The 117,783-nt window shown below is 49.4% G+C and overlaps 1 protein-coding gene across 1 annotated transcript; it reads left to right on the forward strand.

Annotated features, from left to right (window-relative positions):
- Positions 1–47,535: 47,535 nt before the first annotated feature.
- On the forward strand, positions 47,536–114,788 carry sympk (symplekin). The gene is given in 27 exon segments (XM_078241730.1): positions 47,536–47,696; positions 52,833–52,898; positions 56,051–56,104; positions 58,253–58,326; positions 58,430–58,556; positions 63,759–64,008; positions 68,006–68,176; positions 71,682–71,921; positions 75,583–75,734; positions 79,272–79,422; positions 80,358–80,568; positions 81,616–81,763; positions 85,076–85,311; positions 86,469–86,550; positions 87,822–87,935; positions 89,568–89,715; positions 90,948–91,108; positions 94,706–94,814; positions 97,168–97,268; positions 98,930–99,020; positions 99,838–99,942; positions 103,082–103,269; positions 105,506–105,682; positions 108,521–108,610; positions 111,393–112,032; positions 112,035–112,282; positions 113,349–114,788. Coding segments are annotated over 27 exon segments (4,551 nt in total). The 5' UTR covers positions 47,536–47,582; the 3' UTR covers positions 113,652–114,788.
- The last annotated feature ends 2,995 nt before the right edge of the window (positions 114,789–117,783 follow it).

Below are 117,783 nucleotides of genomic sequence, written 5' to 3' on the forward strand. Positions count from 1 at the left end.
TTGTCTGTGCCGAACCATTTTTTGCCTCGTCCCACTGACCTGCACTTGGACCATATCCCTCCACACCCCTCTCATCCATGAACCCGTCCAAGTTTTTCTTAAATGTTAAAAGCATTTACCACTTTATCCGGCAGCTCATTCCACACTCCCACCGCTCTCTGCGTGAAGAAGCCCCCCCTAATATTCCCGTTAAATTTTTCTCCTTTCACCCTTAACCCATGCCCTCTGGTTTTTTTCTCCCCTAGCCTCAGCGGAAAAAGCCTGCTTGCACTCACACTATCTATACCCATCAAAAATCTTATACACCTCTATCAAATCTCCCCTCAATCTTCTACGCTCCAGGGAATAAAGTCCCAACCTATTCAATCTCTCTCTGTAACTCAGCTTCTCAAGTCCCGGCAACATCCTTGTGAACCTTCTCTGCATTCTTTCAACCTTATTTACATCTCACTCACATCCATCAACTGCCCTCACTCATTTCCCAATAGGAGATCCAATGTCGCATCCTCTCTAGTTGGCTCCTCTATATACTGATGTAGAAAATTCTCCTGAATTTTAACAGTATGCGAGTTCCAATCTATATGCTGGGTTATTAAAATCTCCTACTATCACAACTTTGTGTTTCTTGCAGTTGTCAGCTATCTCTCCGCTGATTTGCTCCTCCAATTCTCGCTGACTATTGGGTGGTCTATAATACAACCCCATTAACATGGTCATACCTTTCCTGTTTCTCAGCTCCACCCATAGGGCCTCTGTAGACAAGCTCCCTAATCTATCCTGCCTGAGTACCGCTGTAACATTTTCCCTGACCAACAATGCCACCCCCCCCACCTTTTATCCCTCTGCCTCTATCCCGCCTGAAACATTGGAACCCTGGAACATTGAGCTGCCAGTCCTGCCCCTCCTGTAGCCAAGTTTCACTAATGGCTATAATGTCATATTTCCATGTGTCTATCACGCCTTCAGCTCATCTGCCTTCCCCACAATACTCCTGGCATTGAAATAGACACACCTCAAAAGATTATTTCCACCACACTCAACCCTTCCATTTGTGATTTTACTTGAACTAACCTGTCTTTTTACCCCTGCTCCACTATCTGCTCTGGCACTCTGGTTCCCATCCCCCTGCAAATCTAGTTTAAATGCTCCCCAATAACACTAGCAAATCTCCCTGCAAGTATATTGGTCCCCTTGTAGTTTAGGTGTAACCCGTCTCTCTTGTCCAGGTCCCACCTGCCCCAGAAGAGGTCCCAATGATCCAAGAATTGGAAACCTGCCCCCTGCACCAGTTCCTCAGCCACGTGTTCATCCGCCCAAGCATCCTACTCCTGACCTCACTGGCATGTGGCTCAGGTAGCAATCCTGAGGTTACTACCCTCGGGGTCCTGCTTTTTAACTTCCTTCCAAGCTCTTTGTACTCACTCTTTAGGACCTCCTCACTCTTCCTTCCTACGTCATTTGTACCGATGTGTACCACGACATCTGGCTGATCACCTTCCCACTTTAGAATGCTGTGCACGCGATCAGAGACATCGCTGACCTTGGCACCTGGGAGGCAACAAACCATGCGGGAGTCTCTGTCCCGACCACAGAACCTCCTGTCCGTACCTCTGACCATTGATTCTGGCCTCTTCCCCCAGACTCCTGCCATTGGTCACTCGACATGATCAACGTCTCAGAGCTGAGGGATCTTTGGTGTGTCTGGGTTTGGACTTTTGAAAACCTGATCACCTTAATAAATGACCCAATGTAACTGGATGTCTGCTGATAGATAGAGTTTTAACCATTAAGGGAATTAAGGGTTATGGGGAGCGGGCGGGTAAGTGGAACTGAACCCACTATCAGATCAGCCATGATCTTATTGAATGGCGGAGCAGGCTTGAGGGGCTAGATGGCCTACTCCTGTTCCTATTTCTTATGTTCTTATGTCACTTAGAAACTTTAGTAATCTTCTAATGTCAAAATACAAAAGCAACAGGTTAAAATAGGCATTCAAAATTGGATTGCAAATGTAAAACACCAAAAACTTCATGTTTGCTGTGGTCGCCTCCATGTTTACTGTGGGCAGCCTCCATGTTTGCTGTGGGCAGCCTCCATGTTTGTCATGGGCAACCTCCACTGGCCAGACTAGGTGAGGACAGCAGATTTATTCCCTAAAGGGGAATTAATGAACCAGATGGGTTTTTCTGATAATTGACAATGGTTTAATGGTTATCAGTAAATTCTTAATTTCAGATTTTTTTTATTGAATTCAAATTTCACCACCTCCGTGGCAAGATTCGAACCCGGGTCCCCAGAACATTAGTTGAGTTTCTGGATTAATAGTCTGGCGATAATACCACCAGGCCATCGCCTCCCCCAGCGAAGAAATGCAAAATAATGGAATTGGAAAAGACCATGTCCTTAAAGTGCACCAATCTCATAATGCCCTCAGTAACTTGCAATAATGTCCCTGAGGATTGAGCTTTAATACCTCAAAAAGCCAGTACCAGAAATTTCTGAATAAAGTTTTTTTTTGGGGGGGCGGGGCGATGGCGGGGAATCATTTTCAGTTGGTAACCCTGTCTGTGTCTGGGTTGGAAATATTGAGCCCCTTACTGAGATCCAGTCTCCTCATGATAAACTTACATCTGAAATGGTATCTCCTGTTTGTCAACCCGCTCAGATGCTGTCAACAACACGATAAGTGTTATCATGAAGCCGGTAAAATGGGATGCGATCCGAAGCTAACACTGTACACTGTAAGCTGCAAGAATAGGATCCCCAAGTGCTGTAAGTAAAACACCACAAACAAAATCTATTTTGAGCTTAGGGAGTTCCACTGTAATGTGGAATTCTACTATTATCGAGTCAACGCGTACTTTGCACCCTCGATAGACGAGACAAAGCTTTGAGGAACGGTTGAGGATTCTGGGTCTGTACTCATTGGAGTTTAGAAGAATGGGGGGGGATCTTATGGAAACTTACAGGATACGGGCGAGGCCTGGATAGAGTGGACGTGGAGTGGATGTTTCCACTAGTCGGAAAAACTGGAACCAGAGGGCACAACCTCAGGCTAAAGGGACAATCTTTTAAAACAGAGATGAGGAAGAATTTCTTCAGCCAGAGAGTGGTGAATCTGTGGAACTCTTTGCCGCAGAAGGCTGCGGAGGCCAGGGTCATTGAGTGTCTTTAAGACAGAGGTAGATAGGTTCTTGATTAATAAGGGGATCAGGGGTTGTGGGGAAAACGCAGGAGAATGGGGATGAGAAAGATCTCAGCCATGATTGAATGGTGGAGACTCGATGGGCCGAGTGGCCTAATTCTGCTCCTATGTCTTATGGAGTTTCAAATTGGCCTATTATCCAAACTAAAGCGAGGAAGTCTGCCTTCCACAAAGTGGCATACAGACTTCCTGAGTGATACATGGCATGGACAGATATACTTTTGCTTATCTTATAAGTGATTTGCCTTTTCAAGTGTATACTTGTTCTGAAGGGCGCGAACTTACAACATCGTCCCGCCCGTCATTCGGTGAGGTGTTAAGATTGGGTGAGAGGTGAAAAGTCAGACTCACACCTGGTTTCTCACCTCCCCCAATCTTACCAACCCTCTGAGAAGAAATTCCTCCTCATCTCCATTCCCACAGAGTTTATTTATTAGTGTCACAAGTAGGTTTATGTTAACAGCGTAATGAAGTTGCTGTGAAAATCCCCTAGTTGCCACGTTCCGGCGCCTGTTTGGGTACACTGACCGTGGCCAATGTACCTAACCAGCACGTCTTTCGGACGGTGGGAGGAAACTGGAGCACCCGGAGGAAACCCACGCAGGCACGGGGAGAATGTGCAAACGCCACACAGACAGTGACCCCAAGCCAAGAATCGAACCCGGGTCCCTGGCGCTGTGAGGCAGCAGTGCTAACCACTGTGCCACCGTGTTGCCCTCATTGCCTTGTCCAAAGCTCAGAGTCCAGTTCATTCACTCTGAGCCACACACAGTTCCTCGAGCTGCAGACACTTACTGAGCTGTGGTTGCTGTGGATACATTTCCTTGCAATGAATTTTATTTAACTAATTAGAGTTTCCAGTTCATAAGTATCATTCAATCATAGAATCATAGAATAGAATCATAGAATCCCTACAGTGCAGGAGGCCATTCGGCCCATCAAGCCTGCGCCAACAACAATCCCACCTGGGCCCTATCCCCATTCCCCCATGTATTTACCTCGATAATCCCCCTGACACTAAGGGTCAATCTAGCATGGCCAATTCATCTAACCTGCACATCTTTGGACTGCGGGAGAAAACCGCAGCACCCGGAGGAAACCCACACAGACACGGGGAGAACGTGCAGACTCCACACAGACAGTGACTCAAGGCCGGAATTGAACCTGGGTCCCTGGCACTGTGAGGCAGCAGTGCTAACCACTGTGCCACTGTGCTGTCCCCCCATGATAATTTGTAATTATGTTAAGTTGTTTAATGAGCTATGTTATAAATGTACCATTGTACTTATGACTCTCTTGTGTTAATAGAATCCAAATTGGTTGGTTGAAGTTAAAGTTTAAAGTTTATTTATTCGTCACAAGTTGGTTTACATTCTCACTGCAATGAAGTTACTGTGAAAATGCTCTAGTTGCCACACTCCGGCGCCTGTTCGGGTACACTGAGGGAGAACTTAGCACGGCCAATGCACCCTAACCAGCACGTGTTTCGGACTGTGGGAGGAAACCGGAGCACCCGGAGGAAACCCACAAAGACACGGGGAGAACGTGCAGACTCCACACAGACAGTGATCCAAGCCGGGAATCGAACCCCTGCTAACCTCTGATCGGTTAATTTCATCCGTAGAAATCACCATGTTAGGGAACCCCTCACGACATTAGTTGCCCCATATATTTGAAAGCCTCAATAACATTGTTGATCCCTCAACCATTATGGATCACCCACCACATTAAGGAACCTGCAAGAATAATGATTCTTACAACATTGTGAATTCTCACAGCTTTTAAACCCACCGTCAACATTAGTGTGTACATTAATGTGTGTATATTTGAGTTTACATATCTATGTATACAGTAGTGCATACATCACACTGAGTATGTTTGTTATCTGCTCTTTTTCAGCTAATAATTGGCTGACAGATTTAAAATGCGGTACGAAGGTGTGCAACTGTGATGTTACACTTTCCCTGTGCCTTAAGAAGTACAGCAACACATACAACAAAAAGTATGAGTATTATAACCAAAAGCTGTGCAAGACTGTCCCCAACTCCAGCTTGCAATGAAGCGATGGTGATGGGACTGAGAGTCACTCTGACAAGCGTCTCTCCAATCGAATATTCCGGGTGTGATTGATGGGATTTCTCTCTCACCCTCTCACTGATTTCTAATTCCTCACTGAGTGTCTCTCATATCCATGTTTTGTTGCTGTTTTACCTCTTTCTTCGTTTGAAATGTACATTCCAATTCTGGCAAAATAAAATACACTGATTGAAGCATGGAATCCAGTGAGTGGAGTGTTTGTTAATTACTGATACAGGAATCGTAGGAACATCGAAAGTAGAAGCAGGAGTAGGCCGTTCGGCTCTCCGAGCCTGCTCCGCCACTCATTTTGATCATGGCTGATCATCTAATTCAATATCCTGATCCCGCCCTTTCCCCCATATCCTGTGATCCCTATAGAATGGTTCCCGGGGAGATGAACAATTCTAGTAGGTGCAGGCATTTCCATTGACTCTCACTGGGGTGCACGGGCAGGACAGAATGAGCAGAGGTGGCAGCACAGTGGCACAGTGTTGTGTGGGAGTTGTCCTGGGAGTCCTCTATTGATTCCAGACCCTATGAACACTCACGGCATCAGGTTAAACTTGGGCAAGGAAACCTCTTGCTGATTACCACACACTGTCCCCCCCTCAGCGGATGACACCGTACTCCTTCATACCGAACACCACCTGGAGGAAGCACTCAGGGCGGTAAGGGTACAGAATGTACTCTGGGTGGGGGACTTCAATACCCATCACCAAGAGTGGCTTACCACCACACTGTGAGCTGGCTGGGCCCTGAAGAACACAGCTACCAGACTGGCACTGTGGCAGGTGCTGAGTGAGCCAACAGGAGGGGAAAAAACATACTTAGGACATTTGATATGATTTGATTTATTATTGTCACATGTATTGGGATACAGTGAAAGGTTTTGCTCTTGCACGCTATACAGACAAGGCATACCGTTCATAGAGGAGAAAAGGGGAGAGTGCAGAATGTCGAGTTCCAGTCATAGCTAGGGTGTAGAGAAAGATCAACTTAATGTGAGGTAGGTCCATTCAAAAGTCTGATGGCAGCAGGGAAGAAGCTGTTCTTGAGTCGGTTGGTACGTGACCTCAGACTTTGGTACCTTTTTCCCGGCGGAAGAAGGTGGAAGAGAGAATATCCAGGGTGCGTGGGGTCCTTAATTATGCTGGCTGCTTTAGACAGACTCACTGGGTGCGAGGCTGGTTTGAGTGATGGATTGGGCGACATTCATGATCTTTTGTAGTTTTTTGCGGTCTTGGGCAGAGCAGGAGCCATACCAAGCTGTGATACAACCAGAAAGGATGCTTCCTATGGTGCATCTGTAACAGTTGGTGAGAGTCGTAGCTGACATGCCAAATTTCCATACAACAAAACGTAGAATCCCTGCAGTGCTGAAGGAGGCCATTCAGCCCATCGAGGCTGCACCAACTCTCTGACAGGGCATCCAACCCAGGCTGTATTCACATAACTACCTGCCCCGCTAAACCCTCTAACCTGCACTTTGCAGAAAAATCAACGCTTTGCGGATGTGCAGTGGTGAATGGGTGGAAAATGAGAGGGTGGAGATAGAAATGAATTCACAAAATTTGGCGTAATGAATGGTTAGGATCTGGAATGCATGGCGTGAGGGGGTGGTGGGGGCTGGTTGAATGGAGGTATTGAAGAGCTGGTTATTTGAAAGAAGGAATGTGCAGCAGGAGCAGAGTTGTGAGGAGAGACATAGAAACATCGAAAAACTACAGCACAAAACAGGCCCTTCGGCCCCACAAGTTGTGCCGAACATATCCCTACCTTTTAGGCCTACCTATAACCCTCTATCCTATTAAGTCCCATGTACTCATCCAGGAGTCTCTTAAAAGACCCTATTGAGTTTGCCTCCACCAATACTGACGGCAGCCGATTCCACTCGCCCACCACCCTCTGTGTGAAAAACTTCCCCCTAACATTTCACCTGTACCTACCCCCCAGCACCCTAAACCTGTGTCCTCTCGTAGCAGCCATTTCCACCCTGGGGAAAAGCCTCTGAGAGTCCACCCGATCTATGCCTCTCAACATCTTATATACCTCTATTAGGTCTCCTCTCATCCTTCGTCTCTCCAAGGAGAAAAGACCGAGCTCCCTCAGCCTATCCTCATAAGGCATGCCACTCAATCCAGGCAACATCCTTGTAAATGTCCTCTGCACCCTTTCAATCTTTTCCACATCCTTCCTGTAATGAGGAGGCAGGGGATCAGCAGCAGGAGATGAAATGGAGATTGGGAGAGTTGGTGCAGAGAGGGGGGCGGCACGAATGGACTTCACCAGAAAATTATAGAACCTTAAAAATAAAAAGTAAAGTTTATTTATTAGTTACAAGTAAGGCTTACATTAACACTGCAATGAAGTTACTGCAAAATTCCCCGAGTCGCCACATGTTCGTGTCAATGCACCGGATCAGAACGTCTTTCAGACTGTGGGAGGAAACCGGAGCACCCGGAGGAAACCCACGCAGACACGGGGAGAACGTACAGAGTCCACACAGACGGTGGCCCAAGCCAGGAATCGAACCCGGGTCCTTGGTGCTGTGAAGCAGCAGTGCTAACCATTGTGCTACCATGCCGCCCCAACCTACAGTGCAGAAGGTGGCCATTTGGCCCATCGAGACTGCCCCGACAACAATCCCACACATGTCCCATCCCCGTAACCCCATGTATTAACAGGCTGAATCCCCCTGACACTAAGGGGAATTTAGCATGGCCAATCAACCTAACCCGCATATCTTTGGACTGTGGGAGGAAACAGGAGCACCGGGAGGAAACCCACGCAAATACGGGGAGAACGTGCAAACTCCACACAGACAGTGACCCAAGCCAAGAATCGAACCCGGATCCATGGCGCTGTGAGGCAGCAGTGCTAACCACTGTTATCACCATGCCGCCCTCATTGCCTTGTCCAAAGCTCAGAGTTCAGTTCATTCACTCAGAGCCACACACAGTTCCTCGAGCTGCAGACACTTACTGAGATGTGTTTCTGTGGATACATTGCCTTGCAATGTATTTTATTGAACTAATTCGAGTTTCCAGTTTATAAGTATCATTCAATCATAGAATCATAGAATAGAATCATAGAGTCCCTACAGTGCAGGAGGAGGCCATTCGGCCCATTGAACCTGCACCAAACACAATCCCACCTGGGCACTATCCCCATAACCCATGTATTTAACCTAGCTATTCCCCCTGACACTAAGGGTCAATTTAGCATGGCTAATCCATCTAACCCGCATATTTCTGGACTGTGGGAGGAAACCGGAGCATCCGGAGGAAACCCACGCAGACACGGAGAAAACGTGCAGACTCCACACAGACAGTGACCCAAGCTGGGAATTGAACCCGGGTCCCTGGCGCTGTGCGGCAACAGTGCTAACCCACTGTTCCACCATCCGCCCCAAGATAGTTAACTGAAATGCTGAATGCAACACTTGACAAGATTTCTTCCTTTAAATGACTTGGAATTTTCCCACCTAATCCCAGGGTTCAGTACTCTGTTGTGCACTGGGACAGGTCAGTGGGTATCTGCACCATCCAGTCCGTACAAAGCACAAGTCCCCAGATTTCAGGAGGGGAACATTCATGGTGATATCAAGGTTTCAGATGGTTTGCTGCTTCTCACTGTGATGTGACTCTGATCTGTTAATTTCACCCGTAGAAATCACCATGTTAGGGAACCCCCCACGACATTAGCTGCCCCATATATTTGAAAGCCTCAATAACCTTATTGATCCCTCAACCATTATGGATCACCCACAACATGAAGGAACCTGCAAGAATAATGATTTTTACAACAGTGTGAATTCTCACAGCTTTTAAACCCACCGTCAACATTAGTGTGTACATTATTGTGTGTATATTTGAGTTTACATATCTATGTATACAGTAGTGCATACATTACACTGAGCATGTTTGTTATCTGCTCTTTTTCAGCTAATAATTGGCTGACAGATTTAAAATGCGCTAAGAAGGTGTGCAGCTGTGATGTTGCAATTTCCCTGTGCATCAAAAAGTATAGCAACACATACAACAAAAAGTTTGAGGATTGTAACCAAAAGCTGTGCAAGACCGTCCCCAACTCCAGCTTGCAATGAAGCGACGGTGATGGGACTGAGAGTCACACTGACAAGCGTCTCTCCAATCGAATATTCCGGGTGTGATTGATGGGATTTCTCTCTCACTGATTTCTCATTCCTCACCGAGTGTCTCTCATATCCACGTTTTGTTGCTGTTTTACCTCTTACTTCGTTTGAAATGTACTTTCCAATTCTGGCAAAATAAAATATACTGATTGAAGAATGGAATCCACTGAATGGAGTGTTTGTTAATTACTGATACAGAAATCGTAGGAACATCGAAAGTAGAAGCAGGAGTAGGCTGTTCGGCCCTCCAAGCCTGCTCCACCAGTCATTTGATCATGGCTGATCATCTAATTCAATATCCTGATCCCGCCCTTTCCCCCATATCCTGTGATCCCTATAGAATGGTTCCCGGGGAGATGAACAATTCTAGTAGGTGCAGGCATTTCCATTGACTCTCACTGGGGTACACGGGCAGGACAGAATGAGCAGAGGTGGCAGCACAGTGGCACACTGTTGTGTGGGAGTTGTCCTGGGAGTCCTCTATTGATTCCAGACCCTACGAAGATTCATGGCATCAGGTTAAACATGGGCAAGGAAACCTCCTGCTGATGACCACACACTGTCCCCCCGCTCAGCGGATGACACCGTACTCCTTCATACCGAACACCACCTGGAGGAAGCACTCACGGCGGTAAGGGTACAGAATGTACACTGGGTGGGGGACTTCAATACCCATCACCAAGAGTGGCTTGGCAGTACCACCACACTGTGAGCTGGCTGGGCCCTGAAGAACACAGCTACCAGACTGGCACTGTGGCAGGTGCTGAGTGAGCCAACAGGAGGGGAAAAAACATACTTAGAACATTTGATATGATTTGATTTATTATTGTCACATGTTTTGGGATACAGTGAAAGGTTTTGCTCTTGCACGCTATACAGACAAGGCATACCGTTCATAGAGGAGAAAAGGGAAGAGTGCAGAATGTCGAGTTCCAATCATAGCTAGGGTGCAGAGAAAGATCAACTTAATGCGAGGTAGGTCCATTCAAAAGTCTGACAGTAGCAGGGAAGAAGCTGTTCTTGAGTCGGTTGGTCCGAGACCACAGGCTTTTGTATCGTTTTCCCAACGGAAGAAGGTGGAAGAGAGAATGTCCGGGGTTCGTGGGGCCCCTAATTATGCTGACTGCTTTAGACAGAGTCAATGGATGGGAGGTTGGTTTGTGTGGTGGAATGCGCTACATTCACGACCTTTTGTAGTTTCTTGCGGTCTTGGTCAAAGCAGGAGCCATACCAAGCTGTGATACAACCAGAAAGGATGCTTTCTATGGTGCATCTGTAACAGTTGGTGAGAGTCGTAGCCAACATGCCAAATTTCCATAGAACAAAACATAGAATTCCTGCAGTGCAGAAGGAGGCCATTCAGCCCATCGAGGCTGCACCAACTCTCTGACAGGGCATCCAACCCAGGCTGTATTCACATAACTACCTGCCCCGCTAAACCCTCTAACCTGCACTTTGCAGAAAAATCAACGCTTTGCGGATGTGCAGTGGTGAATGGGTGGAAAATGAGAGGGTGGAGATAGAAATGAATTCACAAAATTTGGCGTAATGAATGGTTAGTATCTGGAATGCATGGCGTGAAAGGGTGGTGGGGGCTGATTGAATGGAGGTATTGAAGAGCTGGTTGTTTGAAAGAAGGAATGTGCAGCAGGAGCAGAGTTGTGAGGAGAGACATAGAAACATCGAAAAACTACAGCACAAAACAGGCCCTTCGGCCCCACAAATTGTGCCGAACATATCCCTACCTTTTAGGCCTACCTATAACCCTCCATCCTATTAAGTCCCATGTACTCATCCAGGAGTCTCTTAAAAGACCCTATTGAGTTTGCCTCCACCAATACTGACGGCAGCCGATTCCACTCGCCCACCACCCTCTGTGTGAAAAACTTCCCCCTAACATTTCACCTGTACCTACCCCCCAGCACCCTAAACCTGTGTCCTCTCGTAGCAGCCATTTCCACCCTGGGGAAAAGCCTCTGAGAGTCCACCCGATCTATGCCTCTCAACATCTTATATACCTCTATTAGGTCTCCTCTCATCCTTCGTCTCTCCAAGGAGAAAAGACCGAGCTCCCTCAGCCTATCCTCATAAGGCATGCCACTCAATCCAGGCAACATCCTTGTAAATCTCCTCTGCACCCTTTCAATCTTTTCCACATCCTTCCTGTAATGAGGAGGCAGGGGATCAGCAGCAGGAGATGAAATGGAGATTGGGAGAGTTGGTGCAGAGAGGGGGGCGGCACGAATGGACTTCACCAGAAAATTATAGAACCTTAAAAATAAAAAGTAAAGTTTATTTATTAGTTACAAGTAAGGCTTACATTAACACTGCAATGAAGTTACTGCAAAATTCCCCGAGTCGCCACATGTTCGTGTCAATGCACCGAATCAGAACGTCTTTCAGACTGTGGGAGGAAACCGGAGCACCCGGAGGAAACCCACGCAGACATGGGGAGAACGCACAGAGTCCACACAGATGGTGACCCAAGCCAGGAATCGAACCCAGGTCCTTGTTGCTGTAAAGCAACAGTGCTAACCATTGTGCTACCATGCCGCCCCAACCTACAGTGCAGAAGGTGGCCATTTGGCCCATCGAGCCTGCCCCGACAACAATCCCACACATGTCCCATCCCCGTAACCCCATGTATTAACAGGCTGAATTCCCCTGACACTAAGGGGAATTTAGCATGGCCAATCAACCTAACCCGCATATCTTTGGACTGTGGGAGGAAACAGGAGCACCCGGAGGAAACCCACGCAAATACGGGGAGAACGTGCAAACTCCACACAGACAGTGACCCAAGCCAAGAATCGAACCTGGATCCCTGGCGCTGTGAGGCAGCAGTGCTAACCACTGTTATCACCGTGCCGCCCTCATTGCCTTGTCCAAAGCTCAGAGTCCAGTTCATTCACTCAGAGCCACACACAGTTCCTCGAGCTGCAGACACTTACTGAGCTGTGGTTGCTGTGGATATATTGCCTTGCAATGTATTTTATTGAACTAATTAGAGTTTCCAGTTTATAAGTATCATTCAATCATAGAATCATAGAATAGAATCATAGAATCCCTCCAGTGCAGGAGGAGGCCATTCGGTCCATTGAACCTGCACCAAACACAATCCCACCTGGGCACTATCCCCATAACCCATGTATTTAACCTAGCTATTCCCCCTGACACTAAGGGTCAATTTAGCATGGCTAATCCATCTTACCCGCATATTTCTGGACTGTGGGAGGAAACTGGAGTACCCGGAGACACGGGGAGAATGTGCAGACTCCACACAGACAGTGACCCAAACCGGGAATCGAACCTGGGTCCCTGGCGCTGTGAGGCAGAAGTGCTAACTACTGTGCCACTGTGCCGCCCCTCCCAGCTCTCCCTTATTTATATTCTTTTAATAAAACAATTAATCAACAATGAACAACAAAATGAGAGTGGGTGACAGCCCCTGGTAGGTACTGTAACTAAACCAAAACGTCAAAAGAAAACTTAACGAACTGAACCAAAATATCATTCCCGGGGATGAAGCTGCATCCTGGCCCCGATTTATACTCTTTCGAATCAAATGAAAATCAGTAAATTAAACACCAATGAGAGGCGGTGACAGCTTCTGGTGGGGCAATGTTCCAAAAACAAAATGTCAAAAGAAAATGTAACTAACTAAACTCAAATATTGTTCCTGGGAGTGATGACGCACTCCAGTCCGCTATTTATATTTGTTCAAAGTACTTAACTCAATAATGTTTTTCATTTGTGTATCTTAATATGATTAACATTCCATTAACACCAATAGTAGTTTAAATCATTACTTTAGAAAACAACTCACAAAGCAATCACCTACCTGCTTATCTAATTAATGCCTTATCGAATTAAGGACTTTCATTCTCTATTCTTGCTGTATCTCACCAACTCCTCTGGACCACTCATTGTTCTGTAAAAGACAAGAGTAACACTGCTTACAACACTGTGCCAAATTCCCTCACTCCCCATATTCCCCATCTCAGTACTCTGTTGGATCTGTACTCCAGCAAACTGACCTTGGCGCTACTTTATGCGTTTGCTAAAACGTCTCGTTGAAATTTCAAAGACCGAAGGAACCAGTCACCCAATTAATTAACTGTTGTTCCAACTAGCATGCTTATTACGTACTAAAAGAAGCTACAAATTAATTTTAAAGTTAAAGTTTATTCATTAGTCACAAGTAAGGCTTACATTAACACTGCAATGAAGTTACTGTGAAATTCACCTTGTTGCCAAACCCCAGTGCCTGTTCGGGTCAATGCACCCTAACCAGCACGTCTTTCAGACTGTGGGAGGAAACCGGAGCATCCGGAGAAAACGTGCAGACTCCACACAGACAGTGACCCAAGCTGGGAATTGAACCCGGGTCCCTGGCGCTGTGGGGCAACAGTGCTAACCCACTGTTCCACCATCCGCCCCAAGATAGTTAACTGAAATGCTGAATGCAACACTTGACAAGATTTCTTCCTTTAAATGACTTGGAATTTTCCCACCTAATCCCAGGGTTCAGTACTCTGTTGTGCACTGGGACAGGTCAGTGGGTATCTGCACCATCCAGTCCGTACAAAGCACAAGTCCCCAGATTTCAGGAGGGGAACATTCATGGTGATATCAAGGTTTCAGATGGTTTGCTGCTTCTCACTGTGATGTGACTCTGATCTGTTAATTTCACCCGTAGAAATCACCATGTTAGGGAACCCCCCACGACATTAGCTGCCCCATATATTTGAAAGCCTCAATAACCTTATTGATCCCTCAACCATTATGGATCACCCACAACATGAAGGAACCTGCAAGAATAATGATTTTTACAACAGTGTGAATTCTCACAGCTTTTAAACCCACCGTCAACATTAGTGTGTACATTATTGTGTGTATATTTGAGTTTACATATCTATGTATACAGTAGTGCATACATTACACTGAGCATGTTTGTTATCTGCTCTTTTTCAGCTAATAATTGGCTGACAGATTTAAAATGCGCTAAGAAGGTGTGCAGCTGTGATGTTGCAATTTCCCTGTGCATCAAAAAGTATAGCAACACATACAACAAAAAGTTTGAGGATTGTAACCAAAAGCTGTGCAAGACCGTCCCCAACTCCAGCTTGCAATGAAGCGACGGTGATGGGACTGAGAGTCACACTGACAAGCGTCTCTCCAATCGAATATTCCGGGTGTGATTGATGGGATTTCTCTCTCACTGATTTCTCATTCCTCACCGAGTGTCTCTCATATCCATGTTTTGTTGCTGTTTTACCTCTTTCTTCGTTTGAAATGTACTTTCCAATTCTGGCAAAATAAAATACACTGATTGAAGAATGGAATCCACTGAATGGAGTGTTTGTTAATTACTGATACAGGAATCGTAGGAACATCGGAAGTAGAAGCAGGAGTAGGCCGTTCGGCCCTCCGGGCCTGCTCCGCCATTCATTTTGATCATGGCTAATCATCTAATTCAATATCCTGATCCCGCCCTTTCCCCCATATCCTGTGATCCCTATAGAATGGTGCCCGGGGAGATGAACAATTCTAGTAGGTGCAGGCATTTCCATTGACTCTCACTGGGGTACATGGGCAGGACAGAATGAGCAGAGGTGGCAGCACAGTGGCACACTGTTGTGTGGGAGTTGTCCTGGGAGTCCTCTATTGATTCCAGACCCTACGAAGATTCATGGCATCAGGTTAAACATGGGCAAGGAAACCTCCTGCTGATGACCACACACTGTCCCCCCGCTCAGCGGATGACACCGTACTCCTTCATACCGAACACCACCTGGAGGAAGCACTCAGGGCGGTAAGGGTACAGAATGTACTCTGGGTGGGGGACTTCAATACCCATCACCAAGAGTGGCTTGGCAGTACCACCACACTGTGAGCTGGCTGGGCCCTGAAGAACACAGCTACCAGACTGGCACTGTGGCAGGTGCTGAGTGAGCCAACAGGAGGGGAAAAAACATACTTAGAACATTTGATATGATTTGATTTATTATTGTCACATGTTTTGGGATACAGTGAAAGGTTTTGCTCTTGCACGCTATACAGACAAGGCATACCGTTCATAGAGGAGAAAAGGGAAGAGTGCAGAATGTCGAGTTCCAATCATAGCTAGGGTGCAGAGAAAGATCAACTTAATGCGAGGTTGGTCCATTCAAAAGTCTGACAGTAGCAGGGAAGAAGCTGTTCTTGAGTCGGTTGGTCCGAGACCACAGGCTTTTGTATCGTTTTCCCAACGGAAGAAGGTGGAAGAGAGAATGTCCGGGGTTCGTGGGGCCCCTAATTATGCTGACTGCTTTAGACAGAGTCAATGGATGGGAGGTTGGTTTGTGTGGTGGAATGCGCTACATTCACGACCTTTTGTAGTTTCTTGCGGTCTTGGTCAAAGCAGGAGCCATACCAAGCTGTGATACAACCAGAAAGGATGCTTTCTATGGTGCATCTGTAACAGTTGGTGAGAGTCGTAGCCAACATGTCAAATTTCCATAGAACAAAACATAGAATTCCTGCAGTGCAGAAGGAGGCCATTCAGCCCATCGAGGCTGCACCAACTCTCTGACAGGGCATCCAACCCAGGCTGTAATCACATAACTACCTGCCCCGCTAAACCCTCTAACCTGCACTTTGCAGAAAAATCAACGCTTTGCGGATGTGCAGTGGTGAATGGGTGGAAAATGAGAGGGTGGAGATAGAAATGAATTCACAAAATTTGGCGTAATGAATGGTTAGGATCTGGAATGCATGGCGTGAAAGGGTGGTGGGGGCTGATTGAATGGAGGTATTGAAGAGCTGGTTATTTGAAAGAAGGAATGTGCAGCAGGAGCAGAGTTGTGGGGAGAGACATAGAAACATCGAAAAACTACAGCACAAAACAGGCCCTTCGGCCCCACAAGTTGTGCCGAACATATCCCTACCTTTTAGGCCTACCTATAACCCTCCATCCTATTAAGTCCCATGTACTCATCCAGGAGTCTCTTAAAAGACCCTATTGAGTTTGCCTCCACCAATACTGACGGCAGCCGATTTCACTCGCCCACCACCCTCTGTGTGAAAAACTTCCCCCTAACATTTCACCTGTACCTACCCCCCAGCACCCTAAACCTGTGTCCTCTCGTAGCAGCCATTTCCACCCTGGGGAAAAGCCTCTGAGAGTCCACCCGATCTATGCCTCTCAACATCTTATATACCTCTATTAGGTCTCCTCTCATCCTTCGTCTCTCCAAGGAGAAAAGACCGAGCTCCCTCAGCCTATCCTCATAAGGCATGCCACTCAATCCAGGCAACATCCTTGTAAATCTCCTCTGCACCCTTTCAATCTTTTCCACATCCTTCCTGTAATGAGGAGGCAGGGGATCAGCAGCAGGAGATGAAATGGAGATTGGGAGAGTTGGTGCAGAGAGGGGGACGGCACGAATGGACTTCACCAGAAAATTATAGAACCTTAAAAATAAAAAGTAAAGTTTATTTATTAGTTACAAGTAAGGCTTACATTAACACTGCAATGAAGTTACTGCAAAATTCCCCGAGTCGCCACATGTTCGTGTCAATGCACCGAATCAGAACGTCTTTCAGACTGTGGGAGGAAACCGGAGCACCCGGAGGAAACCCACGCAGACACAGGGGGGAACGCACAGAGTCCACACAGACGGTGACCCAAGCCAGGAATCGAACCCAGGTCCTTGGTGCTGTGAAGCAGCAGTGCTAACCATTGTGCTACCATGCCGCCCCAACCTACAGTGCAGAAGGTGGCCATTTGGCCCATCGAGCCTGCCCCGACAACAATCCCACACATGTCCCATCCCCGTAACCCCATGTATTAACAGGCTGAATTCCCCTGACACTAAGGGGATTTTAGCATGGCCAATCAACCTAACCCGCATATCTTTGGACTGTGGGAGGAAACAGGAGCACCCGGAGGAAACCCACGCAAATACGGGGAGAACGTGCAAACTCCACACAGACAGTGACCCAAGCCAAGAATCGAACCTGGATCCCTGGCGCTGTGAGGCAGCAGTGCTAACCACTGTTATCACCGTGCCGCCCTCATTGCCTTGTCCAAAGCTCAGAGTCCAGTTCATTCACTCAGAGCCACACACAGTTCCTCGAGCTGCAGACACTTACTGAGCTGTGGTTGCTGTGGATATATTGCCTTGCAATGTATTTTATTGAACTAATTAGAGTTTCCAGTTTATAAGTATTATTCAGCATAGAATCATAGAATAGAATCATAGAATCCCTACAGTGCAGGAAGAGGCCATTCGGCCCATTGAACCTGCACCAAACACAATCCCACCTGGGCACTATCCCCATAACCCATGTACTTAACCTAGCTATTCCCCCGACACTAAGGGTCAATTTAGCATGGCTAACCCATCTAACCCGCATATTTCTGGACTGTGGGAGGAAACTGGGGCACCCGGAGGAAACCCGCAGACACGGGGAGAACGTGCAGACTCCACACAGACAGTGACCCAAGCCGGGTATTGAACCCGGGTCCCTGGCGCTGTGAGGCAGAAGTGCTAACTACTGTGCCACCGTGCCGCCCCTCCCAGCTCTCCCTTATTTATATTCTTTTAATAAAACAATTAATCAACAATGAACAACAAAATGAGAGTGGGTGACAGCCCCTGGTAGGTACTGTAACTAAACCAAAACGTCAAAAGAAAACTTAACGAACTGAACCAAAATATCATTCCCGGGGATGAAGCTGCATCCTGGCCCCGATTTATACTCTTTCGAATCAAATGAAAATCAGTAAATTAAACACCAATGAGAGGCGGTGACAGCTTCTGGTGGGGCAATGTTCCAAAAACAAAATGTCAAAAGAAAATGTAACTAACTAAACTCAAATATTGTTCCTGGGAGTGATGACGCACTCCAGTCCCCTATTTATATTTGTTCAAAGTACTTAACTCAATAATGTTTTTCATTTGTGTATCTTAATATGATTAACATTCCATTAACACCAATAGTAGTTTAAATCATTACTTTAGAAAACAACTCACAAAACAATCACCTACCTGCTTATCTAATTAATGCCTTATCGAATTAAGGACTTTCATTCTCTATTCTTGCTGTATCTCACCAACTCCTCTGGACCACTCATTGTTCTGTAAAAGACAAGAGTAACACTGCTTACAACACTGTGCCAAATTCCCTCACTCCCCATATTCCCCATCTCAGTACTCTGTTGGATCTGTACTCCAGCAAACTGACCTTGGCGCTACTTTATGCGTTTGCTAAAACGTCTCGTTGAAATTTCAAAGACCGAAGGAACCAGTCACCCAATTAATTAACTGTTGTTCCAACTAGCATGCTTATTACGTACTAAAAGAAGCTACAAATTAATTTTAAAGTTAAAGTTTATTCATTAGTCACAAGTAAGGCTTACATTAACACTGCAATGAAGTTACTGTGAAATTCACCTTGTTGCCAAACCCCAGTGCCTGTTCGGGTCAATGCACCCTAACCAGCACGTCTTTCAGACTGTGGGAGGAAACCGGAGCATCCGGAGAAAACGTGCAGACTCCACACAGACAGTGACCCAAGCTGGGAATTGAACCCGGGTCCCTGGCGCTGTGGGGCAACAGTGCTAACCCACTGTTCCACCATCCGCCCCAAGATAGTTAACTGAAATGCTGAATGCAACACTTGACAAGATTTCTTCCTTTAAATGACTTGGAATTTTCCCACCTAATCCCAGGGTTCAGTACTCTGTTGTGCACTGGGACAGGTCAGTGGGTATCTGCACCATCCAGTCCGTACAAAGCACAAGTCCCCAGATTTCAGGAGGGGAACATTCATGGTGATATCAAGGTTTCAGATGGTTTGCTGCTTCTCACTGTGATGTGACTCTGATCTGTTAATTTCACCCGTAGAAATCACCATGTTAGGGAACCCCCCACGACATTAGCTGCCCCATATATTTGAAAGCCTCAATAACCTTATTGATCCCTCAACCATTATGGATCACCCACAACATGAAGGAACCTGCAAGAATAATGATTTTTACAACAGTGTGAATTCTCACAGCTTTTAAACCCACCGTCAACATTAGTGTGTACATTATTGTGTGTATATTTGAGTTTACATATCTATGTATACAGTAGTGCATACATTACACTGAGCATGTTTGTTATCTGCTCTTTTTCAGCTAATAATTGGCTGACAGATTTAAAATGCGCTAAGAAGGTGTGCAGCTGTGATGTTGCAATTTCCCTGTGCATCAAAAAGTATAGCAACACATACAACAAAAAGTTTGAGGATTGTAACCAAAAGCTGTGCAAGACCGTCCCCAACTCCAGCTTGCAATGAAGCGACGGTGATGGGACTGAGAGTCACACTGACAAGCGTCTCTCCAATCGAATATTCCGGGTGTGATTGATGGGATTTCTCTCTCACTGATTTCTCATTCCTCACCGAGTGTCTCTCATATCCACGTTTTGTTGCTGTTTTACCTCTTTCTTCGTTTGAAATGTACTTTCCAATTCTGGCAAAATAAAATACACTGATTGAAGCATGGAATCCAGTGAGTGGAGTGTTTGTTAATTACTGATACAGGAATCGTAGAAACATCGAAAGTAGAAGCACGAGTAGGCCGTTCGGCTCTCCGAGCCTGCTCCGCCATTCATTTTGATCATGGCTGATCATCTAATTCAATATCCTGATCCCGCCCTTTCCCCCATATCCTGTGATCCCTATAGAATGGTTCCCGGGGAGATGAACAATTCTAGTAGGTGCAGGCATTTCCATTGACTCTCACTGGGGTACATGGGCAGGACAGAATGAGCAGAGGTGGCAGCACAGTGGCACACTGTTGTGTGGGAGTTGTCCTGGGAGTCCTCTATTGATTCCAGACCCTACGAAGATTCATGGCATCAGGTTAAACATGGGCAAGGAAACCTCCTGCTGATGACCACACACTGTCCCCCCGCTCAGCGGATGACACCGTACTCCTTCATACCGAACACCACCTGGAGGAAGCACTCAGGGCGGTAAGGGTACAGAATGTACTCTGGGTGGGGGACTTCAATACCCATCACCAAGAGTGGCTTGGCAGTACCACCACACTGTGAGCTGGCTGGGCCCTGAAGAACACAGCTACCAGACTGGCACTGCGGCAGGTGCTGAGTGAGCCAACAGGAGGGGAAAAAACATACTTAGAACATTTGATATGATTTGATTTATTATTGTCACATGTTTTGGGATACAGTGAAAGGTTTTGCTCTTGCACGCTATACAGACAAGGCATACCGTTCATAGAGAAGGAAGGGGGAGAGTGCAGAATGTCGAGTTCCAATCATAGCTAGGGTGCAGAGAAAGATCAACTTAATGCGAGGTAGGTCCATTCAAAAGTCTGACAGTAGCAGGGAAGAAGCTGTTGGTACGTGACCACAGGCTTTTTGTATCGTTTTCCCAACGGAAGAAGGTGGAAGAGAGAATGTCCGGGGTTCGTGGGGCCCTTAATTATGCTGACTGCTTTAGACAGAGTCAATGGATGGGAGGTTGGTTTGTGTGGTGGAATGCGCTACATTCACGACCTTTTGTAGTTTCTTGCGGTCTTGGTCAGAGCAGGAGCCATACCAAGCTGTGATACAACCAGAAAGGATGCTTTCTATGGTGCATCTGTAACAGTTGGTGAGAGTCGTAGCCAACATGCCAAATTTCCATAGAACAAAACATAGAATTCCTGCAGTGCAGAAGGAGGCCATTCAGCCCATCGAGGCTGCACCAACTCTCTGACAGGGCATCCAGCCCAGGCCTCATTCCCGCAACTACCTGCCCTGCTAAACCCTCTAACCTGCACTTTGCAGAAAAATCAAGGCTTTGCGGATGTGCAGTGGTGAATGGATGGAAAATGAGAGGGTGGAGATTGAAATGAATTGGCAAAAGAAGCAAAAGCGATATGAGAAAAGGATTTTGGCGTAATGAATGGTTAGGATCTGGAATGCATGGCGTGAGAGGGTGGTGGAGGCAGGTTGAATGGAGGTATTGAAGAGCTGGTTATTTGAAAGAAGGAATGTGCAGCAGGAGCAGAGTTGCGAGGAGGAGGCAGGGGAACAGCAGCAGGAGGTGAAATGGAGATTGGGAGAGTTGGTGCAGACAGGGGGACGGCACGAATGGACTTCACCAGAAAATTATAGAACCTTAAAAATAAAAAGTAAAAAGTAAAGTTTATTTATTAGTTACAAGTAAGGCTTACATTAACACGGCAATGAAGTTACTGTGAAATTCACCTAGTCGCCACAGTCTGGCGCCTGTTCGGGTCAATGCACCCCAACCAGCACGTCTTTCAGACTGTGGGAGGAAACCGGAGCACCCGGAGGAAACCCACGCAGACACGGGGAGAACATGCAGACTCCACACAGATCGTGACCCAAGCCGGGAATCGAACCTGGGTCCTTGTTGCTGTGAGGCAGCAGTGCTAACCACTGCGCCACAGTGCCACCCTCATTGTCTTGTCCAAAGCTCAGAGTCCAGTTCATTTCCTCGGAGCCACACGCAGTTCCTTGAGCTGCAGACACTTACTGAGCTGTGGGGTTGCTGTGGATACATTGCCTTGCAATGTATTTTATTGAACTAATTAGAGATTCCAGTTCAGAAGTATCATTCAATCATAGAATCGAATCATAGAATCCCTACAGTGCAGGAGGAGGCCACTCGGCCCCCACCTGGGCCCTATCCCCACAACCCCATGTATTTACCTCGATAATCCCCCTGATGCTAAGGCTCAATTTAGCATGGCCAATGCACCCTAATTCGCATATCTTTTGAGTGTGGGAGGAAACTGGACCACCCGGAGGAAACCCATGCAGACACGGGGAGAACGTGCAGACCCCACACAGAGAGTGACCCGAGGCCGGAATTGAACCTGGATCCCTGGCGCTGTGAGGCAGTAGTGCTAACCACTGTGCCACCGTGCTGCCTCCCCCCCAATGATAATTTGTGATTATATTAAGTTGTTTAATGAGCTATGTTATCAATTTACTATTGAACTTATGACTGGTGTGAATAGAATCAAAATTGGTTGGTGAAATTTAAAGTTTATTCATTAGTCACAAGTTGGTTTACATTAACACTGTAATGAAGTTACTGTGAAAATCCCCTAATCTCCACACTCCTGTGCCAGTTTGGGTACAGTGAGGGAGAATTTAGCTTGGCCAATGCACCCGAACCAGCACGTCTTTCAGACTGTGGGAGGAACCCAGAACACCCAGAGCAAACCCAGGCAGACACGGGGAGAATGTGCAGACTCCGCACAGACAGTAATCCAAGCCGGGAATCGAACCCGGGTCCCTGGCGCTGTGAGGCAGCAGCGCTAACCACTGTGCCACCGTGTCGCCATCAGTAACATAAATTCGGAACCTAGACAGAGAGGTTTTCTTTACTGGGAAAGTTTATTTAATTCAGCCTCATGCCTCTTCTCTCATACACCCAGTGTCCCAGCTCTCCCTTATTTATATTCTTTTAATAAAACAATTAATCAAAAATGAACAACAAAATGAGAGTGGGTGACAGCCCCTGGTAGGTACTGTAACTAAACCAAAACGTCAAAAGAAAACTTAACTAACTAAACCAAAATATCATTCCCGGGGATGAAGCTGCACCCTGGCCCCGATTTATACTCTTTCAAATCAAATGAAAATCAGTAAATTAAACACCAATGAGAAGCGGTGACAGCTTCTGGTGGGGCAATGTTCCAAAAACAAAATGACAAAAGAAAATGTAAAGAACTAAACTGAAATATTGTTCCTGGGAGTGATGACGCACTCCAGTCCCCTATTTATATTTGTTCAAAGTACTTAACTAAATAATGTTTTTCATTTGTGTATCTTGATATGATTAACATTCCAACAACAGCAAAAGTAGTTTGAATCATTTCTTTAGAAAACAACTCACAAAACAATCACCTACCTGCTTATTTAATTAATGCCTTATCGAATTAAGGACTTTCATTCTCTATTCTTGCTGTATCTCACCAACTCCTCTGGACCACTCATTGTTCTGCAAAAGACAAGAGTCACACTGTTTACAAGACTGTGCCAAATTCCCTCACTCCCCATATTCCCCATTTCAGTACTCTGTTGGATCTGTACTCCAGCAAACTGACCTTGGCGCTATTTTGTGCGTTTGCTAAAAAGTCTAGTTGAAATTTCAAAGACCTAAGGAACTAGTCACCCAAATAATTAACTGTTGTTCCAACTAGCATGCTTATTACTTACTAAAAGAAGCTACAAATTAATTTTAAAGTTAAAAGTTAAAGTTTATTTATTCATCCCAAGTAAGGCTTACATCAACACTGCAATGAAGTTGCTGTGAAATTCCCCTAGTCGCCACACCCCGGCGCCTGTTCGGGTCAATGCACCCGAACCAACACGTCTTTCAGACTGTGGGAGGAAACAGGAGCACCCGGAGGAAACATGGGGAGAACATGCAGACTCCACACAGTGACCCAAGCTGGGAATCGATCCCGGATCCCTGGCGCTGTGAGGCAGCACTGCTAACCACTGTTTAAATTTTATTGATTAGTCGCAAGTAAGGCTTACATTAACACTGCAATGAAGTTACTGTGAAGTTCCGGTCGTCGCCACACCCTGGTGCCTTTTTGGGTCAATGCTCCAAACCAGCATATCTTTCAGACTGTGGGAGGAAACGGAACTGGAGGAAACCCGCGCAGACACGGGGAGAACGTGCAAACTCCACAGAAACAGTGACCCAAGCTGGGAATTGAACCCAGGTCCCTGATGCTGTGAGGCAACAGTGCTAAGCACTGTGCCACCGTGCCACCCCATCTTAGTTAACTGAAATTCTAAATGCGACACTTGACAAGATTCCTTCCTTTAAAAGACTTGGAATTTTCCCACCGAATCCCAGGGTTCAGTACTCTGTTGTACACTGGGACAGACCAGTGGGTATCTGCACCATCCAGTCCGTACAAAGCACAAGTCCCCAGATTTCAGGAGGGGAACATTCATGGTGATATCAAGGTTTCAGATGGTTTGCTGCTTCTCACTGTGATGTGACTCTGATCTGTTAATTTCACCCGTAGAAATCACCATGTTAGGGAACCCCCCACGACATTAGCTGCCCCATATATTTGAAAGCCTCAATAACCTTATTGATCCCTCAACCATTATGGATCACCCACAACATTAAGGAACCTGCAAGAATAATGAATTTTACAACAGTGTGAATTCTCACAGCTTTTAAACCCCCGTCAACATTAGTGTGTACATTATTGTGTGTATGTTTGAGTGGACTTATCTATGTATACAGTGGTGCATACATTACACTGAGCATGTTTGTTATCTGCTCTTTTTCAGCTATTAATTGGCTGACAGATTTAAAATGCGCTAAGAAGGTGTGCAGCTGTGATGTTGCAATTTCCCTGTGCATCAAAAAGTATAGCAACACATACAACAAAAAGTTTGAGGATTGTAACCAAAAGCTGTGCAAGACCGTCCCCAACTCCAGCTTGCAATGAAGCGACGGTGATGGGACTGAGAGTCACACTGACAAGCGTCTCTCCAATCGAATATTCCGGGTGTGATTGATGGGATTTCTCTCTCACTGATTTCTCATTCCTCACCGAGTGTCTCTCATATCCACGTTTTGTTGCTGTTTTACCTCTTTCTTCGTTTGAAATGTACTTTCCAATTCTGGCAAAATAAAATACACTGATTGAAGCATGGAATCCTGTGAGTGGAGTGTTTTTTTAATTACTGATACAGAAATCGTAGGAACATCGAAAGTAGAAGCAGGAGTAGGCTGTTCGGCCCTCCAAGCCTGCTCCACCAGTCATTTGATCATGGCTGATCATCTAATTCAATATCCTGATCCCGCCCTTTCCCCCATATCCTGTGATCCATATAGAATGGTTCCCGGGGAGATGAACAATTCTAGTAGGTGCAGGCATTTCCATTGACTCTCACTGGGGTACACGGGCAGGACAGAATGAGCAGAGGTGGCAGCACAGTGGCACACTGTTGTGTGGGAGTTGTCCTGGGAGTCCTCTATTGATTCCAGACCCTACGAAGATTCATGGCATCAGGTTAAACATGGGCAAGGAAACCTCCTGCTGATGACCACACACTGTCCCCCCGCTCAGCGGATGACACCGTACTCCTTCATACCAAACACCACCTGGAGGAAGCACTCACGGCGGTAAGGGTACAGAATGTACTTTGGGTGGGGGACTTCAATACCCATCACCAAGAGTGGCTTGGCAGTACCACCACACTGTGAGCTGGCTGGGCCCTGAAGAACACAGCTACCAGACTGGCACTGCGGCAGGTGCTGAGTGAGCCAACAGGAGGGGAAAAAACATACTGAGAACATTTGATTTGATTTATTGTCACATATGTTGGGATACTGTGAAAAGTATTGTTTCTTGCGCACTATGCAGACAAGGCATACCGTTCATAGAGAAGGAAAGGAGAGAGTGCTAGGGTGTCGAGAAAGAGAAAGATCAATTTAATATATGGTAAGTCCATTCAAAAGTCTGATGGCAGCAGGGAAGAAGCTGTTCTTGAGTCGGTTGGTACGTGACCTCAGACTTTTGTATCTTTTTCCCGATGGGGTCCTTAATTATGCTGACTGCTTTTCCGAGGCAGCGGGAATTGTAGACAGAGTCAATGGATGGGAGGCTGGTTTGTGTGATGGATTGGGCTACATTCACGACCTTTTGTAGTTCCTTGCGGTCTTGGGCAGAGCAGGAGCACATACCAAGCTGTGATACAACCAGAAAGAATGCTTTCTATGGTGCATCGGTAAAAGTTGGTGAGAGTCGTAGCCGACATGCCAAATTTCCATAGAACAAAACATAGAATTCCTGCAGTGCAGAAGGAGGCCATTCAGCCCATCGAGGCTGTACCAACTCTCTGACAGGGCATCCAGCCCAGGCCTCATCCCCGCAACTACTTGCCCCGCTAAACCCTCTAACCTGCACTTTGCAGAAAAATCAACGCTTTGCGGATGTGCAGTGGTGAATGGGTGGATAATGAGAGGGTGACGATTGAAATTAATTGGCAAAAGAAGCAAAAGCGACATGAGAAAAGGATTTTGGCGTAATGAATGGTTAGGATGTGGAATGCATGGCGTGAGAGGGTGGTGGGGGCAGGTTGAATGGAGGTATTGAAGAGCTGGTTATTTGAAAGAAGGAATGTGCAGCAGGAGCAGAGTTGCGAGGAGGAGGCAGGGGAACAGCAGCAGGAGGTGAAATGGAGATTGGGAGAGTTGGTGCAGACAGGGGGACGGCACGAATGGACTTCACCAGAAAATTATAGAACCTTAAAAATAAAAAGTAAAAAGTAAAGTTTATTTATTAGTTACAAGTAAGGCTTACATTAACACAGCAATGAAGTTACTGTGAAATTCACCTAGTCGCCACAGTCTGGCGCCTGTTCGGGTCAATGCACCCTAACCAGCACGTCTTTCAGACTGTGGGAGGAAACCGGAGCACCCGGAGGAAACCCACGCAGACACGGGGAGAACGTGCAGACTCCACACAGACCGTGACCCAAGCCGGGAATCGAACCTGGGTCCTTGGTGCTGTGAAGCAGCAGTGCTAACCATTGTGCTACCGTGCCGCACCAACCAACAGTCCAGAAGGTGGCCATTTGGATCATCGAGCCTGTCCGACAACAATCCAACCCAGGGCCTATCTACGTAACCCCATGTATTAACAGTCTGAATGCCCCCGACAATAAGGGGCAATTTAGCATGGCCAATCAACCTAACCCGCATACCATTGGACTGTGGGAGGAAACAGGAGCACCCGGAGGAAACCCACGCAGGCACGGGGAAAATTTGCAAACTCCACACAGACAGTGACCCCAAGCCGGGAATCGAACCCGGGTCCCTGGCGCTGTGAGGCAGCAGTGCTAACCACTGCGCCACAGTGCCACCCTCATTGCCTTGTCCAAAGCTCAGAGTCCAGTTCATTTCCTCTGAGCCACACGCAGTTCCTCGAGCTGCAGACACTTACTGAGCTGTGGGGTTGCTGTGGATACATTGCCTTGCAATGTATTTTATTGAACTAATAAGAGATTCCAGTTCAGAAGTATCATTCAATCATAGAATCATAGAATAGAATCATAGAATCCCTACAGTGCAGGAGGAGGCCACTCGGCCCCCACCTGGGCCCTATCCCCACAACCCCATGTATTTACCTCGATAATCCCCCTGATGCTAAGGCTCAATTTAGCATGGCCAATGCACCCTAATCCGCATATCTTTTGAGTGTGGGAGGAAACTGGAGCACCCGGAGGAAACCCATGCAGACACGGGGAGAACGTGCAGACCCCACACAGAGAGTGACCCGAGGCCGGAATTGAACCTGGATCCCTGGCGCTGTGAGGCAGTAGTGCTAACCACTGTGCCACCGTGCTGCCTCCCCCCCAATGATAATTTGTAATTATATTAAGTTGTTTAATGAGCTATGTTATCAATTTACTATTGAACTTATGACTGGTGTGAATAGAATCAAAATTGGTTGGTGAAATTTAAAGTTTATTCATTAGTCACAAGTTGGTTTACATTAACACTGTAATGAAGTTACTGTGAAAATCCCCTAATCTCCACACTCCTGTGCCAGTTTGGGTACAGTGAGGGAGAATTTAGCTTGGCCAATGCACCCGAACCAGCACGTCTTTCAGACTGTGGGAGGAACCCAGAACACCCAGAGCAAACCCAGGCAGACACGGGGAGAACGTGCAGACTCCGCACAGACAGTAATCCAAGCCGGGAATCGAACACGGGTCCCTGGCGCTGTGAGGCAGCAGCGCTAACCACTGTGCCACCGTGTCGCCATCAGTAACATAAATTCGGAACCTAGACAGAGAGGTTTTCTTTACTGGGAAAGTTTATTTAATTCAGCCTCATGCCTCTTCTCTCATACACCCAGTGTCCCAGCTCTCCCTTATTTATATTCTTTTAATAAAACAATTAATCAAAAATGAACAACAAAATGAGAGTGGGTGACAGCCCCTGGTAGGTACTGTAACTAAACCAAAACGTCAAAAGAAAACTTAACTAACTAAACCAAAATATCATTCCCGGGGATGAAGCTGCACCCTGGCCCCGATTTATACTCTTTCAAATCAAATGAAAATCAGTAAATTAAACACCAATGAGAGGCGGTGACAGCTTCTGGTGGGGCAATGTTCCAAAAACAAAATGACAAAAGAAAATGTAAAGAACTAAACTGAAATATTGTTCCTGGGAGTGATGACGCACTCCAGTCCCCTATTTATATTTGTTCAAAGTACTTAACTAAATAATGTTTTTCATTTGTGTATCTTGATATGATTAACATTCCAACAACAGCAAAAGTAGTTTGAATCATTTCTTTAGAAAACAACTCACAAAACAATCACCTACCTGCTTATCTAATTAATGCCTTATCGAATTAAGGACTTTCATTCTCTATTCTTGCTGTATCTCACCAACTCCTCTGGACCACTCATTGTTCTGCAAAAGACAAGAGTAACACTGTTTACAAGACTGTGCCAAATTCCCTCACTCCCCATATTCCCCATTTCAGTACTCTGTTGGATCTGTACTCCAGCAAACTGACCTTGGCGCTATTTTGTGCGTTTGCTAAAAAGTCTAGTTGAAATTTCAAAGACCTAAGGAACTAGTCACCCAAATAATTAACTGTTGTTCCAACTAGCATGCTTATTACTTACTAAAAGAAGCTACAAATTAATTTTAAAGTTAAAAGTTAAAGTTTATTTATTCATCCCAAGTAAGGCTTACATCAACACTGCAATGAAGTTGCTGTGAAATTCCCCTAGTCGCCACACCCCGGCGCCTGTTCGGGTCAATGCACCCGAACCAACACGTCTTTCAGACTGTGGGAGGAAACAGGAGCACCCGGAGGAAACATGGGGAGAACATGCAGACTCCACACAGTGACCCAAGCTGGGAATCGATCCCGGATCCCTGGCGCTGTGAGGCAGCACTGCTAACCACTGTTTAAATTTTATTGATTAGTCGCAAGTAAGGCTTACATTAACACTGCAATGAAGTTACTGTGAAGTTCCGGTCGTCGCCACACCCTGGTGCCTTTTTGGGTCAATGCTCCAAACCAGCATATCTTTCAGACTGTGGGAGGAAACGGAACTGGAGGAAACCCGCGCAGACACGGGGAGAACGTGCAAACTCCACAGAAACAGTGACCCAAGCTGGGAATTGAACCCAGGTCCCTGATGCTGTGAGGCAACAGTGCTAAGCACTGTGCCACCGTGCCACCCCATCTTAGTTAACTGAAATTCTAAATGCGACACTTGACAAGATTCCTTCCTTTAAAAGACTTGGAATTTTCCCACCGAATCTCAGGGTTCAGTACTCTGTTGTACACTGGGACAGACCAGTGGGTATCTGCACCATCCAGTCCGTACAAAGCACAAGTCCCCAGATTTCAGGAGGGGAACATTCATGGTGATATCAAGGTTTCAGATGGTTTGCTGCTTCTCACTGTGATGTGACTCTGATCTGTTAATTTCACCCGTAGAAATCACCATGTTAGGGAACCCCCCACGACATTAGCTGCCCCATATATTTGAAAGCCTCAATAACCTTATTGATCCCTCAACCATTATGGATCACCCACAACATTAAGGAACCTGCAAGAATAATGAATTTTACAACAGTGTGAATTCTCACAGCTTTTAAACCCCCGTCAACATTAGTGTGTACATTATTGTGTGTATGTTTGAGTGGACTTATCTATGTATACAGTGGTGCATACATTACACTGAGCATGTTTGTTATCTGCTCTTTTTCAGCTATTAATTGGCTGACAGATTTAAAATGCGCTAAGAAGGTGTGCAGCTGTGATGTTGCAATTTCCCTGTGCATCAAAAAATATAGCAACACATACAACAAAAAGTTTGAGGATTGTAACCAAAAGCTGTGCAAGACCGTCCCTGGCTCCAGCTTGCAATGAAGCGACGGTGATGGGACTGAGAGTCACACTGACAAGCGTCTCTCCAATCGAATATTCCGGGTGTGATTGATGGGATTTCTCTCTCACTGATTTCTCATTCCTCACCGAGTGTCTCTCATATCCACGTTTTGTTGCTGTTTTACCTCTTTCTTCGTTTGAAATGTACTTTCCAATTCTGGCAAAATAAAATACACTGATTGAAGCATGGAATCCTGTGAGTGGAGTGTTTTTTTAATTACTGATACAGAAATCGTAGGAACATCGAAAGTAGAAGCAGGAGTAGGCTGTTCGGCCCTCCAAGCCTGCTCCACCAGTCATTTGATCATGGCTGATCATCTAATTCAATATCCTGATCCCGCCCTTTCCCCCATATCCTGTGATCCATATAGAATGGTTCCCGGGGAGATGAACAATTCTAGTAGGTGCAGGCATTTCCATTGACTCTCACTGGGGTACACGGGCAGGACAGAATGAGCAGAGGTGGCAGCACAGTGGCACACTGTTGTGTGGGAGTTGTCCTGGGAGTCCTCTATTGATTCCAGACCCTACGAAGATTCATGGCATCAGGTTAAACATGGGCAAGGAAACCTCCTGCTGATGACCACACACTGTCCCCCCGCTCAGCGGATGACACCGTACTCCTTCATACCAAACACCACCTGGAGGAAGCACTCACGGCGGTAAGGGTACAGAATGTACTTTGGGTGGGGGACTTCAATACCCATCACCAAGAGTGGCTTGGCAGTACCACCACACTGTGAGCTGGCTGGGCCCTGAAGAACACAGCTACCAGACTGGCACTGCGGCAGGTGCTGAGTGAGCCAACAGGAGGGGAAAAAACATACTGAGAACATTTGATTTGATTTATTGTCACATATGTTGGGATACTGTGAAAAGTATTGTTTCTTGCGCACTATGCAGACAAGGCATACCGTTCATAGAGAAGGAAAGGAGAGAGTGCTAGGGTGTCGAGAAAGAGAAAGATCAATTTAATATATGGTAAGTCCATTCAAAAGTCTGATGGCAGCAGGGAAGAAGCTGTTCTTGAGTCGGTTGGTACGTGACCTCAGACTTTTGTATCTTTTTCCCGATGGGGTCCTTAATTATGCTGACTGCTTTTCCGAGGCAGCGGGAACTGTAGACAGAGTCAATGGATGGGAGGCTGGTTTGTGTGATGGATTGGGCTACATTCACGACCTTTTGTAGTTCCTTGCGGTCTTGGGCAGAGCAGGAGCACATACCAAGCTGTGATACAACCAGAAAGAATGCTTTCTATGGTGCATCTGTAAAAGTTGGTGAGAGTCGTAGCCGACATGCCAAATTTCCATAGAACAAAACATAGAATTCCTGCAGTGCAGAAGGAGGCCATTCAGCCCATCGAGGCTGTACCAACTCTCTGACAGGGCATCCAGCCCAGGCCTCATTCCCGCAACTACTTGCCCCGCTAAACCCTCTAACCTGCACTTTGCAGAAAAATCAACGCTTTGCGGATGTGCAGTGGTGAATGGGTGGATAATGAGAGGGTGACGATTGAAATTAATTGGCAAAAGAAGCAAAAGCGACATGAGAAAAGGATTTTGGCGTAATGAATGGTTAGGATGTGGAATGCATGGCGTGAGAGGGTGGTGGGGGCAGGTTGAATGGAGGTATTGAAGAGCTGGTTATTTGAAAGAAGGAATGTGCAGCAGGAGCAGAGTTGCGAGGAGGAGGCAGGGGAACAGCAGCAGGAGGTGAAATGGAGATTGGGAGAGTTGGTGCAGACAGGGGGACGGCACGAATGGACTTCACCAGAAAATTATAGAACCTTAAAAATAAAAAGTAAAAAGTAAAGTTTATTTATTAGTTACAAGTAAGGCTTACATTAACACAGCAATGAAGTTACTGTGAAATTCACCTAGTCGCCACAGTCTGGCGCCTGTTCGGGTCAATGCACCCTAACCAGCACGTCTTTCAGACTGTGGGAGGAAACCGGAGCACCCGGAGGAAACCCACGCAGACACGGGGAGAACGTGCAGACTCCACACAGACCGTGACCCAAGCCGGGAATCGAACCTGGGTCCTTGGTGCTGTGAAGCAGCAGTGCTAACCATTGTGCTACCGTGCCGCACCAACCAACAGTCCAGAAGGTGGCCATTTGGATCATCGAGCCTGTCCGACAACAATCCAACCCAGGGCCTATCTACGTAACCCCATGTATTAACAGTCTGAATGCCCCCGACAATAAGGGGCAATTTAGCATGGCCAATCAACCTAACCCGCATACCATTGGACTGTGGGAGGAAACAGGAGCACCCGGAGGAAACCCACGCAGGCACGGGGAAAATTTGCAAACTCCACACAGACAGTGACCCCAAGCCGGGAATCGAACCCGGGTCCCTGGCGCTGTGAGGCAGCAGTGCTAACCACTGCGCCACAGTGCCACCCTCATTGCCTTGTCCAAAGCTCAGAGTCCAGTTCATTTCCTCTGAGCCACACGCAGTTCCTCGAGCTGCAGACACTTACTGAGCTGTGGGGTTGCTGTGGATACATTGCCTTGCAATGTATTTTATTGAACTAATAAGAGATTCCAGTTCAGAAGTATCATTCAATCATAGAATCATAGAATAGAATCATAGAATCCCTACAGTGCAGGAGGAGGCCACTCGGCCCCCACCTGGGCCCTATCCCCACAACCCCATGTATTTACCTCGATAATCCCCCTGATGCTAAGGCTCAATTTAGCATGGCCAATGCACCCTAATCCGCATATCTTTTGAGTGTGGGAGGAAACTGGAGCACCCGGAGGAAACCCATGCAGACACGGGGAGAACGTGCAGACCCCACACAGAGAGTGACCCGAGGCCGGAATTGAACCTGGATCCCTGGCGCTGTGAGGCAGTAGTGCTAACCACTGTGCCACCGTGCTGCCTCCCCCCCAATGATAATTTGTAATTATATTAAGTTGTTTAATGAGCTATGTTATCAATTTACTATTGAACTTATGACTGGTGTGAATAGAATCAAAATTGGTTGGTGAAATTTAAAGTTTATTCATTAGTCACAAGTTGGTTTACATTAACACTGTAATGAAGTTACTGTGAAAATCCCCTAATCTCCACACTCCTGTGCCAGTTTGGGTACAGTGAGGGAGAATTTAGCTTGGCCAATGCACCCGAACCAGCACGTCTTTCAGACTGTGGGAGGAACCCAGAACACCCAGAGCAAACCCAGGCAGACACGGGGAGAACGTGCAGACTCCGCACAGACAGTAATCCAAGCCGGGAATCGAACACGGGTCCCTGGCGCTGTGAGGCAGCAGCGCTAACCACTGTGCCACCGTGTCGCCATCAGTAACATAAATTCGGAACCTAGACAGAGAGGTTTTCTTTACTGGGAAAGTTTATTTAATTCAGCCTCATGCCTCTTCTCTCATACACCCAGTGTCCCAGCTCTCCCTTATTTATATTCTTTTAATAAAACAATTAATCAAAAATGAACAACAAAATGAGAGTGGGTGACAGCCCCTGGTAGGTACTGTAACTAAACCAAAACGTCAAAAGAAAACTTAACTAACTAAACCAAAATATCATTCCCGGGGATGAAGCTGCACCCTGGCCCCGATTTATACTCTTTCAAATCAAATGAAAATCAGTAAATTAAACACCAATGAGAGGCGGTGACAGCTTCTGGTGGGGCAATGTTCCAAAAACAAAATGACAAAAGAAAATGTAAAGAACTAAACTGAAATATTGTTCCTGGGAGTGATGACGCACTCCAGTCCCCTATTTATATTTGTTCAAAGTACTTAACTAAATAATGTTTTTCATTTGTGTATCTTGATATGATTAACATTCCAACAACAGCAAAAGTAGTTTGAATCATTTCTTTAGAAAACAACTCACAAAACAATCACCTACCTGCTTATCTAATTAATGCCTTATCGAATTAAGGACTTTCATTCTCTATTCTTGCTGTATCTCACCAACTCCTCTGGACCACTCATTGTTCTGCAAAAGACAAGAGTAACACTGTTTACAAGACTGTGCCAAATTCCCTCACTCCCCATATTCCCCATTTCAGTACTCTGTTGGATCTGTACTCCAGCAAACTGACCTTGGCGCTATTTTGTGCGTTTGCTCAAAAGTCTAGTTGAAATTTCAAAGACCTAAGGAACTAGTCACCCAAATAATTAACTGTTGTTCCAACTAGCATGCTTATTACTTACTAAAAGAAGCTACAAATTAATTTTAAAGTTAAAAGTTAAAGTTTATTTATTCATCCCAAGTAAGGCTTACATCAACACTGCAATGAAGTTGCTGTGAAATTCCCCTAGTCGCCACACCCCGGCGCCTGTTCGGGTCAATGCACCCGAACCAACACGTCTTTCAGACTGTGGGAGGAAACAGGAGCACCCGGAGGAAACATGGGGAGAACATGCAGACTCCACACAGTGACCCAAGCTGGGAATCGATCCTGGATCCCTGGCGCTGTGAGGCAGCACTGCTAACCACTGTTTAAATTTTATTGATTAGTCGCAAGTAAGGCTTACATTAACACTGCAATGAAGTTACTGTGAAGTTCCGGTCGTCGCCACACCCTGGTGCCTTTTTGGGTCAATGCTCCAAACCAGCATATCTTTCAGACTGTGGGAGGAAACGGAACTGGAGGAAACCCACGCAGACACGGGGAGAACGTGCAAACTCCACAGAAACAGTGACCCAAGCTGGGAATTGAACCCAGGTCCCTGATGCTGTGAGGCAACAGTGCTAAGCACTGTGCCACCGTGCCACCCCATCTTAGTTAACTGAAATTCTAAATGCGACACTTGACAAGATTCCTTCCTTTAAAAGACTTGGAATTTTCCCACCGAATCCCAGGGTTCAGTACTCTGTTGTACACTGGGACAGACCAGTGGGTATCTGCACCATCCAGTCCGTACAAAGCACAAGTCCCCAGATTTCAGGAGGGGAACATTCATGGTGATATCAAGGTTTCAGATGGTTTGCTGCTTCTCACTGTGATGTGACTCTGATCTGTTAATTTCACCCGTAGAAATCACCATGTTAGGGAACCCCCCACGACATTAGCTGCCCCATATATTTGAAAGCCTCAATAACCTTATTGATCCCTCAACCATTATGGATCACCCACAACATTAAGGAACCTGCAAGAATAATGAATTTTACAACAGTGTGAATTCTCACAGCTTTTAAACCCCCGTCAACATTAGTGTGTACATTATTGTGTGTATGTTTGAGTGGACTTATCTATGTATACAGTGGTGCATACATTACACTGAGCATGTTTGTTATCTGCTCTTTTTCAGCTATTAATTGGCTGACAGATTTAAAATGCGCTAAGAAGGTGTGCAGCTGTGATGTTGCAATTTCCCTGTGCATCAAAAAGTATAGCAACACATACAACAAAAAGTTTGAGGATTGTAACCAAAAGCTGTGCAAGACCGTCCCTGGCTCCAGCTTGCAATGAAGCGACGGTGATGGGACTGAGAGTCACACTGACAAGCGTCTCTCCAATCGAATATTCCGGGTGTGATTGATGGGATTTCTCTCTCACTGATTTCTCATTCCTCACCGAGTGTCTCTCATATCCACGTTTTGTTGCTGTTTTACCTCTTTCTTCGTTTGAAATGTACTTTCCAATTCTGGCAAAATAAAATACACTGATTGAAGCATGGAATCCTGTGAGTGGAGTGTTTTTTTAATTACTGATACAGAAATCGTAGGAACATCGAAAGTAGAAGCAGGAGTAGGCTGTTCGGCCCTCCAAGCCTGCTCCACCAGTCATTTGATCATGGCTGATCATCTAATTCAATATCCTGATCCCGCCCTTTCCCCCATATCCTGTGATCCATATAGAATGGTTCCCGGGGAGATGAACAATTCTAGTAGGTGCAGGCATTTCCATTGACTCTCACTGGGGTACACGGGCAGGACAGAATGAGCAGAGGTGGCAGCACAGTGGCACACTGTTGTGTGGGAGTTGTCCTGGGAGTCCTCTATTGATTCCAGACCCTACGAAGATTCATGGCATCAGGTTAAACATGGGCAAGGAAACCTCCTGCTGATGACCACACACTGTCCCCCCGCTCAGCGGATGACACCGTACTCCTTCATACCAAACACCACCTGGAGGAAGCACTCACGGCGGTAAGGGTACAGAATGTACTTTGGGTGGGGGACTTCAATACCCATCACCAAGAGTGGCTTGGCAGTACCACCACACTGTGAGCTGGCTGGGCCCTGAAGAACACAGCTACCAGACTGGCACTGCGGCAGGTGCTGAGTGAGCCAACAGGAGGGGAAAAAACATACTGAGAACATTTGATTTGATTTATTGTCACATATGTTGGGATACTGTGAAAAGTATTGTTTCTTGCGCACTATGCAGACAAGGCATACCGTTCATAGAGAAGGAAAGGAGAGAGTGCTAGGGTGTCGAGAAAGAGAAAGATCAATTTAATATATGGTAAGTCCATTCAAAAGTCTGATGGCAGCAGGGAAGAAGCTGTTCTTGAGTCGGTTGGTACGTGACCTCAGACTTTTGTATCTTTTTCCCGATGGGGTCCTTAATTATGCTGACTGCTTTTCCGAGGCAGCGGGAACTGTAGACAGAGTCAATGGATGGGAGGCTGGTTTGTGTGATGGATTGGGCTACATTCACGACCTTTTGTAGTTCCTTGCGGTCTTGGGCAGAGCAGGAGCACATACCAAGCTGTGATACAACCAGAAAGAATGCTTTCTATGGTGCATCTGTAAAAGTTGGTGAGAGTCGTAGCCGACATGCCAAATTTCCATAGAACAAAACATAGAATTCCTGCAGTGCAGAAGGAGGCCATTCAGCCCATCGAGGCTGTACCAACTCTCTGACAGGGCATCCAGCCCAGGCCTCATTCCCGCAACTACTTGCCCCGCTAAACCCTCTAACCTGCACTTTGCAGAAAAATCAACGCTTTGCGGATGTGCAGTGGTGAATGGGTGGATAATGAGAGGGTGACGATTGAAATTAATTGGCAAAAGAAGCAAAAGCGACATGAGAAAAGGATTTTGGCGTAATGAATGGTTAGGATGTGGAATGCATGGCGTGAGAGGGTGGTGGGGGCAGGTTGAATGGAGGTATTGAAGAGCTGGTTATTTGAAAGAAGGAATGTGCAGCAGGAGCAGAGTTGCGAGGAGGAGGCAGGGGAACAGCAGCAGGAGGTGAAATGGAGATTGGGAGAGTTGGTGCAGACAGGGGGACGGCACGAATGGACTTCACCAGAAAATTATAGAACCTTAAAAATAAAAAGTAAAAAGTAAAGTTTATTTATTAGTTACAAGTAAGGCTTACATTAACACAGCAATGAAGTTACTGTGAAATTCACCTAGTCGCCACAGTCTGGCACCTGTTCGGGTCAATGCACCCTAACCAGCACGTCTTTCAGACTGTGGGAGGAAACCGGAGCACCCGGAGGAAACCCACGCAGACACGGGGAGAACGTGCAGACTCCACACAGACCGTGACCCAAGCCGGGAATCGAACCTGGGTCCTTGGTGCTGTGAAGCAGCAGTGCTAACCATTGTGCTACCGTGCCGCACCAACCAACAGTCCAGAAGGTGGCCATTTGGATCATCGAGCCTGTCCGACAACAATCCAACCCAGGGCCTATCTACGTAACCCCATGTATTAACAGTCTGAATGCCCCCGACAATAAGGGGCAATTTAGCATGGCCAATCAACCTAACCCGCATATCATTGGACTGTGGGAGGAAACAGGAGCACCCGGAGGAAACCCACGCAGGCACGGGGAAAATTTGCAAACTCCACACAGACAGTGACCCAAGCCGGGAATCGAACCCGGGTCCCTGGCGCTGTGAGGCAGCAGTGCTAACCACTGCGCCACAGTGCCACCCTCATTGCCTTGTCCAAAGCTCAGAGTCCAGTTCATTTCCTCTGAGCCACACGCAGTTCCTCGAGCTGCAGACACTTACTGAGCTGTGGGGTTGCTGTGGATACATTGCCTTGCAATGTATTTTATTGAACTAATAAGAGATTCCAGTTCAGAAGTATCATTCAATCATAGAATCATAGAATAGAATCATAGAATCCCTACAGTGCAGGAGGAGGCCACTCGGCCCCCACCTGGGCCCTATCCCCACAACCCCATGTATTTACCTCGATAATCCCCCTGATGCTAAGGCTCAATTTAGCATGGCCAATGCACCCTAATCCGCATATCTTTTGAGTGTGGGAGGAAACTGGAGCACCCGGAGGAAACCCATGCAGACACGGGGAGAACGTGCAGACCCCACACAGAGAGTGACCCGAGGCCGGAATTGAACCTGGATCCCTGGCGCTGTGAGGCAGTAGTGCTAACCACTGTGCCACCGTGCTGCCTCCCCCCCAATGATAATTTGTAATTATATTAAGTTGTTTAATGAGCTATGTTATCAATTTACTATTGAACTTATGACTGGTGTGAATAGAATCAAAATTGGTTGGTGAAATTTAAAGTTTATTCATTAGTCACAAGTTGGTTTACATTAACACTGTAATGAAGTTACTGTGAAAATCCCCTAATCTCCACACTCCTGTGCCAGTTTGGGTACAGTGAGGGAGAATTTAGCTTGGCCAATGCACCCGAACCAGCACGTCTTTCAGACTGTGGGAGGAACCCAGAACACCCAGAGCAAACCCAGGCAGACACGGGGAGAACGTGCAGACTCCGCACAGACAGTAATCCAAGCCGGGAATCGAACACGGGTCCCTGGCGCTGTGAGGCAGCAGCGCTAACCACTGTGCCACCGTGTCGCCATCAGTAACATAAATTCGGAACCTAGACAGAGAGGTTTTCTTTACTGGGAAAGTTTATTTAATTCAGCCTCATGCCTCTTCTCTCATACACCCAGTGTCCCAGCTCTCCCTTATTTATATTCTTTTAATAAAACAATTAATCAAAAATGAACAACAAAATGAGAGTGGGTGACAGCCCCTGGTAGGTACTGTAACTAAACCAAAACGTCAAAAGAAAACTTAACTAACTAAACCAAAATATCATTCCCGGGGATGAAGCTGCACCCTGGCCCCGATTTATACTCTTTCAAATCAAATGAAAATCAGTAAATTAAACACCAATGAGAGGCGGTGACAGCTTCTGGTGGGGCAATGTTCCAAAAACAAAATGACAAAAGAAAATGTAAAGAACTAAACTGAAATATTGTTCCTGGGAGTGATGACGCACTCCAGTCCCCTATTTATATTTGTTCAAAGTACTTAACTAAATAATGTTTTTCATTTGTGTATCTTGATATGATTAACATTCCAACAACAGCAAAAGTAGTTTGAATCATTTCTTTAGAAAACAACTCACAAAACAATCACCTACCTGCTTATCTAATTAATGCCTTATCGAATTAAGGACTTTCATTCTCTATTCTTGCTGTATCTCACCAACTCCTCTGGACCACTCATTGTTCTGCAAAAGACAAGAGTAACACTGTTTACAAGACTGTGCCAAATTCCCTCACTCCCCATATTCCCCATTTCAGTACTCTGTTGGATCTGTACTCCAGCAAACTGACCTTGGCGCTATTTTGTGCGTTTGCTCAAAAGTCTAGTTGAAATTTCAAAGACCTAAGGAACTAGTCACCCAAATAATTAACTGTTGTTCCAACTAGCATGCTTATTACTTACTAAAAGAAGCTACAAATTAATTTTAAAGTTAAAAGTTAAAGTTTATTTATTCATCCCAAGTAAGGCTTACATTAACACTGCAATGAAGTTGCTGTGAAATTCCCCTAGTTGCCACACCCCGGCGCCTGTTCGGGTCAATGCATCCGAACCAACACGTCTTTCAGACTGTGGGAGGAAACAGGAGCACCCGGAGGAAACATGGGGAGAACATGCAGACTCCACACAGACAGTGACCCAGCTGGGAATCGATCCCGGATCCCTGGAGCTGTGAGGCAGCACTGCTAACCACTGTTTAAATTTTATTGATTAGTCGCAAGTAAGGCTTACATTAACACTGCAATGAAGTTACTGTGAAGTTCCGGTCGTCGCCACACCCTGGTGCCTTTTTGGGTCAATGCTCCAAACCAGCTTTCAGACTGTGGGAGGAAACGGAACTGGAGGAAACCCGCGCAGACACGGGGAGAACGTGCAAACTCCACAGAAACAGTGACCCAAGCTGGGAATTGAACCCAGGTCCCTGATGCTGTGAGGCAACTGTGCTAAGCACTGTGCCACCGTGCCACCCCATCTTAGTTAACTGAAATTCTAAATGCGACACTTGACAAGATTCCTTCCTTTAAAAGACTTGGAATTTTCCCACCGAATCCCAGGGTTCAGTTCTCTGTTGTACACTGGGACAGACCAGTGGGTATCTGCACCATCCAGTCCGTACAAAGCACAAGTCCCCAGATTTCAGGAGGGGAACATTCATGGTGATATCAAGGTTTCAGATGGTTTGCTGCTTCTCACTGTGATGTGACTCTGATCTGTTAATTTCAACCGTAGAAATCACCATGTTAGGGAACCCCCCACGACATCAGCTACCCCATATTTTTGAAAGCCTCAATAACCTTATTGATCCCTCAACCATTATGGATCACCCACAACATTAAGGAACCTGCAAGAATAATGATTTTTACAAGTGTGAATTCTCACAGCTTTTAAATCCACCGTCAACATTAGTGTGTTCATTATTGTGTGTATATTTGAGTGGACTTATCTATGTATACAGTAGTGCATACATTACACTGAGCATGTTTGTTATCTGCTCTTTTTCAGCTAATAATTGGCTGACAGATTTAAAATGCGCTAAGAAGGTGTGCAGCTGTGATGTTGCAATTTCCCTGTGCCTCAAAAAGTATAGCAACACATACAACAAAAAGTTTGAGGATTGTAACCAAAAGCTGTGCAAGACCGTCCCTGGCTCCAGCTTGCAATGAAGCGATGGTGATGGGACTGAGAGTCACACTGACAAGCGTCTCTCCAATCGAATATTCCGGGTGTGATTGATGGGATTTCTCTCTCACCCTCTCACTGATTTCTAATTCCTCACCGAGTGTCTCTCATATCCACGTTTTGTTGCTGTTTTACCTTTTAATTTGTTTGAAATGTACTTTGCAATTCTGGTGAAATAAATGATTGAAGAATGGAATCCTGTGAGTGGAGTGTTTGTTAATTACTGATACAGGAATCATGGGAACATAGAAAGTAGAAGCAGGAGTAGGCCGTTCGGCCCTCCGAGCCTGCTCCCCCACTCATTTTCATCATCCCTTTCTCTCGGCTCCTTTGTCTCCGTCGCATTTTTTCCGATGATGCCACTTTCCAAAGTGGTCCTTCAATATCTGCTCCATTTTCCTCAACTGTACAGTTGTCGACAGGGCCCTCGACAGCGTGCGGTCCATCTCCCGCCCCATGACCCTCACCCCTCCCCTCCCTCCCAGAACAAGGATAGAGTCCCCCTTGTTCTCACATTTCACCCCACCAGCCTCCGCATGCAAAGCATAATCCTCCGCCATTTTCGCCAACTCCAACTCCACCAAACACATCTTCCCTTCACTCCATCTGTCAGCATTCCGCAGAGACCGTTCCCTCCGGGGTAACCTAGTCCACTCCTCCACTATACCCAACACCTCTCCCATCACTCACGGCACCTTCCCATGCAGTCGCAGAAGGTGTAACACCTGCCCCTTTACCTCTTCTATGCTTACCATCCAAGGTCCAAAACACTCATTCCAGGTTAACCAGCGTTTCACTTGCTGCTCCCAATGTGGTCTCCTCTATACCGGAGAGACCAAGCGTAGACTGGGTGATCGCTTTGGTGAGCACCTTCGGTCTGTGCGCAATCAGGACCCTGACCTTCCGGTTGCTTGCCATTTTAACACACCATCCTGCTCCCCATGCCCACATGTCTGTCCTTGGCCCTGCTGCAACGTTCCAGTGAAGCTCAACGCAAACCGGAGGAACAGCATCTCACCTTCCGGCTGGGCACTTTACAGCCTTCCGGTCTCAACATCGAATTCAACAACTTCAGATGATTTGCTCGACCCCACCTCCACCCCTCTGTTTTCATTCTATTTTATTTAACTTTTTTAACTGTTCCCTACCTTTTATTTCTTTGTTGTCTTTCTTCATTTGTCTTCCCGCTCTTTCCCCCGACTTTATCCCCCTTCCCTTACCTTTTCTCCCCCCACTTCCCCTTTTCTACATCTTACCTCTGTCCCATCCATTTTCCTCCCCCCCTCCCCCAACATCTTCATTTTAGCTTCTCTGCCGTTTGGCCATTCACACCCTTTATTCTCTCTATGGGCTGCCATTAGCAGCCTTTCCCCTGGTTTCTGTGGCTATGACTCATCTTTCATTCCCTCCCCCTGCAGTATAAATATCTCCCACTTTCTCTGCCTTTTAGCTTTGACAAAGGGTCGTCTGGACTCGAAACGTCAGCTCTTTTCTCTCCTTACAGATGCTGCCCAGCCCTGCTGAGATTTTCCAGCATTTTCTCTTTTGGTCTCAGCTTTACCTCATTGGCTGCCCTGATCCTTTACTCTACCCTAGCTTCGGCAAACCACGATTGCAGGAGCTTAGATTCAGTCACTGCCCAGACACAGAATAGATATGACCCTAGACGCAGGAACACGTCTATTCAGCTTGGCAGTGAACCGGTGGGAACCTCAACTTTGACCCCTACGGTAGCGTCTACCATAACCAGGCAAGTAACTTAAGCCGAGCATGGAGTTAACATCCAGATTTTATGGGCAAATGAAATACCATCATGCTGTCAGCACACCCGGAGTGAATTGGACCAGCTTCATCCTCTGCCTCATCATCAGGGCACCATTTGGCTGAGTATGGCGTTGAAGAGCCCAAGTAAAACTAGAATCAATGGAATCCGGGGGAAAACTTTCCACTGGTTGGATTCATTCCCGGCACAAAGGAAGATGATTGTTGGTTTCAGGAGGTCAATCATCTCAGTCCCAGGACATCACCGCTGGAGTTCCTCAGGGTCGCATCCTAAAGTTAAAGTTTCTTTATTAGTCACAAGTAAGGCTTACATTAACACTGCAGTGAAGTTACTGTGAAATTCCCCGAGTCACCACACTCCGGCGCCTGTTTGGGTCAATGCACCCTAACGCGCACGACTTTCAGACTGTGGGAGGAAACCGGAGCACCCGGAGGAAACCCACGCAGACACGGGGGGGGGAATGTGCAAACTCCACACAGACAGTGACCCGAGCCGGGAATCGAACCCGGGTCCCTGGTGCTGTGAAGCAGCAGTGCTAACCCGCTGTGTCACCGTGCCGCCCTAAGCTCCCACCACCTTCAGCTGGTTGATTAATAACCTTCCTTTCAATGCTAGGACGGAGGTGGGGATGTTTGCTGGTGATTGCACAATGTTCAGCACCAATCGTGATTCCTCAGATGTTCAAACACAGCAGAGCTTGGACAATATTCAGGATTAGACTGGTAAGTGGCAAGTGACATTCACACTACAAAAGTGGCAGGCAATGAACCATCTCCAACAAGAGAAAATCTAACCATCACCCTTGACATTCTGTACCCTCTCCTTTCCTTGTGCCTTTCAAGATGGCACCAGAGCGAGGTGACTTCTTGCAAGCTGTGCCCAACATACCTTCTAATTCTATCTTTTACTCTCGTTCTATGCTGGGGCAGCACAGTGGCACAGTGATTAGCGCTGCTGCCTCACAGCGCCAGGGACCCGTGTTCAATTCCAACCTCGGGTCACTGTCTGTGCGGAGTCTGCACGTTCTCCCCGTGTCTGCATGGGTTTCCTCCGGGTGCTCCGGTTTCCTCCCACAGTCCAAAGATGTGCTGGTTAGGTGGATTGGCCATGATAAATTGTCCCTTAGTGTCAGGGGGACTAACTGGGGTAATTGCATGGGGTTATGGGGATAGGGCCTGGGTGGGATTGTGGTTGGTGCAGACTCAATGGGCCGAATGGCCTCCTTCTGTACTGTAGGGATTCTATGATTCTACATTCTGCACTCTCTCGTTTCCTTCTCTATGAACGGTATGCTTAGTCTGCATAGCGCACAAGAAACAACACTGTATGCTAATACATGTGATAATAATAAATCAAATCAAATCAAAAAGCCCTATGTGCTCTATGAACAGTATGTTTGTCTGTATAGTGCACAAGAAACAATACTTTTGACTGTATTCCAACAGGTGACAATATGGGTGGCACAGTGGGTTAGCACTGCTGCCTCACAGCGCCAGGGAGCCTGGTTCAATTCCCGGCTTGGGTCACTGTCTGTGTGGAGTCTGCAGGTTCTCCCCGTGTCTGCGTGGGTTTCCTCCGGGTGCTCCAGTTTCCTCCCACCTTCTGAAAGACGTGCTGGTTAGGGTGCATTGACCGGAACAGGCGCCGGAGTGTGGCAACTAGGGGAATTTCAGAGTAACTTCATTGCAGTGTTAATGTAAGCCTTACTTGTTACTAATAAATAAACTTTTGAAATAATAAAAATCAAATCTCAAAAGAAATAAAATCAAGGTATTATGAAAGCGATTATTTTAAATTTTTCTTAGTTTTTAGATAGTAAAGAGTTAAATGATAACTTACACACATATAAATACAATAGGAGAATTAAACAAGTAACTATGATTTTAAGACATATTAGCTTATATTCTAAATGTATTTGAAGTATTTCACTGTGATTGCTTGCTTTGGCCAAAGCAAGTGACCGAAAGGCATTATGGGAAAGGTAAATAGTTGAGAGCCAAAGGCCTGGGAACCCATTAGCCAGCAGAACTCAAATCTGAAAGATTCTTATGCGGGAACACATTTTGCAACAATAATGAATAAGTTCAGTCACTGCCCAGACACAGAATAGATATGACCCTGGACGCAGGAACACACCTATTCAGCTTGGCAGTGAGCCAGTGGGAACCTCCACTTTGACCCCTATGGTCGAGTCTACCATAACCAGGCAACAGAGAAGTCGCTTTAGCCAAGAAGGGAGTTAACGTCCAGGTTTTATGGACGAATGAAATATCATCATGCTGGCAGGTACAATGCGGTTGGCTGCGGTACTTGACGGAGATTTGTATTGATGTGAAACAAAATTAATTTTAAACTAATGAAGGATGGGAAATCTGATAAAGAAAATGTATCACTTCTGTTTTTTACTGATAACTTCGGAACTTGTCCGAGAGGTCAGAGCATTCTGCATCTGTGACCATCAAGATAGCTTCTCCCATTGTTCACTGGTTTCTGATAAAAGTTTTACCTTTTGTACTGTGACATTGGTTTCCTGAATCTAATTGCCACTTTGTCAAAAACCCCGTTTACATACTGCCATCACTGAATCCCCCACTATCGTCATCCTTGGGGTTACCATTGACCAGAAGCTGAGCTGGACCCAGCCACCTAAATACTGTGGCTACAAGAGCAGGTCAGAGGCTGGAAATCTTGTAGAGAATAACTCACCTCCTGACTCCCCAAAGCCTGTTCACCATCTACAAGGCACAAGTCAGGAGTGCGATGGAATACTCCCCACTTGCCTGGATGGCTGCAGCTCCAACAACACTCAAGAAGCTCGACACCATCCAGGACAAAGCAGCCCCACTTGATTGGCACCCCATCCACAAACATTCACTCTCTCCACCACCGACTCTCAGTAGCAGCAGTGTGTACCATCTGCAAGATGCGCTGCAGCAATCTGCAAAGCCTCCTTCGACAGCACCTTCCAAACCCACAACCTCTATCACCTAGACAAGGGCAGCAGATACCTGGAAACACCACCACCTGGACGTTCCCCTCCAACCCACTCACAGTCCTGACTTGGAAATGTATCGGCCATTCTTCACTGTTGCTGGGGTCAAGATCCTGGAGTTCCCTCAGCACTGTGGGTGTACTTACACCACAGGGATTGCAGCGGTTTAAGGAGGCTAGTCACCATCAACTTTCCAAGGGACAACAGTGTCATAATGGTTAGCACTGCTGCCTCACAGTGCCAGGAACCTGGGTTTGATTCCCGGCTTAGGTCACTCTCTGTACGGAGTCGGCATCTTCGCCCCCGCGTCTGCACGGGTTTCCTCCGGGTGCTCTGGTTTCTTCCCACAGTCTGAAAGACGTGCTGGTTAGGTGCATTGGCCATGCTAAAATTCTCCCTCAGTGTACCCGAACAGGCGCCCGAGTGTGGCGACTAGGAGATTCAGCCTCCGATCTATGGGTAAGTGTTCTCCAGGGCGGCCTTCAAGACACACAACAGCGCAGAGTCGCTGAGCAGAAACTGATAGCCAAGTTCCGCACACATGAGGACGGCCTCAACCGGGATCTTGGGTTCATGTCACACTATGTGTAACCCTCACCATTTTGCCCTAGGCTTGCAAGATCCTACTAACTTGAGACAATTCACATCTCTTTAACCTGTGATTATCCCTCTCTCCATTCGCGTTGTCTGTACCTGTAAAGACTTAATTACCTGTGAAGAATCGCATTCCAAACATTATCTTGCAATTGTGTCTCTTTCTAGATATACCATGTTTGCGAACCTACCTCTCCACTCACCTGGTGAAGGAGCGTCGCTCTGAAAGCTCGTGATTCCAAATAAACCTGTTGGACTTTAACCTGGTGTTGTGAGACTTCTGACTAGGGGATTTTCACAGTAACTTCATTGCAGTGTTAATGTAAGGCTAACTTGTGACAATAATAAATAAATTTTAAACTAAGGATTAGGGGCCAGCATCCCATGAAGAAATAATTTTAGAAAAAGGTGGTGTAAATGAATAAAAACAGAAAATGGTGGAAAAATCTCAGCAGGTTTGCCAGTATCTGTGGAGGGAGAAGAGAGCCAACCTTTCCAGTCAGGGTGACTCTTGGTCAGTGCTGCTCAATAAAGTTTGTTGAAAAGAGGCTGCCGTAAAGGCTGCCGGGAGTTGGAGTTTGGGATTTGGATGCGCAGTGGGAGACTGCGCACCCTCACGCCAACACATGCGCAGTGGAGACTGCGCAACCTCATCTCCGCACATGCGCAGTGTGAGAGAGCACGATCAGCCACTCGCACCCACATGCGCAGTGGGACAGAGTACCCAGTCCGACCGCACATGCGCAGTGCAGTGGGTGTCCGAGCGGTCTCGAACCCGCACATGCGCAGTGGCTGACTGCGCTCCCGGTCCGTTGCACATGCGCGGTGCTGTTCTGCGAGCGGAGGCCTGGGGACTCAGGCTCCGAGATGGCGGCGAATCAACCGGCCGCGGAGAGCGGCTCATCCCGTCGCTGCCTCGCTACCCAGTACTTCAATGAGGAGGAGAACAACGCGATAGAGAGCCTGACAACCAGCGAGCGGGTGAGAGATGGGGGTGGAGCAGAGTGGGGGTGAGGGATGGGGGGGTGAGGGACGTAGGAGGGGGTGAGGGACGTAAGGGGGGGTGAAGGACGTGGGGGGGGGTGAGAGGGACGTGGGGGGGGGGGTGAGAGGGACGTGGGGGGGGGTGAGAGGGACGTGGGGGGGGGGTGAGAGGGACGTGGGGGGGGTGAGAGGGACGGGGGGTTGGTGAGAGGGACGTGGGGGGGGGTGAGAGGGACGTGGGGGGGGGGTGAGAGGGACGTGGGGGGGGGGTGAGAGGGACGTGGGGGGGGTGAGAGGGACGTGGGGGGGGGTGAGAGGGACGTGGGGGGGGTGAGGGGGAAGTGGGGGGGGTGAGAGGGACGTTGGGGGGGGTGAGGAGGGACGTTGGGGGGGGGGTGAGAGGGACGTGGGGGGGTGAGAGGGACGTGGGGGGGGTGAGAGGGACGTGGGGGGGGGGTGAGAGGGACGTGGGGGGGGGGGGTGAGAGGGACGTGGGGGAGGGTGAGAGGGACGTGGGGGGGTGGTGAGAGGGACGTGGGGGGGGTGAGAGGGACGTGGGGGGGTGAGAGGGACGTGGGGGGGGTGAGAGGGACGTGGGGGGGGGTGAGAGGGACGTGGGGGGGGTGAGAGGGACGTGGGGGGGGGTGAGAGGGACGTGGGGGGGGTGAGAGGGACGTGGGGGGGGTGAGAGGGGTGAGAGGGACGTGGGGGGGGGGTGTGAGAGGGACGTGGGGGTGGGGTGAGAGGGACGTGGGGGGGGTGAGAGGGACGTGGGGGGGGGGTGAGAGGGACGTGGGGGTGGGGTGAGAGGGACGTGGGGGGGAGTGAGAGGGACGTGGGGGGGGTGAGAGGGACGTGGGGGGTGGGGTGAGAGTGACGTGGGGGGGGGTGAGAGGGACGTGGGGGGGGTGAGAGGGACGTGGGGGGGGGGGTGAGAGGGACGTGGGGGGGGTGAGAGGGACGTGGGGGGGGTGAGAGGGACGTGGGGGGGGGGTGAGAGGGACGTGTGGGGGAGGGGTAAGAGGGAACTGGGGTGGGGGGTGAGAGGGACGTGGGGGGGGGGTGAGAGGGACGTGGGGGGCGGGGTGAGAGGGACGTGGGGGGGTGAGAGGGACGTGGGGGGGGGGTGAGAGGGACGTGGGGGGGGGGTGAGAGGGACGTGGGGGGTGGGTGAGAGGGACGTGGGGGGGTGTGAGAGGGACGTTGGGGGGGAGTGAGAGGGACTGGGGGGGGGTGAGGGGACTGGGGGGGGTGAGAGGGACGTGGGGGGGGGTTGAGAGGGACGTGGGGGAGGGGTGAGAGGGACGTGGGGGGGTGAGAGGGACGTGGGGGGGGGTGAGAGGGACGTGGGGGGCTGAGAGGGACGTGGGGGGGGGTGAGAGGACGTGGGGGGGGGTGAGAGGGACGTGGTGGGGGAGGGTGAGAGGGACGTGGGGGGGGCTGTGAGGGACGTGGGTGGGGGGTGAGGGACGTGGGGGGGGGTGGGGACGTGGGGGGGGGTGAGGGACGTGGGGGGGGGTGAGGGACGTGGGGGGGCATGAGGGACGTGGGGGGGAGCGTGAGGGACGTGGGGGGGGGTGAGGGACGTGGGGGGGGGGGTGAGGGACGTGGGGGGGGGGGTGAGGACGTGGGGGGGGGAGGGACGTAAGGGGGGGTGAGGGACGTAAGGGGGGTGAGGGACGTAAGGGGGTGAGGGACGTAAGGGGGGTCAGGGACGTAAGGGGGGTCAGGGACGTAAGGAGGGGGGTGAGGGACCTGTGGGACGTGGGGGGTGTGGGGGGAGTGAGGGACGTGGGGGGGGTGACGGACATAAGAGGGGGTGAGGGACGTAGGAGGAGGGGGTGAGGGACGTAGGAGGGGGGGGTGAGGGACGTAGGAGGGGGGGTGAGGGACGTGGGGGGGGCGAGGGACGTGGGGGGGCGAGGACGTGGGGGGGCGAGGGGACGTGGGGGGGGCGAGGGACGTGGGGGGCGAGGGACGTGGGGGGGGCGAGGGACGTGGGGGGGCGAGGGACGTGGGGGGGCGAGGGACGTAATGGGGGGGTTGAGGGATATGTGGGAGGGGGTGAGGGATATGTGGGAGGGGGGTGAGGGATATAGGGGGTGGGAGGGACAGTGCTTGGGTGTTGAGGGGTAGCGTCGGAGTGGGTAGGGTGACGGACAGGGTGGGGGTGGGTGAGGGATTTATAAATCGGAGTATCGAGTATAAAAGTTGGAGTGTTATGGTAAGGTTATATAAGGCATTGGTGAGGCTGAATTTGGAGTATTGTGTGCAGTTTTGGTCACCAAGTTACAGGAAGGATGTAAATAAGGTTGAAAGAGTGCAGAGAAGGTTCACAAAGATGTTGCCGGGACTTGAGAAGCTGAGTTACAGAGAGAGGTTAAATAGGTTGGGACTTTATTCCCTGGAGCGTAGAAGATTGAGGGGAGATTTGATAGAGGTGTATAAGATTTTGATGGGTATAGATAGAGTGAATGCAAGCAGGCTTTTTCCGCTGAGGCTAGGGGAGAAAAAAACCAGAGGGCATGGGCTAAGGGTGAAAGGAGAAAAGTTTAAAGGGAATATTAGGGGGGGGCTTCTTCACGCAGAGAGTGGTGGGAGTGTGGAATGAGCTGCCGGATAAAGTGGTAAATGCTTTTAACATTTAAGAAAAACTTGGACGGGTTCATGGATGAGAGGGGTGTGGAGGGATATGGTCCAAGTGCAGGTCAGTGGGACTAGGCATAAAATGGTTCGGCACAGACAAGAAGGGCCAAAAGGCCTGTTTCTGAGCTGTAATTTTCTATGGTTCTATGGATTGTGGCTGTTGGATGGTTGGTGTGGAATGGAAGTAGAGAAGTGGGGATAAGAGAGGAGGGGGTTGTGGGTGTGTGAGGGATGGGGTAGAGTGTGTGGGCTATGGGGTGCTTGGGGGAGGGTGGTGATAGTGTATGTTTGGGTGCTGGGGTAGAGAGAGGGGTATGGCAGTGGAGAGAGTGTGTGGTGCTCGAGAGAGGGATGCTGGTGCTTAAGGTGGGTAGAGAGAGGAATGGGGTTAGAGGGGTTGGGCAGAAAAGGTGGAAGGAATATGGCAAGAGAAGAGGCTGTTGTCCAGGAAAAATGCTTGAGGGAAGAGAAATAAAGGGGGGGATGGGGCAAGCATTTGAGAGGATGGGGAGAAAGAGGTTGAGGGGGAAGAAGTAATGAGGTTGTAGAGTGGGATGAGAGGAATGATCTGGAGGCAAGGGGTGGAAAATGGCTGGGGTTGGAGTGAATGGGATCAGGTGAATAAGAGTAATGGGGTAGGGGAAATAAGGGTAGAGACAAAGGGATAGGATGGGGTAGATGAGAATGGGGAGGGATAGCGAAATGGTTAGATGAAGGGGGAGGAGTGCAAGGGAAGTGGTAGGGAAGAGACCGGGGCAACCTGTGGGCAGATGGAGAGGGGCGGGTGTGGGGCGAGGAAGGGCAGATAGGAATCAGATGTTACAGTTTATTCATTACTCACAAGTAGGCTTACATTCACACTGCAATGAAGTTACTGTGAAAATCCCCCTAGTCGCCTTTTTGGGTACACTGAGGGAGAATTTAGCATAGCCAATGCACCTAACCAGTACGTCTTTCAGACTGTGGGAGGAAACTGGAGCACCCGGAGGAAACCCACACAGACACGGGGAGAACATGCGAAGTCCACACAGACAGTGACCCAAGCCGGGGATCGAACCCAGGTCCCTGGCGCTGTGAGGCAGCAGTGCTACTGTCAGCCCCCTCTGGCCTGCTGCTGTTTTCAGTTTGATCGCGGTTGTTCAGTGCCCAAACTCATTTGCTCCTTTTCTTCCTAAATGTTAATGCCTGCCCTAACAAAAACCGACCCATCACAATCTGGAGCATTCTGATTGACATCCAGCCATCCACAGAGTTTTGGGGAAAGGAGTTTCAGATTTCTTGTGTCTGCAAAAAAAGATATCCAATTTTGCTCCTAAATATACACATGCTCACACTCGCACACTCTTATTCTGGATCCACAACTCCTATTTATATAGCACCTTGAACGTGAAATGTCCTGGAGGGATTCACAGGAACGTTATAAAACAACATTTGTCAGTGAGCCACATATGGCAATATTAGGGCGACACAGTGCTTAGCACTGCTGCCTCACAGCGCCAGGGACCCGGGTTCAATTCCTTGGGTCACTTTGTGTGGAGTCTGCACATCCTCTCTGTACCTGCGTGGGTTTCCTCCGGGTGCTCCGGTTTCAAAGATGTGCGGGTTAGGTGGATTGGCTGTGCTAAATTGACCCTAGTGTCAGGGGGATTAGCAGGGTAAATATGTGGGGTTATGGGGATAGAGCCTGGGTGGGATTGTGGTCAGTGCAGACTCGATGGGCCGAATGGCCTCCTTCTGCAAGGTGGGGATTCTATGAGGTCAGATGATGAAAGGCTTGGTTAAAATGTAGGTTTTAAGGAGCGTCTTAAAGGAGGAAAGCGAGGTAGGGAGGCGGAAAAGCATAAGGAGAAATTTCCGGGGCTTAGGGTCCAGACGGCTGATGACAAGCTGCCAGCGGCAGGGTAATTCAGATTTGGGCTGCAGAGGGGGCCAGAATTAGAGGAGCACAGAGATCTTGGAGGGTTGTGGGACTGGAGGAGATGACAGAGATGGGGTGAGGCTATGGAGGGATTTGAAAACAAGGATGAGAATTTTAAAATCCAGATCTTGCTTGATGGAGGCAGGGAAGATCGGGGAACACCAGAGGAAATAGTTCATTTTAATCAATCAATTATTTTAAACAATTAAATTATATCAGCCCCAGTGTCCAAGCTGGGTGGCACAGTGGTTAGCACTGCTGCCTCACAGCGTCAGGGACCCGGGTTCAATTCCCGGCCTTCGGTCACTATCTGTGTGGAGTTTGCACGTTCCCCCTGTGTCTGCGTGGGTTTCCACGTGCTGAAAGACATGCTGGTTAGGGTGTATTGACCCGAACAGGCGCCGGAGTGTGGCGATTAAGGGAATTTCACAGCAACTTCATTGCAGTGTGAATGTAAGCCTTACTTGTGACTGGTAAATGAACTTTAACTTTTAAGTACATCTGCGACCTACCCAAATACACTGTTACGGAGACCGACTGCAGAATAACTGGTTCCTTTTGTGTTTCAGGTGGTGGACCTGTTGAATCAGGCGGCACTCATTGCCACTGATAACAAGATCAGCGTCCTCAAACAGGTCAGTAACGCAGGGGGACTGCGGAGCTGGCGTGACCCCACAGACCTTGAACCGTGTGGAGCGCCTTTCGTGTTGCTTGCAGTTAGTTGGCCGATGTGCTTTGTGACGATGGTTCTTAAAAGTCTTTTTTTTCCCCACTTGGATGGGACATGCCCCACTGCCTGCCATCGCAAACAAAAACTAATTCAAAGGAATGGGAAGAGTGGCTGCTTTTGATGAGGCAGCAACGTGGTGATGTCCGCTTCCCAGCGGGAGTTCACCAGTCTCATGTCAGGCTCCATGTTTAGTTGGTTCCTCTGTTTTCAGCTCCATGCGTCGAAAATCCAATCATGCTGGAGCAGTAACATTAATCTGACTCGTAAAACTACACTGCTGTTGCCTGCACTTATGTCAACTTGCGTGGGAGCTGATCTCACGTGCGTCAGGCAAGTGGCGGGGCTGAGGATTTCTACCCTCCTAGCTTCTATTCACACGCGCGACACCCTCTCTTTTGAAGGCGGAAGGGGCAGGTCCACATATTGCACCTTTTTTTTCAACTAATCAAAAGCGTGAAGGACTTCCACTCCCTGGGGAGACGGCCGATTGGGATTATCACTCGATTGCTTATCCAGAAACTCAGCTAATGTTCTGGTGACCATGAAACCATTATCGGAAAAACCCTTCTGGGTCACTAATGTCCTTTAGGGAAAGAAATCTGCCATCATTGCCTGGTCTGGCCAACAGGTGACTCCAGAGCCACAGCAATGTGGTTGATTCTCAACTGCCCTCCAAAGGCAACTAGGGATGGGCAATAAATGTTGGCCAGCCAGCGACGCCCATGTCCCACGAATGAATAAAAAAAGGTTCATACCCCCTGCAATGCCTTGAACAATCAAGAGTTGACCTGCCTGATTTGATTTTGAATAAAAGCTTGGCAGTTTACTATTCCCTGGTGCATTCTCCCTGACCACTTGCCAATCAACCAGCAATTCTTCTCGTGCAGCGTAAATTGCTGTTTTGTTTACTATTGGTCTTGTGAATCTGTCCTAATGAGTGCAAGATGAAAAGTTTTGACAGTATGGCCCTTTTTCAACAACACTTAAACATCCACCAGGTTACTTTCTTGTTGTCTTTCCTGTAGAAATAACCCGTGTTTACTCGATTTTACCTTGTATGGTCTGGAATAATTCTGGTGAATGTTTTACCACCATCCTTTCATAAAATTCTTTGCAACGATGTGAGTATTGCAGGGCAAGACCAGCATTTGTTTGCCCTTTGCTACCTGCCCTCAAACTTAGTGGCTGACTGGCAGAAGGCAGAGCATGGGGATAAAGGGGCCTTTTTCAGGATGGCAGCCGGTGACTAGTGGTGTGCCTCAGGGGTCAGTGCTGGGACCACTATACATTAACGATTTGGAGGAAGGAACTGAAGGTACTGTTGCTAAATTTGCAGATGATACAAAGATATGTAGAGGGACAGGTAGTATTGAGGAAGCAGGGGGGCTGCAGAAGGACTTGGACAGGTTAGGAGAGTGGGCAAAGAAGTGGCAGATGGTATACAATGTGGAAAAGTGTGAGGTTATGCACTTTGGAAGGAGGAATGGAGGCATAGACTATTTTCTAAATGGGAAAGTCAGGAAGTTTAGGAAGTCAGAAACACAAAGGGACTTGGGAGTCTTTGTTCAAAATTCTCTTAAGGTTAATGTGCAGGTTCAGTCTGCAGTTCGGAAGACAAATGCAATGTTAGCATTCATGTCGAGAGGGCTAAAATACAAGAGCAGGGATGTACTTCTGAGGTTGTATAAGGCTCTGGTCAGACCCCATTTGGAGTATTGTGAGCAGTTTTGGGCCCCGTATCTAAGGAAGGATGTGCCGACCTTGGAAAGATTCCATAGGAGGTTCACAAGAATGATCCCTGGAATAAAGAGTTTGTCGTATGAGGAACGGTTGAGGACTCTGGGTCTGTACTCGTTGGAGTTTAGAAGGATGAGGGGGGATCTTATTGAAACTTAGAGGATACTGCGAGGCCTGGATAGAGTTGACGTGGAGAGAGTGTTTCCAATAGTAGGAAAAACTAGAACCAGAGGGCACAACCTCAGGCTAAAGGGACAATCCTTTAAAACAGAGCTGGGGAGGAATTTCTTCAGCCAGAGAGTGGTGAATCTGTGGAACTCTTTGCCGCAGAAGGCTGTGGAGGCCGGGTCATTGAGTGTCTTTAAGACAGAGATAGATTCTTGATTAATAAGGGGATCAGGGGTTATGGGGAAAAGGCAGGAGAATGGGGATGAGAAAGATATCAGCCGTGATTGAATGGCGGAGCAGACTCGATGGGCCCAGTGGCCTAATTCTGCTCTTATCTCTTATGGTCTTAGTGGCTTTTGTTAGGCCATTTTAGAGAGGCAGTTAAGAGCCAGCCACGTTGTTGTGGGCCTGGAGTCACATATGGGCCAGACCAGGTGAGCGTGGCAGATTTCCATCCCTCACGGGCATAAGTGAACAAGATGGGTTTTCATGGTCACCTTTCCCGAGACTAGCTTCAATTTCAGATTTTATTTATTTACATTTTATTAATTTGTGGGACATGGGTGTCGCTGGCTGGGCCAGCATTTATTGCCCATCCCTAGCTGCTTGAGGGCAGTTGAGAGTCAACCACATTGCTGTGGCTCTGGAGTCACATGTAGGCCAGACCGGGTAAGGACGACAGATTTCCTTCCCTAAAAGGACGTTAGCGAACGAGATAGGTTTTTCCGACAATGGTTTCATGGTCATCAGTAGATTCTTAATTCTAGATCTTTTTTTAATTGAATTCAAATTGCACCATCTGCCGTGGCGGGATTCGAACCCGGGTCCCCAGAACATCAGCTGAGTTTCTGGATGATACCACTAGGCCATCGCCTCCTGGAATTTAAATTCCACCAGCTGCCGTGATGCGATTTGAACCCTTGCATTTAGAGCTTTAGCCTGACCTCTGGATTACTAGGTCCAGTGACATCACCACTATGTCACCGTCTCCCTCTATCCTGCTGGACACAGAATAGTTCACAGTGCTCAAAGTGAAATGGATTCAATAGCTCGGTTAGGGATTATCCTCATTGACCTCCCTGTCCTCCGTTGCATGCAGACAGCATTGCAGATTCTGTATTTTATTCCAGTGTTTATTTGTCTCTCCCACAGGTTCAGGAGCTGATTTTGAACAAGGATCCCACACTCCTCGACAACTTTCTGGATGTGAGTAAACTGGTGGAGTGTTCCTTCAGAAGGAACTCTTCAAATGCAAACAATAAAAACATAACAAAACCTACTCCAACTTATAAATCAAAGAAAGAGTTTAATAAAGAAACTTTATTATTCCAAAGTCGGGGCCTCTTCCTGGGCCACTCCAAGCTTCCCACAATTCCCAACAGGTTCTTATTTATAGTGAGTCAGCTGACCATCACATCATTCTGTAATTGGTTCCATAATCCTTACAGCTTGTTACCATTGGTCACATTACATAGAAACATAGAAAACTACAGCACAAAACAGGCCCTTCGGCCCCACAAGTTGTGCCGAACATATCCCTACCTTTTAGGCCTACCTATAACCCTCCATCCTATTAAGTCCCATGTACTCATCCAGGAGTCTCTTAAAAGACCCTATTGAGTTTGCCTCCACCACCACTGACGGCAGCCGATTCCACTCGCCCACCACCCTCTGAGTGAAAAACTTCCACCTAACATCTCCCCTGTACCTACCCCCCAGCACCTTAAACCTGTGTCCTCTCGTAGCAGCCATTTCCACCCTGGGGAAAAGCCTCTGAGAGTCCACCCGATCTATGCCCCTCAACATCTTATGCACCTCTATTAGGTCTCCTCTCATCTTATGTCTCTCCAAGGAGAAAAGACCGAGCTCCCTCAGCCTATCCTCATAAGGCATGCCACTCAATCCAGGCAACATCCTTGTAAATCTCCTCTGCACCCTTTCAATCTTTTCCACATCCTTCCTGTAATGAGGCAATATACATCCAATATAAAGTTGTCATTCTAACATAGAGCAGGATTCCTTTTATAGGGTCGATGCTGCATGAACAGCTGTGATCTTTGAACATAGCCATGAGTAAACAAGGCATCCCTAGCCGATGAGCGCAGTGAGAGCTGAGTTCATTGTGCACGTCCATATCTGGTGCCTGTTTTGAATTCACCCCTGATTATCAAAGGAACCATCCTTTGGGGCGGCACGGCAGCACAGTGGTTAGCACCGCTGCCCCTCAGTGCCAGGGACCCAGGGTCGATTCCAGCCTTGGGTTGCTGTCTGTGTTGAGTCTGCCCATTCTCCCCATTCTTCCTCTGGAAGCTCCGGTCTCCTCCCGCAGTCTAAAGACGCCTAGGTTAGGTGGATTGGCCATGCTAAATTGACCCTTAGTGTCAGGGGGACTAGCTAGGGTAAATGCGTGGGGTCACGGGGATAGGGCCTGGGTGGGATTGTAGTCGGTGCAGACTCGGTGGGCCAAATGGCCGCCTCCTGCGCTATAGGGATTCAAGATGTTCTGTGATATTCTGACCTGCGGGGATTGGGTGTGCAGTTGGCTTAAACTGTGAGCCATCCCAGTAGGAAGAACTGGTTTTGAATGCGGGACTTGAATTTAAATAGTGCCTCTCATTACCTCAAGAAGCCCCAGGGTTCTTTAGAGCCCGTGAATAGGGAAGGGAGACAGGTGGGGAAGCTTGGGACCTCATTTCTTGGCACCAGCTTAGTGCTGCACTGGGTGTTTCAGCCTGGATTTTGTGCACGAGTGTCCTGAAGTGGCCCATCAGTTCACAGGCTTGTGAGCAGAGAGTTCTACCCACTGAGTTACGATCGACGGCGAAATCCAGTATCTTGCCTGTCCTCCTCCAGACTGCTGTTTGGATAGAAACAAAGACTCATGTTTCCAGAGTGGCTTTCACGACACTCGGCTGTCCCGAAACACTTTTTTAAAAAAGTGGACGGCACGGTAGCGCAGTGGTTAGCACTGCTGCTTCACAGCTCCAGGGACCTGGGTTCGATTCCCGGCTTGGGTCACTGTCTGTGTGGAGTTTGCACATTCTCCTCGTGTCTGCGTGGGTTTCCTCTGGGTGCTCCGGTTTCCACCCACAGTCCAAAGATGTGCGGGTTAGGTTGATTGGCCATGCTAAAATTGCCCTTAGTGTCCTGAGATGCGTAGGTTAGAGGGATTAGTGGGTAAATATGTAGGGATATGGAGGTAGGGCACGGGTGGGATTGTGGTCGGTGCAGACTCGATGGGCCGAATGGCCTCTTCTGTACTGTAGGGTTTCTATGATTCTAACACTTTGCAGCCAATCGAATCGTTTTGAAGTGTCGTAAATGCCAAAAACTGACCAGTCTTGTTCTTTGCAGGAAATCATTGCGTTTCAATCAGATAAGTCCGTCGACGTCCGTAAGTTTGTGATTGGATTCATGGAGGAGGCAAGGTTCGTATTTTTTTTCGTTGGTTGCCTTTTTTTCCTCTTTGAAACTCTGTTTTTCGTTAATCCCGGCACCGTTTCTGTTCCTTAATTCCTCTCCCTTCCCCAGTAAGCGGGATAATGAGCTGCTGCCGAAACTAATCGCAAACCTCAACATGCTGCTGAAGGATGAGAATGTTAACGTGGTGAAGAAGGTTATCCTGACCATGACCCAGCTGTACAAGGTGGCACTCCAGGTAGGTGGCGTGAGATTGCCTGGATGCGCGAGTGCGTAGTGCAAAGAACATTACAGCACAGGAACAGGCCCTTTGGCCCTCCAAGCCTGTACCGACCATGCTGCCGTCTGAACTAAAACCCCCTATCCTTCCGGGGACCATGTCCCTCTATTTCCATCCTATTCATGTATATGTCAAGTCATCTTTGTATCTGCTTCCAGTACCTCTCCTGGCAGTGAGTTCCAGGCACCCGCCCACCTCTGTGTAAAAAAACTTGCCTCGTACATCTCCTTTAAACCTTGCCCCATGCACCTTAAACCTTCTTCCGCTGGGAAAAGGATACAAAAGTCTGAGGTCACGTACCAACCGACTCGAGAACAGCTTCTTCCCTGCTGCCGTCAGACTTTTGAATGGGCCTATCTCGCACTAAGTTGATCTTTCTCTACACCCTAGCTATCATAGAATCCCTACAGTACAGAAAGAGGCCATTCGGCCCATCGAGTCTGCACCGACCACAATCCCACCCAGGCCCTACCCCCACATCTCTACATATTTTACCCACTAATCCCTCTAACCTACGTATCTCAGGACACTAAGGGGCAATTTTAGCACGGCCAATCAACCTAACCCGCACATCTTTGGACTGTGGGAGGAAACCGGAGCACCCGGAGGAAACCCACGCAGACACGAGGAGAATGTGCAAACTCCACACAGACAGTGACCCAAGCCGGGAATCGAACCCAGGTCCCTGGAGCTGTGAAGCAGCAGTGCTAACCACTGCGCTACCGTGCCGCCCAAAAACAGCCCCCCTCGAGTGAAAAGGTTGGACACGCCTGGTGTAAACACTTCCCAAATTCAAACTGGGCGCTGAACCGTGGGATGTATTAGTTCCGCCTATGACAGGAGCACTGCATTCTGCACTCTTTCGACTCCTTGCATTAAGTTGATCTTTCTCCACACCCTAGCTACGACTGTGACACTACGTTCTGCACTCTCTCGATTCCTTCTCTATGAACGGTATGCTTTGTCTGGAAAGCGCGCAAGAAACAATACTTTTTACTGTATACTAATACATGTGACAAATCAAACCTATGCCCCCTAGTAATTGACTCTTGCACCCTGGGAAAAAGCTTCTGACTATCCACTCTTGTCCATGCCCCTCATAATCTCGTAGACTTCTATCAGGTCACCCCCTCAACCTCCGCCGTTCCAGTGAGAACAAACCGAGTTTCTGTTTAACATCCCACAGTTCAGCACCCAGTTTGAATTTGGGAAGCGTTTACACCAGGCGTGTCCAACCTTTTCACTCGAGGGGGGCTGTATTTGCAAACATCTTCACTCAGTGGGCTGATGAGCAATATAATTTAACGATTGAAGCAATAGTGAAAAGTGAATTTCAAAAAAATAGTTGAGGCTTTAAGGCAAGAAATAGTCATAGAATCCCTCCAGTACAGAAGGAGACCATTCGGTCCATCTAGTCTGCACTGACCACAATCCCACCCAGGCCCTATTCCTGTAACCCCACACATTTACTCCGCTAATCCCTCTAACCTACGCATCACAGATACGAAGGGGCAATTAACCCGCACATCTTTGGACTGTGGGAGGAAACCGGAGCACCCGGAGGAAACCCACGCAGACACGGGGAGAATGTGCAAACTCCGCACAGACAGTGACCCAAGCCGGGATTTGAACCCGGGTCCCTGGAGCTGTGAGGCAGCAGTGCTAATCACTGTTTCCTCGTAGCCGAGCAAATGACCGCAATATCAGCTAGTTAAATAAAAAGTGACCGGAGTGAGGGAGAGTCAGTGTATATGGGTGGGTGAGTGTGAGGAGCTGCATGTGTGTATAGTGCTGAGAGTGAGTAAAGAAAACTGAGGTTGGACATAAGGCAGACTCTCTCTCCTCCACGCATTGTTTCTCACTCACCCCAGTGTCAAACACACCTCCACACAATCCCTCCGTCACTCGCTCTCAATCCCACATTCTCTCTCTCTCTCGTCCACCCACTTTGCTCTCGAACACTCACTCGCTCACACATGCACATTAGCAGTTAGTCTCTTCCGCTGGCTTTGTTGCAGGAAGTGAGGAACTAGCTGTGTGTGTGTGTGTGTGGGTGGGGAAGCTGGTTGCTGGTGTGGGTGGGGGGAGGTGCTGGTTGCTGGTGTGTGTGTGTGGGGGGCGGGGAGGAGCTGGCTGCTGGTGTGTGTGGGGGGCGGGGAGGAGCTGGCTGCTGGTGTGTGTGGGGGGAGGAGCTGGCTGCTGGTGTGTGTGCGGGGAGGTACTGGCTGCTGGTGTGTGTGGGGGCAGGGAGGAGCTGGCTGCTGGTGTGTGTGTGGGGGGCGGGGAGGAGCTGGCTGCTGGTGTGTGTGGGGGGGTACTGGCTGCTGGTGTGTGGGGGCAGGGAGGAGCTGGCTGCTGGTGTGTGTGGGGGAGGAGCTGGCTGCTGGTGTGTGTGGGGGGCAGGGAGGAGCTGGCTGCTGGTGTGTGGGGGAGGGAGCTGGCTGCTTGTGGGTGGGTGGGGAAGCTGGTTGCTGGTGTGTGTGGGGGAGGTACTGGCTGCTGGTGTGTGGGGGCAGGGAGGAGCTGGCTGCTGGTGTGTGTGGGGGCAGGGAGGAGCTGGCTGCTGGTGTGTGAGGGGGAAGGAGCTGGCTGCTTGTGTGTGTGTGGGGGTGGGGAAGCTGGTTGCTGGTGTGTGTGGGGGGAGGAGCTGGCTGCTGGTATGTGTGGGGGGCAGGGAGGAGCTGGCTGCTCGTGTGTGTGGGGGAAGGAGCTGGCTGCATGTGTGTGTGGGGGGCGGGGAGGAGCTGGCTGCTGGTGTGTGTGTGTAGGTGGGGAAGCTGGTTGCTGGTGTGTGTGGGGGGAGGTACTGGCTGCTGGTGTGTGGGGGCAGGGAGGAGCTGGCTGCTGGTGTGTGTGGGGGGAGGTACTGGCTGCTGGTGTGTGTGGGGGGAGGAGCTGGCTGCTGGTGGGTGGGGGGAGGAGCTGGCTGCTGGTGTGTGTGAGGGGCGGAGAGGAGCTGGCTGCTGGTGTGTGTGGGGGGAGGTACTGGCTGCTGGTGTGTGTGTGGGGGGAGGAGCTGGCTGCTGGTGTGTGTGTGGGGGGGAGGGCTGGCTGCTGGTGTGTGTGTGGGGGGGAGGAGCTGGCTGCTGGTGTGTGTGTGGGGGGGAGGAGCTGGCTGCTGGTGTGTGTGTGGGGGGTGGAGCTGGCTGTTGGTGTGTGTGGGGGGTGAGGAGCTGGCTGCTGGTGTGTGTGTGTGGGGGGAGCTGGATGCTGATCGGGGTGGGGGGGGGGGGGGGTAGGCGCTAGTTGCTGCCTGTGTGGGGGAGCATTGACCCCCCCCGCCCCACCCAGCTGCTTACCTGTCTCTTGTCTCCCTGGAATTTCCCAGCTTCTGTGTCGACTCGTTGAGGCCCCTCACCCTGTCCCCGGTGCCTGCCCATCCTCTGTGTTCCTCCCTTATTTGTGTACTTGCCCTTTTACCCACCTAGTTGTTTAACTGAACAAATAACCTCAGACCGGCGGCACGGTAGCACAGTGGTTAGCACTGCTGCTTCACAGCTCCAGGGTCCCGGGTTCGATTCCTGGCTCAGGTCACTGTCTGTGTGGAGTTTGCACATTCTCCTCGTGTCTGCGTGGGTTTCCTCCGGGTGCTCCGGTTTCCTCCCACAGTCCAAAGATGTGCAGGTTCGGTTGATTGGCCAGGTTAAAAATTGCCCCTTAGAGTCTTGAGATGCATAGGTTAGAGGGATTAGCGGGTAAATATGTGGGGGTAGGGCCTGGATGGGATTGTGGTCGGTGCAGACTCGATGGGCCGAATGGCCTCCTTCTGCACTGTAGGGATTCTATGATTCTATGACGTGTGAGAAAATATCCCACCATTGTGTGGGACAAAGTTATCTCCCTCTACCCATGTACTGCACCTGTTTCAACAAAAGCCGTGTTAGTAAGAGTTGTTACATAAGGTAAACATCTCCGTGGCTGTTTTCACTGATTATTTTCCCCAATTTCGTTTCCTTGCTCCACCAATGGCATTTGTGCCTTTGGCTGCCTAGGCCCGAAGTTCTGGAATTCCCTCCCCAAAGTTCGACATCTCTCCACTCCTGTCCCCTCAGCCTCTTGTGGCTTGGTGTGAAAGTTTGTTTGACAACCTCTTGGGGTGTTCTAGTACCTTAAAAGCTGTCGTTAAAAAAATGCTAATTCCCAGAGATCTGAATAGGACATCTTGTGGCCCAGTGGATCGGCGCTCCTGCCTCTGAGCCAGAAGCTCCGGCTTTGAGGTGGGACCCGATAGCCAAGGAAGGTACGTCCGTAATGGGGTTGAACATCAACCTTCAAATCCTTCCAGCACTCACCAATGGCTAGACGTAAGAAGGGGAGAGAATCCTGGTCAGCCATATGATGGAAAGAATATCGAACCCTCTGTCATCACAATTGATAACTCCAGGCTACCACATGCACGTAAAAGTACAGCTTACCAGAGCAACCCAGATTCCTTGAGTGTAACACACCACATGTGCAGGTTTATAGTTCAGTTTATTTATTAGTGTCACATGTAGGCTTACATTCACACTGAAGTTACTGTGAAAATCCCCTAGTCGCCACATTCTGGCGCCTGTTCGGGTACACTGAGGGAGAATTTAGCACGGCCAATGCACCCTAACCAGCACGTCTTTCAGACTGTGGGAGGATTATGAGAGGCATGGACAGAGTGGATAGTCAGAAGCTTTTTCCCAGGGTGGAAGAGTCAATTACTCGGGGGGCCACAGGTTTAAGGTGCGAGGGGCAAGGTTTAAAGGAGATGTACGAGGCAGATTTTTTACACAGAGGGTGGTGGGTGCCTGGAACTCGCTGCCGGGTGGGGAGGTAGTGGAAGCAGATACGGTAGTGACTTTTAAGGGGCGTCTGGACAAATACGTGAATAGCATGGGGATAGAGGGATATGGTCCCCGGAAGGGTAGGGGGTTTTAGTTCAGTCGGGCAGCATGGTCGGTGCAAGGCCTGTTCCTGTGCTGTAATTTTCTTTGTTCTTTGTTGAAACTGGAGGAAACCCACGCAGACACGGGACAGAATGTGCAGACTCCACACAGACAGTGACCCAAGTCGGGAATCGAACCCGGGTCCCTGGCGCTGTGAGTCGGCAGTTGCCAACCACAGTGCTGCCCCTCCTGTGTACTTTTGCTTCTGCAGATGTTTTAACCTGTGGTTCTTTTCTCTCCTCAGTGGGTGGTGAAGTCGAGGGTTATCAGCGAAATGCAGGAGGCGTGCTGGGACATGGTGAGTAGCATGCAGGACGATATAGTGCTGATGCTGGACTCTGATAACGATGGGATCCGCACTCACGCCATCAAGTTCATCGAGAGTCTGATTATCACGCTGTCGGCTCGCACCCCGGATTCGGATATCCCCAAGCGGCAGGAGAACGACATTAGCCTGGATCGCATTGTGAAGGATCACTCATACATCAATGCCAGTGGGTATCCCGCAGAACCACTTGTTACTGCTTCAAAAGCAACCAGTCAAAAGTTAGGCTAATGATCTTGCCGTAGTTTCAAAGCTTCTACTCTTCCAATTGTTGGCTTGGATGTGAGATCGGTTCCAAAGGATGGATGTTTGGTGGTCTATTCTACTTGGTCTACTGTCCGGTTGAGCATAGTGGAGTGTTGGCAGCCTGGTGGGTAACGCATGGTTTAGAATTGGAGTGAGTGCCAATGGGCTTTGTGTGGATAATGTAGAACTTTGAGCACAGAAGTTGCCTATTGATTCCGTGCTACGCTTATGCTCCACTGAGTCTCCTATCCTCCTTTAACTAACTCTGTCCATGGAACCCTTTATTCCCTTCCCCCTAATTGGCTTATCTAGCTTCTCAAATGCCTCTGAACTGCCCGCCTCAGCTGTTCTTGGAGGTAGCGGGTTTCACGTTCTCATTGCCATCAGTTTCAACTGAAGTCCCGGTTTGATTTCTTGATGGCCGCAGGCAGTCCTCGGAGTAATGCCTCATGGGCGGCACGGTGGTTAACACTGCTGCCTCACAGCGCCAGGGACCCGGGTTCGATTCCGGCCTTGGGCCACTGTCTGTGTGGAGTCTGCACGTTCTCCCCGTGTCTGCGTGGGTTCCCTCCAGGTGCTCCAACAAGGGTTGCTGAATAGAAATGAGTGAGCAGAAGGCCAGTTCTCTCCACTTTTAATCTGCTCTAGCTCACCCGATCCACAAAAGGCATCTGAACAGCCTTTGTGGCTCAGCAATTTTCTGGATTAAATCCAATCAGCGGACTGGGCTGGCGCAGCAGGTTAGAGCTGCTGCCTCACAGCCACAGGGATCCGGGTTCGATTCCCGGCTCGGGTCGTTGTCTGTGTGGGGTCTGCACGTTCTCCCCGTGTCTGCATGGGTTTCTGGAAAAAGTCCAAAGATGGTTAGGATAAACCAAATAAATTAACTCAGGGATAAAAGGGGCAGCTCCCCAAAAAGGAGCCTGAACAGAAGCACCAAGGAAACTTGGAACATCAAATTATAGGCCCTTTGGCCCAACTTGTGGTTCTATCGGGTTCATGGATGAGAGGGGTGTGGAGGGATATGAAGTGCAGGTCAGTGGGACTAGGCAAAAAATGGTTCGGCACAGACAAGAAGGGCCAAAAGGCCTGTTTCTGAGCTGTAATTTTCTATGGTTCTATGAAGATATAACATTCTCCCCGTGTCTGCGTGGGTTTCCTCCGGGTGCACCGGTTTCCTCCCACAGTCTGAAAGACGTGCTGGTTAGGGTGCATTGACCCGAACAGGCGCCGGAGTGTGGCGACTGGGGGAATTTCACAGTAACTTCATTGCAGTCTTAATGTAAGCCTTACTTGTGATTAATAAATAAACTTTAACTTAATGGCTCAATTAGTCTGAGGACGGCAGGGGCGGCACGGTGGCACAGTGCTTAGCACTGCTGCCTCACAGCGCCAGAGACCCAGGTTCGATTCCCGGCTTGGGACTGTCTGTGTGGAGTCTGAACGTTCTCCCCGTGTCTGCGTGGGTTTCCCTCCAGGTGCTCCAGTTTCCTCCCACACTCCAAAGATATGTGGGTTGGGGTGCATTGGCCATGCTAAGTTGTCACTTAGTGTCCTGGGATGCGTAAGTTAGAGGGATTAGCAGGGTAAATATGTGGGGTTACAGGGATAGGGCCTCGGTGGGATTGTCGTTCCAGACTCGAAGGCTGAATGGCCTTCTGCACTGTAGGGATTCTATGAATTAGTTCCTGAGAACCGTGTCTTAAGTCGTAACTCGGAACTCATTCTTCCAGAACAGTGTGGGATTGGTTCCTATCATCCTATTTTTACCAAAATAACCCAGAATTTTGTACTCAACCGGTTGTAGACGACATTTACATTCTTCTGCCATTATGAGGGGCATAGAAACTCCAACTTTAAGGAAGAGTTTGGGAAAACAAAGGCACCAAGTACTATGAAAATGCATCTGAACGTCAATGCACGTGCATGACCGTCACTGGCACAGTGGCATAAAGTCAAAACCAACATGAGAAAGTTGAAACAAGATGGCTATTTATGAACGTCACATGGCACAGTGGTTAGCACTGCTGCCTCACAGCGTCAGAGACCAAGATTCGATTCCAGCCTTCGGTGACTGTGTGGAATTTGCACGTTCTCCCCGTGTCTGTGTGGGTTTCCTCCGGGTGCTCTGGCTTCCTCCCACGCTCCAAAGATGTGCAGGTTAGGGGCATTAGCTGTGCTAAATTGGCCCTTAGTGTCAGGGGGGATTAACAGGGTAAATAATGTGGGGTTATGTGGATAGGGCCTGGGTGGGATTGTTGTCAGTGCAGGCTCGTCCCACCACTCCCCACCTCCCCCCCCCACCCCAGTCCTTTCCCCAGCAGTAACTGTTCAATCTGCCTCACCCGGTTTGCAAACATTGCATTGAAGGCCATAAACTGTTGCATTATTTAAAAATCCTACCACAGTCCCCCATCTCCCCCCGCCATCACACTGGCCCAGTTCTTTTCATCAATTCTCTTGCATAGAATCTTAGAATCCCTACAGTGCAGGAGGAGGCCATTCGGCCCATCAACTCTGCACCGACCACAAACCCACCCAGGCCCTATCCCCACAACCCGATGCATTTCCCCTGCTAATCCCCCTGACACTAAGGGACAATTTAGCATGGCCATGCCCCCACCTAACCTGCACATCCTGGGACACTAAGGGGCAATTTAGCATGGCCAATCCACCGAACCTGCACATCTTCAGAGTGTGGAAGGAAGCCGGAGCACCCGGAGGAAACCCACGCAGACACGGGGAGAATGTGCAAACTCCACACAGGCAGTGACCCAAGGTTGGAATTGAATCCGGGTCTCTGGTGCTGTGAGGCAGCAGTGCTAACCCACTGTTCCGCCCATCTGCTCTCTCCCTATATTGGGCTACCTGCTGAAATGCTCTGGCCTTTGTAACGCTGTCTTGGGCAGATAAAATTAGCCCCCAAAGAAACAGGATTCTGTGGAGGGTGGGAGGCATTCGGAGCAGAGGACTGCAGCATCCACCATTTACTGAAAAGGAATGCTCTGGTGTTCCGCACTAGATTTCAACATTTAGAGTTGCAAGTTTGTTTTAAAAAAACACACACATGACATGCAGGGATACAGGGAGAAGGGAGGGGAATGACATCGGGGACTTGGAGAGCTGTTGCAGCCAAGATGGGCTGAATGGTCTGCTAATGGGACAATTCTGTCGCAGTGAAGTGCATGCTCGAGTTGTAGATGAGAATTGCTGGTTCTAATTGGGAAAATTTGGGTGGCCCGGCGGCACAGTGGTTAGCACTGCTGCCTCACAGCGCCAGGGACCCGGGTTCGATTCCCGGCTCGGGTCACTGTCTGTGCGGAGTCTGCGCGTTCTCCCCGTGTCTATGTGGGTTTCCCTCCGGGTGCTCTGGTTTCCTCCCACACTCCAAAGATGTGTGGGTTAGGGTGCATTGGCCGTGCTACATTGGCACTTAGTGTCCCGGGATGCGTAGATTAGAGGGATTAGCGGGGTACATATGTGCGAGTTAGGTTGTTGGGCATGCTAAATTGACCCTAGTTTCGGGGGCATTAGCAGGGTAATTATGTGGGGTTACGGGGAATGGGCCTGGGTGGGATTGTTGTTGGTGCAGACTCAATGGGCCGAATGGCCTCCTTCTGCACTGTAAGGATTCTACAAGATCGGGGAATTATTCTTAAGCTTATACAAGGACCAGTTTTCACCAATGTGGGGGTAGGAAAAGAAAGTCTGTACCAGTGTTCTCTGGAATAAATCATAATATGTGGATAATAGGTTAAGGAATGACAGGCTATAGATTGCTCCTTTGGTCTGTGAATAAGAGAGTTATAACATTGCCTCCTTCTGTGCTGTAACAATTCTGTGGTGTCTCGAGCCTCCCAACCTGGAGCTTTCTGCTAAGGATGATAGTATTGCTGATAATTTGTCGTCATCTTTTCCAGACAGTCTTCAGGAAGAGGGTAAAATAGCCCTGGATCAACTCCTGAAGTTCATGGTACATCCCGCCATTTCCAGTATCAATCTGACTGCTGCACTGGGCTCCTTGGCAACCATCGCTAGACAACGGCCAATGTACATGTCAGAGGTCATCCAGGCATATGAGACCCTTCATGGTGAGGACATTGACGGAAAGAAAGATTCGCAGTTCTATCAGGACTTTCACGTGTTATCGCTGATTTCTTTCACGCTAATCACAGGAGACTCAGCGCAGGTTATGATTGTTTATTCGGGCATAGGTAGGGGGAGCACTAACTCAGAGAAAGGCATCTGAGGCAGACTCTGGTGTTTACAGCTAAACTACATGGCGGCACAGTGGTTAGCACTGCTGCCTCACAGCGCCAGGGGCCTGGGTTCGATTCTAGGATTGGGTCACTGTGCGGAGTCCGCACGTGCTCTGGTTTCCTCCCAAAGTCCGGTGCATTGGCCGTGCTAAATTCTCCCTCAATGTAGCCCAACAGGCGCCGGAGTGTGGCGACTAGGGGATTTTCACAGTAACTTCTTGCCTTGTTAATGTAAGCCAACTTGTGGCAATAAATAAACTTTGCACATTCATTCCATGCTTCGCACATACGCAGACATTGTTTAAGGTTTTACAAAAACAGGTACATTTGTTCGAGTCACCCATTTACCCTTGCATCCGCTGCAGACACTTCCAACTCATCTTGATATCACTACCCCCTTATCTCTAACGCTTCTTGCTGTTTGACTCCAAACTTCATTATCGCTAAAGACATCTTTGCGAGTTGCTAAGTGCAGCCGGAAATTCTGCTGCCTAAGTTACACAGAGGTCAATTGCTGCTTGAATTCTGTCCTATACTATCCTTTGTAAAAAAGTGTCAAGCTGGTTCTCTGTAGCAAAGTAACCTGTAACCATTTTATCTTATTTCCTTATTAACCACTATGGCACAGTGGTTAGCACTGCTGTCTCACAGCACCAGGGACCCGGGTTCGATTCCGGCCTTGGGTCACTGTCTGTGTGGAGTTTGCACATTCTCCCCGTGTCTGCGTGTGTTTCCTCCCACACTCCAAAGATGTGCGGGTTGGATTGATTGGGCATGCTAAATTGACCGTAGCGTCAGGGAGCTTGGCAAGGTAAATACGTAGGGTTATGGATGTAGGGCTTGGGTGGGATTGTTGTCAGTGCCAGCTCGATGGGCTGAATGGCCTCCTTCTGCACTGTAGAGATTCTATGAAACCCCACTACGTAATCATATTAAAATCTCAGCCTTCATCATTTACTTTTCCGCAACACATAATCTTAGGACATTCCAAGGAACCTTATAGCCAATGGACTACTTTGAAATCATCGAATCTCTACAGTGCAGAAGGAGGCCATTTGGCCCGTCAAGCCTTCTCTGACAGTGTATCTTACCCAGGCCCCCTCCCACTCCCTATTCCTGTAACCCCACACACTTACCATGGCTAAGTACTCTAACCTACACATCTCGGGACACTAAGGATCAATTTAGCATGGCCGATCCACCGAACCTGCACAATTTTATAGTCACTTGTACTGTCGGCAACATGGAAGCCACTTTGTATTCGACAACCTCTCTCAAACAGCAATTAGTCACAACCAGGTCATTTACTTTTAAGCAATGTTCACTGAGGGGCTAACATTGGCCAGGACACAAGGGGGAACCCCTCCTGCCCCTGTTCCGATTGTGTCAGACATTCTATTATATCTGTTCTGCAGTGCCATCAGGGCCTCAGCTGAACATCACATGCAAACATGCACGGAAAACAGGAGCAGGAGTAGGCCCTTCAAGCCTGTTCTGCCATTCATTTTGATCATGGCTGATCAAATTCAATACCATGATCCCGCTTTTCTCCCATATCCCTTGAGCTCTAAGAGCTATATCTAATTTCTGCTTGAAATCTCACCGATATTTTGGCCTCAACTGCCAACTGTGATAGCGTTGTCGGCAAAAATACCTCAGACTAGTCGTAGGTCAAAATACAGTGGTTTATTTGCACAATTGTGGGAGGCGCCCGATGCCTAACACGGCCTCAGACCTCTCAGCAAATACAGGTTTAAGAACATATATTTATACCCCCTCCCCCCGTCACGTCCGCAGTGTCCCAGGCCTCTCGGGTTCCCAGGCTGTGGTTTGTCTTCCATTGTGTGAACCTTGCTGCCTTGGCGGTTTCTTCACGGTTGTCTCAAGGCCGCGAGTGTTGTTGCCCTCTGCGGACACCTGTGGGGCGTCGCACTAACGTACAAGGTTACAGTCTCGAACAAACAAGTTAATTGGCATACAACAATTTATATATGTTCGTAGGTACTTGTATAATGTATATCGGTCCAGGTTATGATGAATATATATGAATGCATCATTTTCCGATCACAGAAGGCCTCCAAGTAGGCTCTATTGTTACACAGCAGTACATAATTTAAAGAACACAAAATGGCTACCGGCGGGTTAGCCACATTCCTGAACAGATTAGCCAGGAACAAACATGCTCTTGTATGCCACAGTTGCTACTCTTATCTGTTCTTGGATACATGAGCATGAAAACACCCCAACGTAAACATGAGTTCTACAGTGTTTCTCTCGCAATCTCTAAATATCACAGAGTTCACTTTGACACTTTGACTATTAGAATTCATTAACCCATTCCCGTCTTCAGGTAGTGAATTCCACACATTCACCACCCTCAGGGCGAAGAGATTTCTCCTCGCCTCAGTCTGAAAAGGTTTACCCCTTATCCTCGAACTATGACCACCTAGTTCTGGACTCCTTCACCATTGGGAACATTCTGTCTGGATCTAGTCTGTCTGATCCTAACCTTCCTCGGAAAACCCCCAGAACTCCTGTTCATAAGAGTCTGTCTGTCCGTCTGCCCCTCGCGCCAGATTTATCTCGCTGGCCCGGGGCTCCTGTTTCCCCAGGTCTTCTGCTGTCCGCTTCCCCTGGACCTCCAGATTTACCCCCTGCCCCAATCTGGGGGTGCTGCTGCTGCTCTGAGCTTTTGCTTTCCTGGTCCCTTCAGTGTTGTGTCCTCCTCGAGCTCCTCCTGTCTCGATACCCTCTGCAAGGCATAGACCGACTGTGCAATGAGAAGTAGGCACCCCCATCTTAAAGTTTATTTATTAGTCACAAGTAAGGCTTACGTTAACACTGCAATGAAGTTACTGCGAAATTCCCCGAGTCGCCACACTCTGGCACCTGTTCGGGCCAATGCACCCTAACCAGCATGTCTTTCAGACTGTGGGAGGAAACCGGAGCACCCGGAGGAAACCCACGCAGACACGGGGAGAACGTGCAGACTCCACACAGACAGTGACCCAAGCCGGGAATCAAACCCGGGTCCCTGGCGCTGTGAAGCAGCAGTGTTACCCACTGTTCCACCGTGCCGTCCTTGTGGGTAAATAATTGTTTTGTTTGAAAAAAAAGACTTTACATTCAGCGTTGTCACTTGAGTATTGGGATTTGGGCGCACTTATCCATTTGCAAAGAGATCCTTCATCCAAAATAGTTTTGAGAACCCCTGGCCTGGAAGATGAGCAAGTGCAGTGGCAGAAAGATTTATCTGGCGAGCTGAGTTCGGGTTGTGAGGAGCAGCTTGTCAGCCCGAGTAGCCGCCATCCTTTTCACATCCTGCTTTTGATTTCAGCGAATCTGCCCCCGACGTTGGCCAAGTCCCAGGTCAGTAGCGTGCGGAAGAATTTGAAGCTGCACCTCCTGAGCGTGCTGAAGCACCCGTCCTCCTTCGAGTTCCACGCCCAGATCACCACCCTGCTCCTGGACCTCGGCACACAGCAGCAGGAGATCGCCCGCAACATGCCGAACCTGAAGGATGTGAGGAAACGGCACCGAGAGGAGGTCGACCAGGGCATGAAGAAAATCAAAATCGGTAAGAGCGGACTGTTTTAATAGCAGAATATTTTGCGCTGCACCTCGGCACTTAATGCCCCAGCCATGGAGTGGAATGGGGACCACTTCCCATCATTGGTGCATCCTATAATTGCAGGCTCATTCCTGCTGTGGCATTTTTAGCTATAGAATCATCGAATCCCCACAGTGCAGACATTCGGCCCATCGAGCCCGTACTGACAACAATCCCACCCAGACCCTATCCCGGTAACCCCACGTATTTATTTACCTTGCTAATCCCCCTGACACTAAGGGGCAATTTAGCATGGCCAATCCACCTAACCTGCACACCTTTGGACACTAAGGGGCAACTTAGCATGGCCAATCCACCTAACCTGCACATTTTGGACACTAAGGGGCAATTTAGCATGGCCAATCCACCTAACCTGCACATTTTGGACACTAAGGGGCAATTTAGCATGGCCAATCCACCTAACCTACACATCTTTAGACACTAAGGGGCAATTTAGCATGGCCAATCCACCTAACCCGCATATCTTTGGACTGTGGGAGGAAACCGGAGCGCCCGGAGGAAACCCACACAGACATGGGGAGAACGTGCAAACTCCACACAGACCAGAATTGAACCTGGGTCCCTGGCGCTGTGAGGCAGCAGTGCCAACCACTGACTTCCAGTTTCAAAATAACCCAAAATCAGACCAGCACCATCCTCATTTCGTTGAGGATTTTGAGGGTGTAATGTCTCTTTTGACCCACCACGTTCGAGATCTGAGCTTAATTTTGCAGTTTAAAAACAAAGTCCTGTGGCTCATCCAGCATGGGAACCTGAAATATACACAAAGGAGGCTGGAAATACTCAGCGGATCCGGCAGCACCTGTGGAGCGAGGAACAGAGTTAACGTTTCTAGTGGATCAGGATTTGAATATGTTCCATATCAGACACAAAACATTAACTGTTAGAATCATAGAAACCCTACAGCACAAAGAGGCCATTCGGCCCATCGAGTCTGCATCGACCACAATCCCACCCAGGCCCTACCCCCATATCCCTACATATTTACCCACTAATCCCTCTAACCTACGCATCTCAGGACACTAAGGGCAATTTTAGCATGGCCAATCAACCTAACCAGCACATCTTTGGAGTGTGGGAGGAAACCGGAGCACCCGGAGGAAACCCACGCAGACATGGGGAGAATGTGCAAACTTCACACAGACAGTGACCCAAGCTGGGAATCGAACCCAGTTCCCTGGAGCTGTGAAGCAGCAGTGCTAACCACTGTGCTACCGTGCCTCCCTGTTGATGCCAAAACATTGAATGTATTCAAGAGGCGGCTGGATATAGCACTTGGGGTGAATGAGATCAAAGGTTATGGGGAGAAAGCAGGATGAGGCTATTGAGTTGGATGATCAGCCATGATGGTGATGAATGGCGGAGCAGGCTCGAAGGGCCGAATGACCTCCTGCTCCTGTCTTCTATGTTTCTATATTTCTCTCTCCACAGATGCTGCCAGACCTGCTGAGTCTTTCCAGCACTATTCACAAAATAGTGAACCCCCCCCCTCAGTCGCGTCCGACCCAAAAACAAAAAGCTGCAGATGATGCAAAGCTGAAATAAAAACTGGGGATGCTCAGCAGCATCTGTGAAGAGTTGAAAACAGATGTTAATGTTTCAGACCTTTCGCCAGATCTGGGGAAAGTTAGAGATCGAAAAGGTTTTAAGCAAGTGAACGGGTGGGAAAGACAAGATCTGTGGCAGACGGGAGAGATTTCAGTGGCAAAAGAGTTGCTGGTCTGGGGGCCAACGAGAGTGGGAGTGGGACAAGTAAAGAAATGAGTGATGAGTTCGAACAAGGTGTGAATGGCAGAATAATGGACAGCTGCTCTGCAGAAACTAACATCGGAGTAAAACTAAATGGGTGGCACAGTGGTTAGCACTGCTGACTCTCAGCGCCAGGGACCCGGGTTCGATTCCCGGCTTGGGTCACTGTGCGGAATCTGCACGTTCTCCTCGTGTCTGCGTGGGTTTCCTCTGGATGCTCCGGTTTCCTCCCACACTCCAAAGACGTGCCGGTTAGGTGCATTGGCCATGCTAAATTCTCCCTCGGTGTACCCGAACAGGCGCCGGAGTGTGGCGACTAGGGGATTTTCACAGTAACTTCATTGCGGTGTTAATGTAAGCCGACTTGTGGCTAATAAATAAACTTTTACTTTATCTTTGGACTGTGGGAGGAAACCCACGCCGACAGTCAACCAATCCCGCTCAGGCCCTATCCATGTAATCCCATGCATTTACCCTGTTAATCCCCCTGACACTAAGGGGCAATTTAGCATGGCCAGTTGGGCAGCATGGTGGCACAGTGGTTAGCACTGGGGACCCAGGTTCAATTTCGACCGTACCATATTCTATGATTTCTATGGTAAGGTCGAAATTGAACCCGGGTCCCCAGTGCTAACCGCTGTGCCACCATGCTGCCCAATTGGCCATGCTAAATTGCCCCTTAGTGTCAGGGGGATTAACAGGGTAAATGCATGGGATTACATGGATAGGGCCTGAGCGGGATTGTTGTCGGTGCAGGTGCGATGGGCTCAATGGCCTCCATCTGCACTGTAGGAATTCTATTCTGCAAAGACCCAGGGAAACAAAATAGAGACGAAGATTACGGGCTGAAATTGTCGAATTCTATGTTAAATGCTAATTGGAAGATATGGTGCTGTTCTTCAATGTTATCCTGAGCTTCATCGGAACACTGGTGTCCGGATTATGTGCTCGAGTCTCTGGAGTGGGAATTGAACCCACAACCTGCAGTCTCATAGGTGGAGAATGCTACCCACTGAGCCACGGTTGACTGTTGGTTTTTGTCCGCACAGCTAAACTGTGCCTTTGATTTGATTTATTATTGTCACGTGTATTAGCATACAGTGAAAAGTATTGTTTCTTGCCTGCTATGCAGACAGAGCATACCGTTCATAGAGACGGAAAGGAAAGAGTGCAGAATGTCGTGTTAAAGTCATAGCTAGGGTGCGGAGAAAGATCAACTTAGTGTGAGGTAGGTCCATTCAAAAGTCTGACAGCAGCAGGGAAGAAGCTGTTCTTGAGTCGGTTGGTACATGTCCTCAGACTTTTATATCTTTTTCCCGACGGAAGAAGATGGAAGAGAGAATGTCCGGGGTGCGTGGGGGGTCCTTGATTATGCTGGCTGTCTTTGCCGAGGCAGCGGGACGTGTAGACAGAGTCAGTGGATGGGAGGCTGGTTTGCATGATGGATTGGGCTGCATTCATGACCTATTATAGTTCCTTGCGGTCTTGGGCAGGAGCCATACCAAGCTGTGATACAACCAGAAAGAATGCTTTCTGTGGTGCATCTATAAAAGTTGGTGAGAGTCGCAGCTAACATGCCAAATTCTTTAGTCTTCTGAGAAAGTAGAGGCGTTGGTGGGGCTTTCTTAACTATAGTGTCGGCATAGGGGGACCAGGACAGGTTGTTGGTGATCCGAACACCTAAAAACTTGAAGCACTCGACCCTTTCTACTTCGTCCCCATTGATGTAGACAGGTACGCGTTCTCCTCTATGCTTCCTGAAGTTTTGTTGGCAGTGAGGGAGAGATTATTATCACCGCACCAGTTCACCAGATTCTCTACCTCATTCTGTTGACCGATTGTCTGTTTTCCCTGACAGAGCAAATGGGCGAGGATGACGAAGACAAGGATATTGAGCAAGCGGCACCTTCTACGTCTAAACCATCCTCATCCCAGAACACGCAGTCTGCCATCGATGTCACAGCCCAGTTTCTGATGCCCCTGCTCTTGCCGGAAAACGTGGCAAATCTGGTGAGTTCTGGATTAACCAGACCGCGGCAACTGAAACTCTGCCCGCCTGGGGTTGCTGGGAACCGTGGAGCGTTGAATGAGTTAAGCTACTCGCAAACCTTGTCTCGAGGAGCATCGCTGTCGGAAACGGTGTCCTGTATTTGTCGCTGTAGAGTCATAGGGGTTTACAGTGTGGAAACAGGCCCTTCGGCCCAACTTGTCCATGCCGCCCTTTTTTTTTTGAAACCCCTAAGCCAATCCCAATTGCCAGCATGGTATGGTATATGATTCATATTTTGAGGCTCTGAACTTGGACGCTGTTCAAATATTTGAATGGCCACAGAGGAGGAAAGACATCCGATCCATTCGAACATGAGAAATAAGAAGACTGGCCCCTGCTTGGCCCACGCTTGATCATTGGATCTGCTCCACCATTCAGTACGATCATAGCTAATCTTGGACTTTAACTCTACTTCCCAGCCTTAAATATACCCCAGCCTTAAATATATTCAATGATGGAGCATGCACAACCCTCTGGGATAGAAAATTCCAAAAGACTTCAAGTGAAGGAATCTCTCCCATCTCAGTCCGAAACTTTCATCCCCTCAGCCGGAGGCTGTCCCCATGTTCTAGATTCCCATCCTGGCTTTTATTGTAGATTTTGCTACCAGGGATGAAACTAAGAGAGGTTACATAAATGTGAGTTGCATACTTTGTAATTTAGGTGTGATTTGATCAAAGGTGTTATGAGTAGATGGAAACTATTTCTGCTGGCTGGCAAGTCTAGAACTAGGGAGCATAGTCTGAAACTTCATACAATCATAGAATCCTACAGTACAGAAGGAGGCCATTCGGCCCCCATCGAGTCAGCACCGACCATAATCCCTCCAGGCCCTATCCTCATAGCCCCGTGAATTTATCCTCGCTAGTCCCCCTGACACTAAGGGGCAATTTAGCAGGGCCAATCCACCTAACCTGCACATCTTTGGACTGTGGGAGGAAACCAGAGCACCCAGAAAAAACCCACACAGGGACACGGGGAGAATGTGTAGACTCCACACAGGCAGTGACCCAAGCCGGACCCAAGTCCCTGGCGCTGAAGGGCAGCAGTGCTCACCACTATGCCACCGTGCTGCCCTTCAAGATTGAATTTAAGAAACATGTCTACTTACTGAGATGGGGAGGGGTGTTTGAACTCCTCTGCAAGTGGCAATTCAGTTTGAAAGCTGAGATTGTTGGATTCTAGTTGAGCAAAGGCATTAAGAGAAGTGGGGCACAAGTGGGTATAGGTCTCGGATCAGTCATAACCCCATTGATTGGGGGGGGGGCTCATGGCTTCATCCCGTTCCTGTGTCCCTGAGATCCTCTCACCATTCCAGTCTCCCAACCACGTGTGCCAAAGAGAAGGAGGTAGGGAGGAGGTAGACCCTGAATTGGTTAAAAGTGAATAAATTAAAACAGCAAGAGAAATTAGTTCAGCTGAAGGACAGTGCCGGGACTTGATAGGTTACACATGAGGATCCTGAGAGAATTGGGGGGGGGGAGGCAATGGCATGGCAACGCAGAGACCCAGGGTGATGCTCCGGAACGTGGGTTCCAATCCCACCGTGTGAAATTTGAATCTGGAATTAAAAGTGTTAACGATCACTATTGCAGATTGTCATAACAACCCGTCTGGAGCCTTGCTTCAGAAGATTGAACTGAACACAGCCAGGAGCCTACAATTTCCTGGCTTATCCCAGTCTCTTTATTATATCACCCGGTGAGGGGATGCTGTCACTGGACTAATACTCCAGAGGCCCTGCTAATTCTTTGGGGACGTGGGTTCAAATCCCAACGCAGCAGCTGGTGGAATTCAAATTCCATTTATAAGATCTGCAATTGAAAGCAGGTCATGGTGATCGTGGCATGTTGTGTTGATTGGCAAAAACCCATCTGGTGCACTGATCTTTAATTCATTTATTAGTCACAAGTTGGCTTACATTAACACTGCAATGAAGTTACTGTGAAAATCCCCTAGTCGCCACACTCCCGTGCCTGTTTGGGTAACACTGAGGGAGAATTTAGTACGGCCAATCCATCTAATCAGCACGTCTTTTGGACTGTGGGAGGAAACCGGAGGAAACCCACGCAGACACGGGGAGAATGTGCAAACTCCACACAGACAGTGACCCAAGCCAGGAATCGAACCCAGATCCCTGGCGCTGAGGGGTAGCAATGCTAACCATCATGCCGCCCCGTGCGACTTCCTTTTAGGGAAGGAATAGTTGACTCCTAATTGCCCTCTGAAATGGTCTAGCATGCCACTCAGTTCAAGGGTAATTAGAGATGGGCAATAAATGCTGGCCCAGACAGCAACAGCCACATCCCGAGAATGAATTACAAAAAAATAGTGGAAGCCCCAGGAAATATATTTTGGGGGTCTGCCTAGTGGTTGAGACTAGCGAGTGACCAATGCAGTATTTTCACAAAGGGAGACCAAGCTAGTTTTAAAATGTTTGGGAGAGTTCATTTTGAAATCTTGAAGAATTAAATTACTAAATATTTAAGTCACAGAAGCTTTTTGTCTTCTAGTCATCAGGACAAACACAACACCAAATTTCTAATCTTCACGGCAACTTGTACCACAAGACAAATGGGTGCTGATTGGTTGGCTGTGGATGAGAATTTGTGATAGAGAAAGTGACGAGGAACTATAGGTTCCTAAGTAATTCAAAAGATGCAAGGCTTCAAGGCATTCCTTTTGTTTGCAAAGGACAAGGTCTCTGTATACAAATGTATTTGATCTATTGTCACGTACTGAGATACAGTGAAAATTATTGTTTTGCGTGCTAGCCATACAAATCATACCAAACATAGCACGCAAAGAGTCGCCACGTGCCGGCGCCATCTTGGAACATAGATGTGCTCAATCCACAGTGAGAGAAGTTCCACATCCTCATTCTCTCTCCACTTGGGAGGGAGAGACAGAGCGAGGGAGTGGGAGACGATGTGCCACTCCTAACAGGTGTAAATGAGCCACGTTACGAGCTGGACCGGTTATCTTAAATCGGTTGCTAGTGTAGCTATTAGAACACTTAGGATTGCCCAGTAAGTGCTGCCCAGTGAGCAAGATGCTCTTTCGTAAAGTCAGTGCAAACCCGATGGGCCTAATGGCTTCCTCCTGCTCTGTAGGGATTCTATGATAAGATGGAATGGAAGAGGTCTGGGGGGGAAAAAAGGTGGGAAATGTTTCCACACACCGTTGCGATGCTGTGAATTGTGCTTCTTGAGTTGGTGATTCAAGCAGACATCGTTTCCGCACTTCAACAGGGATTTTAGAGGGGCTGTGTAAATCCTGGTGGAAGGGAATGGGGATGGAGCAAGAACATTCGACTGGGCGTACTACCGTGTGGGTGGTAACACCAGCTCAGACTGGTTGGGCCGAATGGCCTGTTTCTGTAGGAATCTCCTTGTGGGGCTGCAGGTTTTTCTGATGCTTGACCAACCAACCGCGTTGACAGTTGCGTGTAGTGTGGGACCATGTGGTGGTAAGCTTCCGCTCTCTGTGTGTCTCAGGTTTTGATCAGCATGGTATACCTGCCAGATGTGATGCCGGCCTCCTTCCAGGCCACCTACACACCAGTGGAGTCGGCAGGGACAGACGCCCAGATTAAACACTTAGCCCGACTCATGGCCACGCAGATGACATCGGCAGGTCTCGGACCAGGTAACCTTCTTTCAGTGATGTTGGTTTTGAGAGATGAATATTGTACAGGACACCGGGGAGGATCGTCCTGCTCTTGAGGTTATGGGATATGTTAAGTCTACCTGAGAGCAATGTCTCCACTCTGACAGCACAGCATACTCTATCATTGGAGTGCAACCTTAATTTTTATTTAATTTTTATTCATTTAGTGGTCACATGGGCAGCACGGTGGCACAGTGGTTAGCACTGCTGCTTCACAGCTCCAGGGACCTGGGTTCGATTCCCGGCTCGGGTCACTGTCTGTGTGGAGTTTGCACATTCTCCTCGTGTCTGCGTGGGTTTCCTCCGGGTGCTCCGGTTTCCTCCCACATTCCAAAGATGTGCACGTTAGGTTGATTGGCCATGCTTAAATTGCCCCTTAGTGTCCTGAGATGTGTAGGTTAGAGGGATTAGTGGGTAAAATATGTAGGGATATGGGGGTAGGACCTGGGTGGGATTGTGGTCGGTGCAGACTCGATGGGCCGAATGGCCTCTTTCTGCACTGTAGGGTTTCTATGATTTTTAAGTCGGCTTACATTAACACTGCAATGAAGTTACTGTGAAAATCCCCGAGTCGCCACACTTCGGCGCCCGTTCGGGTACACTGAGGGAGAATTTAGCACGGCCAATTCATCTATGTGCACATTTTTTTTTTGGAGTGTGGGAGGAAACCGGAGCACCCAGAGGAAACCCACGCAGACATGGGGAGAACATGCAAACTCCACACAGACAGTGACCCAAGCCGGGAATCAAACCCAGGTCCTGGTGCTGTGAGTGCTAACCACTGTGCCCCCCTGGATTCTGTGCTCAAATTAAGGCGAGTAGTGTAAACTTGCCAGACTTTTGTGGCAGTGCTGACTGGATTCATTTTGGGTGGATTTATATTTGTCTTTATTGTCTGCCTGCCTTTCCCTCAGGGGTTGACCAGATAAAGCTCCAGTCAGATGAGGACGTGAAACACGGGAAAGAAGTTAAAAGCGAGGGGCTAGTTATCAAGCGGCGGTACTCCGCGCTGAGGCAAGGCCAAGCCATCTCGGTGGTTGGCGCACCTTTTACACAACCCACAAAGGAAGGGGAGATACAAGCAAAGCGTCGAGCGGAACCCATTTTGCAATCAAGTCAATCAAGGTAGGTAGTTGGTGCACCAGTCTGAGAAGTGGACACTCGACCGAGCGCCTTGTACAGGAGCCGGAGTATGAATTGGGATGTGTCCTACAGATAAGCCCAAAAACGTTTACACATCCGTACAGCACCTTCTAATGTAAGGGAGCATTCCATTGGTGCTTCAGCAGAATATCATCAGACACCATTTGAAATGCAGACAAGGTAGATAAGTGACTAAAGGCTTGGCCCAAGAGGTGGGAGCAAATTGGAGAGGTTAAGGGTGGGAGTACCAGAGCTTAGAGCCTCGACGGCTGAAGGCACAGCCATTCAAGGTGGAAATTGACACACGGAGAACATTAAAGAGGTCCGTGTACGAGGTGCAGAGATCTCTCTGAAGGTTTGATTTGATTTATTATTGTCATATGTATTAACATACAGTGAAAAGTATTGCTTCTTGCGCGCTATACAAACAAAAACATACCGTTCATAGAGAAGGAACCGAGAGAGTGCAGAATGTAGTGCTACAGTCATAGCTAGGGTGTAGAGAAAGAGCAGCTTAATGCGAGGTAGGTCCATTCAAAAATCTGACAGCAGCAGGGAAGAAGCTGTTCTTGAGTCAGTTGGTACGTGACCTCAGACTTTTGTATCTTTTTCCTGACGGAAGAAAGTGGAAGAGAGAATGTCCGGGGTGTGTAGGGTCCTTAATTATGCTGTCTGCTTTGCCAAGGCAGCAGGGAGTGTAGACAGAGTCAATGAATGGGAGGCTGGTTTGCGTGATGGATTGGGCTACATTCCTACATTAGGTAGTAGGACTGAAGGTAAGGCCTTGGAGGGCTCTGTGCATTTGTTACATTATCAGCTTGGCTTTCAACCACCAGCCTCCAGTGTATTGGTAGCATTATCAGAGCATCCCCCAGTTCCGAGTCATTTGCAACTAGACACTGTCCTGTCACGGTAACATGATTCCGAAGCTGCATTGTCCTAACCGGATGTGTGAGCTGTACCGACTTGTAACCCCTGGGCACGCTGCCTCATGTTTTCACGGCTGATTGGGTATGTGTTGTTTTTCAGGCCAGGGCAGAGTGGACGGAAGAAGGTTTTCCGACTGGGCGATGTTGTTCAGCAGCTGCCGGTGGATAAGATTGACAAGCTGAAGCTGGGAGCGGTGCAGCGCATCCTCAAAGCGGAGAAAGCGGTGGCGAGAGGCGGAGCAGGGCCGGTATTGTGTATTTCTTCAAAGTGTGGCCTCGGCCCCTCTCTGCTTCTTTGTGTGGCCAGGGTGACGGCGAAGGAGAGGGGGAAAATGTTGGAAATAAGAGCAGGAGTAGACCATACAGTCCTCTTTGTACAATTCAATAAATTGGCTGCATTTCCACATCAACTCCACTTTCCTCGTAGTGTCCAAAAATCTCCCGCTCCCAATACACAACAACTGAACAAGTGAATTAACTTTTTAAAAAACAGTGGACGGCACGGTGGCACAGTGGTTAGCACTGCTGCCCCACAGCGCCAAGGACCTGAGTTCGATTCCCGGCTTGGGTCACTGTCTGTGTGGAGTTTGCACGTTCTCCCCATATCTGCGTGGGTTTCCTCCGGGTGCTCCAGTTTCCTCCCACAGTCTGGAAGAAGGTGTAACTGGGGTGATCAGTAAGTTTGCGGACGACACAAAAATGGCTGGACTTGCAGATAGTGAGGAACATTGTCAGAGGCTACAGAAGGATATAGATAGGCTGGAAATTTGGGCAAAGAAATGGCACATGGAGTTCAATCCAGATAAATGCGAAGTGATGCATTTTGGTAGAACTAACGTAGGGGGGAGCTATACGATAAATGGCAGAACCATAAAGGGTGTAGATACGCAGAGGGACCTGGGTGTGCAAGTCCACAGATCCTTGAAGGTGACGTCACAGGTGGAGAAGGTAGTGAATAAGGCATATGGCATGCTTGCCTTTATAGGACGGGGCATAGAGTATAAAAGTTGGGGTCTGATGTTGCAGCTGTATAGAACGTTGGTTCGGCCGCATTTGGAATACTGCGCCCAGTTCTGGTCACCACACTACCAGAAGGACGTGGAGGCTTCAGAGAGAGTGCAGAGGAGGTTTACCAGGATGTTGCCTGGTATGGAAGGGCTTAGTTATGAGGAGAGATTGGGTAAACTGGGGTTGTTCTCACTGGAAAGACGGAGGATGAGGGGTGACCTAATAGAGGTGTATAAAATTATGAAAGGCATCGATAGGGTGAACGGTGGGAAGCTTTTTCCCAGATCAGTGGTGACGTTCACGAGGGGTCATAGGTTCAAGGTGAGGGGGGGGAGGTTTAACACGGATATCAGAAGGTCGTATTTTACACAGAGGGTGGTGGGGGCCTGGAATGCGCTGCCGGGCAAGGTGGTGGAGGCAGACACACTGGGAGCGTTTAAGACTTATCTAGATAGCCACATGAACGGAGTGGGAATGGAGGGATACAAAAAAATGGTCTAGTTGGGACCAGGGAGCGGCGCGGGCTTGGAGGGCCGAAGGGCCTGTTCCTGTGCTGTTTTGTTCTTTGTTCTTTGTTCTTGTTCTATGTGCTAGTTAGGGTGCATTGACCCGAAGAGGCACCAGAGTGTGGCGACTAGGGGATTTTCACAACTTCATTGCAGTGTTAATGTAAGCCAACTTGTGACAATTAATTAAACTTTAACATCTCTACCTTAGAAAATTGCAGATTCACAACCCTCTGAATGAAGATAGAACATAGAAAAGCTACAGCACAAACAGGCCCTTCGGCCCACAAGTTGCGCCGAACATGTCCCTACCTACTAGGCTTACCTATAACCCTCTATCTAACTAACTTCCATGAACTTATCCAAAAGTCTCTTAAAAGACCCTCTCGAATCCGCCTCCACCACCACTACCGGCAGCCGCTTCCACGCACCCACCACCCTCTGAGTGAAAAACTTACCCCTAACATCTCCTCTGTACCTACTCCCCAGCACCCTAAACCTGTGACCTCTTGTGGCAACCATTCCAGCCCTGGGTAAAAGCCTCTGAGAATCCACTCTATCAATACCCCTCAAGATGTTTCTTCTCACCTCAGCCTGAAATGGTCGATCCTTTATCTTGAGACTGTGCCCTAGCCTTCGATTTCGCCAGCCGATGGAAACAGTCTCTCGGCATTCATCTACCAAACCCGCAAAGAGTTTTATACCTTTCAGTGAAATCACTTCTCATTCTTCTCAGCTCCAGAGAATTTCATAGAATTATAGAAGGAGGCTATTCGGCCCATCGAGTCTGCACCGACCACAATCCCTCCCAGGCCCTTTTCCTGTAACCCCACATAATTCCCCTGCTAATCCCCTGACACTAGGGTCAATTTAGCATGGCCAACGCATCTAACCTGCATATCTTTGGACTGTGGGAGGAAACCGGAGCACCCGGATGGGTGGGAGAGAGGTAACGTTTAGAGAAAGGGGGGATACAGTAGGGGGAAAGAGTGAGGGGGGGGAAGAAAAATGAATAAAATCGTAAAAGGTCGAGATCAGTAAGTAAATGAAATGAAAATGAAGGGGTCGAGGTGGGGTAGAGCTAATCATCTGGAGTTGTTGTATTTGATTTGATTTATTATTGTCACATGTATTTACAGTGAAAAGTATTGTTTCTTGCGCACTATACTGACAAAGCATACCATTCATAGAGAAGGAAAGGAGAGAGTGCAGAATGTAGTGTTACAGTCATAGCTAGGATGTAGAGAAAGATCAACTTAATGCAAGGTAAGTCCATTCAAAAGTCTGACAGCAGCAGGGAAGAAGCTGTTCTTGAGTCGGTCGGTACGTGACCTCAGACGTTTGTATCTTTTTCCCTGACGGAAGAAGGTGGAAGAGAGAATGTCTGGGCTGTGTGGGGTCCTTGATTATGCTGGCTGCTTTGCCAAGGCAGCGGGAAGTGTAGACAGTCAATGGATGGGAGGCTGGTTTGCGTGATGGATTGGGCTACATTCACAACCTTTTGTAGTTCCTTGCGGTCTTGGGCAGAGCAGGAGCCATACCAAGCTGTGATACAACCAGAAAGAATGCTTTCTATGGTGCATCTGTAAAAGTTGGTGAGAGTCGTAGCTGACATACCAAATTTCCTTAGTCTTCTGAGAAAGTAGAGGTGTTGGTGGGCTTTCTTAACTATAGTGTCGGCATGCGGGGGGACCAGGACAGGTTGTTGGTGATCTGGACACCTAAAATCTTGAAGCTCTCGACCCTTTCTATTTCGTCCCTTGATGTTGAGACCGGAAGCTGTAACATGCCTCACTGGAAGATGAGATGCTGTTCCTCCAGTTTGCGTTGAGTTTAACGAAAGGCAACGATGTGGTTGGTAATTTGCAACATTGGGAGTGATGGGTAACAGCAGTCGTTACCTATACTAAAATTGGAACGACACAGAGAAGATTAGCAGAGGTTTTGTTGGAAATACTCAGTTTGCCAATGAGTTGCACTCCCCCCCGAACAGATGCACTGCTGTTCGTGTTGCATTGTGTTAACTGTTTAATTCTCCACATCCAGATTCGAGTGAAGATTCTGGCACGCCTTGTGACGCAGTTTGACGGGAAGATGAAAGGCAAGATGATGGACTTTATCCTGGAGGATATCCGGAGCCGCGTCGACCTTGCCTTTGCCTGGCTGTACCAGGAATACAACCTGTACCTCGGCCAGTGGCCCAGCGGCAGCCTGAAGAATTACGACGAGTGTCTGACCAGCCTGCTGTCGGGGTTGCAGGAGAAACCAGATCAAAAGGACGGGTCAGTATCTTAATGTTGGTGGAATCCACCCTCGTCGCCTGCGGCTGGTAACCCCCTTGCTGCTTTTGCAGCTTTCCCCGCTCCCCTCGAGTTCTGACTCTGACTGAGGCAGGGTTCTGTAATGTCAGCCCAAGCCGACCAGTCTCGGTCAAGCCTCGGCAGTAGGTTATTTGGTCGGGGAGTGCTTCACAGTTCAATCCTGCTCCATCGCTATCCACAAACATATGTTCCATTGGTCAGGGGTGGATTCTGTGACCTTTGTGGTGTGCGTGGCTCGCGGGTGCAGCACTACTTATGTCCCGTGAGCCTTTGGGAGCACTTTTAAATGGATAAGAGTCCATTGTCCAAATGACTTGGGAATGCTGGCCTGGGTAGTAAAGTTAAAGTTTATTTATTAGTCACAAGTCGGCTTACATTAACACTGCAATGAAGTTAGTGTGTAAATCCCCTAGTCGCCACACTCCGGCCCCTGTTCGGGTACACTGAGGGAGAATTTAGCACGGCCAATGCACCCTAACCAGCACGTCTTTTGGACTGTGGGAGGAAACCGGAGCACCCGAAGGAAACCCACGCAGACACGGGGAGAACGTGCACAGGCAGTGACCCAAGCCGGGAATCTAACCCGGGTCCCTGGCACTGTGAGGCGGCAGTGCTAACCACTGTGCCACTGCGCCGTCCACTTGGAAGCAGAAAAATGCTGATTTTTGGGTGGTCAGGAAGTTGGGAATGGACTTCATTTTCCTTCAGCTCAGCGGGCTGGCCTCCCACCTCTGCAAAGTTAAGCTCATCGGGAAAGGAAGCTGTTGCCCGTATCACAACTCGTGCCAGCATCACCCCTCTGCAGGCCAACAACTCGGTTTTAAAATCCTCCTCATTGTGTTAAATTCTGTCCATGGCCTTATCGTTCTCACCCAACCAGTTTTGTGGGAAAATGTTCCCATGAAGTTGGGGCCAGGTTACTCTGATAACGGTGCTTTCCAAATGCAAGATATTTTTATCTGGCTATTGGCATCAGTTTGGTCTTGTGCTGTGAGTGCATCAGCAAACACTGAAAGCAGCAAGGATCAGCGCGTGCTTCACAGTTCCTGCAAGTGGGGTATTTGTTTGCTGTAATTTATCGATGATAATTTTGCTGACCGTGCATCTTCCTTTATTAGGCTGTTCACCAAGCTGGTCCTGGAAGCTCCCTCTATAACTGACAGTGCGTTGGAGGTGATCCGCAGATACTGCGAGGATGAGGTACGCATCACAGTGCTGCCACGGATCCATTCCATCCAGTTTAGAAACATGGAAAAACAACAGCACAAACAGGCCCTTCGGCCCACAAGTTGTGCCGAACACATCCCTACCTTCTAGACCTACCTATAACCCTCCATCCTATTACGCTCCATGTACTCATCCAGGAGTCTCTTAAATGACCCTCTTGAGTTCGCCTCCACCACCACTGACGGCAGCCGATTCCACTCGCCCACCACCCTGTGTGTGAAAAACTTACCCCTAACATCTCCCCTGTACCTACCCCCCAGCACCTTAAACCTGTGTCCTCTCGTAGCAGACATTTCCACCCTGGGAAAAAGCCTCTGAGAGTCCACCCGATCTATGCCACTCAACATCTTATACACCTCTATTAGGTCTCCTCTCATCCTACGTCTCTCCAAGGAGAAAAGACCGAGCTCCCTCAGCCTATCCTCATAAGGCATGCCACTCAATCCAGGCAACATCCTTGTAAATCTCCTCTGCACCCTTTCAATCTTTTCCACATCCTTCCTATAGTGAGGCGACCAGAACTGAGCACTGTACTCCAAGTGGGGTCTGACGAGGGTTTCTGCCCTCATTTATTCTTCAATTATATTAAAATCTCTGACGTTAAACAGTATAAACTCCACCATATTTCTCCCTCTCTTCCACTCAGCACAATGGTTAGCACTGCTGCCTCACAGAATCAGGGACCCGGGTTCGATTCCCGGCTTGGGCGGGTTAGGTTGATTGGCCATGCTAAATTGCCCCTTAGTGTCAGGGGGATTCAGACTGTTAATACATGGGGTTACGGGGATAGGGCCTGGGTGAGATTGTTGTCGGGGCAGGCTCGATGGTCCAAATGGCCACCTTCTGCACTGTAGGTTGGGGCGACATGGTAGCACAATGGTTAGCACTGCTGCTTCACAGCACCAAGGACCCGGGTTCGATTTTCAGATTGGGTCACGGTCTGTGTGGAGTCTGCACGTTCTCCCCGTGTCTGCGTGGGTTTCCTTCGCTTGCTCCAGTTTCCTCCCACAGTCCGAAAGATGTGCTACTTAGGCGGATTGCCCGTGTTAAATTGCCCCTTCGTGTCGGGAATTTGCAGGGTAAAGGGTGGGGTTATGGGGATAGTGCCTGGGTGGGATTGTTGTCGGTGTAGACTCGATGGGCCAAATGGCCTCCTTCTGCACTGTACAGAATCTACGGTTCAATGATGTTCTGTTTCTATATTAAATTAAAACTTTGACATTGGCCTCTTGTCTTTCTCACAGACTCGCATCTACCTGGGAATGTCCACCCTCAGGGATCTGATCTTCAAGCGGCCCTCGAAACAGCTCCAGTATCTTCACGTGCTGCTTGATTTGAGCTCTCACGAGAAGGATAAGGTGAAGATACAAAATGCAGCAGTCTCCCTGCACCACACTCCTTTCTACTTCCAAGCCATACCTCCATGTCTGTTATCCCTCATTCCTTCGCACCCCCAATCATCATCCCGCCCTCCCAGTTCCCCAGCTTTTTTTCCATGTTCACCCCTTTGCTCCTCTGTCTGTTGTTGGTGTTACATAGAAGATAGGAGGAGGCCACTCAGCCCTTCGAGCCTGCTCCGCCATTCATCACAATCATGGCTGATCATCCAACTCAATAGCTTAATCCTGCTTTCTCCCCATAACCTTCTCGAATCCTACAGTGCAGAAGGAGGGCACTTGGCCCATCGAGTCTGCACCGACCACAATCCCACGCAGGCTCTATCTCCATAACCTCATGCATTTACCTTATCTCGTCCCCTGACGCTAAGGGGCAATTTAGCATGGCCAATCCACCTAAACTGCACATCTTTGAGTGTGGGAGGAAACTGGAGCACCCGGAGGAAACCCACGCATACACGGAGAATGTGCAAACTCCACACAGACAGTGACCCAAGCTGGGAATTGAACCCAGGTCCCAGGCACTGTGAGGCAGCAGTGCTAACCACTGTGCCATCCTGCCGTCCCAACCTTTGATTCCATTCACCCCAAGTGCTATATCCAGCCGCCTCTTGAATACATTCAATGTTTTGGCATCAACTACTTCCTGTGGTAATGAATTCCACAGGCTCACCACTCTTTGGGTGAAGAAATGTCTCCTCATCTCCGTCCTAAATGGTCTACCCCGAATCCTCAGACTGTAACCCCTGGTTCTGGACTCCCCCATCATCGGGAGCATCTACCCTGATCTGAGCTGGGACCCTCCTGATCTGTAGGAATCTGTATTATAGTGGGAAATTCATTTTCTCATTGGGAAGTGCCTGCATGCAAGCTGTGGGCATCTGAAATGGTCACTATGTGGGCAGCACAGTGGTTAGCACTGCTGCCTCACAGCGCTCAGGTCCCGGGTTCGACTCCCGGCTTGGGTCACTGTTTGCAGAGTCTGCACGTTCTCCCTGTGTCTGCATGGGTTTCCTCCGGGCGCTCTGGTTTCCTCCCACAGTCCAAAAGACGTACTGGTTCGGGGGATTAGCCATGCTAAATTCTTCTTCAGTATACCTAAACAGGCGCCGGAGTGTAGTGACTAGGGGATTTTCACAGTACTTCTGAGGCTGTATAAGGCTCTGGTCAGACCTCATTTGGAGTATTGTGAGCAGTGTTGGGCCCCGTATCTAAGGGAGGATGTGCCGGCCTTGGAAAGTGTCCAGAGGAGTTTCACAAGAATGATCCCAGGAATGAAGAGCTTGTCGTATGAGGAACGGTTGAGGGCTCTGGGTCTGAACTCGGAGTTTAGAAGGATGAGGGGGGATCTTATTGAAATTTACAGGATACTGCGAGACCTGGATAGAGTGGACGTGGAGAGGATGTTTCCACTAGTAGGAAAAACTAGAAGCAGAGGGCACAACCTCAGGCTAAAGGGACAATCCTTTAGAACAGAGATGAGGAGGAATTTCTTCAGCCAGTGCAGTGTTGATGTGAGCCTACTTGTGACATGAATAAAAAAACTTTAAACTTTCTTACTAAGATTCTCATCTTCCGGTTTTTCATCCGCAGGTCCGCTCGCAGGCGCTGATGTTTGTTAAAAGAATGTATGACAAGGAGCAGCTTCGTGACTACATCGAGAAGTTTGCTCTGAATTACTTGCAGCTACTGGTTCATCCGAACCCACCCTCCATCCTCTTTGGTGCTGACAAAGACACGGGTACGCGCAAGCTACTCAGATGTGCACCCTTCCGAATGTTGGGTAGCTGGGTGAGGATGTCTGGGGTTGTGCCCATCTTGTGGTGGGCGATTTGCCCGGCCGTCTGGTCTGGTGTGACGCAAGCGTCTGAGTGTGCTGTGTATATGGACAGGATGTGGATTGGCTCTCTGGATGCATCTAAATGGGGGAAATGCTTAGGAAATCAGAAGCACAAAGGGACTTGGGAGCCTTTGCTCAAGATTCTCTTGAGGTTAACATGCAGGTTCAGTCGGCAGTTAGGAAGGCAAATGCAATGTTAGCGTTCATGTCGAGAGGGCTAGAATACAAGAGCAGGGATGTACTTCTGAGGCTGTATAAGGCTCTGGTCAGACCCCATTTGGAGCATTGTGAGCAGTTTTGGGCTCCGTAACTAAGGAAGGATGTGCTGGGCCTTGGAAAGGGTCTAGAGGAGATGCACAAGAATGATCCCTGGAATGAAGAGCTTGTCGTATGAGGACTCTGGGTCTGTACTCGTTGGAGTTTAGAAGGATGAGGGGGGGATCTTATTGAAACTTACAGGATACTGCGAGGCCTGGATAGAGTAGACGTGGAGAGGATGTTTCCACTAGTGGGAAAAACTAGAACCAGAGGGCACAACCTCAGGCTAAAGGGACGATCCTTTAAAACAGAGATGAGGAGGAATTTCTTCAGCCAGAGAGTGGTGAATCTGTGGAACTCTTTGCCGCAGAAGGCTGTGGAGGCCAGGTCATTGAGTGTCTTTAAGACAGAGATAGATAGGCTCTTGATTAATAAGGGGATCAGGGGTTACGGGGAAAAGGCAGGAGAATGGGGATGAGAAAAATATCATCCATGATTGAATGGCGGAGCAGACTCGATGGGCCGAGTGGCCTAATTCTGCTCCTACGTCTTATGGTCTTGTGCATCATTCTTTTGATGGTACTTTTGAATATGTGTTTTTCCCCAACTTATGGGTGGGGTTTTAATGACCTGGACTGGGTTTGATTTAACTACATTGTGGGGTGTCGTAAGTGGGAAGAGTTGGTACACTAATTGGGTCGCGGCGTAGGTCAGCTGGCTGAGTGGGGGTGTCTCGATATTGTGTGTGGATCAGCTGTTTGGGTTGAAGGCGTGCGGCGGCAAGGTCTGGATCAGTTGCCTGGGTTGGGAGTACATCTAAACAGGATCGGGAACTCTTCACTGCTGAATTTCTTTGTGAATCCTTTGACTGACAGAGGTGGCAGCCCCTTGGACGGAGGAGACGGTGAAGCAGTGTCTGTACCTGTACCTTGCTCTACTTCCCCAGAACCACAAACTCATTCACGAGCTTGCTGCCGTCTACACAGAGGCCATCGCTGATATTAAGCGCACCGTGCTGCGTGTCATCGAGCAGCCGGTAAGTACATGAGCGCTCCCCCCCCCCCCCGCCGAGGTGTCTGTCACTCAGTGGGAAACACTCTTGTCTCTGAGTTAGAAGATTGTTGGTTCAATTCCCCTTGATGTGGAGATGCTGGCGTTGGACTGGGGTAAACACAGTAAGAAGTCTCACAACACCAGGTTAAAGTCCAACAGGTTTATTTGGTAGCAAAAGCCACTAGCCTTCGGAGCGCTGCCCCTTCGTCAGGTGAGTGGGAGTTCTGTTCACAAACAGGGCATATAAAGACACACACTCAATTTACAAAATAATGATTGGAATGTAATAATAATAACAATTTCTATCTTAAAGATACAGACAATGTGAGTGGAGAGAGGGTTCAGCACAGGTTAAAGAGATGTGTATTGTCTCCAGACAGGACAGTTAGTGAGATTTTGCAAGTCAGTTCCCCTTTCCAGAGGCTTCAACACGTAACCTAGGTCGACATTCCCAGTGCCGTTCTGAGGGGACGCTGCGCTGACCGGGATGCTGTCTCTCAGACGGTACATTAAACTAAGACCCTTTCTGTCCGTCAGAGATGGCCGTAAAGCCTCTACGGCACTGTAGACGGGAGGGGTTTCCTCTCGAGGTTATATATTTGCTCAGACTTAAGCTAAATACAAAGACTCAAAATGCAGTGTACTGATTTTGATGATGTGACTTTATTTAACCAAACGATCGAACGGCAGCCAAAGGAGAAAAAAACGCTGGGAAATCTCAGCGGGTCTGGCGGCATCTGTAAGGAGAGAAAAGAGCTGACGTTTCGAGTCCAGACGACCCTTTGTCAAAGCTGAGTCATCTGGACTCGAAACGTCAGCTCGTTTCTCTCCTTACAGATGCTGCCAGACCTGCTGAGATTTTCCAGCGTTTTTTCTCTTTTGGTTTCAGATTCCAGCATCCGCAGTAATTTGCTTTTCGATCGAACGGGAGAATGATATAAGGAAGCTCAGCACTCAAGATATAGAATGCGGGTAGCCGTATATCAGTCTGGAAAGCAATGTCCCCATGAAGGCAATTATATATTTACCAAATCATATTACCCACCTTTCCGGTGGGCATTATCCAGCAAACGTTCATACAAATCAGTCAATAACCATCCCCTCATTAGCTCCAGCCAATAACAATACACATCCTGACCTCATGGGATTTCATTTGTCATAAATTACGGACGTTACCTCCCCTCCGTTGCCCAGCAATGTGGGATGCTGGACAGTGAAATGATTCCCATCGAATTGAACCCACGTGACTCTCGTCCGACCCCGAGACATTCTTCATGTCTGCTCGCCACCTGTGTTATCTCTCGAAGTTGGACGACCCTATTCATAAGTCTAGCATTGGCAGCCATCTTGTCCCCGACCACTGCTGACAGCATTACTGCCTTCAGTAGATATATTGTTTCTTACAGCACGGCGGCACAGTGGTTAGCACTGCAGCCTCACAGTGCCAGGGTCCCAGGCTCAATTCCAGCCTTGGGTCACTGTCTGTGTGGAGTCTGCACGTTCTCCCCGTGTCTGCGTGGGTTTCCTCCGGGTGCTCCGGTTCCCCCCCTCAGTCCGAATATGTGCGAGTTAGGTTGATTGGCCATGCTAAATTCACCCTAGTGTCAGGGGGATTAGTGGGGCAAATATGTGATGTTGTAGGGAATAGGGCCTGGGTGGGATTATGGTCAGTGCAGACTCGATGGGCCGAATGGCTTCTTTCTGCACTGCAGGGATTCTATGACTCTTCTACCTCTCCCGCCAAGGCCTGCTGTATTTTGTCACTGACTAAAGTTTCACAAAATGTAACCAAAAGCAAAGCACGTCCATCTTGTAAATTCAAAATGCATGTTTTAAATGAGAAATATTTGTTAATTATTCAGAGCTGCCTTCTATGGCAACGGCCCAGGCTGGCTTACGTTTCCACAGTCCAAGATCATTCGTTCCAAAGTTAGTATCGTATTAGTGTTCCTAAATCTATGGTTGTGTTTTATTAGCCTAATTAGCCCCCCTACTATTTCAGAGAGTAAGGGATTTCTCCTCTGTGGCATGGCCAGTATATATCCCTCAACAGACACCATTAAAACTGATTATCTGCTTAAAATCCTGTTGTTGTTTGTTGGACCTCGCTGTGTGTAAATTGGCTGCTGCATTTTTTTCACAAAATCCCTACAGTGCAGAAGATGTCACTTAGCCCATCGAGTCTGCACAGACTCTCTGACACAGTATCTATCGCAGGCCCACTTTCTCTTACGTTCATAAGGTATAGGAGCAGAATTAGGCCATTCGGCCCATCGAGTCTGCTCCATCATTCGATCATGGCTGATATATTCCTGCCTTCTCCCCGTGACCCTTCAACCCATTACTATTTTTTTTTTTAATTGCCTAACTTCCTCCGGTTTATCCCAGTAACATTTCCTATGACTAATCCATCTAACCTACACATCTTGGGACACTAAGGGGCAATTTAGCCTGGCCACTCCACCCGACCTATACATCTTTGGACTGTGGGGGGGGGAAACCGGAGCACCTGGAGGAAACCCACGCAGACATGGGGAGAATGTGCAAACTCCACACAGTCACCTGAGGCCGGAATTGAACCCGGCACTGTGAGGCAACAGTGCTCACCACTGTTACGTTAACAAATTCCTTCAGTGTTGTACTGAGTGTTAGCTTAAATTGTGCTCAAGCCTCAGAGTGGGAATTGAACCCACAACACCTTCATTGGCTGTCGATCACTTTTGAGATGTTCTCACATTGTGAAAGACGCCATTTTTTTAATATAGCAACATTTTAAAAATGTATTCATTCACAGGATGTCGTATGAGGAACGGTTGAGGACTCTGGGTCTGTACTCATTGGAGTTTAGAAGGATGAGGGGGGGATCTTATTGAAACTTACAGCATACTGCGAGGCCTGGATAGAGTGGACGTGGAGAGGATGTTTCCACTAGTAGGAAAAACTAGAACCAGAGGGCACAACCTCAGACTAAAGCGACGATCCTTTAAAACAGAGATGAGGAGGAATTTCTTCCGCCAGAGAGTGGAGAATCTGTGGAACTCTTTGCCGCAGAAGGCTGTGGAGGCCAGGTCATTGAGTCTTTAAGACAGAGATAGATAGGTTCTTGATTAATAAGGGGATCAGGAGTTACGGGGAAAAGGCAGGAGAATGGGGATGAGAAAAATATCAGCCATGATTGAATGGCGGAGCAGACTCGATGGGCCGAGTGGCCTAATTCTGCTCCTATGTCTTATGGTCTTGTCGGATGAGCATCACTGGCTAGGCCAGCATTTATTGCTCATGAGAAGTTGGTGGTGAGCCTTCACCTTGAACCGCGGCAGTCCATGTGGTGTAGGTACACCCACAGTACTGTCAGGGAGGGAGTTTGACCCAGCGGCTTATTACATGGCTGTCCCAAGGTTTCCCCAGGTCCTTTCCTGAGTGTCTCAGTCCTTGCCTCCTGTTTCCTGGGATTGAGTTACGTGGCAGGACTGGCAGTCATTGGTGCAGCTGATGGTGTGATGCAGAGAGAGAGGCGCTTGCGAAGACCGCGTGTGCGTGGCATGTATTTTGCGCTGTAACATGCTTTGTATTGCTTCAGATCCGAGGGATGGGGATGAACTCGCCTGAGCTTCTCCTGCTTGTGGAGAACTGTCCAAAAGGAGCTGAAACCCTTGTGACTCGTTGTCTACACATCTTAACGGACAAAGGTAACCATAGAGTTTTGTGTTGCTCTCCACCTCTTTCAGTTTAACTAATTCATCCGCAGGGCGTAGCTCTTTCTCTCCAGGGTTTTAACAGTGTGCTGACAAAATACACTCTCAACTCCTGCCTGTGCAGGGAGCATTTTGAGCTGTGGAATCTGAAAATCTGCCTTGTAGAGTCAATGGATGGGAGGCTGGTTTGTGTGATGGATTGGGGAACATAAGAAATAGGAGCAGGAGTAGGCCATCTAGCCCCTCGAGCCTGCCCCGCCATTCAATAAGATCATGGCTGATCTGAAGTGGATCAGTTCCACTTACCCGCCTGCTCCCCATAACCCTTAATTCCCTTACCGATCAGAAATCCATCTATCCGTGATTTAAACATATTCAACGAGGTAGCCTCCACCACTTCAGTGGGCAGAGAATTCCAGAGATTCACCACCCTCTGAGAGAAGAAGTTCCTCCTCAACTCTGTCCTAAACTGACCTCCCTTTATTTTGAGGCTGTGCCCTCTAGTTCTGGTTTCCTTTCTAAGTGGAAAGAATCTCTCCACTTCTACCCTATCCAGCCCCTTCATTATCTTATATGCCTCTATAAGATCACCCCTCAGCCTTCTAAACTCCAACGAGTACAAACCTAATCTGCTCAATCTCTCCTCATAATCTACACCCCTCATCTCTGGTATCAACCTGGTGAACCTTCTCTGCACTCCCTCCAAGGCCAATATATCCTTTCGCAAGTAAGGGGACCAAAACTGCACACAGTATTCCAGCTGCAGCCTCACCAATGCCTTGTACAGATGCAGCAAGACTTCTCTGCTTTTATATTCTATCGCCCTCGCGATAAATGCCAACATCCCATTTGCCTTCTTGGTCACCTATTGTACTTGCAGACTGAGTTTTTGCAACTCATGCACAAGGACCCCCAGGTCCCTTTGCACAGTAGCATGTTGTAATTTTTTTCCATTTAAATAATCCAATTTGCTATTATTTCTTCCAAAGTGAATAACCTCGCATTTGCCAACGTTATACTCCATCTGCCAGATCCTCGCCCACTCACTCAGCCTATTCAAATCTCTCTGCAGACCTTCCGCTTCCTCCACGCAATTCACTTCCCACTTATCTTCGTGTCATCAGCAAACTTTGTTACCCTACACTCAGTCCCCTCCTCCAGATCATCTATGTAAATAGTAAACAGTTGAGGCCCCAGTACCGATCCCTGCGGCACGCCACTAGTCACCATCTGCCAACCAGAAAAGCACCCATTTATTCCAACTCTTTGCTTCCTGTTGGATAGCCAATCCCCAATCCACGCTAACACCCTACCCCCAACTCCGTGTGTCCCAATCTTCCGCAGGCTACATTCTGTGGCTACATTCACAACCTTTTGTAGTTTCTTGTGGTCTTGGGCCGAGCAGGAGCCATACCAAGCTGTGATACAACCAGAAAGAATGTTTTCTATGGCGCATCTGTAAAAGTTGGAGAGAGTTGGATGGGAACCGTAGCCCCAGACTTGTATATAGGTTTAACCTTCCAGAGAATACAAGCCTAGTTTGTGCTGTTATTGAGAAGAATGGAGTTGGGAGGAATGCTGCTATAACGCAAATCCCAATCCTTGTCACCATCAGTATTTCCTCCGTTCTTGGGAAGAAAAGGACGTTTCAGCATCCGGATGAGTGGTGTGGATATTTTTATTTATGCTGAGGATGCGGCTGAACCGTTACCCAGTCCTAATCCTCTGAGGGCACTACAGCCAGTTATATAATGTGGGGCTGGAGCCACACTGAGGCCAGACCAATGTAGTGGGGTAGGTTTCCCCTCTGGGGAGGCACTGCTGCCTCACAGCGCCAGGGACCCGGGTTCGATTCCCGAGTTTGCACGATCTCCCTGGGTCTGCATGGGTTTCCTCCGGGTGCTCCGGTTTCCTCCCACAGTCCGAAAGACGTGCTGGTAAGGTACATTGACCCGAACAGGTGCCGGAGTGTGGCGACTAGGGGAATTTCAAGTAACTTCAGTGCAGTGTTAATGTAAGCCTTACTTGTGACTAACAAATGAACTTTAAATTGAAGGTCATTAGTGGACCTTTTGGATTTTCATGACAAACTGGCAGCCTCCATGATCATTTTCTACACTGATCACACATGAGTAGATTTTTGAATTCCATCCCTGATAGGAATGCGAAGCCTCGTTCTGAGTAAATACCACCACCAATGGTCCCAAAACCCCATTTGTCAATGTACCTGAGTGCGCCACAGGATTCTGACAAAGGAACTCTTTACCTTGTCCTCTTGCGCCCATCAGCTAAAATTCTGCTTTAAGAACCATGCCTTTTGTCAAATGATGGCCCTCTGTATTTCCAGTTCCTCCATCACCTGAGTTGGTCAAACGAGTCCGCGATCTCTACCACAAGAGGGTCCCAGATGTCCGCTTCTTGATCCCCGTGCTGAACGGCCTTGAGAAGGTACTGTACCACGGCATTGAAGTGATAATACTTGCTTCCCGATGTTGTCGCGTTGAGGGAAGGAGGGGTGGTACACTTGAGGGGGGGGGGGGGTACAGTTGGGGTGGAGGGGCGACATACTTGCCTGTGGTGGGATGAGTGGTTGAGGGGAGCTGGGGTGCAGTGCGTGGGTTGGGGGCTGAGGGGCAGTTTCCATCCCTGGGGAGTTGTGAGGAGGGATAATTTCCAGACTTGAAAAAGTGTGAGGGGATTGGGTTGGGGGACGATTCCTGTTCTTGACTGGGCATACGCAGTGCTGGCTGAAATTCCAGCCCCTGGCTGTTGAGGGGGCCGCTTAGCTCCTTTGGCTGGTATGCCGTGCAGAATAGCGTCGACAGCAGAGCTGACTGGGGGAGACAGAGGCGGAGAATCTCACTCCATGAGTCTGATTCTGTCCTCGCATGCACCTTTCAAACAGCAGACACCGGGTGCTGATCAGGGGAAGGAACCCTTGTTGATAGGGCCCAACTCCTTAACCTGAGGGCATGGTGAAACTGTAGCGTGGTCTGCTATTGCTACTCTGACTGGAATTTAGTGATTTGATAAAATGGGAACCCTCTTGGTTTATGTGGTGAAGCACCACACTGGGTGATGTATATAGCCACTAAACCATTAAGCAGAAGTTAACTCCACCCGCAACCTTTCAACAGAACAGTGGGAGGTCCCTCTTTTTATAAAACTGATAGAGAACTGGGCTGGAGTGTACGCTTTCTGAGGAATGTGCAGGTACAGAGAGATCTTGGGTTTCATATCCACACGTCTCTGAAGTTGCCACTCAAGTGGATAGAGCTGTGAAGAAGGCCCGTAGTGTGTTAGCATTTATTAACAGGGGATTTGAGTTTAAGAGCCGTGGGGTTATGCTGCAACTGTACAGGACCTTGGTGAGACCACATTTGGAATATTGTGTGCAGTTCTGGTCACCTCACTATAAGAAGGATGTGGAAGCATTGGAGAGAGTGCAGAGGAGACTTACCAGATTAATTGCATTCCTAACCATGTCTAGGAATCAGAAACTAAGGTTTTCTTTGGGTGAAACAGAATGCCGGCAGCAGATCAATTAGAGTTATTCAGCTGGGGCAGCTCACAATCCAGTCAGGATTTAGCTTGTCAATACCTGGTTTGGAGGGTAGGTCTTATGAGGAAAGGTTGAGGGAGCTAGGGCTTTTCTCTTTAGAGCGGAGGAGGATGAGAGGCAACTTAATAGAGGTTTATAAGATGATAAGGGGGATAGATAGAGTGGACGTTCAGAGACTATTTCCTCGGGTGAATGTAGCTGTTACTTGGGGGCATAACTATAAGGTTCATGGTGGGAGATATAGGAGGGATGTCCGAGGTAGGTTCTTTACTCAGAGAGTGGTTGGGGTGTGGAATGGACTGCCTGCTGTGATAGTGGAGTCGGACACTTTAGGAACTTTCAAGCGGTTATTGGATAGGCACATGGAGCACACCAGAACGATAGGGAGTGGGATAGCTTGATCTTGGTTTCGGACAAAGCTCGGCACAACATTGAGGGCCGAAGGGCATGTACTGTGCTGTACTGTTCTATGTTCTTTCTGCCAGTGTGTGATTCTGTTTTAATGTTTAAACTTCAGGATAATTAGCATCTTGACTCTATTCCGCAGAAAGAGGTAATCCAGGCACTGCCCAAATTGATTAAACTCAATCCCATCGTGGTGAAGGAGGTCTTTAACCGGCTGCTGGGGACCACGCACGGTGGGTCATTGTGCCATTTACAATGGAAATGATGATGTGTTGGGGGCATGTGGATTCTGTGTAACAGTGGAAATCATACAGGCGAGGATCTGTGTCAGTGTGGGATTTACTGGGGAACAGTCTGGAATATTAAGCTTTACTGTCCCCAGAAGTTCCTACAGATTGTTAACAAGTCTGTTCTTAAAGTTACCTTATATGTTCAGCGAGGAACAATTTTAAATTGGTCACCTACACACTTGAAAAAATAATGGGGGTGGGAATATATTGCTCCCGAGTATCTATGTGGGATATTACGTGAGAGTGGGGTGGGCATTTGGTCAGTAAATCACTGCAATGTAAGGCGGTGGTCTAGTGGTATTATCGCTAGACTATTAATCCAGAAACTCAGCTAATGTTCTGGGGACCCAGGTTCAAATTCCGCCACGGCAGATGGTAGAATTTGAATTCAATAAAAAAAATCTGGAATTAAGAATCTACTGATGACCATGAAACCACTGTCAGAAAAACCTATCTGGTTCACTAATGTCCTTCAGGGAAGGAAATCTGCCATCCTTACCCGGTCTGACCTACATGTGACTCCAGAGGTTGACTCTCGACTGCCCTCGGGAAACGAGGGATGGGCAATAAGTGTTGGCCGAGCCAGCGACACCCATGTCCCACGAATGAATTTTAAAAAATTGAAGGGTTTGCAGGCGGGGGAAAGAGGATGGACCTACCAGGCTGAGACGGTGGGATGTTACTGATTGAGGTGGGGGAGTGATTCAGTATTTCAAAAACTGGGCATACTTGCAATGGGACATTTCCTTTCTCTCCGCAGGTGAGGGTGTGTCGGCGGCTATTTCACCTCTGACCCCAGGTGACCTGTTGATAGCCCTGCACAACATTGATTCGACCAAATGCGATATGAAGTCAATAATTAAAGGTAACTGATATCTACAATAACCAACCTGCTTCCACACTCCGCAATCCCCACCGCTCACACACCACGCAGCCCCCAGGAAGGAATCCGGGAAATCTGTACTGTTGATCCAAAGTCCGTTGGGTTGGATATGGCCATGGGGGGGGGAGGGGGGAAGAGGGGTTGGGGGGGTGGCAGTCAGGTTGGCTTGGGTAAATCCCGAGAAGGAGGAAGGACCCCCACCGTTAAGGCCCAGAGCAGAACCTCCAAGGCATATCATGCAGTTAGTGGAGACCTCCACTTTTGCTTTGATTTTGGCATTAGGGTGAGCATAAGGTGTTCCACACCAGGTGTGATTCAAGTGACCCACTAGGAAGCTTTTATCAAAATAAACTTTATTTAAGAACACAGTTAGAAGATAACAAAAAAAATTAGCATAACTTTTATCAATTAAAATGCTTAGACATGTGTGATGACTTCAGTCAGGCAAATGAGATTGGCCTGCTAGAGTATGAGCTCCCTGATTGAGTCCTTGCCCGCTGGGCACCGCAGGGACTGGGGTGTATTATTGACCCCTTTAATCACATTTTAATTTGGTGTTTTAAGTTCCTTTTCCGCTTTGTCTTTTGTTTCGGGCGGTTCCCCTCCTTTTCGGGAGCTGCCCCTTTTGAGTTGTCCCCAAGTAAATTTGATTTTGTTTACTTGGTTGGACATTAAAAGATGTCCCAGATTGAGTCCTAATTGATGGCCCAATCAGGGAGCTTTATGTTCCCTATTTAAAGCAGGTGTGTCAGTCTCTCTGCCTGCTGAGCAGGGAGCACTCTATTGTATAGTATGTCTTGTAAATAAAGGAACTTTTGGTGACGGGGCCTTCGCCTCCGCCTCCGTGGATTTATTACAACATGGCAAAATATAATCCTTAATAGCTAGCTTTCTCTGATGTTCCAATTTAAAATAATGTCCCATAGATATATACCCTTTTTCAGAATTAGTTAGCGCAAAGGCAAGTATGCCCACGTGATGCTGGATCTTCAACCTTTTAGCACTTCTGGGCAGAGATCCAGACAGAAGGATATAGCCTCAAAACAGCAAAACTTCAGAGAACTCTCTGGCAGCTTCCAGTCTCCAGACTGCAGAAGCAGAAAGGGATACCTCTGTCTCTCTCCCTGCAGCTCCAAGCAACAACTCAGAGAAAGATCCACTCTCAAACAGCAGAATCTCAAAAAAAAAACTTATCTCCTGGCAGATTCCAGTCTCCAACTTCAGAGAGGGGCAAAGAGAGACACCGCTCTCTCCCAATTCTATAGCAGCGTCTAACCTTGAATATTGTGTAAACCTAGCTGTACCCAGCCATATGACCGTACTGTCAATCATCCCCAATCAAGTCCCAGTCTGCAAAATTCCAGGGAAAAAACCAAGAACAGCATTAGTTCAGATTAAGCAATTATGCTGTTGCAGTAACAATACAGGATGCCGGTTGTAGGCAGAATGGCTCCGATAAAAATGGAAGAGTCTGCTAACTGCACAGAAATATGACGAATATACATTTCTTAAAAGCAGCGTGTTGTCATAACAGGGAAGGGGGAAAATGAGCTTGGGAAGGAGATGGGCAGGTCTTGAATTCCGCACAAGGACTTGCAACCTGATATCTTCAGCATCGGTTGAAAATGAGAAGGATTGTCCTTGGGAGTACTGGGTTGCTGGCCAGGTGACCAAACAGTCGAACAAATTATGTCTGTGTAGCTTAAGCAAATGACCGCCTCTTTGCGGGTGGGGGAAGGGGCTGGCTTGTGAGATGTGTCGGGGGGGGGGGATACAGGGTACACTGAGGGTCATGGAATGGGGAGGAATGCATTTGGCCCATCATGAGCTAATGAGATCTTCTCTTTTCATGGGGCTTAAATTTATGTAATGGTTTGTCGTGTCTTTCTTGAGTATTACGAAGCTTTTCAATGAGTTAACATTACATAGATAAAATGTATGCCCTCAGCAGCATGCTGAAGTTCTTGAACTCTCTCCACGAATCTTTATGGATCTGTCTTCCTTTAAGGTACTCCCTAAAATCTTTAATCAGGCATTTATGGTAATATCTCGGTTTGGTCTCAAATTCTGTGAAGCACTTTGGGATCCTTTACAATGTCAAAAGGCTGGCACAGTGGTTAGCACTGCTGCCTCACCTGGGTGCAGGGACCTGGGTTCGATCCTTGGCTTGGGTGACTGTGCAGACTCCGCACATTCTCCCCATGTCTGTGTGGGTTTCCTCCAGGTGTTCTGGTTTCTTCTCTCAGTCCGAAGGATGTGTAAGTTAGCTGGATTGGCCACTTAGTGTCCCAAGACGCACTGGTTAGGTGCATTGACCGTGCTAAATTCTCCCTCCATGTACCTGAATGTTTCTTCGGAAGCAGCTCTCCAGATGCAGACAGTAAAAATATAACAAAACTTACTCCAACTTATAAATCAAAGAAGGGGTTTAATAAAGAAACTTCATTACTCCAAACTTGGGGCCTCGCCCTGGGCCACTCCAAGCTCCCCACAATTCCCAACAGGTTCTTCATAGAACAGAAACTTAGAATCCCTACAATGCAGAAGGAGGCCATTCGGCCCATTGAGTCTGCATGGACCACAATCCCACCCAGGCCATATTTCCGTAATCCGACATATTTACCCTACTAATCCCCCTGACACTAAGGGGCCAATCAACCTAACCCACACATCTTTGGAGTGTGGGAGGAAATCAGAGCATCCCGGAGGAAACCCACGGGGAGAATGTGCAGACTCTGCACAGACAGTGACCCAAGCCGGGAATGGAACCCAGGTCCCTGGCGCTGTGAGGCAGCAGTGCTGACCACAGTGAGTCAGCTGGCCGTCACGTCAGTCCGTAATTGGTTGCATGGCTTACTGGGTCAGCTGACCCTTACAGCTTGTTACCATTGGTCACGTTGCAAAGTTGTCACCGGTTACATTCTAACACTGATCCGGCACCGGAGTGCGGCGACTCGGGGATTTTCATAGTAGCTTCATTGCAGTGTTAATGTAAGCCGATTTCTGACACTGATAAATAAGCTTAAACTAAAAACTAAACTTAGAAGGTGCGAAATGAATGCGTCTTGTTGAAATGTTAGTTCCTTGAGTTTGATCTGACTGGTTCTGACTTTTGTTTTAGCGACAAACCTGTGCTTCGCAGAGAGGAATGTGTACACGTCGGAGGTCCTGGCTGTTGTGATGCAACAGCTGATGGAACAGAGTCCGCTGCCCATGTTGCTGATGCGGACCGTGATTCAGTCGCTTACTATGTACCCACGGCTGGGTGGTTTTGTCATGAACATCCTGTCCCGACTCATAATGAAACAGGTAACGAGGAGGAGAGGAGGGCGTGTAGCAGGGATGCTGAATATTTTTGTTTCTAAATGCAGCGGGTATGGCGAGCAGTGATTTGGAGCTGGGGTCTGGACTTGCAACAGGTCACGCAGCGAGCAGTCATTTTAAATAGAGTCGCGACAGACCACAACAAAGCAGGGTCTATTTAGAGAGAGCCCTTTTTGAACTACGGCAAAGAACTTGTGGCTCAAACTACAAAGTTTATTTATCAGTCACAAGTAAGGCTTACATTCACACTGCAGTGAAGTTACTGTGGAAATCCCCTCGTCGCCACAGTCCGGCGCCTGTTCGGGTACACTGAGGAAGAATTTATCTTGACCAATTCACCTAACTTGCACATCTTTGGACTGTGGGAGGAAACCGGAGCACCCGGAGGAAACCCACGCAGACACGGGGCGAACATGAAAACTCCACACAGACTCTGACACAAGCCGGGAATCGAACCCGGGTCTCTGGCGCTGTGAGGCAGCAGTGCTAACCACCGTGCTACCATGCCGCCCCAATACCAATTTACAGCAAAGTATCCAGATAAAACATCACTTCCAGAAAATTGCAGTGTGTGGAGGATAGTTATATCAGAGTATGTTGTGTGCGCAAAATCAGTTCCAGAGACAGCAGTGCGGTCCTGGATTGAGATTGACGTAAGAATTAACCATCTCTTATGAATTGAGATGTCACCATATGGAACCTTATTTAGCCAAGTCTCAGGGCATGAGAATCACTGGCAAGTCCAGTATTTCATTGTCCTTTCAAAGATGCTAGTGGGTGTTCTTGGTATAGTATTGTATCCCTATAGTGCAGAAGAGGCCATTTGGCCTATTGGGCCTGCACTGATTCTCTTGCCCACATGCAACTCCCCACCCTATCCCTTGGCTTATCCCCCTAACCTACACATCTTGGGAAACTAAGGGGCAATTTACTATAGCCAATTGATCTAACCCGCACATCTGGAGCACCTGGAGCAAATCCACGCAGATATGGGGAGAACGTGCAGACCCCACACAGTCACCCAAGGCCGGAATTGAACCCCGATTTCTGGCGCTGAGGCAGCAGTGCTAACCACTGCACCGCCCCTGAACCTTTGCTGTCAGTGTAGTGAAGTAACTCCCACACAGTGTTAGCTAGGGAGTTCCAGGAGTCTGACCCAGCAGCAGTGAAGAAGCATCTGTACGTTTCCAAGTTAGGATGGTGGAATGACACCGAGGTAGGAATTGTCAGCGAGTCCCAGCTTGGGGACTGTATGAACATAAGAACTAGGAGCAGGAGTAGGCCACCTGACCCCTCGAGCCTGCTCTGCCATTCAATAAGATCATGGCTGATCTTTTCGGGGACTGCGCTCCAGTGCATAAGGCAGTGGGTAGTAGTCTCTCTCTATCATCTCTGGGTCCTGGTTTTAGTTAATGTGCCCTGGGAATGCTTGATAGCTCAGGTAGAGATGGTCTTACTTGCATCTACCTGTGCTGTACTTCTGGCAATGGGGAAGTACATGGGAGATGTGCTTTGTATCCAACCAATGCGGCCTTGGAGCATTGATGGGGTGGGTTTGTGGGACCTGATAACTTTTCTGGCTCGTTGATGAGCTGGCTGTTATAACAGTACAATTTACCGAACTCCAATTATAGTTTCTGATGCGATCTCTTCATGGACTGCTCTGTTTTGATTTGATTTATTATTGTCACATGTATTAGTATACGGTGACAAGGATTGTTTCTTGCGCGCTATACAGACAAAGCATACCGTTCATAGAGAAGGAAAGGAGAGAGTGCAGAATGTAGTGCTACAGTCATAGCTAGGGTGTAGAGAAAGATCAACTTAATGCGAGGTAGGTCCATTCAAAAGTCTGACGGCAGCAGGGAAGAAGCTGTTCTTGAGTCGGTTGGTACGTGATCCCAGACTTTTGTATCTTTTTCCCGAAGGAAGAAGGTGGAAGAGAGAATGTCCGGGGTGCGTGGGGTTCTTAATTATGCCGGCTGCTTTGCCGAGGCAGCGGGAAGTGTCAATGGATGGGAGGCTGGGTTGCGTGATGGATTGGCTACATTCACGACCTTTTGTAGTTTCTTGCGGTCTTGGGCAGAGCAGGAGCCATACCAAACTGTGATACAACCAGAAAGAACGCTCTCTATGGTGCATCTGTAAAAATTGGTGAGAGTCGTAGCTGACATGTCCAATTTCCTCTGTAATGTGGTTCCTCTTGATTGTGCTGCTGCAGGTTTGGAAATATCCCAAGGTTTGGGAAGGTTTCATTAAGTGCTGCCAGCGAACGAAACCGCAGTCGTTCCAGGTTCTGCTGCAACTCCCACCCACTCAACTCGCCAATGTTTTCGAGAAGTGTCCGGAGCTCCGTGAACCACTCTTGACGCACGTGCGATCTTTCACGCCCCACCAGGTACGTAGTTGCTGCAGGTGGAATGTGTATCCTCCCCCCCCCCCTCCTTTATTGAAGTTCCTCGCCTGTCCTTTAACCATTCGGTTTCTCCTGTCCGTGCAACAGTGACATCTTGGAATGTCACCCTCCGTGCCCATTGGAAGGCTATAGCGTCATTGCAACACAAAAGGAAGCCATTTAGCCCGCCAGCGTCTGTGTCGGCTCTCTGTACAGAATTCAGCCAGTCCCATTTGCCCCACTCCATTCCCAGTGCCCTGCAGACTTCTTCCCCCTCAAGTGACCATCCAATTTATTTTTGATATCATTGATCCTTTCTGCTCCATCACCCTCGTAGACATCAGGTTCCATGTCATTACAACTTGCTGCATTTTTAAAAAAAGTTTCTCATGCCCATACGTAAATCTGTCACCCCCAAGTCCTTTGAGGTAAAATTAAAGTACAGTGGAGCCCCAATTTTACGCGCCCCGATTTAGCGCGAAATCGGATATTACGTGATCGCGCGACGGACCCTTTTTTTAACTATTTCCGGTTTAGTGAATTAGTGTGACCTCGATAACATTCACGATCACATTTTATGGACCCCAACCATCGCGTCAAAACGGAGCTCCACTGTAATTATATTTCTTAGTCACAAGTAAGGCTTACATTAACACTGCAATGAAGTTACTGTGAAATTCCCCTATCGCCACACTCTGGCGCCTGTTCGGGTCAATGCACCTAACCAGCTTGGTTAGGTTTCAGATTGTGGGAGGAAACCGGAGCAACCGGAGGAAACCCATGCAGACACGGGGAGAACGTGCAGACTCCACACAGACAGTGACCCAAGCCGGGAATCGAACCTGGGTTCCTGGCGCTGTGAGGCAGCAGTGCTAACCACTGTGCCACCGTGCCGCCCAGTCCTTATCCCATCAACTAACAGAATAACGTTTATATCTACAACTGCCATAATCTTGTAACATCTCGATCAGATCTCCTCTCAACTTCCTTTGCTCCAAGGAGAACAACTCCAGCTTTTCCAACCTAACCTTACAGCTAAAAATTCCCCCATCTCTGGAACCATTCCGGTTAATCGCCTCTGCACCCTCAAAGATGTTTGCACCCTTGGGCCCTTGGCAATGCTAACTGGGGACCAGTGCCTATTCTCCATTGCAGTATGAATTAGGTCATAGAAGTTGCAGCAGTTAGCCGATCACACTCGCATTGCTGTTTACTTTTCACCTGGAGCTAATAGCCCAAATCCGGCTTCCCTGCCCTTTCCTATTCCTTAGAATTTGAATAGGAAGAAAATATAATTCCCTTTTTTTAAATGGTGGAATTCAGCTCTTGTGCCAATGCATTTCAATTTCGGACAATCCTCTGGGAAAACAGGGTGTTTTTCGATCCGTAATCTTCAGAATGTGCTGCCATGTGACTGGTCTGCCAAACATGCTCTCCTCTCAAAGTATGAATATCTTAAAACTCTTATGCCCCCCACAACCAAGACTTGTCTCTTCCAAGTGTGATAGAAAACACTATTTTTCATCCAGTATCTTTTCTGTAATGTGATATCTTGATCAATATGCAATAACCGAACCACGATACCCTTGTACACCTTCAGTATTGCTTCCTTGTTTTCATATTTAGTGCTCTCCCAAAGTCACATTTACTACGGATTTGACTTGATTTATTATTGTCACATATATTAGCGTACAGTGAAAAGTATTGCTTCTTGCGCTCTATATAGACAGAGCGTATCGTTCATAGAGAAGGAAAGGAGAGAGTGCAGAATGTAGTGTTACAGTCAGAGCTAGGGTGTGGAGAAAGATCAACTTAATGCAAGGTAGGTCTATTCAAAAGCCTGACAGCAGCAGGGAAGAAGCTGTTCTTGAGTCGGTTGGCACGTGACCTCAGACTTTTGTATCTTTTTCCCAACGGAAGAAGGTGGAAGAGAGAATGTCCGGGGTGCGTGGGGACCTTAATTATGTTGGCTGCTTTTCCGAAGCAGAGGGAAGTGTCAATGGATGGGAGGCTGGTTTTACTCCTTGCTTTAAAGATCGATGTATCTGCTTCCCTACCTCTCTCTTTACCGTGCAGGGAATAGTTCCTCTTCCTGTTTTCCTAAAATGTGCTATTGCGATTTCAGTGTTCAGCACATGAATAATTTGAGATGTGACTTACGGGAGGTTTAGTGTGCTTGGAAGTGAGATGGTGATTGTGGACTTGGGTTCCCAAAGCACACTACTACTGCAGTTTACATCATGTTATGTTTGGCTTCTTACAACACCAGGTTAAAGTCCAACAGGTTTATTCGGTGGCACGAGCTTTCGGAGCACTGCTCCTTCATCAGGTGAGTGGAGGATTGGGTTCACAAACAGGGCATATATAGACAGACTCAATTGCAAGGTTGAAGGAGCAGCGCTCCGAAAGCTCGTTCTATCAAATAAACCTGTTGGACTTTAACCTGGTGTTGTGGGACTTCTTACTGTGCCCACCCCAGTCCAACACCGGCATCTCCACATCATGTTTGGATTCAGTTGTGGATTGACTGATTGGTATAGTTATCAGCACGGGCTTGGAGGGCCGAAGGGCCTGTTTCTGTGCTGTCTGCATTAACAAGCTTGGTTATAGATACAAATTCAGCAAACATGATCGGGAGGGAGGGAGGGGAGTGCGTCTAATTATTCAATGACATTGACGGAGGCAGAACCATGGCCCAGTGATATCACTGCTGCTAGTTTGAATTAATCAGCTGGTGGGGACAAGCCCCAGGTTTCGCTCGTTGGTCGTGGTTATTGGTTACCCAGGCTGCTGCTGTCGAAGAAGCCACCTTTCACTCCTCTTATGCTTCCTGTATTCCAGCAAAACCACATTCCGAAGTCGATAATGATGGTGCTGGAGGCCAACTCGAAGCCAGACGCAGAGACTATGGAGTCTAAGCCAATGAATGAGGTAGGTGCTGGACAAATTCTTCCTGAGGAATAGCTGTTATATTATCCAGGCCTGAATTCCCAAAAATAATTAAATGAGACCGGATGAATAATCTTGACTTTGCCAAGTCCCATGAATACTAATGCGCTGTTCAATCAGGATTTATCACGTTTTTGATTTGATTTATTATTGTCACATGTATTAACATACAGTGAAAAGTATTGTTTCTTACGCGCTATACAGACAAAGCATACCATTCATAGAGAAGGAAACAAGAGAGTGCAGAATGTGGTGTTACAGTCATAGCTAGGGTTTCCAAAGTTTCCGCACTTCCAAAGTTTCAACCAAGATGGCTGAGAGTCAGTATTAGTTGAAATTAAAAAGTTTTTAGTCACAAGTAGGCTCACATTAACAATGCAATGAAGTTACTGTGAAAATCCCCTAGTCGCCACACTCCGGCGCTTGTTTGGGTACACTGAGGGAGAATTTAGCATGGCTAATTTACCGAACCTGCACATCTTTGGGTTGTGGGAGGAAACCAGAGTACCCAGAGAAAACCCACGCAGACACGGGGAGAACATGCAGACTCCACACAGACAGTGACCCAAGCTGGGAATCGAACCCTGGTCCCTGGCTCTGTGAGGCAGCAGTGCTAACCACTGTGTCAGTAGTTAGAAATTGAATATCTCTGCGTGGGTGCATTGAAAGGGTGATTGTGGAGATGGACTGAGTAGAAAGTTGTGTGTTCGAAGTACACTGTTATCATCATCATGAGATCTCGTCCATGGATAGGGCAAGGAGGTAGGTCCCGAATCCATCCTCGCCGGAATGGGGATCGAATCCCATGCTGTTGGCACCAATCAGATCCACACAGCCGTCCAGGGATGGCACAGTGGTTAGCACTGCTGCCTCACAGCTCCAGGGACCCAGGTTCGATTCCCGGCTTCCACATTGTCTGTGTGGAGTCTGCACGTTCTCCCCGTGTCTGTGTGGGTTTCCTCCGGGTGCTCCGGTTTCCTCCCACAGTCCGAAAGATGTGCAGGTTAGGGTGCATTGGCCGGGCTAAATTCTCCCTCAGTGTACCCGAACAGGAGTGTGGCAACTAGGGGATTTTCACAGTAACTTCATTGCAGTGTTAATGTAAGCCTATTTGTGACACTAATAAATAAACTTTAAAACTTTGAAATCTGAGTCAACCACCGTTTCCGCCCCCACCCCTGCAATGAGTCCACAATTTGTTTTGGCAACCATACATGTTGTAGTCCAGCACGATGGATAATGGTGGCAGATTTTCTTTCTGTCACACGGCTGACCAGGAAGCTGTCCTGCTTGCCATTGTCGTGTATTAAACTCACCTGATGAAGGAGCAGTGCTCCGAAAGCTCGTGATTCCAAATAAACCTGTTGGACTTTAGCCTGGTGTTGTGAGACTTCTTACTGTGCTCAACCCAGCCCAACGCCGGCATCTCCACATCATGTATTTGAAGGAATTATAGGTTGATGCTCTGTCTCTGGTCGCGTTACGGACGCACCTGCCTTGGCCATCAAGTCCGGGGGTGTGACTCGAACCCGGCGCTTCTGGCAGAGATGCTACCCACTGCGCCACAAGCCCACCTACTCAAAGATCCATGCACATGGAGGCCAGGTCATTGAGTGTCTTTAAGACAGAGATAGAGAGGTTCTTGATCAATAAGGCGATCAGGGATTATGGGGAAAAGACAGGAGAATGGGGTTGAGAAACGTATCAGCCATGATTGAATGGCGGAGCAGACTCGATGGGCCGAGTGGCCTAATTCTGCTCCTATGTCTTACGGTCTTGCATGGAAAGAACTGAGTTTGAGACTCAAGCGCTTCCCTCCGTTTGTCCTGTGTTCAGTCACTACTGATGTTTGCAGGGTCAGCTGTTTCTGCTGTACTTTTTAATTCCACCTAATTCTAAATAGTTATTTAATGATTCTGGCAACACATTTCACGCTCGGCATAGCATACAAGGGGCAGTAACGTTTCTTACTCTGTGTGAGATTGAGAGTTTTCATCCATAACGTGCGAGGGCCTGTGATATTTCATGCTCTGGCTATGAGGGGCAGTTAGATTTCACAGTGTGAGAGAAGCCAGAACATTCCACTCTGGGTGTTGGAAAAGAACTTTTGGTTGTGACCATATTATTTTCTCAAGACGGCCAAATATGATTCCTAGCGAGTGAATTATAGAACAAAGAACAGTACAGCACAGGAAACAGGCCCTTCGTCCCTCCAAGCCTGTGCCGCTCATTGGTCCAACTAGACCATTCGTTTGTATGAAGTGCAGTCGCAGTCTTAGACAAATGTGTCTATCTGTAATGTCTCCTTTGAAGGACAGTGCCTCTGGCTATGCAGCACTCCCTCAGTACCACACTGCTCTAGTCTCGAGTGGATCTTGAACCCAAAACCATCTGATGCAGTGTGCTACACATTGAGCCAGGAGAAGATATATATAGTTTTTTTATTCATTCATGGGACATGGGTGTCGCTGGCTGGGTCAGCATTTATTGCCCATCCCTAGTTGCCTGAGGGCAGTTGAGAGTCAACCACATTGCTACGGCTCTGGAGTCACATGGAGGCCAGACCGGATAAGGATGGCAGATTTCCTTCCCTAAAGGACATTAGTGAACCAGATGGGTTTTTCCGACAATGGTTTCATGGTCATCAGTAGATTCTTAATTCCAGGTTTTTTTTAAATAAAATAGTGAAATTTTCCGCATTCTGGTTAACACCCAATTGATCCATTACTGTCCTGATCTTGGGCTGTTATCTTGTCTGTTACAGGATGAAGTGCAGCATCTGACCATTGCTCATACACAGAAGGATCTGATTACCATGCGGCTGGCACAAGAGAAAGCCTTGAAGAGAAAACTGGAGGAGGAGCAGAAACTCAAACAGCAACAACAGCTGGCCCAGTTGCACCCACTCCAGACTGTCCCGACCCCACCTCTCCAGCCTGTCTCGGCTCCCCCTCTCCAGACTGTTCCAGCTCCACTTCTCCAGACTGTCCCAGCTCCACTTCTCCAGACTGTCCCGACCCCACCTCTCCAGACTGTCCCAGCTCCACTCCTCCAGACTGTCCCGACCCCACCTCTCCAGACTGTCCCAGCCCCTCCACTCCAGACTGTCCCAGCTCCACTTCTCCAGACTGTCCCGACCCCCCCACTCCAGACTGTCCCGGCTCCATCTCTCCAGACTGTCCCGGCCCCTCCTCTGCAGACTGTCCCGGCTCCTGCGCTCCAGACCGTCCTGCCCCCACCTCTCCAGACTGTCCCAGCACCCCCACTCCAGACGGTCCCAACCCCCTCACTTCAGACTGTTCCGGCCCTCTCCCTCCAGACTGTGCCAGCCCCTCCCAGCCTGACTATCCCAGGACTCCCCAGTCAGGCTGCCTCCAAGTCTCCCACCCAGGCAGTTACGCCCCCTCAAGGGAAGGTGCCTCCAAGTCTCCCACTCGGGCCGTTTCGACCCCGCTCAGCCAGGCAGTCCCAAGTCAACTGACCACAACCTCTGCAGCAACCCCGAAGGATGAGCCAATGGAAGTCAGCAGCAGTGTTCCAGATCCGGCTGTTGGCAGAGAGACCGAGAACCCAACAATCATCATCAATGTGAAAGATGAGGAGGAGGGACCGATGGCTTTGGATGAGGCTCAAGGGATGGTCGTCATGGATACTGTATGTGAAGGGTAGACTGTAGTTCCTATGCAGTGTGATAGGCAGGCAGCGTGGGGCTTGATTCCAGGGTTATGAAGGAGCAGCACAGTCTATGTTAGCTCACCTGCAGGAAATACTGCTTGTCTTGTGTTGTCTCAGCTCAATCTAGCTGGCACAGTGGTTAGCACCGCTGTCTCACAGTGCCAGGGACCCGGGTTCGATTCCAGCCTCGGGTGACTGCGAAGTTTGCACATTCTCCCCTGTGTCTGCGTGGGTTTCCTCCGGGTGCTCCGGTTTCCTCCCACAGTCCAAAGATGTGCAGGTTAGATGGATTGACCATGCTAAATTGCCCCTTCGTATTCCAAGATGTGCAAGTTAGGGGATTAGTGGGGTAAATATGTGGGGTTACGGGGATAGGGTCTGGGTGGGATGCTCCGTTGGAGAGTCAGTGCAGACTCGATGGGCCGAATGGCCTGCTTCATGGCACTGTAAGGTTTCTAGGATTTTATGTTCTAACTTTCTAGCTGCTCATACAGGAACTGGGATGTCGGCTGGGTTCCCAGGCGCCGCTGGAGATAGGGTGGGCTGTACTCGCTGGAGATGGGGTGGGCTGTGCTCGCCGGAGATGGGGTGGGCTGTACTCGCCGGAGATGGGGTGGGCTGTGCTCGCCGGAGATGGGGTGGGCTGTGCTCGCTGGAGATAGGGTGGGCTGTACTCGCTGGAGATGGGGTGGGCTGTGCTCGCTGGAGATGGAGTAGGCTGTGCTCGCCGGAGATGGGGTGGGCTGTGCTCGCTGGAGATAGGGTGGGCTGTACTCGCTGGAGATGGGGTGGGCTGTGCTCGCCGGAGATGGGGTGGGCTGTGCTCGCTGGAGATGGAGTAGGCTGTGCTCGCCGGAGATGGAGTAGACTGTGCTTGCTGGAGATAGCAGCTGGGAACAAGCCCACCCTGGCTTGGCGATGGGTGAGGGAAGGGCATTGCCTGGGATCTGCTCGGGGTGGGGGGCGACGTGGCACTGAGTTTCGATCGGGGAGCTTGGAGGTGACCTTCACAGCTCGGTGACGCTGCTCTTTGTTTCCGAAACAGGATTCGGCCATAGGGGAACGCAGCAGTCAGCAGCCAGTCCTCCACGAAGTCGGACACCTGGTGGCTCGAGACCACGGGGACATCACCGAGCAGGTGATCCTGGTCCGTGACGAACCCGTGTCGGCCGACAAGCTGGTGCCCGGCAGCGATCAGGTGCCCAACCTGCCGGAGGAGCCGATGGAGCAAGGCACGGAGGGCAAGGGGTCGGAGGAGAAGGTTGGCGAGGGCGTGGAGGAGGAGCAGGCAGCTGGAGACGAGCAGCCCATCATCAAACGCAAATCTGCTCTGAGGAAAAGCAGCTAAAGGACCCGAGCAGTAATTTCCGCCATTAGTGTTTACGTAGTTGTCTCATCTCGCCTCCCAGCAAACAAATACTGACTGAAAGGGCGCACACTTTGGGTCAAAGTGGAACATGTGGTCTCAGTGGAACCTTCCTTCACCGTCTCTGCGTGGGTTTCCTCCCGGTGTTCCGGTTTCCTCCCACAGTCCAAAGATGTGCAGGTTAGATGGATTGGCCATGCTAAATTACCCCTTAGTGTCAGGGGATTAGCTAGAATAAATGCATGGGGTTATGGGGATAGGGCCTAGTTGGGATTGTGGTCAGTGCAGACTCGATGGGCCAAATGGCCTCCTTGTGCACTGTAGGATTCTGATTCTATCCCCTGTCTTTAATCCATGGATTCGATTTGGGTTTTGATTTTTAAAAACCGAGCAAGGTCCACAACTGTGTCTGTTTTAGTTTTTGGTTGACGGAGGATCATCTTCCAGTCCTGTTCCCCGATGCGATTGTTCATATCCGCTGGGCAGGCTTCCTCAACAGTGCGGCACCCGCTTGCCTCCGTTCTGATTTAAGGGTTCGGGATGTCCGGAATGGGGACTTGAACCCACAGCCTTTTGACTGCTGCCACCCAGCTGACTCTCGACATCCTTCGAGGCGGAATGTGAGCACAGACCTTATTTGAAATGTCAGCCATTCCCAGGGGACCCCAATCGACTCAATGCTGGTGATCCCATTGAACCAGCTCTCCGCAGGTGTACACCCCGGCGTGGGATGCAGGGTCACATCTCGGGAATCGGGATTGATTCTGGATTAAGCACACACTCCAACCGTTTCCAACTTCCTCCTGTTGTGCTTCGCCTGGTCACTTGGTGCCACGCCCGGTGTGCACCCAGTTTTACCTTGTGCATTTGTAACCCATTTAGTCAAAACCTGTCAATGGTCCGACCCTTAAACATTTGAGGAGGGTCGAGGTTCCTTTTAAACTTGAGTGAAAACTGAGTCTTTTTTTTTTATTTAAAAATATAAGCAATTGGGGTGACATGGCTGTTTGAGTCTCTGTTAAATGTGTGCACGCGGAGTGAGAGTCCGTGTGCCGTCAACCATTAGATTTGAAGCTGTAAGAATGTGGAATGAATAAAAGATTGTGGTGTGTTAGAACTTTCAAATTGTACTTGGAGTCTGAATTTAAACATTTACGGTGTGGGCCTGTATGTGACAATGGTGATGCTGCATTCCTCATCAGATAGGGTTAATCACCCTCGCCCTCTGTTTTCCTCCTCTGTTATGCTCCCCTCCCTCTTCTCCCCAACCCCCCCACCCCCCTCCCTCTGCCCCCCCACCCCCGCTCCCTCCGCCCCCCCACCCCCTCCCTCTGCCCCCCCTCCCTCTGCCCCCCCCCCCTCTGCCCCCCCTCCCTCTGCCCTCCCTCCCCCTGCCCCCCCGCCTCCGCCCCCCGCCCCCCTCCCTCGGCCCCCCCGCCCCCCTCCCTCTGCCCCCCGCCCCCCCCCCTCTGCCCCCCCGCCCCCCCCTCTGCCCCCCGCCCCCCCTCCCTCTGCCCCCCTCCCTCTGCCCCCCCACCCCCCCTCCCTCTGCCCCCCCGCCCCCCCTCCCTCTGCCCCCCCCGCACCCCCTCCCTCTGCCCCCCCCGCACCCCCTCCCTCTGCCCCCCCGCCCCCCCTCCCTCTGCCTTCCCGCCCCCCCTCCCTCTGCCCCCCCGCCCCCCCTCCCTCTGCCCCCCCGCCCCCCCTCCCTCTGCCCCCCCGCCCCCCTCCCTCTGCCCCCCCGCCCCCCCTCCCTCTGCCCCCCCGCCCCCCCTCCCTCTGCCCCCCCGCCCCCCCTCCCTCTGCCCACCCCGCCGCCCCCTCCCTCTGCCCCCCCGCCGCCCCCTCCCTCTGCCCCCCCCGCCCCCCCCTCCCTCTGCCCCCCCGCACCCCCTCCCTCTTCCCCCTCCCTCTGCCCCCCCGCCGCCCCCTCCCTTTGCCTCCCCTCCCCCCCTCCCTTTGCCCCCCCGCCACCGCTTCCTCTGCCTCCCCGCCCCCCCTCCCTCTGCCCCCCGCCCCCCCTCCCTCTGCCCCCCCGCCCCCCCTCCCTCTGCCCCCCCGCCCCCCCTCCCTCTGCCCCCCCGCCCCCCCTCCCTCTGCCCCCCCGCCCCCCCTCCCTCTGCCCCCCCGCCCCCCCTCCCTCTGCCCCCCCGCCCCCCCCTCCCTCTGCCCCCGCCCCCCTCCCTCTGCCCCCCGCCCCCCCTCCCTCCCTCCCTCTGCCCCCCCCCCCCCCCTCTGCCCCCCCACCCCCCCTCCCTCTGCCCCCCCGCCCTCCCCTCCCTCTGCCCCCACGCCCCCCCCTCCCTCTGCCCCCCGCCCCCCCTCCCTCTGCCCCCCCGCCCCCCCCCTCTGCCCCCCCCGCCCCCCCCTCCCTCTGCCCCCGCCCCCCCTCCCTCTGCCCCCGCCCCCCCCTCCCTCTGCCCCCGCCGCCCCCCCTCCCTCTGCCCCCCCTCCCTCTGCCCCCCCGCCCCCCCTCCCTCTGCCCCCCCCGTCCACCCTCCCTCTGCCCCCCGCCCATCCTCCCTCTGCCCCCCCGCCCACCCTACCTCTGCCTCCCCCGCCCGCCCTCCCTCTGCCCCCCCGCCCACCCTCCCTCTGCCCCCCCGCCCACCCTCCCTCTGCCCCCCCGCCCACCCTCCCTCTGCCCCCCGCCCACCCTCCCTCTGCCCCCCCGCCCACCCTCCCTCTGCCCCCCCCGCCCACCCTCCCTCTGCCCCCCCCGCCCACCCTCCCTCTGCCCCCCCGCCCACCCTCCCTCTGCCCCCCCGCCCACCCTCCCTCTGCCCTCCCCGCCCACCCTCCCTCTGCCCCCCCCGCCCACCCTCCCTCTGCCCCCCCACCACCCTCCCTCTGCCCCTCCGCCCACCCTCCCTCTGCCCCCCCGCCCACCCTCCCTCTGCCCCCCCGCCCACCCTCCCTCTGCCCCCCCGCCCACCCTCCCTCTGCCCCCCCGCCCACCCTCCCTCTGCCCCCCCGCCCACCCTCCCTCTGCCCCCCCGCCCACCCTCCCTCTGCCCCCCCGCCCACCCTCCCTCTGCCCCCCCCGCCCACCCTCCCTCTGCCCCCCCGCCCACCCTCCCTCTGCCCCCCCCGCCCACCCTCCCTCTGCCCCCCCCGCCCACCCTCCCTCTGCCCCCCCCGCCCACCCTCCCTCTGCCCCCCCGCCCACCCTCCCTCTGCCCCCCCCGCCCACCCTCCCTCTGCCCCCCCGCCAACCCTCCCTCTGCCCCCCCCGCCCAACCTCCCTCTGCCCCCCCGCCCACCCTCCCTCTGCCCCCCCGCCCACCCTCCCTCTGCCCCCCCGCCCACCCTCCCTCTGCCCCCCCCGCCCACCCTCCTCTGCCCCCCCCGCCCACCCTCCCTCTGCCCCCCCGCCCACCCTCCCTCTGCCCCCCCCGCCCACCCTCCCTCTGCCCCCCCGCCCACCCTCCCTCTGCCCCCCCGCCCACCCTCCCTCTGCCCCCCCGCCCACCCTCCCTCTGCCCCCCCGCCCACCCTCCCTCTGCCCCCCCGCCCCCCCCCCTTGCCCCGCCCACCCTCCCTCTGCCCCTCCGCCCACCTCCCTCCCCTGCCCCCCCGCCACCCTCCCTCTGCCCCCCCGCCCACCCTCCCTCTGCCCCCCCGCCCACCCTCCCTCTGCCCCCCCGCCCACCCTCCCTCTGCCCCCCCGCCCACCCTCCCTCTGCCCCCCCGCCCACCCTCCCTCTGCCCCCCCGCCCACCCTCCCTCTGCCCCCCCGCCCACCCTCCCTCTGCCCCCCCCGCCCACCCTCCCTCTGCCCCCCCGCCCACCCTCCCTCTGCCCCCCCGCCCACCCTCCCTCTGCCCCCCCCGCCCACCCTCCCTCTGCCCCCCCCGCCCACCCTCCCTCTGCCCCCCCCGCCCACCCTCCCTCTGCCCCCCCCGCCCACCCTCCCTCTGCCCCCCCCGCCCACCCTCCCTCTGCCCCCCCGCCCACCCTCCCTCTGCCCCCCCGCCCACCCTCCCTCTGCCCCCCCGCCCACCCTCCCTCTGCCCCCCCGCCCCACCCTCCCTCTGCCCCCCCCGCCCACCCTCCCCTCTGCCCCCCCCGCCCACCCTCCCTCTGCCCCCCAGCCCACCCTCCCTCTGCCCCC

The sequence above is a fragment of the Mustelus asterias genome, chromosome 24 (assembly GCF_964213995.1).
Source record: "Mustelus asterias chromosome 24, sMusAst1.hap1.1, whole genome shotgun sequence".
Taxonomy (NCBI): Eukaryota; Metazoa; Chordata; class Chondrichthyes; order Carcharhiniformes; family Triakidae; genus Mustelus; species Mustelus asterias.